At 40.5% G+C, this 131,655-nt stretch overlaps 2 protein-coding genes across 3 annotated transcripts; both read right to left on the reverse strand.

Annotated features, from left to right (window-relative positions):
- Positions 1 to 2,523: 2,523 nt before the first annotated feature.
- On the reverse strand, positions 2,524 to 15,279 carry CAVIN4 (caveolae associated protein 4). The gene is made up of 2 exons (XM_004004049.5): positions 14,808 to 15,279; positions 2,524 to 5,204 (listed from the first exon to the last, which is right to left on the reverse strand). The coding sequence occupies exons 1-2, from the start codon at positions 15,213 to 15,215 to the stop codon at positions 4,527 to 4,529; spliced, it is 1,086 nt and encodes a 361-aa protein (XP_004004098.2). The 5' UTR covers positions 15,216 to 15,279; the 3' UTR covers positions 2,524 to 4,526.
- A 448-nt stretch (positions 15,280 to 15,727) lies between these two features.
- On the reverse strand, positions 15,728 to 115,297 carry TMEFF1 (transmembrane protein with EGF like and two follistatin like domains 1). 2 transcript variants are annotated; one of them, XM_027964168.2, is made up of 10 exons: positions 114,693 to 115,297; positions 87,054 to 87,163; positions 73,927 to 74,056; positions 69,034 to 69,060; positions 66,343 to 66,439; positions 46,813 to 46,961; positions 44,927 to 44,992; positions 31,011 to 31,134; positions 20,733 to 20,891; positions 15,728 to 16,845 (listed from the first exon to the last, which is right to left on the reverse strand). In XM_027964168.2, exons 1-10 carry the CDS (start codon positions 114,895 to 114,897, stop codon positions 16,761 to 16,763), a joined length of 1,152 nt encoding a protein of 383 aa, XP_027819969.1. In that variant the 5' UTR covers positions 114,898 to 115,297; the 3' UTR covers positions 15,728 to 16,760. The 2 variants fall into 2 exon arrangements, with proteins under 2 accessions (XP_027819969.1, XP_042098890.1); XM_042242956.1 differs by lacking the exon at positions 20,733 to 20,891.
- Positions 115,298 to 131,655: the final 16,358 nt, after the last annotated feature.

The raw sequence follows: 131,655 nt of genomic DNA on the forward strand, positions 1-131,655 counted from the left end.
CCTATCCACCTGTGAAATTCACTGAAGGACTCGGACTTGCTAAGGACAGCTGCAAATCCTCAGAAATCACAACACTCAGAAGTGGTCACAAGAATGACACACAAAACTCAGCTCTCAGGCTTCTTCATTTTTCATCCACTACAGACCAGATTAACTAGCACGCCCCCAGTTCCAACAGAACTCAAGATGAGACCACAGTGGTCACTGCCCCTGGTCTTGACTCAGACAGGGCAGAGCAATTATCTGGGGATTGGAACTTAAAATATTTGTAGTAGGGTTCAATAAAAGCTGTAGAAAACACGTCTCATAAGAAAAACAGCTCCAGTAATTTCATGCAAGGGGAATTACAAAGTTTACAAATTACAAAATTCTGTGAAATATTTTACATAACATGGCCTACTCTCCAGCTCAATCACAATGAATTTGACTGCTCTGAACCAAACCCTTTTATGTACATGGAAGGCAAAGAATAAAGTCAAAATGAAAATACTGTAGTTTAGTTTGTATTTTAAATTTATGAAAACTTGCTCAAGGGAGCTTACACACACCACAAATACATGCTCAGCATGTATTATCATGCTGAATTATCATGCTCCTCTTACCACTTTTTCTCACTGGGCCTTTTCTACTAAACTCTGAGCTAGACCCAGGCCATGCAGACCCTGAGACAAAAGCCTCTGGGTCCATCTCATGCAGGAGACAGAGCTGCACTCCCTTCCTCTCTTCTGTCTGTTCTGTAGAAGAGCTAAGAGAGAGCTCCAGGCCCTGAGTGTCTATGGATGATGCATTGTTCTCCCCCACAGAAGGAAAAGGGGATACATCCTGCCAATGATTTTATTTGTCAGTTCAGTTCAGTTCAGTTGCTCAGTCGTGTCCGACTCTTTGCGACCCCATGAGTTGCAGCACACCAGGCCTCCCTGTCCATCACCAACTCCTGGAGTCTACCCAAACTCATGTCCATCGAGTCGGTGATGCCATCCAACCATCTCATCCTCTGTCGTCCCCTTCTCCTCCCGCCATCAATCTTTCCCAGCATCAGAGTCTTTTCAAATGAGTCCACTATCCTCATCAGGTGGCCAAAGTATTGGAGTTTCAGCTTCAACATCAGACCTTCCAATGAACACCCAGGACTGATCTCCTTTAGAATGGACTGGTTGGATCTCCCTGCAGTCCAAGGGACTCTCAAAGATTCTTCTCCAACAACACAGTTCAAAAGCATCAATTCTTCGGTGCTCAGCTTTCTTCACAGTCCAATTCTCACATCCATACATGACCAGTGGAAAAACCATAGTCTTGACTAGACGGACCTTTGTTGGCAAAGTAATGTCTCTACTTCTTAGTATGCTGTTTAGGTTGGTCATAACTTTCCTTCCAAGGAGTAAGCATCTTTTAATTTCATGGCTGCAATCACAATAAACGGTTTAAAGTCTAACAAAAATTTCAAAACCACAGAAGAGTACAATAAGCACAAAATCTGTTCTGTGTTGTCTGAAACTTTAAGAAGAGAAAATGCTGATAATTATTCCTTGCATTAAATGAAGATATTTGATTTTGCAGTCTATATAATAAAGAGACATTCTTTGTGTCAAGAGAACAGGGTAAAAGAAAAAATGATGAATACGGAATTGAGGAATGCTCTAAACATGGGAGGAGATGTTCCAAGACAGAAGGAACACAGAGGGGAAAATCCTAGTGCCAAACAAGCAGTGTAAAGTACGATGAATCAGATTTCCCTGGTGGTCCAGTGGTCAGGAATCTGCCTGCCGATGCAGGGGCCATGGGTTTGATTCCTGGTCTGGGAAGATCCCACAGGCCATGGAGCAACTAAGCCTGTGCAGCACAACTACTGTGCCCATGTTCTCCCAGCAGCAGGAGAAGCCCCCAGGGCGAGAAGAAGGCACACCACAGCTAGAGAGTAGCAGCCCCCATTTGCCACAACTAGAGAAAGCCAGTAGATCACGGAAGACCTAGCACAGCCTAAAAGAAATTTTAAAAGTTACAATGAACCTCTGGGAACATGGAAATTGTTCAAAGTCCACCATGATGAAGAGCTGACCAGGCTACAATGTCTTTTATATCAAAATTCAGATGTACCTATGTGGCAAACATTCCATTAACATGTAAAGCCTGGTTATATAATGAGTCAGTAAACAAAAGGACTTGACAAAAATTACTTGACAGTGGTATCTGCAAAAAAAAAAAAAAAGTTAGTTCAATTGATATTTACTCTGCATACTGTACTGATGTGCTCAGTCATGGCCTACTCTCTGCGACCCCATGGACTGCAGCCCACCAGGCTTCTCTGTCCATGGAATTTTCCAGGCATGAATACTGGAGTGGGTTGCCATTTCCTTCTCCATTACTCTGCATGGTGCCAGAAAGAACACAGCCTATAACTTCTTTACATCCTGCTTAACCTAGAAACAGATCTATCATAAGCAAGGTTACTATATCAGATTCATGCCATATTGTTTGCTTTTATTATCAGCAAAAATATTTACAAATAGGACAATGACATCAAACTTTGTATTAATATCTTTTTTAATTCAAATTTATTATGGCTTTAAGGAAATATTTGATTAGGCATCCAAGCTTTTGCTAAACCATAACATTTTAAAAATTATTCCTTTTGAAGTATTGTTCAAAGCTGTATATACTTTATAAAAAGATAATGAGATGAATAATTCACAATTTTATGTATTCATGCACAGTGAAGAGGAAATGATACTGAATCAAACTCCCAAACCCAATAGCTGGGTAACTCAGTTAAATATTTTAAAGCTGATTTGTGTGTGTGCGTGTACAATTTTTAGTTACTACCAGAGCATCTAAAACTGATCCGAAAGCTAACTGTTGTCCAAAATTCTTCAGATTCTTCAAATTCCATAATTCCATTTCTTCCCTTTCTCAAATCAAAAGGTTTAAACATACATAACTGAAGAACCAGTATGATCATTTTTCTCTTTAACAATAATATCTACTTCTGAATCAGCTACTTAGCTGATCAGTTAAGATTTACAGCTAACTGACAGGTAGAATCTGGCTTCCTCCCAAAGTAGCTGTGATGAACTCCCTGAACACTGTTTTAGACAGGTGGGCCTTGAGGGGTTCACTCCAGAAATCAGAACATTTGAGGTGATTTCCAAACACTGCACAAGGTCTGGCTTTAGAGAGGCCTCTTGAAGGTACAGCACAGTTGCAGAGTTCATGATGCTCAAGCATGCTGCTCTAGTCCACCAGAGATCTGTGCAGAAGATAATCAGAGAAGAATTTTCCAGGAAATGTTTTAAGACCCAACTCAAACCCAAGATCTGGGTTTAGTCTCTGATGAAAAAGATGTCACCCAAACCTTTATTTTTCATTCATGATTCTGTGAAAAGGAAAACCAACTTTAGTGTCTGTCCCACCTAGGTCCTTACTGCTTGGAGCTCATGGCTTTTTCAGAAGATATGATTATTTCGATTCTGTTTTTGAGGAACCAGTGGGGTTTTTTTTCTCTGGAAATGGTTCTTGCTCCCCCCAGAATGTGTAACATTTCATTAATCTTCACAGCAGTCCTCTGGGGTGGGCAGTACAGGTGAACTCTCTTCATTTCACTAATCAGACGATTAGCAGACGACTTGCCAAGTGGCTTGCTATAAGCAAGGCTCTGATGCCAGAACCGAGTGCTCAAGTCCAGCACTTCCATGTTTTTATGCAAAGGCATCAAAAAGGGGTGTGACTGCCAATTTACTAACAAATTTATTGATTTGAACAGATAGATAAAATCCACACATGAGTTATTCACCTTGTATTAATCTAGACCAAAATCAAGAATTGACTTGCAAATAAATCATGGCCACAAATTTGCCCTTCATTTGTTGCAGACTAGCAAACACCTTGGAGAAGGCAATGGCACCCGACTCCAGTACTCTTGGCTAGAAAATCCCACGGATGGAGGAGCATGGTAGGCTGCAGTCCACGGGGTCGCTAGGAGTCAGACATGACTGAGCAACTTCACTTTCACTTTTCACTTTCATGCACTGGAGAAGGAAATGGCAACCCACTCCAGTGTTCTTGCCTGGAGAATCCCAGGGACAGCGGAGCCTGGTGGGCTGCCGTCTATAGAGTCGCACAGAGTTGGACACAACTGAAGCGACGCAGCAGCAGCAGCAGCAGCAAATACCTAACTAGCCCTCACTAGGAAACTAATTTTTTTGATGGGCAAGAGAAATGAACTTAAAAATCCACAGCTGCCATGAGAGTGACCTAAGAGAGGAAGCTGATAGAATCAAATAAGCCCTGGGGGAGGAGAGGGGAAAAAAAATGTTCTCCAGGGGAGGGAAAAAAAAAAAAAGAATTCCCCAGGAGGTTACAAGGAAATGTATATTAATAACTTATTATCTTGAAGATTTAAAACCTAAGAAATGAAACAAGCATATCATTTATGTTTTCCTATATGGCATATACATGTAAATGACTATATTAATTAAACTAAGATTGTGTGATTAAGGAGACTTACAATTATATTTAATTCCTCTTTATAATTACTGCTTTAAATCTAGCAAAAGAGATTCATCATCCTCTACTTTCACCTGGGGTTTAAAAGTAACTTTCAGAGGCTCGGGGGTCGAGATCTCCCCACATTCTTGGGGAGGACGCGGGGCACTGGCCTCCTCGGGGTCTGTTTCACTGAGCACCTCGGGGTAGCGCTCACTGATGGGGCCTAGAGCCTCGCCCCTGGCAATGATGTCCACCCCCACCTCCCGGACCTCTTCTGGACCCTCAGCCACAGCTCGATCTTTGGTTTTCCGAAGGCTACGCATCTTAAAAGCTTCCCTTGTGGGAGCTGCATTGGAAATGGATTTCTTAAACCTCTCCCCTGACTGCTTCAGTCTCTCCCCCGACTGTCTCAGTCTCTCCCCCGACTGTCTCAGCCGCTCTCTCCTTTCTGGGGTCACTATTCTAGTCCTAATTCTGTTCACTTTCTTGTCAAAATTCTGCCGTGTCTTCTGCATGTTTTCTTTGGAAAAGGCCTTTTTGATGTTATCAATGCGCTCCTTGCCTGACTTTCTAAGCCTGGCAGACCTGCTCTCTTCAACGAAATATTCTTCATCTGAAGACAGATCAACTGGGGTATCAAAGACTTCGTCCTCCTCCTCTGGACTCTCAATCAAGCTTCTGTCTTTCACGACAGAAAGGGACGTCGGACACTGAACCTCCTCCTGAAGGAGAGAGAAAGCAAGCTTGTTAGCTATGGATTCTTGGACCTTCCAGCCACACCTTTTCAATCTCCTCCACAGGTTGCTTATCCTCCACCCGCTCCTTAAATGCTGGTGTTTCTAAAGGTTTCTTTTTCTTCATCTCCCAAGCTCACCCTGAGCAACGTTATCCACTGCTCTACCTTCAAATCCAATGGCAAGCAGACTCAACAAATCTTCCCTTCACCTCTCCCCTTCCCCTAAGATGAAGACTCATTTCTAACTGGCAGGCAGACTTCTTCACCTAGATGTAACGCAGGCATCTCTAACTTATCCAAAAATCAAGGCCCAGCCATCACCCTTTCCCGGACCTCTCAGCACTAATACCTCCAGTTGTCACCCAGAGAGAAACCTCAGAATCACTGTCCCAAATATTCCCTGCTCTCATCCAACATCCAACTCATCACCAAGCACTGTCGGTAACACTGCTTACCATCTAGTAATTACTCTGTTCCCTCTTCCTTCCTCCTTGCCTCTACCAATGTCTTAATTCAGCCTCCGTAATCTTAGCCCTGAACTTATGAAATACCTTCACCACCGTATCACCTAAGTATTTCCTGTGAAATGTTCCTAAAACATACATCTGATCACATCCATCCTCTACTTTAAAACATTTGGGAGCTCATCAATACTCACAGGACAAAGAGTTCAAATTCTGTAGTATAATTAGATAACTCTTTGGTTTGAACTACACCTGCTTTCCCAGTCCTCCCGTCCAGCCACACAAACACTCTGAGCCCCTCCAACACATGCCGTTCTCATCCCTCCACATCTTCATATACGTGGTTTTTGCTACCTTAATTAAATACCTTTAAATGCTCTTTTCAACTTTGTGAACAAAATCTTCGAGTCAAACATGCCCAACCTCCCCAAGAGACCAATTCTGTCTCCAATTTATACCCAAATGACACAAAAGTACTTGTTGTTCACTTAATAAGTCATGTCCGACTCTGTGTGACCCCATGGACTGCAGCACACCAGGCTTCCCTGTACTTCATTATCTCTCAGAGTTTGCTCAGATTCACGTGCATTAAGTCAGTGATGCCATCCAACCATCTACTTAACAATATTTTTCACAGTCTGAATTGAACTGGAACTCTATTCATTTATGTATGTCTCCCTGGGGCCTTCACTAAATTAATAGGTTCCATGAAAGCCAAGGTGTATCTTATTTATGATTTATGCCCAGCATCTATCAGAGTGCCTTGCACATAGTAGGTATGCTCAACAAATGCCTGCTGGAACAAAGAAACACATGCCTTCATTCAACAGATTGTTACTAAGCACCCACAATGTACTAGTCAATATTCTGGGCACTGAGAGCCTCCTGTGAGTAAAACAGTAAAAGAACCTGTATTCTCAGAAAGAGAAATAAACGAGTTATCTATATAGTATGTTGGATGGTAATAAATGTTAAGGTAAAAAATAAAATGGGGAGTGGGGATACACAGTGCCTGGGGAGGATGCTCAGAAAGGTCTCACTAAGAAGGTGACATCCAAGCCTAGACCTGAAGGTAACGCATATCCCAGGGAGGAAAGGAGAAAGCAAAGAAGGCATCATGACTGAAGCAGAATGATCAAGGGTCAACAGAAGGAGAAAAGGTAAGAGAGGGGGCGAGAGGGCCAGCGCACATAAGGCTCTGTAGCCAATAATGATTGTGGCTCTTATTCCAGGAGTGTGATAGGAAGCCTTCTAAAATGTTCTGGGTGACATGATTTGACTCATGCTGTAAAAGGGTCACCCTGTTGAAATGAGGCAGCCGAGGGTAATGAGAAGCAGGGAGAGCAGGTAGAGACCACTGAGCTCAATCAGGTGAGAGGTGGTCAGGGTGTTGGCAGAGGTGGTGGTGAGAAGCGGTCTGATTCCAGATCCACTGTGAAGGCAGCAGTCAATGGGATCCACTGCTAGACTGACATGTGGAGACATCGAGGGTGATGATTCTCAAGTCCAGGGCCTGAGCAAATGAAGGACAGATTTGCATTACTAAGACTGGGAAAAAGTTGGCTTAAAGCTCAACATTCAGAAAACTAAGATAATGGCATCTGGTCCCATCACTGCATGGGAAATAGATGGGGAAACAGTGGAAACAGTGGCAGACTATTTTGGGGGGCTCCGGAATCACTGCAGATGGTGACTGCAGCCGTGAAATTAAAAGACGCCTACTCCTTGGAAGGAAAGTTATGACCAACCTAGATGGCATATTCAAAAGCAGAGACATTACTTTGCCAAAAAAAGGTCCATCTAGTCAAGGCTATGTTTTCCAGTGGTCATGTATGGATGTGAGAGTTGGACTATGAAGAAAGCTAAGTGCCGAAGAATTGATGCTTTTGAGCTGTGGTGTTGGAGAAGACTCTTGAGAGTCCCTTGGACTGCAAGGAGATCCAACCAGTCCATTCTAAAGGAGATCAGTTCTGGATGTTTTTTGGAAGGAATGATGCTAAGGCTGAAATGCCAGTACTTTGGCCACCTCATGCGAAGAGTTGACTCATTGGAAGACTCTGATGCTGGGAGGGATTGCGGGCAGGAGGAGAAGGGGACGACCGAGGATGAGATGGCTGGATGGCATCACAGACTCGATGGACGTGAGTCTGAGTGAATTCCGAGAATTGGAGATGGACAGGGAGGCCTGGTGTGCTGTGATTCATGGGGTTGCAAGGAGTTGGACACAACTGAGCGACTGAACTGAACTGAACTAAAGATTGGGAAGACAGTGGGAGGCAGAGACTGGAGGGGAAGGATACTGACTAAGATGCTGAGCATGCCAACTTTAAGATGTCCACTGTACATGCACGCAGAGATGACAAGTAAGCAGTTGAATATATAAGTCTGCAATTCAGGAGAGGTCTGGACTAGAGATTTATATCTCTAGGAGTCATTAACATAAAGATGAAACTAAAAATCATGACCAGTTGAAAGAGACCACCAAGAGATTGAGTGAGTGGGTCTACACTCCATTACTCAAAACTCCCTGGAAGCAAAGTACCTTTTAAAAATCAGAATATTTCAGATTTGGGAAAATAATATCTAACATTCCCAGTGAGATCTTGGGAAGAAAAAAAAATATGAACATTCATTCCAGGGTGGCATAAAGAGTACAAATAGCCTCATGCTACTTGAGGTTGGGTTTGCCTTCAAATGAGTTCAAGTCAAGTTAGGTCTTGCTGCCAAATAAGTTACAAAAAATTTATTTTTAGAAATTTTTGAATTTTGATGTTATAGACAGATAAATGGATTTGGGACCTAAAGATAAGAAGGAAGAGATGAGAAAGAATCAAAATGGAAAAATATCAGCCAGTGAGGCAGGAGGAAACCCAAGAGAGAGGGACACCCCCAGGAGCCCAGGGGAAAGAAGTTTTAAGAAGAAAGGGAGACTACAAATATGCAAAAGAGAAGAAGAGAGAGAGGGAATAACTATGCCAATGTGTCAAAGGGTAAGGATGAGAATTGGATTGAACTGGCAGACACTAGTAACCTTGAGAATGAGCCCAAAAACACAGCTGCTAAAGGACCTCAATTCACTATTTACAGGTTACTTTTAAAACTAAACCAGAAAAACTTGAAAGATCATGAGATTTCTAACTGAACCGATGAATTTTTTAAAAAGAAACTATGCTCCCAGGCTTCCCTGGGGGTCCAGTGGTTAAGAATCCACTGTGTAATGCAGGGGACACACTGGTTCAACCCCTGGTCCACAACTAAGTCCATGCATCACAGCTACTCAGCCCACACTCTAGAGCCCACAAGTTGGGAATACCAAGCCCGTGTGTGACAACTGCCGAAGCCCACAAACTCTAGAGCCTGTGCTCCGCAACAAGAGAAGCCACCTTGTAGCGTACTACAACTACAGATTAGCCCCCGCTTGCCACAACTAGAGAAAGCCCTGTGTAGCACAGACAAAAAATGAATACATCTAAAACAAAACAAACTAACAAAAAACTGTGCCCTTACTTTAAGATCCAGATTAAATCTGTTCAACCAAAAAAATTTACTATGTAAGAATGTATATTCATATACATTCCAAAACCTATCAGCCCGATAGTCAAGAAGGAATCCCTGGAACTTTATTTCTTTGGATATTTACTTAAATTTTAATTATTAGGCTATAGGATTGGACAGTCTAGTAGCTTAAAAAAAAAAAGTCAGGGTGGGTAACTGATAGCTCTCTGATGAATCAGTTAGAAGCTGCAACTTTATTCCTCTCTTTTCCTGACCACCTGCTACAGGGAGTGGCTTCAGCAGCCCTGCCTGTGTGGGTGTAGACTGAGGAGGTATTAGAAACAAAGCTGAAGAATCATTACTGTTCAGTGAGAAAAACCTTCACAATCCTGCTGTAGAGAAATCAGATCTGGCTCAACTCAGAAATCACAAACCCTCCTTCAAGTGCACAACAAACTCTACAAAATTAGGCTTAACAACAAAACAAAATAGAGGTGAAGTCAGAGAAAGAACTTGTTAAGTGAATCTATTTGTTGTAATGCCTATGCTTCAGAGATATCATGAGTTAGTGGTGAATACACTATAATAATAATTGAAAACAATTAGGGTTGAATTATTGTTGAGTTCCAAGTATAATTATTATGCATCTTTTCATGTAAAATTCTAGGTAAGAAGATGAGTTTTATAACAAAACAAGTACTATGAATCGGAGTATAGTAGCCATGATTATCAAAGTAGTACAGCTAGGAGAAGTCTGAATATTGATAAGTCCAGAGCTTATCATTAGGGAAAGGCCTAATACCTCATTTGGGAAGCAAAGGCATGTGGTTAGTAAGCAAAATTATTAGAAGGTATGATAATCCTCCTTCCTGGCTTTCATGATGAGAAGGTCACCAAGGTGAAAGCATGTTCAAAAAGAAATCATAATTGTATGATACAGAGCAGATACTTTTTTCCAAAGCCAATGTCCAGGATTAGGTAAAAGCTCCGCTGTACACAACTGGGGGAGATAAAGTACCAATAAAGTCTGCCACCGAAAGATATATCCAGGGAAATCTTTCTGAGGAAAAACCCAAATGGAAAGGTAAGCATGTTACAGCTAAATTACTCATCTTCAAGTTAATTTTAGTAGAAGGCACAGTCTCAGTAAAGCTGTGTGTGTGTGTGTGTGTGTGTATACACATATATATACATATATTAACTATGAGAATAAATTTGAAGAATTTGGGGAATTCTCTGGTGATCTAGTGGTTAAGATTTGGCTCTTTCACTGCAGTGGCACAGACTCAGTGCCTGGTCAGGGAACTGAGATCCCACAAGTGGAGCAGCCAAAAAAAATTGTAAGAATTATAACTGCTACAAAGAACCATATGAATGCTGTATTCCGTGTTCCAACATCTAAGAATCCCCAAATCCACTGGTAGTTGCCTGTATCTTTCTTTCACAAGCACTCCCAACTACATGAGATAGCTACTGCTTATTGACAAGGGGCTGCTTACTCTGCACGACTTAATTTCACAGACTCTTCACAGCATTATGCCTCTTAGCTGCTTTTTCATACCATCTTTTATTCATTCTAATAACTGCTGGGGCTCAAAGAAAAGAAAAAAATAGCAAGTTTCAGGGAATAAACAGTTTATAGAAACAACTTTTTAAAAGAATTGTATGTTAACAGACACACACGAGACAATTCGGACTTTTCAGAAACTCCTGTTTTATTAAGCCACTGAAGTCCTTATTGCCAAATTCAGACTTAAATTGAAGAAAGTAGGAAAAACCACTAGACCATTCAGGCATGGCCTAAATCAAATTCCTTATGATCATACAGTGGAAGTGAGAAATAGATTCAAGGGACTAGATCTGATAGAGTGCCTGATGAACTATGGACGGAGGTTCATGACATCGTACAGGAGACAGGGATCAAGACCATCCCCACGGAAAAGAAATGCAAAAAAGCAAAATGGCTGTCTGGGGAGGCCTTACAAATAGCTGTGAAAAGAAGAGAAGCCAAAAGCAACAGAGAAAAAGAAAGATATAAGCATCTGAAGGCAGAGTTCCAAAGAATAGCAAGGAGAGATAAGAAAGCCTTCCTCAGCGACCAGTGCAAAGAAATAGAGGAAAACAATAGAATGGGAAAGACTAAAGATCTCTTCAAGAAAATTAGAGATACCAAGGGAACATTGCATGCAAAGATGGGCTCAATAAAGGACAGAAATGGTATGGACTTAATAGAAGCAGAAGATATTAAGAAGAGGTGGCAAGAATACACAGAAGAACTGTACAAAAAAAGATCTTCATGACCCAGATAATCGCAATGGTGTGATCACTGAATGTGACGTCAAGTGGGCCTTAGGAAGCATCACCACGAACAAAGCTAGTGGAGGCGATGGAATTCCAGTTGAGCTATTTCAAATCCTGAAAGATGATGCTGTGAAAGTGCTGCACTCAATATGCCAGCAAATTTGGAAAACTCAGCAGTGTTTTCCAGCAGGACTGGAAAAGGTCAGTTTTCATTCCAATCCCAAAGGCAACGCCAAAGAATGCTCAAACTACCGCACGATTGCACTCATCTCACACGGTAGTAAAGTAATGTTCAAAATTCTCCAAGTCAGGTTGTAGCAATACGTGAACTGTGACCTTCCAGATGTTCAAGCTGGTTTTAGAAAAGGCAGAGGAACCAGAGATAAAACTGCCAACATCCGCTGGATCATGGAAAAGCAAGAGAGTTCCAGAAAAACATCTATTTCTGCTTTATTGACTATGCCAAAGCCTTTGACTGTGTGGATCATTAAAAACTATGGAAAATTCTGAAAGAGATGGAATACCAGACCACCTGATCTGCCTCTTGAGAAACCTATATGCAGGTTAGGAAGTTAGAACTGGACATGGAACAACAGACTGGTTCCAAATAGGAAACGGAGTACGTCAAGGCTGTATATTGTCACCCTGCTTATTTAACTTATATGCAGAGTACATCATGAGAAACGATGGGCTGGAAGAAGCACAAGCTGGAATCAAGATTGCCAGGAGAAATATCAATAACCTCAGACATGCAGATGACACTACCCTTACGGCAGAAAGTGAAGAGGAACTCAAAAGCCTCTTGATGAAAGTGAAAGAGAGTGAAAAAGTTGGCTTAAAGCTCAATATTCAGAAAACTAAGATCATGGCATCTGGTCCCATCACTTCATGGGAAATAGATGGGGAAACAGTGGCAGACTTTATTTTGGGGGGCTCCAAAATCACTGCAGATGGTGATTGCAGCCATGAAATTAAAAGACACTTACTCCTTGGAAGGAAAGTTATGACCAACCTAGACAGCATATTCAAAAGCAGAGATATTACTTTGCCAACAAAGGTCCATCTAGTCAAGGCTATGGTTTTTCCAGTGGTCACGTATGGCTGTGAGAGTTGGAATGTGAAGAAAGTTGAGCACCGAAGAATTGATGCTTTTGAACTGTGGTGTTGGAGAAGACTCTTGAGAGTCCCTTGGACTGCAAGGAGATCCAACCAGTCCATTCTAAAGGATATCAGTCCTGGGTGTTCATTGGAAGGACTGATGCTGAAGCTGAAACTCCAATACTCTGGCCACCTCATGAGAAGAGCTGACTCATTGGAAAAGACCCTGATGCTGGGAGGGATTGGGGGCAGGAGGAGAAGGGGATGACAGAGTATGAGATCACTTGATGTCATCACCAACTCAATGGACGTGAGTCTGGGTGAACTCCTGAGTTGGTGATGGACGGGGAGGCCTGGTGTGCTACAGTTCATGGGGTCGCAAAGAGTCAGACACGACTGAGCAACTGAACTGAACTGAACTGAAATACTGATTGTTACCTGGTCTACTCTTCACAGAAAGGTTCTCAGAAGAAATGCTGGATACTAAGAATGTTTCCTGGCATGCCTCATGCAAGTGGAGCGTGAGATATACCGATGACTATTAATGCCCTTGGAAAAGTGAATTCAAGAATGAAGACTATATTCTCGTACTAAATCTAGACCCATTACATACACTGCCAAAGGCTTCTGATAGTAAGATGACAGATGCGTGTGTGTGTGTGTGTGTTTTCCCAAAAAGTCTGGAGAAGGAGTTTCAGGGACTTGGGGGGTGTGGCAGGGGGGAAGAAATGGCAAAGCCCTTCAGATGGCATAGTCCAACCTGCCTACCTCTGAAATCAGCAACCTTCTCTTCTCATTCTTTCTCCTAAATAACTAACAGGCTCTTCACAACAAATCCTAAATACCACTTACTATGCCAGTGTAACCTTATCAGTCAACAGTGGGCTACAAAGAACTGACTAAAGTGTAAAGAATCCCCTGGGGCATTAATGGCCCACATCCCTGGTATCTTACAAATACCCGCCTACATAATCCAACTGTGTTCCTATTTCAATTTGTTTTTATTCTTCTAGGCTTTTCCCGTATGCATATGGGCATCCACCCATTTAAAAAATACAGCATGATAACATTACAAATACGCACTAGTGAACATCCCTGCACATATTCCTGATTTTACACATAGAACAAGTTCTTTGATGTGAAATTTTGAAGCCAAAGGTTTGTGAATTTTTAAGGTTCTTAACACATACTACCAAAACCACCCTCCAGAAATGTACCAATTAATATTCTACTAGCAGAAAATGAAAGTGCTTATTATTTCCTATTCTTAAACTCAGAATATGTTTCAGTAACTATAAATATTTAAATAGGTGAAAGTGGAATTTTGCTCATTTATTTGGTGTTCTGTGAACTGACTGATAATGACTTTCCAATTTTTCTACCATGAGAGTTCAAGCTTTTCCCTTTTGATTTATAATAGTTTTAAAACATACAATAGGTTTTAGGCATTTGCCATGGATGCATTCCTATCTCAAAAAACATGAGGGTCAAGTGCAGATAAGATAGGAAGATAGGAACTTACTAGCTCAATACACAATGCCACATAAAAACTACCATATAAAATCAGCTAAGAGGCATTATAATCAAATATAAGGAATTACTTAAGTGACTCCTATGCTTGTATAACTATAAGAAAAAAAAAGAACTGCCTGATTGTTCGTCAAGAAATACTGTTTTGCTTATAACTGTGACTTACACATTATTATATGCAAAAAATTCAATAGACAAATTAATTTCTGCAAAGTTTACATTTTTATTGTTTAGGGCTTTCCAGGCTCTCCATAGCAAGGGAAAGAACCACACTGTGGGGCTACAGGTCCTCAGTTTCTTTTTTTTTTTTTTTTTTTCCATACAACAAAGAGGTGTTTTAAACTGGAGGCTTCTTCGCTATCTTCTAGTTCTAACCTTCTCAAAGGCTATGAGAGGGCACCATGCTAATATGGCTAATATCCCAAAAGCGGATTACCAATATTAAGTTTCAAAGGCAAGAAATAGACTCAGCTATGATCCACAGTTCATATTACATGGAATGGTTGAGAAGCTCAAAACACGGACATAATAGTACACCAGTTAACAGAGAAATGGCTTTATCCTGAGATCCCTGCTGATACAGAACTCCACCACACACATGTATACAACAGTCACCATGTAACACTGGAAACTCGGATAGGACACGCTGGCCATTAAAGGATGCAAAAGATTGCAGTCATTGAGTTAAACACACAGCTTACCTGGAATATGACCACACGGAATTTGTTTTTCTTCATTATTTCTTCTTGCTTAGCTTCAACTTTTTTAACATGAGTTTGTTGCTTCTCCACCCGGGCCTTCACGTCTTTAATGTGAGCACTGACCTTTCGGGTTTTCTCAAACAACTTGTTAATGACATAGCCCATGTTGCTGTGTGACTGTGAAAACTTGAGCAGGTCGATCTGGACGGACTTGACGGCGTTCTCCATCACCCTGTGTCTCTCCTCTATCCTCTTCTGGCTGGCCTGCACGCTGTCCACGATGGCAGCGACTTTGTCCAGCACAGTCACAATGGTGAGAGCGGCATCTTGGTCTTCATCTTCTGTCACATTCGACAGGCGATTCTGGTGGATTTTATCAGCATTTGAAGCTGACCCATTATGCTCCATTTTAATTAGTTCTCAGTGAAAGATGTCTTACCACAATCAATTCTGGCACTGAGGGCAAAAAGTTAGCTTGATAACGGGCAACAGGGTTGCTTAAAGGGTTGGAAGCCCCACCCCTGGAGGCTGGTCAAGTATTTGTAACTACAAATACCCATAGATGACTGTTCTGCAATATGAACCCTCGCAAAGCACTGGGTGCTGTTCCAAACATGCTTACTGACTGACTAAGGGGCTCAAATAAGACTGTGTGGGTAGAAGAGGGAAGCTTTTTAAAAAGAAAAGTTCCCTAAAGCCACCGTGTTACTAATATTAAGCCTAGAAGCCAAATAACTAAACAAGCAAACTTTAAGTGATGGGTGAAGCCTTTTGCCTTTAGACAATTTCAAACATTATTTATAAAAAGCAACTGGGAATTTTGAACAGAAATCTGTTTTTTCCATTAATCTCACATATTAAATGTACTGATATATCAATATCAAAGAATGCAGTAAATAAACACACCAAAACAGAGGCCATATAGTGAAAACATTATATTATAACATGCTTTTCCAAACCAAATATTAAAATTAATATTTTGAACATATTCTTAAATTCTACATGCATACTTCTGAATACCTAAACTACATGTTAAACAGCTGAACACATTCTACTCACACTTCAGATCTTTAAACATCAACAATCTATTAGTATAGCTATCACTACAGAACAAATTTGGATAGAGGTCTGAGATGATTTTTAAGCTCACACAAAGAGCACCAATTGTTAACAATCATTTTTGCATTTTATTCACAAACACTGATACCATTGGTTTATTTATGTTAAAACAAATACTCTCTTTAAAAATGAATGTATATTAAAGTAGTTTAAATGACAGTCGGCTTTATTCCAATCTGCTTGTTAAACAGACTATTTTCACAACATCTAAGTCTACTTTTCCGTGATCCGTTTCATCATTGCTACCATATACTTTCAAAAATTAATTCAGAATTATTTTTTCAAAGAGAGGAATGATCAAATTCCAGTCCATACATCTTATAAATATTTTACATCTAACACACACAACTTTATATTTCATGCGATAGGCAGTGTCTAAAAAATCAGTTAATAAATCTCAAAAACATTGAAATGTCTAAACACAGTGTCTTCTAGATTTTTTTTTTTTTGTAAGAAAAGTAATCTGTAAACATCTTTACCTTTAGTTCATGCTTGGTCATTTGCTGCGGTCATTGTGGAAGAAGTGGGTATGACTTTGTAACCTTTTGTGAAGTGGTCCATCTTTGCAAAAATATTACATTCCATGGGTAAAGAACAAGTCTTAGAATTACCATGTGGTACAAATTTGTGAAATCAATTTCTGTATTTAAAAACATAAAACAAAGACTACTAAACAGTCCAAAACTGTTGTAGCTGAATATTCTAAATACGAGCCAACAGTACTACACTAAAAATGTCCAAAAATAAGGCCTCTGAAATAAATATTTCCATTCTTTAAAAAAAGACATAATAAATGTACATCACATGGTCAGTGTACATATAAAAGTCACCAGTTCAGACCATTCTGGATGACGTATCTGAAGTAAAATGACCTAGGTTTTGCTTCTGTCGTCGTCCTCTATTATTTTTAGGGCATTTTCTGTTAAGAAAAAAGGAAAATGTCATTTTGTTTAGGATATTTCAAATGTTTCTAGGTTAATACACATTCCACACATAAAGCCACATTGCAAATGGTCACATGAAACAGAAAGAGATGCGATTTGATGACAGACCATCATGTCAGACTGCCGCCTTTCCTACAAAGCTGGGAGGTAAGAGGGTTAGACATGCAATGCAGGTGTAAACACAAATGAAGCTCACTCCCAGGGCCTCCCACTGCATGTGCAACCCCAAGAGGAATAGCCACCCTTCTTCTGGCCTGGCAATTGCCAAACCGCAGTGACTGGTAACATGGAAACTTGTGACAGCAGAAAGGATCCTTACTTATGTACTTTCTCTGAGCATGACAACACCCTCAAAATGACAAGGACAGCTTAGATGAAGGAGAAATCAGGAAGAAATGTGCTTATCCCTCAAATCAGAAAATACAGGAAATGCCTAGTTATTTTAGACAGTAACTCAGAAGAAGTCATTCGACACCCTGCTGGGACAAACCACAAAACCCAGGACAGAACCGGGGGATAAGAGATACTTCTCAGTCGGCTCTCACAGTTCTGTGCATGTTTCTCTGCAGTGGTTTGAAGCCTGTCATGCCATGTGCCCACCCACTAGAATGTAAACGCAATCAGCTCTCACTGTGCACAAAGTGCTATACACTACACAACATGGAATAAAGGAAGCTGGATGAGCTCCAGTAATTCGGAGTTTAGGCTCTGCTAGAAACTAGCTGTGCAACCCCCTTTTTCTATAAGCAAAATATTAAGAGTTGGACTAACCTCTAAAATCTCTTCCAGCAAGAACTTTATAATCTACTGGTAAGAAAGTCTTGAGACAATGAGAACTTCCACCCTGAAGTTCCAGATTTTTACTCATTTTCCAAGAGCACTACTTTGTCTTGATGTAAAAGCCCTGATGGTGACACTTCCAGTTTACATACTGTTTTTCACAAATTTTACCTTACTTATCCTCATAAAAACACTTAGAGGTAGACAGGGCTGGAATCAACTCCATTTCACATATGGGAACACTGATTGAGAGGGACGGCAATCTTCCTCAACTGTCACAAACTCACCGTGACACGGGCCAAGTTCCTGAGACCATGGTTTTTTCCATCTACACAATAAGGGGGTTTAAGACGCCAAGCCTAAGAGAAGAAAATTTCACTCCTGCAGTCTTGATAAATGTGTCAGTGGGAACATCCATTTAAAGGAAGATTCCTCACATGTAACAGTCACCACAGGATAAGTGAACAGCTGTCGCAATGGACTGTGTGGGAGAGACACTCCTTAAAAATGCAGTGCAGGTCAGTCCATGTGCATAATTATAATATCCTCAATTCAAGGGAGCAAGACCTTCTAGGGGTGAAAATGCCATCATAAAAAGGCCTCAGGAAGAGATCTATGATAAATTCAATGAGATGACCCTTCAGACATAGAGTCAGAGGGTAGTGAAGACACTGTAACAGTTAAAAATAAATATAAGGCAATGCCTATGTGTCTGTGAAGGCAGCAAGTGGACTTGGGATATAAACTGCTGCTGCTGCTGCTGCTAAGTTGCTTCAGTCATGTCCAACTCTGTGTGACCCCATAGACGGCAGGCCACCAGGCTCCCCTGTCACTGGGATTCTCCAGGAAAGAACACTGGAGTGGGTTGCCATTTCCTTCTCCAATGCGTGAAAGTGAAGTCGCTCAGTCATGTCTAACTCTTAGCAACCCATGGACTGCATGCAGCCTACCAGGCTCCTCCGTCCATGGGATTTTCCAGGCAAGAGTACTGGAGTGTTGGGATATAAACTAGAGGTTACTAACTTGAATTCCCTGGTAGCTTAGTTGGTAAAGAATCTGCCTGCAAGGCAGGAGACCAAGTTTAACCCCTGGGTCGCGAAGATCCCCTGGAGAAGGAAATGCCACACTCCAGTATTCTTGCCTGGGGAATCCCATGGACAGAGGAGCCTGGTGGGCTACAGTTCATGGGGTCGCAAGAAACAGACATGACTTAGCGACTAAACCACAACCACCACTAATTAAAAAACTACCTGCAATTTAATTTTAATTTAGTAGCTAAGGCTTATGGCACAGTGGGAATTGAGGCAAAGAGCTGGACAAAAGGCTGGATAGGATTGACAAAGGGCTTAACTATCTCTCTGCCCTTGGGTGAAGTTTTCCCAACCTAGGGCACCAGTTTCCTCACTTCTCTAGAATGAAGGGGTTGAATACAAAGGAACTTCTTGCTGACTCTAACATCCTTCGATCTTTAAGGAACTAACAATCACTGGGCCTCAAAATCTTCCCTTACCTCTACCTTACTCACCTTCCAAATCATCTGTTATTCCACTTCTGCTTTACTCTAACAACGTCCTAAATGGTCTTCCAAAACCTCACATTTCCTCTCCAATAAATTTTTCAGATGACACACAGAACTAATGCCCTGGGAAAATGATTCACACCAAGTCCCTCCTCTGTTGCAAAACCCTGAACTGCTACAAAATCAAGTCTGAATCGCACTCCCACAGGAGGATCATACTTAGCAAATATATTTCCCAAGATGACTTAACATGGATCCCCCCCTCTTCTTGGTGGTTCCATGGTACGAGGAATGGTTTAGCAATCAGGCAGCACCAAATCCAAATCCAGACCCTTTCACTTACTAGCTGGAGGACCACAAGCAAACTGCTTCACCTCTGAGCCCATGTTAAACAGCCACAGGCAGCCCTGCTGTTACATAGTGGGTTTATTTTTTCTATATTCTCTTTCTGCTGTCATTATTTTTTATAACATTATGTCCCTACTTTAATCTACTGCCCAATTTCATATTCAGTAGTCTTGCCTAAGGGCAGATCATCTGTTCTATAGAATAAAGTCCACTGGCTTCTAGCACTTGTATTTTTTGAAAAATATGTTATTCAGAGAAGAGTTTGTCATCATTGCTAGATTCATCATTTTAGCTCCAGATGGCTGAGACCACAGAAGGTCTGGCTTCTCCCCAGACTTCAGATAGAAGAGCCATAAATCCATTATGGCCTGCCAATATCTGCACTTGATATAGGCCAACCCTCAGCCCAGAATAATGCAGAAATGTATATAGATGATGTTTATGGGAGTCTAAACCAAACTGAAAGGAGATAGGAAGAGGTAAGCAAGAAGAAAAGACCTGAGACTCAGAAGAATAAAGATGAACCAGATGAAAACTTAATTTTCTTAGAGTTCTCCAAGGTCCAGTTCAGTAATGACTTACATATTTCCACTCAGCCTGGAAAACACCTCTTTTTAGGCCAACTGCTCTCCAAGTATGTCCTTTACTTTGGGGTTCAGTTATGATAAACTCCCCATGGTTTTAGTTATGACAGAGTATTTTAAAGCTTACTACTTATAACTGTATTCCAGAAAATGAAGTAATGCTAAGACAACATATTTAAAAAGCAGTTTTCTTTAACCTCTGATTTCTTCCCTTCTTGTATTTACATAGCATAAAGTATATTCTTAGGGCACAAGACCCAATCAATTCTGCAGGACTTAGAAAATTCCTGCCTGGCTCTTCAATGCATGTGCAGACCATCCTGCTACCATCACTGTCCCTGAAAGTGATGCTTAAAGCAGACACACAGTTCTAAGATCTCAAAATTCCTTTATGCCACCGAGTACCCTCAGGCTTCCTCTGCCTGAGCCTACAACTGCCTGTAACCCTGGGAATGAGTTCTTGACCAAATTCTAAAGCAGCACGATGGACATGGAAACCTTAGAGAACTAATTCTAGATTTCTTCCTAATAGACTGGTAGATGTCAAGTCCCATTATTTTGAGTGCCTCAGGATTCTTTAACAGCCACCCACCCCTAATCGAAAGTTGGTATTTTGTAGGCCATTACCTACCTGGTTATGCACATGACAATTGCTACTATAATGGCAATCTGTACAGCTCCAATAATTGCTGCAATAAGAACATGAGTGAGCTTTTGCCTACTTGGCACTACATAGAGAATACTAAAGTCTGTCTTTTCACAGTGCTGTCCAGTGTAACCAGATTCACATCTGAAAAGGGGGAAAAAGAAAAAAAGGACTCCTATGAGATTTATAAATTTCATAATTCCAGGTTTTAAAATGAAAACATACAAAAGAATGATAAACAGAAACAGCAAATCAGGCACTCTCCCACCATCTGAAAAAACACTGCCCTTATTGTATTTCCTTATACTCTTTTGGATACGAATATTTTACAAAGTACTTCTTGCACTTATCATTATATCACTTTAATTTAAAAGTTGCTAAGTAGTCTTTGTTACTGCCATTTAAAAGTGGATTCACAATATCCCATTCAGTGGCTAAAATACAGCAAACTTACCTATTCGATGCTTTTAGACGTATCAGCTATTTTCCATTTTTTTGGAATTATGAGTTAGGTGTGGTAGATATTATGATGACTGTGCATTCTATATTTAGGGTTATCCCTTAGGCTAGATACTTGAAGTGGGATTACTGAATAAATAGTTTTATAGGCATTTACAGTTCTCTGAACATAACACCAAATTATATGCAAGACGCTTCTCAGTGTATATAATATAATCATTTAAAGAACAAGGGGAAGAGATGAAGATAAGTTGTTAATGACAGAAACACAGCTAAGCAATCAAATAGGTACAAATCTTAGAAATTATCTGAATTCCAATTAAGAGTAAATAAAAAGGCAACAACATCAGCTGACGATAATTTGATAGGGAGAAACATTTAAGATACTTAAAAGAAAACTCACATTTTTTAGTTGACAGAAGGACAGAAATGAAATGTGTAAATTCACCAGCCTTTGGTTACAACTGATTAATAAAACATTAGAAGTCTAAGGATAGAGTATTTATTAATTTCCCACATTACAGAAAAATAATTTTTAATAAAAAAACACATATCAAGGGGCTTTCCTGGTGGCTCAGAGAGTGAAAAAAAAAAGAATCCGCCTGCTATGCAGGAGACCCGTGTTCAGTCCCTGGGTTGGGAAGATCCCCTGGAAAAGGAAACAGCAACCCACTCTAGTATTCTTGCCTGGAGAATCCCATGGACAGAAGAACCTAGCGGGCTATAGTCCATAGGACCACAAACAGTCGGACACGACTGAGCAACACGCACGCACATACGCATAGCAAGAAAGAAACCCGAAAACACAGAAATGGGAAGCCAGAGGGACATGAATCCACAAATCCTACCCTTGGGGGTCCCAGACACCTGCCAGAGGTTCCATACTGGTTCTAAGCCTCCTAGCAGACAAAAATAGCAGTTTGGCAGATACAGAGATCACAAACATAACTGAGAGCCCAGAAATACACCTTTACATCTATGGTCAACTAATATCTGGAAAGGGAGCTAAGATAACTTGATGGGAGAACAGTCTTTTCAACAAATAGTGCTGGGACATCTGAACATCCACATACAAAAGAATAAGAGTTGGACCTCTTCCTCACAGCATACACAAAAATTAACTCAGATGGATCACAGATCTAAATGCAAGAACTGAAACTATAAAACTCTTGGGGTGGCGGGGAGAAAGTAAATATTCAGGACCTTAGATGAGGTATGATTTCTTCACACACCATCAAAAGCACAAACAATAACAAAGTTAAACTAGGCTAAATCAAAATTAAATCTTTTGTACATAAGGAAACTATCAAGAAAGAAATTGAAAAGATAACCCACAGGAGAAAATTTCTGCAAAGTATGTATCTGATAAGAGATCTGTATCTAAAGTATATAAAAAACTATTACAACTCATTAACAAAAAAGAGGGAAAAAGTACAAAATAGACAAAAGATCTGAATAGACATTTCTCAAAAAAAGATAGATGCATGACAAATAAGCACTAATATCATTAGTCATCATGGAAATGCAAATCAAAACCACAAGAAGATGTCTAGCATACCAACTAGGAATCAAGAAGTCAGAAAATGACAAGTGTTGGCAAGGATTCTGTAAGGAACGTAAAAATGATGCAGCCACTTTTAAAAACCATTCTGGCAGTTTCTCAAAAAGTTAAACACAGAGTTAGCATTTGGCCCAGCAACTCCTAGGCATTTACCCAGTGGAAATGAAAACACATGTCCACACAAAAACTTGCAAACAATTATTAAAGGGAACATGATCCATAACACCCAAAAGTGGAAACAATCTAATTATTTTTCAACTGGTAAGTGGATTAAAAAATGTGTTATTACCCATCTAATGAAATATTGCTCAGCCACAAAAAGGAACAAAATATTGATACACACTACATGAATAAATCACGTAACAGTATGCTAAGTCAAAGACAGACACAGACCACATCATACTATATGAATATAATCTACTGAAATAAAATGTCCAGAATAGATAAATCTACAAAGAGTATTAGTGGCTGTCTAAGGCTCAAGAGAATGGGGAGATTTGGGGGTAAAGGGTATAGTTTCCTCAGGATGATGAAATGTAAAACTGACTGTAGTGACTGCACAATTCCATGAATACACTAAAAACCACTGGATAAAGGAAAGAAGTGGGACAGGAGATGAGAGGTGAGGGGAAAAGGAAAAGAGATAAAATCATTGATATAAAATACAATCTCCACAAAATGAAATCAAGTCAGTTGCTCAAAAGAATAACAGTATCTGGACAAATACATGTAACAGAATGAGACTAGAGTATTTCTTCACGCCATACACAAAAATAAACTTAAAATGGATCAAAACTAAATATAAGACTTGAAAATCATGAAACACCTAGAAGAGAACACAGGTAGAACACACTTTGACATAAATAATAGCAATATTTTTTAAATCTGTCTCCCAAGGCAAAAGAATAAAAGCAGAACTAAACAACTAGGATCTAATTAAACTTAAAATCTTTTGCACAGCAAAGGAAACCATAACAAAAGAAAAAGACAACCTGCTGAATGGAAGAAAATATTTGCAAATGATATTACCAATAAGCAGTCAATATCCAAAATATACAAATAGCTCATATAACTCAATATCAAAAAAACCACCCAATCAGAATATAGGCAGAAGACCTGAACAGACTTTTTTTTTTCAAAACAGAGATGGCTAATGAAAAGATGCTCAACATTTTACTAAGATATCACCTCAACTATCAGAATGGTTATCATCAAAAAGTCCACAAATCACAAATGTTGGCAAGAACGCGGACAAAAGAGAACCCTTGTATACTACTATTGCTGGAATGTAAACTGGTGCAGTCACTATGGAAACCTATAAGATTCCTCAAAAAACTGAAAACAGATCTACCCAATGACCCAGAAATTCCACTCATGGGCATTATCCAGAAAAAACAAAAACACGAACTTGAAAAGATACATACATCCCAACGTTCAGGGCAGCATTACTTATAATAGCTGAGATACTGAAGAAACCCAAGTGTCCACTAGCAGACAAACGGATAAACATACATACACACCAAGGAATATTCCTCAGCAATAAAAAACAATGAAATTCTGCCATCTGCAGCAACACAGATGCACCTAGAGAATATCACACTTAGCGAAATGTCACACAAATACTGTCTAATACCACTGTTTTTGTGAAATCTAAAAATTAAACAAAGAATGTATATAGCAAAAAAGAAACAAACTCACAGATACAGGAAACAAGTAGTGGTTACCAGTGGGGAGGAAGAAGGGAAGAAGAGCAAATGGAGTATAGGATTAAGAGAGACAAACTACTGTATATAAAATAGATATGCCACAAGTACCTGTACAGCACAGAGAATTACAGCCATTATTTTATAACAACTTTTAATGGCGTATAATCTATAAAAATACTGAATCACTATACTGTATACTTGAAACTAATATTGCAAACCAACTTTATTTCATTTTTAAAAAACAAATCAGTTGCTATTTTTATTAAATTTAAGGGAACTTGATCTCATAAGTCCTCATATAAAGAGGGTACTTTCCGGGAATTTCCTTGCAATTCAGTAGTTAAGACTCAGGGTTTTCGCTGGTGTGAGTTCAACCCCTGGTCGGGAAACTAAGGTCCCCACTAGAGACACAGCCTGGTCCCCCAGCCCCAGAAAGGGTACTTTCTCATCCAGAGAGCATCATCCTCAACAATACAGCTATAATAAATTCAACAATATAATGAAGTCTCATAGGATTTTTCAAAAGAATATATTTCATGGCAGGCTAAGAGCCCAAAGTCAAAGCTCAGTGAAAGAAAAATAGTTCCACAGGGAGCTATAACAATGTCCTAGATATGCAGTTGACAATTAAGCTTAATTCAAAAATTAAAGGTCAGAGTATCAAAAAGAATGTGTAGACTATGTTTCACTCGTGCAGTTCCCCCTGGATATCATTCCTGCAACTGACTATTGGGTTATACTCTCCAAATAACTGGAGTATTCAATTTCATGTTAGCACTACTTCCTCTGTTGCTAATTAAAGGCAGATCCAGGGATCTGGTTCTCTCTTGCCTGTTCTTTCATGTCCATACCCTCCATGGTAATCTCATCATGCCCACAGCCTCATGGGCTGACTCATTCGCTCATATATTTAACCTACTTACTGAGCACCCAACATGTGCCAAGTACTGAGGTGGGCACAGGGGATCCATCAGGGAACAAAGATCCCTGGCTTGTTTATCCTCCAGTAGGGGAGGGAGGGTCAATAAACACAATTAGCAAATTAAATGGTTATGTTAGAAGGTAGAATTAAAAGAGAACAAAGAGAAAGAATTAAGGGATATCATGAGTGCCAGGTACGGGGCCAGGAAGGGAGCCCTGCAACTTTAAGGAAGATGGTCAAGGCAAGCTTCAGGAAGACATGTGAGTAAAGATGTGAAGGGGGTCAGGGAGTTTGCTGTGTGGACAAGTGCGAGGAGAACATAACAGGCAGAAGAAGAATCAGTGCAGAGGCCCTGAGGTGGGCGCATGAGTGCATGGTATGTCCAAGCAAGTGTGGCTGGAATGGGCCAGCGAAAGGGAAGGAGAGGACCAACACAGAGAGGTGAAGGGGCCCGCGTGCGAAGGGCTCCTCACTCAGGAGATGAAGGAGCCGCTGGAAGGGCATTAGCAAAGGAAAGACAAGAGCTGACTTTTATTTTAAAGTCTCACTCTGGCTGCTGTGTTGAATATGGACTATTTAGAATACAATCAGGAAGACTACTGCATAATGCCAGAAGGGAAAAATGGTGCCTGGACTAGGAGTAGCAGTGATAATGAGAAGTCATCAAATGCTGCATATATTCTGAAACGGAGCCAACAGGACACCTGAAATGACTAAATGTGGAGTATGACAGACAGACAAGTCAAAGTCATATCAGAGGTGTTTTGTCTAAACCGAAGAAAAGGTGAAGTCAGCATCAACTGAGATGGAGAAGTTAGAGGCAGAACAGGTTTAGGAGAGCGAGGGCAGATCTGGAGATCAGCTTAGGTTCTATGGAGCGTAAGGTGTCAGACGCTCATGTGAAAAACGGCAGTGAGGGAGAGTCCCAAGTTGAGAGAGTGGCCTGGGGGTCATCAGCATACAGCATGTAAAGCCCTGATGCTGGATGGACTCACTAAGGAAGAGGACCAGAGCTGGACCCTGGTCGCACGCCAACACTGAGAGACCAGGAAGCAAAAGAGGACTCAGGCAAGGAGGCTGAAAGAAAAGCAGCCTGTGAGGAAGGAGAAAACCAAGAGAGTATAATCCCTTAACCAAGGGAAGAATGTCTATCACACAGGAGGCTGGATGCCACTGATTATTCAAAAGTCATTTGAGACTGAGAAACTGACTGAGGAATTTAGCAACAAGAACAGTCTCAGTGAAGTGCTGGGGAGCAAAAGCTCACTGGGGTGAATTTATGAGATAGGAAGTGAGAAACTGGAGACATACCACAGACAACTATTTCCAGTTCTTCTACAAAGGAAAGGACACAAATGGGACTGTAGCTGATAGAAGGGACAGTGAGAGATACCTTTCAAGATAAAGGAAATAAAAAGTAACTTATACATGTGTAAAAATATATGAATAAAACAATATATGGTAAGAAGAAAAATGGGGAGCACTGCTGGCGGTGACAGTAAAAAGCCTGAGTGTTCTCATCATACTCCTTCAGTTTTCTCACTGAACTTGGAAACTAGATCATTAACTGGGAGCGAGGATGAGAGGAGGGGCTGACAGTCTGAAGAGAGGGTGGATGGTAAAAGCAGTCATTTTATCTAGGAGAGGAGGATGAAGGACCGCAGTTATAGAGTGACTGCCGGCAGCATGCAGGGCCTGCTGAGTATACAGGTGCATAGGACCAGTTAAAGCCTGGTGGGTGTAGGTATGCAGCAGGCGGGAAGCTGGAACGAACCAGGATGATCGTTTTGTCAAGTGAGCATATGATGAAGCAAGGGAGGGACTACAAGAATTGACCACGGAATTAAGCTGAGTAAGGAGGCAATGGTGGCTCAGAGGTTAAAGCGTCTGCCTCCAATGCGGGAGACCCAGGTTCAATCCCTGGGTCAGGAAGATCCCCTGGAGAAGGAAACGGTAACCCACTCCAGTATTCCTGCCTGGAGAATCCCATGGACGGAGAAGCCTGGTAGGCTACAGCCCACAGGGTAGCAAAGGGACGGACACGACTGAGCGACTTCACTCTTAAGGAGGCAATGAGGATATGCACTGAAAAGGTGAGAGATTAATCAACTGGAGGCCCTGTGTGTGGAAGGATTGCTGTAGGAATTAGATGGGATACGCTAAAGCCCTCTGCCAACAAAGGCCCATATAGTCAAAGCTATGGTTTCCTCCAGTAGTCATATACGAATGAGAGTTGCACCATAAAGAAGGTTGAGCGCCGAAGAACTGATGCTTCTGAACTGTGGTGTTGGAGGAGACTCGAGATTTCCTTGGCCTGCAAGGAGATCAAACCAGTCAGTCCTAAAGGAAATTAATCCTGAATATTCATTGGAGGAACTGATGGTGAAGCTGAGGCTCCAATATTTTGGCCACCTGATGAGAAGAGCTGACTCACTAGAAAAGACCCTGATGCTGGGAAGGACTGAAGGCAGGAGGAGAAGGGGATGATAGAGGATGAGATGGTTGGATGTCACCACCAACTCAATGGACACGAGAGTTTGAGCAAGCTCTGGGAGATGGTGAAGGACAGGGAAGCTTGGCATGCTGCAGTCCATAGGGTCGCAAAGAGTCGGACACAACTAAGTGACTGAACAACGCTAAAGACGGAATGATCCCCAAACACATCTTCAGCATGCACCTGCCTCATGAGTTCCAAAACCACAGATACCCAGGAGCCTACTAGGTCAGTGGATGCCCCACAGACACTTGAGATCAAGAATTATTAAGCTCAGCACATCATGACCCCCTAAACCTCCATTCTCCTCCCCCTATTTCCTTTCCCTCCTCAATTTTACATCAGCTAGAAACCCAGGAGACTCTCTTGACACTTCCCTCCCATGACCCTCCCCCAACTCCCACATTCCCATCCTCTTACCAACCAGCCACCAAAGCCTCTGGAGTCACCACCTATTTTCCCTCTACAACTCATGCCCGCATCTCAGTTCCACTGTAAGGCCTTTACTTGGCTCAGGCTCCCACTCCTCACTAACAGACAGGCTCCTAACCTTCAGTCTTCCGATCCGTTTTTCACCTAGCTACCCGGATGGCTTTCAGATCTGCCCCTATCTTTCTTATGTAAATCCTTAAATGGTTTCTGCCTTTAAAATAAAGGACATGGGAATTCCCTGGAGGTCCAGTGGTTAGGTCTCTGTGCTTTCTGCATGGGCCTGGGTTCCATCTCTGGTTGGGGAACTAAGATCTCACAAGCCATGCAGTGTGGTCAAATTAATTAATTAATTAAAGGACAATCTCCTGGTATGGCACAAATGTCCTCATAAGACCTGCCCCTCCTCCCACTTAAGGTTGAAGAGCTTTCTTGAAGTCTCAAATCATCTCATGTATATCTATGTATGATAGCATTTTCCATATAGTATCACTTTTAAATTATTATTTGTCAGTTGCTGCCACCAGACTAAGTTTTTCTGAAGGCTGGATCTCTGTCATATTTGAACTCGAGACCCCAGGGCCATGTAGGATTTGGTACAAAGTAGGCAAAGAGTCAGACACAGAGTAGTGACTGAACAACAAAGGCAATAAATAAACAAATTAATAGCGATATAATGCTAAAAGATTTTAACCTAGTAACAGGACTGTGGCTAAAGGATGTTCATCCCTGCCTATTTACTGCTACTAAACAAATATACCTATCAGTAGAAATCCATGTGATGCCAGGCCCTGGTTCTTGTGGACACTGCAGATGCTTAGACAAAAGACAAAGATCAACTGCTTTTTGGAGTTACAATATGCAGAAAAGAGATTCTTTAGCATTTAAGAAACATCTCTGGTCTGAAGAAGAGGGAAAAGTTGGCCACCATCACATGTCATTCAAAAAATATTCACTGAGTAGCTACTGGGAGAGGCCATATGCCAGGCACTGGGGAGACAATGGTTAGCAAAACAGAGCCCCCAACCTAACAGTGCCTATAGCCTAGGAATATCAATATTGTCAATATCAATATCCATTGCTATTTATTAAATACAGATTGTGTAACAGACATTGTGATAAGTACTTTGCATATATTAACAACACTGGGAAATAACTATCATTATCATTTCTTTTAATTGGAGGATAATTACGTTACAGTATTGTGTTGGCCTCTGCCATACATCAACATGAATCAGCCACAGGTATACATATGTCCCCTCCTTCCTGAACCCTTCTACCTCTCCTCCCATCTCCCATTCCATCCCACCCCTCTAGGTTGTCACAGAGCACTGGGTTGAGCTCCCCGTGTCACCCAGCAAATTTCCACTTGTTATCTGTTTTACAAATGGTAATGTATGCGTTTCCATGCTGATCTCTCAGTTCAGACCATCCTCACCTCCCCCACTGAGTCCACAGGCCTGTTCTCTATGTCCACATCTCCACTGCCCTGCAAATAGGCTCATGAGGCTTAGACATCAACCTCTCCTTCCCTCCCTTTTAGGTATCTTAAAAGACACCCCAGGCTCAGAGGACAACATGATCGGAACTTCTATTGAGATATGTCTGTCACTATGAGACAAGCATAAGGAATCCACCGTATGATTTTATTTTGTTCTCCCTTGCATGGCTATATTTTTTTTTTTTAATGTACAGGCAAAGAGGTAGGGTGGGGGGCGAGGCTGGTATTAGCTCCTTCAAAGACAGGAAACCATTCAATTAGAAGGAAGCTGAAAGCTTAACAAAGAACTCTTAATAACCATTAAAACAATTTACAGTGTTTTGTTTTATTCTTTAAGTAGGAGGATAATGGGACGGAGCAGGGTTGGGGAGAAGTTAGGGGAATGAAGTTAAAGAAACAGAAACCAGGAGACTTGATTTCACAAGCTTTCTTTTACTTCTTGAAAAAAAGATTCACTGGTCAAACTGCAGGGGGAAGGAGTGAGAAGAATAAGACCAATCGCCCAGTGTTTGCAAACACTGCCTTGACAGCTAGACCAACCAGAGGTGAAAGACAAGCTCCCAGAAGCAGCAGCAAGAAGTGTTATCAGTACAGACACGGAACAGCAAAAGCACTAAGGCCATAAGGGTGAGCATCAGGAAATTCGAGATCTAGTTTTATCTCAGCTCTATTTACACAACCTCTCTGAAATCACACTGTTGAAGATTCACACCCTTTCTGTCTTCATCCCTCATATTACACCTGATTCTAATGCCCATTCCCCTTATTTTGAGAAACACATTATAAACTTTATTTGAAACTTGACCATAAAGTTTAAGAACATTCTCAGTTCTTAACACACTCACTCTGTGACAGACTGCCTAAAAATCAAAATAAGGTTGGTCTATGGGTATAGTTCTATATTAAAAAATACATAGCATAATATTAAAAAGGTTAAGCCTATCTCAAAACCCTAATAAACATCTGGGTGGTTTTTTTGTTGGTTGTTGTTTTTGTTTTTTGGGGGTTTTTTTTGCATATTACTTGCCAGCTTTTTCCAAATGATGCTGCTAATGATTTTTTTTTAACTCAACTGCAAATAAATACTACATTTTAGTGATATTTTTAGTTCACATTTCATTGCCTGCTACAGAGCAGTGACCAAAGATGGAAAAAAGGTCTCACCTCTGATCTGGAGGTACTCTGACTTACCTACAAGAAGCCTTCTGAGTAGAATAAATGAATTCACATTTTCCATGGATGCAGTAACCATTGAGGTTTTCAGGGCAAGGCATGTGGTTTCCAATATAAACATCTTCCCTTTGATCACTAGCATCTTAAAAGAACATAAACCAGGTCAATAAATAATGAAAAGCAAATTGAAAAACATGGACTTTTCAAAGGTTCTAAGACAACAAATAAATTCCCCCCTTGCTGGGTAATTTGGGAAGGAAATTTATCAGATAGGAGGCTAGACAAGAACCAAGGTCTCATTAAGCCACAAACACAGCAGGTAGACTGTTCAGATTCAAAGCATTTAAAAATGTTTGCCGGATGCGACCACTATGAGCAACTGCTGTTTAAAAATAATCAGAAAAAATAAAAACACTCAACATCTTTGCTATTAAAAAAAATATTACTTCCAGAAGAAATCTCACCTCTGTGTCAGAGATGGGGTATGTAGCACTGGCTTTTGGGGAATTGACTTACTCTAGCCATTCACCTTGAGGCTATGAAATTGAGGCCAAAGGACACTGGTAAGGCAGAGAACAAGGATGAGATTCTAAAATTTTAGGGTGAAAGGTTTACTTTGGAATGAAAACTATCGAGCATATTGATTTTTTCCCAAGTGAAAATAGTTCTCTGTTCTTTTTAAATTGTTTTTCTTAGTGTATGTTTCTGTAAAAAAAAAAAAAAATTCAAATGATACAGAGAACAAATAAAAAAGAAATTTTAAACCACCCCAAATCTCTCTATCCAAAGAAAACCATTGTAAACATGTTAATGAATATGTGTTTGGACTTAAGTATACTGACTTGAACCGAATTGGGTTGGACTGAAGAAAACGGGAGGGTGGTTAAGTAATTTCACTACCAAAAATGGGAAGAGTCAGGAAGCAGAGATAGAATAGGGCAGGAAAGAAGAAGGCATGGGGATCCAGTCTTCAAAACCAACGATATTCTTTCCTTAATTCATTCTCTATTTCCATGTCTCTTTTCCCCATATACTTGTTGTTTAGTCGTTAAGTCATGTTAGACTCTTTGTGACTGAACTGAACTGAAGCATGCCAGGCTTCCTTGTCCTTCATTACCTCCATATACTTACATATGCATACTTATTTACATATTCACACAGCCTAGAATGAATGTTTTACTTTTTTTCTGGCGTTTACCTAATACATTAGTCCTCAGCTCTATGTACCCAGAGTTCCCCAATGTTTACAGGCCTGTCCATGTGTAGGAAAAACTCCCAAGCTTCCTGCCATTTTATAAAATTCCAGCTTACAGATTCTGTGTATTATTCTGTGAATTACAGATTCTTACTAATAATAATCTCACAATAATAATCTCGTGTGACCTTGAGCATACCACCCTCTCGAAGCCTGAGATCTCACAACTGTATTATCTGAGATAATTAATGCATGTACAGGCCACTAAACCCGCCAGCTCTCTATGTAACACATCATGCGCCAGCCAAGACTTATCTCCCTCAAATACACACAAAGTGTTAATATAATCTGAAGAATTATTAGTAGAAACATAGTAAGAAGGAATGAAATAAGAGACTACGTGTATATACAGATATCAAAAAGCAAGGGAGAACTGGGAATAGGTGTACCAAGTGTGAAAAAACTGAGAACTGAAAATGCACGTTTTTCTGGAGATCAACATTTACATATGAAAGGAGAATCTTTTTGACTATTAATCTTAATGATTAAGTTCAAAGATAAGAGCTTCCCAAGACCAAATTCATGCCATTTTACCTCAAATTTTATGTATTTACAACATTGTGCAAATTTATGCATAGAAAGATAATTAAACTAAGGGGAAATCCAACACAGAAGATCTCCATTTTAAGGGTATCTCTGCTATTTTGTGTAACCTTAATCAAATAATTTCTTCTAAGAGAGCTGAATGAGATAAGCAAAGTCCATCAGCAGTATAACACAGTGGACTTCCCCGGTGGTCCAGTGTTAAGAATCCGCTTGCCGGTGCATGTATTCAATCCCTGGTCCAGAAACACTCCACATGCTATGGGGCAACTGACCCACATACCACAACTCTGATGCCTGAGCACCCTAGAGCCAGTGCTCCAAAACATGAGAAGCCACTGCAGTGAAAAGCCAGCCCCCCACAACTAGAGAAAGCCCATGAGAAGCAATGAAAACCAGCACAGCCAAAAATAAATAAATAAAATAATTTTTAAAATAAACCAAACAAAATGCTGATAATAAAAAGATGTATAACATAAGACACATACATAATCTTTTATTTTCTAGTAATAGAAAATTTTTTTCTATTTTTAAAAAGAAAATTTTTATTATTTATTTTATTTCATATTTTTTAAAGTAGACGAGATAATTTAAATCATGTATTTTATTTAACCTAATATATCAAATAAATAGCATTTCAACATATATTCAGATAAATAATGATAGTTTATATTCCTTTTTCTTAAATAGATCTACAAAATCTGGAGAGCACTTCACACTTACAGGACACCTCAATTCCAACTGGTCACATTCCAAATACTCAACAGTCACATGTGGCTAGTAGCCACCATGCTAGACAGCACAGAATAGGTGGCTTATTCATTTATCATTTATTCATCACCTTCCATATGCCAGGGACTCTGCTAGGTGCTGGGATAAAAAAGCAGTTAAGATATATCCTGTCCTCAAAGGGCTTACAGGGGCTCCTCCAGCTCCCAAACCATAATTACGCTGTGGCAAAGAAATCAAGCCTTCTGGGCTGCTACAATCCTGAGCAATCCTACAATCCTAACCCACTTCTGTGCTACAACACTCACAACACTGTCATAACTATTTAGGTATTTAAATTGGTCTCTACCATGAGACCATGAACTCCCTGAGGATCTAGATGCCTGTATTATCCATTTCTGTATAACTCCTGACACTTAGACCATAATAATGTTCTTGCTATGGTTTCAAACCAAGAGTAGTATTCGACCTTTGCAATCAAGCCATGAAGTGACTTGAGGAATGCAACTGTCTCCCACAGTGCTTATCATCCTGCAACTTCTCAAAACATAATATTTTCAGGCTGTGGTATACCATGAAGTATATAATAATGGGACTATACAGACTGAGGTTAGGTATCAGCCTATAGAAATAAAGTTGCATAAAGTATATAACAAACAGACCACATTGGTCTACAAAAGCTGTGGCAATGTACTAACCTACCATAAGAAAGTCCTAAAAACAGCAAAGTAATGCAGAGCTGAAAGTGATCAGAGAATTTAGATGCATGATAGCAATAAGAAAATTAAGAATGGGTTATGAGAAATGAATAAAGAGTACACCACCAATAGCATTCACTGAATGATTAATGAAAGAATGTGGTTTCAAGCTCTAGACAAAGCAAAGCCATATTAAAGTGGATGTGTCTATTAAGACTTTGAAATCTCTGTCTGTCACAGAGTCCAAATTCAGCATTCTGCTCAATGCCAACACTATTCATTCTATTACGCTTACATACTATTTCTGAGCACATCCATATGCTCAGCTAAGCTACAGAGCGGGTAAGGGAAATGTGGTCACAGTCCCTGCCCACAAGAAGTTTATCTTCAACATACACACACAAAATGCTGAACAACACGAGAGAAGAGGTCCCACACGATAGCAGACAATAAAACACCAAAAGAAGGCTTTATAGTACCAGGTGCTATGGAAGTTCACGTTGAAAGGAGAACTTCATCTTAGGCAGAATAACCCAGGGAAGGACTCATAGAGAAGGTAGGACTCAAGTTAGGTCTCAAAGCATGGACAGATTCAGATAGTTAAACGGTGGGAACCAAAAAGCAGGTATGAGTACCTGTTCTCACTCTCAAGAACAAGAGGTAAGTGGACCTAGCAAGAACTGTACATTCAGACTGTACAAGAGTTTAAGTCAAAGTTGTGAAAATAAGTTGAAGTCAGAGCATGGAAAAATTTAAACCTCAGATGAGAAACATTTTCTTAATCGTATGGACAAGGAGGACCACTTTGGAGGGCAACACAAGCAAAGCCATGGTTTACATAAGAAGTTAACCGAGAGCGGGTACCTAGGGCTAGGGCTGATGGTTAGGGGGGAATGGAGAGTGACATGGGTGTGAGGTTTATTTTGAGGGTAATGAAAATGATTTAAGATTAGATTATAATGCTAGTACATGTGATATTAGTATAATCCTGTAAATATACTAAAAGAAAAAAAAACACTGAATTACACTATTTAAACAGGTGAACTTAATGGTATGTAAATTGCATCTCAAAAAGCTATTAAAATTACTTGGAAGAAAAAAGGAAGACAGGATGACCAATTACGAGGTTACTACACAATCCAAACTCTGGCACTGAAAAGTTTGAGCTCAGCAGTAGGAACAGATAATAGAAACACAGAAAAAAAAGACAGTGTCCAGATGCTTTGGAAAGTAAATGAAACCAGAAACTCAGATGTGTAAGGGTCTTTGGAGGTCATTTGGTCTAATGAAGGAATTTCTTTAGTTATAACTTCATGATCCTGTTTCTACTTAAACATGTTCAGAGATAAGGAACTCATAATATCAGTTCAGTCCAGTTCAGTCGCTCAGTCGTGTCCAACTCTTTGCAACCCCATGAATTGCAGCACACCAGGCCTCCCTGTCCCATCACCAACTCCCGGAGATTACTCAAACTCATGTCCATCGAGTCAGTGATGCCATCCAGCCATCTCATCCTCTGTCGTCCCCTTCTCCTCCTGCCCCCAATCCCTCCCAGCAACAGAGTCTTTTCCAATGAGTCAACTCTTCGCATGAGGTGGACAAAGCACTGGAGTTTCAGCTTAATATCGGTCCTTCCAATGAACACCCAGGACTCATCTCCTTTAGAACGGACTGGTTGGATCTCCTTGCAGTCCAAGGGACTCTCAAGAGTCTTCTCCAACACCACAGTTCAAAAGCATCAATTCTTCGGCACTCAACTTTCTTCACAGTCCAACTCTCACATCCATACATGACCACTGGAAAAACCATAGCCTTGACTAGATGGACCTTTGTTAGCAAAGTAATATCTCTGCTTTTCAATATGCTATCTAGGTTGGTCATAACTTTCCTTCCAAGGAGTAAGTATCTTTTAATTTCATGGCTGCAATCACCATCTGCAGTGATTTTGGAGCCCTCCAAAATAAAGTCTGATAATATTTCCACTGTTTCCCCATCTATTTGCCATGAAGTGATGGGACCAGATGCCATGATCTTCGTTTTCTGAATGTTGAGCTGTAAGCCAACTTTTTCACTCTCCTCTTTCACTTTCATCAAGAGGCTCTTTAGTTCTTCACTTTCTGCCATAAGGGTGGTGTCATCTGCATATCTGAGGTTTTTGATATTTCTCCCGGCAACCTTAATTCCAGCTTGTGCTTCTTCCAGCCCAGTGTTTCTCATGATGTACTCTGTATAGAAGTTAAATAAGCAGGGTGACAATATACAGCCTTGACGTACTCCTTTTCCTATTTGGAACCAGTCTGTTGTTCCATGTCCAGTTCTAACTGTTGCTTCCTGACCTGCATATAGATTTCTCAGGAAACAGGTCAGGTGGTCTGGTATTCCCATTTCTTAAAGAATTTTCCACAGTATATTGTGATCCACACAGTCAAAGGCTTTGGAACAGTTAGTAAAGCAGAAGTAGATGTTTCTCTGGAGCTCTCTTGCTTTTTCAATGATCCAATGGATGTTGGCAATTTGATCTCTTGTTCCTCTGTCTTTTCTAAATCCACCTTGAACATCTGGAAGTTCATGGTTCACGTACTGTTGAAGCCTGGCTTGGAAAATTTTGAGCATTACTTTACTAGCGTGTGAGATGAACGCCATTGTGCAGTAGTTTGAACATTCTTTGGCATTGCCTTTCTTTGGGATTGGAATGAAAACGGACCTTTTCCAGTCCTGTGGCCATTGCTGAGTTTTCCAAATTTGCTGGCATATTGAGTGCAGCACTTTCACAGCATCATCTTTCAGGATTTGAAATAGCTCAACTGGAATTCCATCACCTCCACTAGCTTTGTTCGTAGTAATGCTTCCTAAGGCCCACTTGACTTCACATTCCAGGATATCTGGCTCTAGTTTGGTGCTCATACCATTGTAATTATCTGGGTCATGAAGATCTTTTTTGTACAGTTCTTCTGTGTATTCTTGCCACCTCTTCTTAATATCTTCTGCTTCTGTTAGGTCCATACCATTTCTGTCCTTTATTGTGTCCATCTTTGCATGAAATGTTCCCTTAGTATCTCTAATTTCTCGAGGAGATCTCTAGACTTTCCCATTCTATTGTTTTCCTCTATTTCTTTGCATTGATCACTGAGGAAGGCTTTCTTCTCTCTCCTTGATATGCTTTATATTCTTCAATATAATATAGTTAATTCCAATATTATCAAGTTTTCCTCATGTTGAATGAAATCTCTCTTTCATTATCTTTGTGTGGACTTCCCCATGTCTGTTCACCACCTACCTCACTGCCCACCAATTTTTTTCTTAATGTCAAACTTCCCTAGTTTTACCCTTTATTTACTTTGCAACCACCAACCCACTAACATTTAAGTTTTTAATACAACAGAATTGTCCTCTTTGCTAAAGATGGCTCAATGCAGAATTGTGTAAAACAATTTTACTTCAAAAAGAATCAACAAAATGTCAATAAACACATGAAAATATGTCCCCCATCATTAATCACTGCATCATGCATCTGTACTCAGTTGTGTCGGACTCTTTGCAACCCCATGGGCTGTTGCCTGCCAGGACCCTCGGTCTATGGGATTTTGCAGGCAAGAATACTGGAGTGGGTTGCCATTTCCTTCTCCAGGGGATCTTCCCAACCCAGCAATTGAACCCACATCTCTTGTGTCTCCTGCATTGGTAGGCGGATTCTTTTCCACTGCACCACCTGGGAAGCCATTAATCACTAGGGAAATACGAATCAAAACAAGACAGTGCCTTACACCCAAAAGGATGACTACTATTCCCAAACCAGGAAATAACAAGTATTGGCAATGGTAAGAAGAAATGGTAATCCTTGGGCGTGGTGGTGAGAAAATGTAACAGTACAGCCACTAGGGAAAACTGTAGGGTGCTTCCTCAAAAAATTAAAAGTAGATATACCACATGATCCATCTGGATACCACCCCGCCTCCAAAAAAATGGAAAGCAAGGTCTCCAAGAGACAGCTATATACCTATATTCATGGTAGCATTACTCACAATAGCTAAAACATGGAAGCAACCCAGGTGTCCATTAATGGATAAACAAAATGGATGAGTTGTAGGGAATATTCTACACACTAGGAAATATTCAGCCTTCAAAAGGAAATGAATTCCAACATATGCTATGACACAAACAGACCTTGAGGACATTATGTTAACTGAAGCCAGTGACAAAAAGACAAATACTGCATAATTTCTACTTATATGAGTTATGTAGAATAGTCAAAACTATAACACCAATCAGCAGAATGGTGGTTATAAGGGCAGAAGGGAGGGGGAAATGAAGTTATTGCTTAATGGCTATAGTTCCAGTTTCACAGGACGAAATGATTTCGAGAGATGGATGCTGTGATGGCGGCACAACATCATGAATTTATCAAATACCACCAGACCCGTACACTTAAAAAATGGTTAAGACAGCATGTGGTGTTGTTATATATATTTCACAACTTTAAAAACTGAAAGAAAAACTCTGTATAAGCCTAATGACAGGAGGCTCAGTAGAAAGAATGTAGTAAACTGAGTTCAAATTGAGATCTCCAGTCCTCCGAAAGGTATTTATTAAGCATCCATCATGTCCCAGGCAAGACAGTAGTTCCTGGAAGTTCAGGCAAAGCAGTACAAGCTAAACGTAGGTGTAAAGACCCACAGGTAGCTGAGTATGTGAACTAGTTCTTAGAGAAAGAGTAAAGCCAGAGTATAAGTGTTCACCAAGGTGGCAGCTGAGAGTAGATTAAATATTCTGAAGGAAATTGAAGAGAACATGCACTGGAATAGTTGTCATGAACAAGAAAGAGCACCAGGGCTTAGGGTCAGAAAGTCTGAATGCTGGTCGCTGCTCTGCCATTCTACACGAGCCACAGTTTCAGCTTTTTCATCTGCAAAATGGTGGTAACATGATTGTGGTAAGGATTAAATATGTGAAAGCAACTGGCACACAGTAGTGTACTTGATTAAAAACAGTTAAAAGGATAGCCTACTGTCACTCATGAGCCACATTAAACATAGTGACCGGCAGACTTACCCATGGTAAGAACCTTTAGCACAGCCAGGCTACTAACAATGAAATTAGGAAAAAAAACACCATAATAACATCGATAAGGAATTCAGTGACATCATTTAATGCTCAAAGTAATCCTAGGCAGTAGGTATTACTGCCCCTGCTTCACAGATATGATCATTGAGGCTCAGAGAAATCAGGCCACACTGCCTTATGGTCCACAGCATGGACCAAGTCTGACTTCAGAGCACAAGCTCTTAACCATCACAAGACTTCACCAAGGTAGGTGGGGAACAGACAAAAGTGGAATGTTCAAGCACTTGCTCTCCAGGCCATGTTAATTAGATAACTTCAAAAAGGAAAGATTAAAAGGCTTTACAGACGTAATGAAGCACAGTTTCAGAAACCACAGCAGAGATGTAGCCTTGCACAGCAAGAACTGGGCACGGTCCTGTGCAAACAATGCCTTCAGGCAAGTGGTGACAGGCTCCATGAATAACAGCTGCAACTGCGAGTCTCTGAACAATGTGTGCGTGTGTGTGTGTGCATGAGCACACACACAATATAAAAAGCTCAGACACCCAGCAGTGCCTTCCACCCTACAGAGGCATTCAGAACCCAATTTGCCACCAGCGGCAGTGTTTTCGAATACAAAGGAGAGTATGGTTCTAAGTGACGATGTGGTAAGACTCCAGATGGCTTATCTGCAAAGGCAAGTGTCACTGACTCTGTCTTGGTCCATCCACGTTCCACCCAAACAAAGCACCAGGAATTGCTGTTAACAACCAGGACATGCACCTACAAGAGGCTACTGAGGGCACAACAACATCAATACTGCATCAGTAACTCGAGGCCTCTCTATTTCCACAGAGCCAATATACTGAATCCAAAACTTCAATATACTCTTTCCTGCTTCCCCTATACCAACCTTCACTCCAAGCTTCATCACTAACACATCCTTCTTTAACCCAAGTCTCCTCAGACCCCAGCAGAGAATCATTTACCTAGGCAGAAACTCCCGTCTACTCCCCAACACCCCCTACCCTTTCAAGTCCAGGGAGTAGATATGACCAACCCTAACCCGGCTTCTTTCTTTCCTAGTCTTTCCACTCTGCCCAGTGAAACACCTTTTCTAACGCATATAAACTCATCCACCTCCTCAGCGGTTCCCTTAGGAAGCACTCCTTTCAACTCCCTGATGGAACAAAATCACATTACTCCTACACCCCTTCGCCCCCTCCCTTCCCCTGCTGTGCTCACCACCTGTCACCTCCAGATCAGCATCCCACTCTCATCTCTCAACGACCTTCCTCCCCGTAGGGTTCTGTGCCACCCACCTACACAGCCTTCTCACCATCTTCACTGTGATTCTCCTCCACACTCCACAACATCGGCTCTCCCCCTCCTTCAGTGACTGCAGCAACTGGCTCAGGCTTACCTTTTGATAAGGCAAATTTATCAAGACCATTTTTAAAAGGGCATATCAAATGAGCTGTATTAAAATATATAAACATTAATCACCAAATAATGGAACCAACAATATTGATATCTTGGTGTGTCTGGTATCCTTGATCAGCAGAGAGGCTGAGAGGATGAAATTGAAGGTGAGGTGAGGATTGGGGTGAGGTGATGCTCAGGAATGCAGTGAGAATGTGTTGGCGATTAAAAGGTGTTACAGTGGATTTCAGGCTGTATGAAAATATCCTTGGATAAAAATGGCCACTTATTAAAATGTCATTTGCCAAAAAGGAACTTTCTGGGTAGATGGAAACGTTGCAAAGACTGTGATAAGGTGTAGTACAGATGGGGTCTATCCATTTGTCAGTGGCTAACATTTGTGCATTTCCATGTATATAAATTACAGTTCAAAAAAATCTGTAAAATAAGAATAATGATAATCCACCGGGTAAAGGTATACAGACAAAACAAGGATGACAGAATGCTGTTCACTGTTGATAGTGGTTGAGTATATAAGGGTTCATTATACTATCCTGTTTGTTCATGTTTGAAATTTTCTGCAACCAAGTTTTTAAAATGTCACATACCCAGCTCCCACACACCTGGTGTGTGTGTGTGTGCACGTGCACACACACACATGCACGCTTAGTCACTCAGTCATGTCTGACTCTTTGCTACCCCATGGACTGCAGTCCTCCAGGCTCCCCTGTCCATGGGGATTCTCCAGACAAGAATACTGCAGTGGGTTGCCATGCCCTCCTCCGGGGGATCTTGCTAACCCAGGAATCAAACCCAGGTCTCCTGCATTGCAGGTGGACTCTATACCATCTGAGCCACCAGAGAAGCTGAAGACTGGAGTGGGTAACCTTATCCCTTCTCCAGGGGATCTTCCCAATCCAGGAATTGAACCGGGATCTCCAGCATTGCAGGTGGACGCTTTACCAGCTAAGCTACTAGGGAAGCCCATACACCTCATGCTCAGCCTTTATGCTGAGCTATATCCTTTATGACATATCTACAACAAATCTCCTAACACTGCAATTTCAACATTTACCACAGGTTTTCCAATAGCCTGAAAAAGCACTAACTCACCACCATGCTGGACATTTAAATGCTCCATCTTGAAAGCACACTTTTCCAAGAGTTCAACTTTACATTTCTGACATCTTCAAATTTGAGGCTTGTCCTCTAATTCCTTTATGCAGTATTTTAAACTAGCAGTCAGTCCTTCTATTTCAACTTCTGTGCCACTAGTCTCTTCATGATGTTTTCCCTCTGGATCTTCTTTCTGCTTCATCCTAGCCTCCTTTCCTTTAAAAATAAGAGTGCTGTCCAACAGAATTTTCTGCAGCTCTTGATATGTTCTGTATCTGTGCTGTCCAATATGGTAACCATGGGTCACATGGGACTACTGAGGATTTAAAATACGGCTAGTATAACTGAGAAACAAAAACCTTTAATTTTATTTCATTTTATCCAATCTAAATTTAAATAGCCACATGTAGCCAGTGGCTACTCTACTAGACAATGCAGCTCTATAATCTCTTTCACTCATTCTCATCACTTCAGTTACCACCTAGATATCCAAGGACTAACTCGTAAATTTATGCTAAAAAACAAAGTCGTCCAGGTGAGTTCCACAAGCAACTCAAACCCCAAAGTAAAATTAATCATCTCCACCATCAACTCCTTTCTTACTTACCCCAAACACCTTTCCCCTCCCAATATTCTTAGTTCAATAAACAGAATCCATCATCTAAGTCATCCTAGTTTTAACTCTTTTATCCTCCATATCTTAAGTAGGAATCTATTCCTTTTGAGCCTAATTAACTGATCTCTCTGTCTCTAGCCCAAAGTACATAATAAGCACAAGTCCTGCCTGGTATAATGTATTCAGCTGGTTAATACTGTAGCCTTTCCTTTCCAAATATATTATGATTTCCCCACTGCCTACAAATGAAGTTTAAATGCCCTAGGATAACAGAGCATTCAAGATTGTACATGTGGGAATTCTCTGGCAGTGCAGTGGTGAAGACTCAGACAAAAAAAAAAAAAGGACTGTACACAATCTGGCCCCAAGCTACCTTTCCATACTTGCCTTCCATTTCTGCCTTTTACATCCCTTCTCTCCAGCCAAAAAGGATTCCTCATCGTTCTCCAATACATTCTATCCCAATGTTTGCATTCATACTTCTGCTGATGCGCTTCCATCCTCCTTAAATACCCTTCGACCTCTTCAAATCCTAACCACCCTTCAAGGTTCAGCTCAAATAAGACCTCTTCTATGTGTTTCTTAGATCTTCACCATTCTCCCCACTCTCCTGCATGCATGCTCAGTCATGTCTGACTCTTTGCAACTCCATGGACTGTAGCCTGTCAGGCTCCTCTGTTTATGGAATTTTCCAGGCAAGAATACTGGAGTGGGTTGCTATTTCCTACTCAAGGGGATCTTCTTGACCCAGGGATCAAACCTGCACCTCCACCTGCGTCACCAGTCCCCACCAAATAGTAATTTCTTTTTTTCTGAGTTCTTATCCTAACTTTTTCAAAGCACTGCATTCATAACAATAACCAACTTTCACTTTGTTAGAACAAGGTTATGTTCATTTCTTATTGTGTCACAAGTTCTTTAAAGATGGATGTCATGTATTACATATCTTTCTATCCACCAACAGTTTCTGGTAAAACAACCGGTAAAAAAAGGCACTTAATAAATTACATCTACTGATTATGATAATTTCATTTGCATTATAGACAAATTCTTATGTGTAAAGTGTTCAGTATCTCAAAAAATGGCTTAGGCACTAAATTATCCCTGTAAAATTATCAAAGACAGACAAGTATTTTGGGTATACACAATTCCCCAAATTGCTTTAAGCAGGAGCTTCTACCTACTGAAAAAGAACTTTCCTATTCTGGTCATGTACTATCAGTATAAAGAATGAAACTAGCATTGATCTATTATATCTCCTATGGGAATACAAAGATTTCCTATTTTAAACACAGCACTTTGTATCAACATAGGAAACTGATATTTCAGGGGCTCATGGGATATAACTGATTCAGGTTTAATATGACTCAAGTGACAGAAATACAAATTATTCAATGATAATAACAGCTACCACTTCTTACACACTTATGAGTATGTCAGATACTATTCAAAGCACCTGACATGCATTATCTCATTTGACCTTTATGACACTCTATGAAATAGGGCCTGTTATTCTCATTCTATGTATTTTTTAGAAATTAGGCCTAAAAGGTAGATCACACATTTTTTTTTAAAACTGCCCATTAGTATAACCAAACAAATGGCATAGAAGATACATGTAAAAGCAAATATACAGAAACCCTGGTCTAGGATCCTAAGATCAGGACCTGCTTTGGTTCACTAGCTATAACATCAATGAGACTCAATATTTTCACTGGTCCCTACCCATCACAGTGGTTGCAAAAAACAAATGAAATAATGAATATGAAAATGAGAAATTAAAGCACACTGGACTTGCAGTCAAGGGAACTAGAATCCAATCTCTGATCTGACCTTAAAATAAAAGACTTTGTATGAATAAATCCTACAGTTTCTTTAAGCTATATCCATTCTTCTGACAGGCATGGAGCCCCTAGGTAAGTGCCAGACGTTCTGCTAAGTGTTAGGAATCCCAAAGTGAACATGGCAGAGCTCACAGTCCAGAGAGGGATGCAGATGAGTAGAACAGACAATTATACTTAGAGCAGGTTAAGGGCTTGGTCATCAGAGTATGAAGAGAGGCACGCAATCTAGGTTTAAGAGTCAAGGGATAGTTCCCAAATAGAAATAACTTCTAAGGCGACCGAAAGGATGACTCCTAGGCAAAGAAGAGTTCCAGGCAGAGGGAACTAGGTTCAAAGACCCATGCACAGAGGTTAAGTGTTAACAGTAGATTCTAGAGAGGCAAAGACGATTTTAAAAGCAAAGATGAGAGATCTTTCTGTATAATTTCTTACAAATGCATGTGAATCTACAATTCTCACAGTAAAAATTTCAATTAAAAAAACACAGATGTGAGAGTACTCTGTAAACTGAGAAGCGCACAGTCAATATTATTACTAAAATTTAACTGCATAATGTATATTGCCATAGAGCAAAGCTGGAAAGGTCATTATAATGGATCGAGAACTACTAAGGACAGCTAGTGACCATATTTCAACACTTGGCCAAAATTCAGGAAATTGTGATTCAGTACCTTTCACATCTGGTCGATACTGTAGTCCATCATCCTTCTTTCCCAACAAACTAGTGTCATCTGTGTCTGTAAGAGAAAATGATTTGAAAATTAAGATACATATGATGTTTAAGTCATACCATGAAACTCCTAAATATTCCAAACGCTCCAGGTCCTTTCCAATTCTCTGTCCACTTTGCCTGAGCTACCACTCACTTGATCTATTGTAACACTTCTGTCTCAGCACTCAGATATAAATGCGTTCTGCATGAACAGTCTAACTTCACTGAAACTTCAGCTAAAATATGATCTCCTTAAAAAGTCTTCCCTGTGAGACTGAAATCACATAGACCTTGAAGAGAAAGGATTAGCCGGTTCTCCAAGGGACAATGGTTTCAAGATTTACCTTCTCGCACCACTGTTTCCTTGGAAATATATCAAGTTAATATAAATATGGAATATCAACTGTGTTATCAGACAAAATTTATTATAAACATGACCCCTTACTGGTGAATTATGTTAGGACAGGAAGACTACATGAACCATAAACACCTGCTGGGAAGCATAAGCTTCGGTTTTCCCAATGCACAGTGGGGGCAAGGGAAGGTACAGTCAGGTGTAAATGGGGACCAAGATAAACCACTCCACAGGATTCCAAAAGCATGAATTTCAATTAACAAAATCCTCAACCTTGACCAACTCTTCTGAATTTGAAATTCCAGGTAGTACCATTCAACCACAAACCACAAAATCCTCAACCTTGACCAACTCTTCTGAATTTGAAATTCCAGGTACTACCATTCAACCACAAACCGCATGTCAGAAAAGACATGCTTTCCTCAAGAACACACTTTAACCTACGCTACAAATGCCACCCCAAGAAAGAAAAGCAAACCACACTACTACTTCCACCTACAAGGGGTCTCTGTCAGTAAACAGTTTCCGCTGCCATGCACACACCTGACTCTCACCTAGATATCTTCTGAATAGTTTCTTGGGCATTCTTCGGTAGCTTAGACCACAGACATTTCAATCAGTTGTTCAGTATTTCACAAATAGCTTGTTATCAGTATAAAGCAGCAAACTCTGGCTTGCAACCTTTTCCTCTTAGCTATGTTTTCCCTAAGCTCATGAAAACACAGCCCTTTAATAAACGCAAAAAGGTGGGGAAGTGGTCAGAAGGGAGGGCACTTAGACCTAGTAGCAGGAAAGATGCATAACCCTAGGCCATCAGGAAGCGTCTGGACTTGTTTGCTACTGGGAAATCGTACATTATGCTTGCCTATATGTGTCTTACTAGGAAAAAAGATTGAAAACCTCTGCCTCTGTGACCAGGTATTTTTAGCAGGAATAGAAGACAAAAACTTATTCTTAGTTGGTACCATGGTTCTTAAACTACGGCAGAAAGCAAGAAGGGGGAAAGAATTTTAAACTGAAAGTAATACTTTTTCCCTATATTCTATAACTTCACCCCAAAATCTTTAACAGTATAAAATATGTAGAGGTAAAAACTAGAGAAAACATGAAAACAAACTATTATGCTCTAGAACAAAAGATGAAAAAATGTTAATATTTAGTTTTACTATAATTAAAATAAACTCATTTCTAAACAACTATAATCGTTACAAATTTGAGACAATTCTTAAGAAGTATAAATATAGCTATAAGTTCACGTTAGGATCAGCTTAGTAACTAAGCAATCAAGAAGCATTGTTTGTGTCTTAAGATAGTGAAAGCAAATTTTTAAAAAGCTAAGTTAGTAACAAAACAAAGAAGTTCTAAAATACACAGTAATAAAAAATAAAGCATCAAAGATTTTTCATTTTACAAATTCAGAACACTACCAAAATATACAAATAAGACTGTAGACATGTGATATTAAAGCCAAATCCCTAGATTAATTTTACCTGTGCAGTGACCAAGATGCCTTATATCGATCTGTTCTTGTTTTATACAAGATGCTTCTCGAACAAAACAGGGATTGTTATAGGAACTCCCATCAGAAGCACACACAGGATTAAAACTGTATCCACTGCAGTCTATATTACATACACACCTGTTGGAAAAAACAAAAACTATTTATGTTTTACAACAAAGGTATTTTCACAACACTGCAACAGCAAAACTGAGCAATTTTTTAAAACTTTTTAACATTTTTATTGAAGTACAGTTGATTTACAAGATTATATTAGTTTCAGGTGTACAATGCAGTGATTTAATACTTTTATTACACTTCAAGTTATTATATAAGATTGGCTATATTCTCTGTGCTGTACAATATATCCTTGCAGCTTATTTATCTTATATAGTAGTTTGTAAGCAATTCTTTTTTCTACTTTCTATAACAGAAGTCAATACATTATTTTAAGTCACTGATAACAGTTTAAGCAAAGTGAATGCTCAGCCAACAATTTCTTTCAGGTGAGAATCGAGAGATAATTTCATCCAGATTATTACTAATGGAGTCACTTCTTTAGAACTTTCATATCTAGAGATAATAATCAAGATATGTCAAATATCAATAATATTAATTAAAAAGCAACATGGTATATCAGAAAGGATACAGAATTATGAGTCAAAAGTCATGAATCTAAATCTTAGTCCAACAAATAACCAGATTTGTATCCATATTCTCCCTCTAAGACTCAGTTTACTGATCCATAAAACAGAAGTAGTAGTAATACACCTAACCTTCCCAAATAATGGGGAAGATTAAAAAAACAGATATAAAACATGTAAAATAGAAGTCCTTCAAAAATGTTTCTGACTTACACATCCACCTGTATAACTGAGTTATATCCACTGAACACTCACTGCCTTCTAGAGAAGGCCAAGAAAGTACAAGGCATGGTTACTCCTCTCAAGGACAATAAAATCTAACTGGGAATACAAAACTGAAAATCATAGAGACTCTCTGTTTTCCAGCAATATGGTGGACTCGGAACCTGTACTAATCCTTCTAATGAAAATAACATATATTTTAAAACATTCTCAAATGCACCTGTAAGATGTCAAGAAACAAGCAATATTCAAGAAAAGTTAAATGAAGACAAGAATAGAAAAAGATCAATTAACTTTGCCAAAGCTGATTTTCACCTTGAAGGCATGTGCCAAACTAGGTAAATTCAGTTATCAACTTTTTGACTTTGCAGGCCTCTGAGAACAGAAGACAAAGAATACTGACCTACCTAAGGTGGTGAATCTGCAGACCGTGGAAAAAAGGCATGAGGGCAGAGGAGAAATGAGTTGCCATATTCCAAAATGACTGTTTAAAGGGGTAAAAAAATCTTTCCCTGAGCCACAGTACTGAAGAGAGGGGAAAAAACCATCTCCCTGAGAACTACAAGCCAGTCTTCACATGAGTAATTACAAGTTAAACTACAACTTGGATGTTCTGAAAAAAATCAAGCCCAGAATTTATTTTAAGAGTCAATGACTGGAATGGGCCCTAAGCAACTAACAAAAGTAAAAGCAATCCTCTCTGGAGAAACCCAACTTTATTATCCTAGACCTCAAATATTTTCCAAGATACAGTTCTGAGAAGCACAAGTAGGTCACACACATGCTCATTCACTCCCACACCCACAACAGACAAGAAATAACACACATGGACAGAGCAAGCTGATGCGGAAATGAACCAACAAAAGCTTCTAATAAATAAAGAATGTATTATTAGAAATAAGAAACTCACTGGGCAGATTTAAAAGGAGAGTAGATACACTAAAGGTGAATCCATGAACTGGAAGACAGGTCAGAAGAAAATGCCCAAACCACGGCTAAGTCGAAGAGACAGGATATATTAAAAGAAAAAGATTAAGAGATGTGGAAGACAGTTACAAGATCTAATAAAAATCTGACTGGAGTTTCAGATGAGTTACAAGAATAAGGCAGGAATAATATTCTCAGTTTCTCAAACTTTCTAAAACTAAAGAAATATACTAATCTAAATATCCAAGAAGCCTAATAAATTCTAAATAGGATTATTAAAAAATAATCCAGATAGTGAAATATCACTGGAATTTTTGTAACATAGCAACAAAATAATATTTTAAAAGCAGCCAAAAAGAAAAGATTACCTTCAAAGAATCAAGAAGAGAGACAGGTGTCTTCAAAGGTAATACTGAAGCCAAAATGTTTATTTATAGCCAAAAGACAGTGAAATAATATTTGCAATGTGCTGAGATAAAATAGAGTTTATATAAAAAGAACTATCTTTCATGATTAAATGTAAAATAAAAGTAATGTGGAAGAAGTAAAAATTTAGAGTTTGTCACCTGCTGACTGTCAGTAAAGGAATTATAAAGTCAGTAGAAAAATGATCCTACAAGAAAGACCTGATATTAAAACAGAAATGAAGAACAAAAGTATAAATACATAAGCAATATTAACAAAATACTGACAATATAAAACAATGACATCAAAGCTCTGTGCTAATTAAAAAAAAAAACAGTAAATTAATGATGGCATGCAAATTGGAAGGGACTGAAATCACAGTGTTTTAAGAACAGAAATATTGATGAACTTCAGCCTGTGATAAATTGAATATGCATGTTAAACTTATATGCAAAATATATATATAAATTAACTTGAAAAAAGATATAGGACTTGGAAGCATATAAGAATATATGTAAAAAAGTGTTCAAATTGTTCAATAATCAAGAAAATGTAAATGAAAACCACAAGATACCATCACATTCACTAAACAGCAAAAATTAAGAGAATACAAAGTGTTGACAAGGATGAGAACCAAAGGGAATTCTTACGTTCTGCTGCAAGAAGAACTTACTGGTACAACCACTTTGGAAAACAAGCATTACCAGCAAAGCCAGACTTGCATATGTCCAACAATCCCACTACTGAGTGAGGCCCTTGAAAGTCTCTTACATATGTGCACCAGAAGATATGCATAAGAGTGGTCACAGAGCATTATTCATGAGAACAGAAGACTGTAAACAATCCAAATGTCCATTAACATTAAAATGGACTATAAAAAGATGTGGAACAGTCAAGCAACTGGATTCAATTAAGCAGCTACAAGCATCAACACAAACAAATCTCAAAAACATAATTCTGAGCAAAAGAAGGTACTGCTGCTGCTGCTGCTGCTGCGTCACTTAAGTCATGTCCAACTCTGTGCGACCCCATAGACAGCAGCCCACCAGGCTCCCCCATCCCTGGGATTCAAGAGGCAAGAGCACTGGAGAGGGGTGCCACAGCCGTCTCCAAAAGAAGGTACACATAGTATGATTCCACTTATACAAAATTCAAATTCAAACAAAAGCCATATAATATTGGGTTGACCAAAAAGTTCATTCGAGTTTTTCTGTAACATCTTACAGAAACTTTTTGGCCAATCCAAGTTATTCTTAGGAGGGTTATCATGTGATAGAACTATAGAGAAAAATAAAAGGAATGATTTCCACAAAATGCAGCAGAGCAGGCAGAACAAACACACAATGGGGGAGGATCACCGGAAGCAGCTCTAAAGTACTGACAATACCCTGTATTTCACGGCTTGGGATGTAGGTGTCATAGTTTGTTTCATTTTTGTATGTTAAACTAAATGTATAAGTTTTCAAAAGCTTTTCAATACATGCTCTGTTTCACAATTAAAAAAAAAAACTTTGAATATTTACTAACAAGTCAAAAATGGCTCTTATAATTTTTAAAGGGATGGGGACAGAGAATACGTGACAGAGACAGTATGTGGCCCTCAAAATATAAAATATTTACCATTTAGTCCTTTACAGAAAAACACTGCCAACTCCAGGTTTAAGAGATCAAAGTAGGCAAAATTGGGATGGCAATTAAGTAGAAACAGTGGCCAACAAAAGAAAGAATTATAGAACAGTTTCAGGGATGAGAAAAGGCTCAGCAACAAAGGCAGAATATCATATCAGTCGAGTGAGGAGAAACAAGGGACTCAGCCGAGGCTTGTGTTCAGTCACTAAGTTGTATCTGACTCTGCAACCCCATGGACTGGAGCCCATTCAGGATCCTCTGTCCATGGGATTTCCCAGGCAAGAACACTGGAGTGGGTTGCCACTTCCTTCTCCAGGGGATCTTCCCAACCCAGGGATCGAACACACATGTCTGCACTGCAAGTGGGCTCTTTACCACAGAGCCGCCAGGGAAGCCCAGCAGGAAGTGCCCTGATCACATGCAGGAAAGGTCCACTCCACAGTGGGACGGAAACACTGCACACAAGACCAAGAGCTGTGAGAACCACCACCGCTACTATTTCCAGTAGCACGTGAGGAAAGAAAGTGAAACCCCCATCGTAAGGAATGTCCAGCTCAGGGAAGCAATGAGCAAGGAGAACAGCATTAGACCCTAGCGGCCACTAACACCACTGACTGGAGTGGTTCCTGGGGAATGCAGGCTGGCGACGGCGGCAGAAGGCAGGATGCCCAAGCACGGGAGTGCACTAACGTGGAAAGAAATTGCTTCAGTAAACATGCCAAACTCAAGACACTTAACAACCATTTATTCCCTACCTACTGTGCGGGGATAGTCATATTTGTCTCTTTAATCATGACAGCAAATTATGAACAGGGAAGTTGAATATGAAAGAAGTTAAAAAGCCTAAGATCACAAACCGAATGAGTGACTGAGAGGGTGTTCTCTCCACTCATCACAGCTGTCACATGAAACAGACATCTCAGCAGGCAAAGCGACAGATAAAGGGAGTTAAGTAGTTATTTTCCACATTTATATCATGAAAAATCTTTTCACTAAATTGGCCCTGCTTTTCTCTCAAACTCACCAGGGACACTCCTGCCTCAGGGCTTCCCCTCTTCCTGAAACACTTTTCCCTCAAACAACCACTTAGTTTAATCCCTCACCGTTTTCAAGTTTTGTCTCAAATCTTGAAGGAACAGTAGAAAGTTAAATCACTAAACATCCATTTAAGAAATTACAAAAAGAGAAATGAATAAACCCAGTGAAAACAAAAAAAGGAGGGGAAAATATGGAGGACATGGATATTAATATTAGATTTATAGACACATTTCAGCAGAAACAGAAAACAAAATTACAACAGAGAAGATCAATAAAGCTAAAAGTTGGTCCTCTGAAAAGACCTTCAGGGAATTCCTTGCTTGTCCAGAGGCTGGAACTCCATGCCTCCACTGCTGAGGGCCTGAGTTCGATCTCTAATTCCACAAGCTATCTGGTATGACCAAAAATACAAAGACTAAAAAGAAGGGGAAAAAAAGAATCAACAATCAACTTTCAAATCAACAAAGCAGGATGAGAAAAAGTGAAAAAAAAAGTATCTAAACCAGAACAGACTACAGATTGTGATTTTAAAAATAAGAGAATTCTATTGTGAACAACTTTATGTCAGCAAATCTGAAAACTTAACTGAAATGAATAAAACCAAATTAACTACTAAAATTTGATCAAAATAGAAGCTGAATGCTGATACATTCATTGAAGAAATAAAATCAATTTTGAAAATGTCCTCCAAGACATTATCAGATCTAGGTGATCTTTTTAAAAAGGATGCATGAACACATGAATGATTCATTCCAATCATTCAGTTCAGTTGCTCAATCATATCCGACTCTTTGAGCCCCATAAACCGCAGAACGCGAGGCCTCCCTGTCCATCACCAACTTCCTGAGTCTACCCAAACCATGTCCAGCAAGACGGTGATGCCATCCAACTATCTCATCCTCTATTGTCCCCTCCTCCTCCTGTCCACAACCTTTCCCAACATCAGGGTCTTTTCAAATGAGTCAGCTCTTCACATCAATGGCCAAAGTATGGGAGTTTCAGCTTTAACATCAGTCCTTCCAATGAACACCCAGGATGATCTCCTTTAGAATGTACTGGTTGGATCTCCTTGCAGTCCAAGGGACTCTCAAGAGTCTTCTCCAACACCACAGTTCAAAAGCATCAATTCTTTGGCGTTCAGCTTTCTTTAGAGTCCAACTCTCACATCCATACATGACTACTAGAAAAACCACAGCCTTGACTAGACAGACCTTTGTTGGCAAACTAATGTTTCTGCTTCTGAATATGCTATCTAGGTTGGTTCATAACTTTACTACCAAGTAGTAAGCGTCTTTTAATTTCATACCTGCAATCACCATCTGCAGTGATTTGGAGCCCAAAAAAATAAAGTCTAACACTGTTTCCCCATCTATTTCCCATGAAGTGATGGGACCAGATGCCACGATCTTAGTTTTCTGACAGTTGAGCTTTAAGGCAACTTTTTCACTCTCCTCTTTCACTTTCATCAAGAGGGTCTTTAGATCCTCTTCACTTTCTGCCATAAGGGTGGTGTCATCTACACATCTGAGGATACTGATATTTCTCTCAGCAATCTTGATTCCAGCTTGTGTTTCTTCCAGTCCAGCGTTTCTCATGATGTACTCTGCATAGAAGTTAAATAAGCAGGGTGACAATATACAATGTTGATGTACTCCTTTTCCTATTTGGAACCAGTTTGTTGTTCCATGTCCAGTTCTAACTGTTGCTTCCTGACCTGCATATAGGTTTCTCAAGAGGCAGGTCAGGTGGTCTGCTATTCCCATCTTTTTCAGAATTTTCAACAGTTTATTGTGATCCACACAGTCAAAGGCTTTGGCATAGTCAGTAAAGCAGAAATAGATGTTTTCTGGAACTCTCTTGTTCTTTAGATGATCCAGCGGATGTTGGCAATTTAATCTCTGGTTCCTCTGCCTTTTCTAAAACCAGCTTGAACACCTAGAAGTTCACGGTTCATGTATTGCTGAAGTCTGGCTTCGAGAATTTTAAGCAATACTTTACTAGCGTGTGACATGAGTGCAACTGTGCAGTAGTTTGAGCATTCTTTGGCATTGCCTTTCTTTTGAATTGGAATGAAAACTGACCTTTTCCAGTCCTGTGGCCACTGCTGAGTTTTCCAAATTTGCTGGCATATTGAGTGCAGCACTTGCACAGCATCATCTTTCAGGATTTGAAACAGCTCAACTGGAATTCCATCACCTCCACTAGCTTTGTCCGTATGATGCTTCCTAAGAGGTTGACTCACTGGAAAAGACTTTGATGTTGGGAGGGATTGGGGGAGGGGGAGAAGGGGATGACAGAGGATGAGATGGCTAGATGGCATCACTGACTCGATGGACGTGAGTCTGAGTGAACTCCAGGAGTTGGTGATGGACAGGGAGGCCTGGCATGCTGCGATTCATGGGGTCACAAAGAGTCGGACACGACTGAGCGACTGCACTGAACTGAACTGAAGGCCCACTTGACTTCACATTCCAGAATGTCTCGCTCTAAGTAAGTGATCACATCATCGTCATTATCCGGGTCATGAAGATCATTTTTGTACAGTTCTTCTGTGCATTCTTGCCACCTCTTCTTCATATCTTCTGCTTCTGTTAGGTTCATACCATTTCTGTCCTTTATTGAGCCCATCTTTGGATGAAATGTTCCCTTGGTATCTAGAATTTCTTGAAGAGATCTCTAGTCTTTCCCATTCTATTGTTTTCCTCTATTTCTTTGCACTGATCACTGAGGAAGGCTTTCTTATCTCTCGTTGCTATTCTTTGGAACTCTGCATTCAAATGGGTGTATCTTTACTTTTCTCCTTTGCTTTCTGCTTCTCTTCTTTTTCACAGGTATTTGTAAGGCTTCCTCAGAAAGCCATTTTGGTTTTTTGTATTTCTTTTTCTTGGGGATGGTCTTGATTCCTGTCTCCTACACAATGTCACAAACCTCCATAGTTCATCAGGCACTCATTCTATCAGATCTAATACCTTAAATCTATCTCTCACTTCCACTGTATAGTCTAAGGGATTTGATTTAGGTCATACCTGCATGGTCTAGTGGTTTTCCCTACTTTCTTCAATTTCAGTCTGAATTTGGCAATAAGGAGTTCATGATCTGAGCCACAGTCAGCTCACCATCTTGTTTTGCTGACTGTATAGAGCTTCTCCATCTTTGGCTGCAAAGAATATAAAAAATCTGATTTTGGTGTCTACCATGTGGTGATGTTGATGTGTAGAGTCTTCTCTTGTGTTGTTGCTATGACCAGTGTGTTCTCTTGACAGAACTCTATTAGCCTTTGCCCTGCTTCATTCTGTACTCCAAGGCCAAATATGCCTGTTACTCCAGGTGTTTCTTGACTTCCTACTTTTTCATTCCAGTCATCTATAAAGAAAAGGACATCTTTTTGGGGTGTTAATTCTAGAAGGTCTTGTAGGTCTTCATAGAACTGTTCAACTTCAGCTTCTTCAGCGTTACTAGTTGGGGCACAGACTTGGTTAATGTGATATTGAATGGTTTGCCTTGGAAATGAACAGAGATCATTCTGTCATTTTTGAGATTGCATCCAAGTACTGCATTTCAGACTCTTTTATTGACTATGATGGCTACTCCATTTCTTCTAAGGGATTCCTGCCCACAGTAGTAGATATAATGGTCATCTGAGTTAAATTCACCCATTCCAGTCCATCTTAGTTCACTGATTCCTAGAATGTTGATGTTCACTCTTGTCACCTCCTGTTTGACCACTTCCAATTTGCCTTGATTCATGGACCTAACATTCCAGGTTCCTATGCAATATTGCTCTTTACAGCATTGGACCCTGCTTCCATCACCAGTCCCACTCACAAATGGGTGTTATTTTTGCTTTGGCTCCATCCCTTCATTCTTTCTGGAGTTATTTCTCCACTGATCTCCAGTAGCATATTGGGCACATACTGGGGAGTTCATGTTTCAGTGTCTTATCTTTTTCCTTTTTCATACTGTTCATGGGGTTCTCAAGGCAATACTAAAGTGGTCTGCCATTGCCTTTTCCAGTGGACTGCATTCTGTCATTGAATAAACAGGTAATTCTATTCTTACACAAAATCATCCAGAGAACAGAAAGAACATTCTCTAATTCATTTTATAAGGCCATATAACTGCAAAAAATAAAAGACTAAAACTCACTGAATAAAAATGAATAAGAGAAAAATCTCATCCTTACAGCAGACAGAATCCCAATAATAAACCGGCAGAAAAAAGTATTATAGTCATAAACAAAAACAGAATGTTATAATTTTTGTTAAAAAGAGCAACATAAAAAGTATACGAGAAACGATGAACTCAAAAAAGGACTGGAAAATAAAAGTTCAAGAAATCTCTCAGAAAGGACAGCCAAAAAAAGAAAAAAATTAACAGAAACTAAGAGAGACAAGAAAATTACAGGACTAGTGCAGAATGCCCAACATCCAAAGGTCAGAACTAGCAAAATTAGAAGAGAGAGGAAAAGAAGTCATCAAGGAAATAACTGAAGAAAATTTCTCAAATCAGAAGTCAGTAAGTTTCTGGGAACTGTGAAATTTCATTATACTGAGGACCAATAGGAGATTCTACATGCTTCGAGAGAGAGAAAACAGTATACAAAGGACCAGAAATCAGAGTGGCTTCAGACTTCAACTGGAAGCTAGAAGACAATATAGCAATGATTTCACAATTCTGAGGGAAAATTATCTCACACTTAGAAGCATGCACTCACCAAGTTTTAAGTCAAGTATTAGATGTAGGATAAATAGACCTTAAACATAAGGTCTCAGACTCCGCTGGTGGTCCAGTGGATATGAATCCGCCTGTCAATGCAGGGGACATGGGTTGATTCCTGGTCCGGGAAGGTTCCACATGCCGCAGTGAGACTCAGCCAGTACACTGTAACTACTGAGACTGCGTGTGCAACTACTGAGCCTATGCCCCGAGACTGTGCTCCACAACAAGAGAAGCCACCGCACCACAAGCAGAGGAGACCACCATCACCACAACTAGAGTCTGCACACAGCAACGAAGACCCAGTGCAACCAAAAGTAAATAAAATAAATTATCAAAAGTAAAAAGTACGGTCTCACTTTGTACCCTTTCTCAAGAAGCTACTAAAAGATATACTAAAATGGGAGAAGGCAAAATTTAAAAAAAAAAAAAAAAAAAAACATGCTGCGGAGAAGAGAGGTAAAGGAACTTCTAGGATGATGCGTCTAGTTTAACAAAAAATATTATTAGGTCTGTTTCTGGCAGAGCTCCTAAAACCCTTGTAACTTTGTGAGACAACCGTCTTTTGTGTGCTAATGAGATGACTCAGCTCCTTCCTTAATTCAAAGTCATTTTAGCAAACTATGGAACCTTAAAGAAGGTCGTAGGAACATCCAGATTACTAGTATCCTGGGCAGAAGTGCAAGGGACCTACCTCATTTGCAGCTGGTGTCCTAAAAAGGGGGTAATTTGCAGGTCTAAGACCTGTGGGGTCTGTGCTGACTCCAAGTAAAGAATAAGAGAACTGAACTGTAAGACACTCAGCTAGCGCAGGAAAACTGGAGAATCGACTGCGGTGGGAAAAGACACAACGTTGAAGGGAGATTGTAAGATGACAGCTATATTAAGAGGGCAACCAGTTCACAATGAAACAGTTTCACTCTGTGCACAGTCATGCTGCTGGCTGCCATTACCAGGATGCCTACTGCTCTCTTTTCGGCCAGAGGACAGAATGCTCAGTAAGCCTGGCTCAGATTCTTATCTGTACTTGCCGTGATGAAGTTCCTGCAACTGCCTGAACCACACAAGCACACTCATCTAACTGACATGCTCCTGAGAACGTGGGTCAGCTACAGTGAGGAAGTAGAAAACACAGAGCAGCCCACTGAGACGACATTGCTGCCAATCATCCATACTTGGTGACACTAGAATCCTGCCAGACGCCTCAACCACGAGTCCTATGACATTCCTGATGACTTTCTCAGGGTCTTGCCCACCAACTTCCCCAGAAGGGACTCTTATAAACCAGGAAGCCAAAAGCCAGACTCTGACAGAGACTGTTCAACGTGTCTTTTTCGGTAAGCCTTCATCTAACAGTGCCAACTAGGTCAATGCTCGGTACTACGAATTTGGCAATACTCTATTTTGGACCCGAGGTGTTAGCTACTTATGTGAAGTATTCTCTAAACTGCATGTTTATATTTTAAACACATCTGTATGCAAAATGTACTTTTCACCAAAAAAAAAAAGTTTTAAATAAAGAGTAGAACAGTATGCTTCATTATAGGGGACTGGAAGGCAAAAGTAGGAAGTCAAGAAACACCTGGAGTAACAGGCAAATTTGGCCTTGGAGTACAGAATGAAGCAGGGCAAAGATTAATAGAGTTTTGCCAAGAGAACGCACTGATCGTAGCAAACATCCTCTTCCAACAATACAAAAAAAGACTCTACACAAGGACATCACTAGATGGTCAACACCAAAATCAGACAGATTATATTCTTTGCAGCCAAAGATGGAGAAGCTCTATACAGTCAGCAAAACAAGACTGGGAGCTGACTGTGGCTCAGATCATGAACTCCTTATTGCCAAATTCAGACTGAAATTGAAGAAAGTAGGGAAAACCACTAGACCATGCAGGTATGACCTAAATCAAATTCCTTATGATTATACAGTGGAAGTGAGAGATAGATTTAAGGGACTAGATCTGATAGACTGCCTGATGAACTATGGATGGAGGTTTGTGACATTGTACAGGAGACAGGGATCAAGACCATCCCCAAGAAAAAGAAATACAAAAAAGCACAATGGCTGTCTGAGGAGGGCTTACCTCCTGAGAAAAGAAGAGAAGCAAAAGCAAAGGAGAAAAGTAAAGATACACTCATTTGAGTGTATCTTTTGCAGAGTTCCAAAGACTAGCAACGAGAGATAAGAAAGCCTTCCTCAGTGATCAATGCAAACAAATAGAGGAAAACAATAGAATGGGAAAGACTAGAGATCTCTTCAAGAAAATTCTAGATACACTGCGTCCAAAGATGGGCTCAATAAAGGACAGAAATGGTATGAACCTAACAGAAGCAGAAGATATGAAGAAGAGGTGGCAAGAATGCACAGAAGAACTGTACAAAAAAGATCTTTGTGACCCAGATAATCACGATGATGTGATCACTTACCTAGAGCCAGACATCCTGGAATGTGAAGTCAAGTGAGCCTTACAAAGCATCACTACAAACAAAGCTAGTGGAGGTGATGGAATTCCAGTTGACCTATTTCAAATTCTAAAAGAAGATGCTGTGAAAGTGCTGCACTCAATATGCCAGCAAACTTGGAAAACTCAGCAGTGGCCACAGGACTGGAAAAGGTCAGTTTTCATTCCAATCCCAAAGAAAGGCAATGCCAAAGAATGCTCAAACCACTGCACAACTGCACTCTTCTCACACACCAGTAAAGTAATGCTCAAGATTTTCCAAGCCAGGCTTCAACAGTACATGAACCATGAAATTCCAGATGTTCAAGCTGGTTTTAGAAAAGGCAGAGGAACCAGAGATTAAATTGCCAACATCCGCTGGATCATCTAAAGAGCAAGAGAGTTCCAGAAAAACATTTATTTCTGCTTTATTGCCTATACCAAAGCCTTTGACTGTGTGGACCACAACAAACTCTGGAAAATTCTGAAAGAGATTGGAATAGCAGACCACCTGACCTGCCTCTTAAGAAACCTGTATGCAGGTCAGGAAGCAACAGTTAGAACTGGATATGGAACAACATACTGGTTCCAAACAGGAAAAGGAGTACGTCAACATTGTATAGTGTCACCCTGCTTATTTCACTTATATGCAGAGTACATCATGAGAAATGCTGGGCTGTGGGAAGCACAAGCTTGAGTCAAGATCCCAGGAGAAATATCAATAACTTCAGATATGCAGATGACACCACCCTTATCGCAGAAAGTGAAAAAGAACTAAAGAGGCTCTTGATGAAAATGAAAGAGGAGAGTGAAAAAGTTGGCTTAAAGTTCAACATTCAGAAAACAAAGATCATGGCATCTGGTCCCACTGCTTCATGGCAAATAGATGGAGAAACAGTGGAAAGAGTGGGAGACTTTATTTTGGGGGGCTCAAAATCACTACAGATGGTGACTGCAGCCATGAAATTAAAGGACACTTGCTCCTTGGAAGAAAAGTTATGATCAACCTAGACAGCATATTAAAAAGCAGAGACATATTACTTTGCCAACAATGGTCCATCTAGTCAAACCTTTGGTTTTTCCAGTAGTCATGTATGGATGTGATAGTTGGACTGTAAAGAAAGCCGAGTGCCAAAGAATTGATGTTTTTGAACTGTGGTGTTGGAGAAGACTCTTGAGAGTCCCTTGGACTTCAAGGAGATCCAACTAGTCCATTCTAAAGGAGATCGTCCTGGGTGTTCATTGGAAGAACAGTTGCTAAAGCTGAAACTCCAATACTTTGGCCACCTGATGCGAAGAACTGACTCATTTGAACAGACCCTGATGCTGCGAAAATTGAGGGCAGGAGGAGGGAACAACAGAGGATGAGATGGTTGGTTGGCATCACCAACTCAATGGACACGAGTCTAGGTAAACTCCACGAGATGGTGATGGACCAACTCCAGGGAGGCCTGGCATGGTGCAGTCCACAGGCTCGCAAAGTCAGACGTGACTGAGCGGCTGAACTGAAGAGCAGAATGTGTAGTGGGCTGCCATTACTTTATAAAAAGGAAAGAAAGAATACATGTGCTTACTTGTTTGTACATGGGAAAAATACTTCTGGGAGATTAAGAAACTGATCACAGTGACTGCCTCTAGTGAAGACAACTGGGTAGCTGAGGACTGGGGTGGAAAACAGACCTGTACCTATAAAGCCTTGTAAAGCTTTTGAATTTCTAACACTGAACTTCAAAGGCATGAATGCAGACATACATACATAAATAAATGAATACATTCAATGACTTCTCTGATTTAGCTTGAGGATTTTGGCAAATCACAACTCTGAGTCTTTAATAATGGGGATAATACCTCAAAGGCTGGTGACAGAATCAAATAAGCTTCTGTAAAAAGCCCTTTGAAATCATCAAATACTATGTACATCTGAAAGGTATTATTGAAAAATATCTATCCTGTCTCTTTCTTTCTACTTACTGTACATAGAAAGTGTCATTCCTTCGAGATATGGTTAAGTTTTATGATCACTGGCATTTTAAAGTAAATCACGTGATGTTATGTAGATTTCACAAACACCTAACAAAGCCTGCAACAAATTCACCTGCTCCAAGTTCCTCACAATATTACTAATCCTTCTCACACGTTAAACCATCACTATGACCCCTTGTGCAGCTCCAAGTGAATAAGAAAGCCCCGTGTGAACTGCCAGTTCAAAGACCTACAGAGGGAACCTAAGATACCCAACCGCATGGCAAGTTCATCCATTGTAGAAACCAGCAAGACAAAGTCCCTGTCCTCAGGGAATCCACAATCTGTTAGCAGTCCCAACAATTTAAGTGCTATGCGGAGGCTGTCTGAACACAAGCATTAGTCATCTATCTCATAGGGACTGCAGAAAGAGCAAGGCATGCTGCTAGGAAGAGGTGCTGAAGTCATGCTTATATCCAAGCTGAAAGGAAGAGCAGGAATTAAACAAATAGACATACAGGGGTGGGACTTTAGGCAGAGAAAATAACAGAGGCAAATTATCAAAGAGCAACAGAGCATTCAGAAAACTGCAGGAGGCCACGGAGAATACCGTGTTCTACATTTTAAAATCCAACCTCTCAAAAGAAACCATTACTGGCAGCTGTGCAGAAATACAGGAAGATATTTTTGGATAAAGGAGTTTATCATTGCTAACGTCTGGGTTATACTCAGCACAGAATAATGTTTAATAGTGCTTATTTCCCATTACCAGAGGAAAACAGACAACATACAATTATTTTTCCATTAAAGTCTAAGGGGCTATGGCAGAAATTTACTAAACCTAAATAGCTTTAAACGTCTACTATTCTAAATATCCATAGTCAGGCCATGTGAAATGACAAAAATTACTGTCATCTCTGATTAGGAGGAAATCAGAGGTGAGGAGAAGATAACAGTAGGAAAATACTTCTTTGGTTGTTTAAAAAAAAAAATTATGCGCAGTTTCTAGAAAGGAGGACTGATCGAGAACACAGATATAGAACATTATTCTTTCTGTTTAAATGAGGGGAAAATTTTCATTGCACATTCTGAGGGAGAGACTCATCAGCCTGTGACTATGGCCAACAACTCTCCAAACAGAAAATGATGGTATAACAAAAAGACGTCTATCAGGTGAATTACTAATACCTGCTTCTCAAATTGTCTGTCACACTGCACACCTACACGATTCTTTCTCTGAGCAACTCTGAGAGCTTATGTCCCTCAGGGGAAAAGGAAAACACCATCTCCAAAGTGACTGACATCAAAAAGCCAGAAGAGCAGGGACTATTTCCATAAAGCACATGGCAGACAAAGTTCAAAGGAGTAATTGCAGGATTCTCATAGCTCACCTATACTGACACTATGCCAGATGATTCTACAAACTCCTCAAATCATTCATGGCAGGGATTTAAGTCAGGTACATAAAAGGTCTACCTGGCTGAAGGAGTTCTATGATTATTTGGTCCCACTGTACAAATAGTTGAGGACTATCTTAGAGCAATAACCTCAGCCTTGGACAGATGAGAGATACTGGGTTGTTTGTTTTTTTTTTTTTAAGAGATACTGTTTAGATGAAGAGGGAGTGCAGTTGCTAAGAATATGGAGAAATCTAATTTTCTATAAAGCAGATACTGTTCCCAAGTTTTAAGACTGAGAAGATCTAGCCACTATATTTCAAAACAGTCACAATGAAATACTGAAACCTCTCCATGTGGGCATCAAATTTATTGGAACCTCAACTATCTAGGTCTAGGTATAAATTCAAAGGGCAAACATCAATGAAAACAGGTATCACAAACCCATGCAAAAGCTCCAATGCCATTAGAGAGTCACACTGTGCTTCAGGAAGAAAGAAGAAAAAAGCCTCCCACAAGCAAAACTCATTTCAATTATAATTAATATAGCCACTGAGCAGATAAGAGAAAAAACAGTCATACAATATATGAAGTTCATGCACCTCACTAAGAACCTATTTACTCTGATTTTACATTTAGAATTTATTCCTACATTAGATACCGTTCCTATAAGCACATGGTTTCCTATTTTGGGGAAGCAGAGAAGCAATTAATAAGTTGGAGTCATCTACAATCAGAATCACTGACTAGGCATACTGACAGCACCCAGACGCAAGGGAACAACCTGACATGGGAGAAGAAAAATCATTTTTATAAACAGATGTAGAACCCAAAAAACAAGGCAGAACAGACCCTTAAGTAGAGGTGGAACAAGTAGCATTAAGAACATCAGGGGCCTCTGAGAACACCATGGTATTACACATGCATCACAACATGGTAGATAAATCCCTTGTCACAAGACCTGTGTTCTGGTTCTGTTCTTAATCACAAGCCACTCAGGTTCTTCTGCACTCACCTCCACCTGTAAAACCAGAGTAATAAATCCTTGCCCTACCAACCAGACATACTGCCATAAAGAGCTGAAAAAATTATTTAGGTAGCCATGTTTGAAAACTGTAACACATTATACAATATATGACTTTAAGAATAGTTAGACTATGTTCTGTATAATCTGTTTAAGAAGACAATCTATTTAAATCAATTTCCATTTAAATGGCTAAATAAAACGCTAGCACCTCTCTTAACAGAAGAAAATTAACTTAACATGGTACCATTTATCCCCTCCCACAAATGGTCAAGTTTCTTTCCCTTTTCACAAAGGAAAAAAGAGCTTTTAAAGCAAGAGAAAGGTTTTAGCATCTGAAAAAGAATATATATATGTATAACTGAATCACTCTGCTGTACACCTGAAACTAACACAACATTGTAAATCAACCATACTTCAATAAAAAAAAGAAATTTTAAAAACAAGAATAAATTAGCCACGTACAAAAGCGAAAAAAAAAAGATTAGCTGCCCTTTGAAAACCAGATAGATTATATTGATATGTAGCATTTTATTTGACAGGAAAGATATTTCACAATGACAGAAGATAAAAAATACTTTTTTATTTATTTTAAAAATAATTTTTGATCTATTTTCTATTTTTGGCTGTGCTTGGTCTTCACTGCTGCGTGGGCTTTCCTCCAGTTGCGGAGAGCAGGGGGCGCTCTCCAGGTGTGGCGTGCAGGCGTCTCACTGCAGGGGCTTCTCTTGTTGCGGAGCATGGGCTCAAGGGCTTTAGGAGTTGTGGCGCACAGGCTCAGCAGTTTTGGCTCCCAGGCTCTAGAGTACAGGCCCAATGGTTGGGGTGAACGAGCTTAGTTTCTCCCAAGCATGTGGGATCTTCCCAGATCAGGGATCAAACCCATGTCTTCTGCATTGGCAGGCAGACTCCTTACCACTGAGTCACCCGGGAAGCCCTCAAAATATTTTTTCAGTGAATACCCATACCTAAAAATGTAACATGAAATAAAGTATCTATTATAGGTACATTATAGAGCAATATTTTTTTAAACTCTAAGTCATAATCACTATAGGAAATATAGGAGTACATTATTTTTAGTAAAGGTTAAGTATTATAGGATTTTGTTTCACTTAATATCTGTTATTACTATGTATATATGTAACTTGCTTTCTAGGTAGAGGCACAAATTACTTCCTTAATGTTCTTCTATTATTGCATCAATTTCCTGGCCTGGTCTTGGCTGCCTGTCCCAATCTATCCATGGGCTCCTGAGGAGGCTCCTCAGCCTGCTTGCTCCTTTTATTGGTAAGCCCTTCCCCTGTCTATACTCACTTTCGTTTCCTTAGAGCATGTACCTGCAAGGACAGCAGTTACAAGTTCTCAAATAGACACACACAAAATGAATTTAGTGTGTTTCTATACAACAGACATGCTCTGATTGAGGATAGACTACATATCTTATCAAGAGGAGGTGTACACAGAATGATGTGTATTTTATACAGATGTCATACTTAAAAGGCTACCTCTGAGATTACACAGAATCAGTTCTACTTCCAAGCAAAAGATCTCTCTCTCTTTCAATTAAGGGATGAAAAATGATAGCAGAGAAATGCGTAAAAGAGGACTGGAGAGAGGCACTGAAATGGAGTAAAAAAGATCCACAGGCCACGTCGATCGATCACTGACAGCTATTCTGACTCTGAACACAATTTTAGAACAGTTCTGAGGAAAAACACAGAAAAGAACTAAATATTTGCAAAAATACACACACAGGCACGCATATATACACACAGGTGTTTCATCATACCATATCTTTAGTACAAAAAGAGAAAAAAAGAACATAGTATCTATTACCTGTCCTCTCTGCAAGTCCACATTGCTATCATTTCTCTCATGTTCTACAGGCCAAAATCTACTTTGGGAAACATCTTCTCACAAATCAATCCACTCTGATTGAAACAGATGGACATGTCAACAAGTGACTCATATGCAGAAACAGAGCAAACAGGGTTTGCTGAATTGTTCAACTTTTTATTGAATTTGTCTTTTGCCAATTCTCACCTACTTTGAAATATATATCAAGTAAATTATCAGACATTTAATTTTACCAAGTGCCAGACAAATAGCTGATTCTGTATCAAAATACTGAAAACACAGTGACCCTGATTTGTAAAAGTCACTCCAGGCATAAATGCTAATCAAACCATATTATCATTGATCAGTAAAAGGCTCAAATATGCATTTATGGACTGAATAAAACATAGAAATACACAGTGAAAATACATATGAGTAAGAAAGAAAGTGCAAATCTCTATAAGTGTTTCAAAATACGCACTAAGGGGAAATTGAGGAAGCGAAGAGGGTCCATTTGTGCTACATAAGGCCCTAAAGACAGTATTAAAGCTTTTAGAACCAACTATGCAGAAAGCAAGCACCACAGGGAAATGAAGGAAGGTTGAGCCTGGGGATAAACAAACAGGAACCTGATGAAAGGAACAAACATGGCTGAGTTGGTGAGGTCTGTATCGTTACTACTCTGCACCTTTTCAGGGGGAGTGCACGGGAAACTGGATGGACAATACAGGTCAGCTACAAAGCCTACCTTGGTGAAAGCTGAACATGAGTGAGAAAACAAAACAAAATGTCGGTCTGTCCAGGTGAGATTTCCAGAAATACTTTTTACTTATTATATTTACTTACTGTCTTTAAAATTTTGAAAGCTTTGGAGTTTTCTTAATGCATTAAAAGTTTGTGTATAAAAATGCAAGAAAAACTGTTTATCATGATTCTAGTTGAAGATATAAAAGGTAATTCAAGTAAGAGTAATTCTGATGAATAAAATGAGCACTTGGTATAAAATATATCAGTTTTATAACAGCATAAAACTATCAGTGAAGAAAGGGAGTGGTAAAATGAAAAAAAGTTACAAGTGGATTTCCACTCTACAACACTTAAACTGACTTAAATAGCTATAGTATCATATCAACTTAAAAGTCAATAGATTAACAGTGAACAAAAAAGAAGGCACACACAATATACACCAAAGCAGGTTAAAAGATAAGCTTTCTATAACACAATAATGCTGACAATTAACCTCCAAATAAGTTTATCCCTTTCCCTCAATCAACTCACCCAACATTTTCTGCATCTTCATCACACTCAGCTTTATATTTGCAGGGTCCACACTTGGAGTGTTTTCTGTGAACTTCTGCCCCTGACCCTTCCTCTTCTGTTTAAAAAGAAAAATTAAATTTTCAACCAAAAGCTGGGATCCTTTCCAGACCTGCCTCATGTTTTCAGCAGCCATTATCCTATTTCTGGGGAAAATGTATGCAAGGCTCTTGAAAACAATCAGTTCTAAAAAGCTATTGATGCTTGAGTCCAAAAATGCTGTCAATACAGAGTATAACATATACTGTGGAAAAAAAAACAAGTATTGGGGCCAGAAAAATAATCCCTTAGCCTAAGTACCATGGAACAATAAGCTAGGTCTCATTAATTCTTAAAAAGAATTACCATAACATGAAATAAGAGAGGGGAAATAAACATGAGCAATAAATTCAGTCCAGTGATTACCCTACTGAAACAGCCTGTGCAATCCTATTAGCAATAAGTGATTCAACAAACAAGTTACTCAACGCAGCAGAGTCTAACCACTGCCTTGTCCTCACAGCAGTTTCACACCTGCCTTAAAAACTGTCTCCAAATTTTAAAAAGAAAAAGAGTCTATTTACAAAGTACTTACCCTTTCCTACTTTGCCACCTAGCCCTGTCAATAATAACAAGAATGCTGAAGTGTATGGGTCTCCTATGATCCAGCACAAGATTAGTGCATACCACCAGCCCCCAAATCAGCTCATATTTCACAGTTAGGGAACCTCATTTCTGTGGGTCTGAGCTACAGTGGATCCTATTATGATCATCTCAAACTGGTCAGGGAGATGAGTTCTGAAGCCAATTTAGGGATTATGGTTTACTTAGAGGATGTCCCAGTGTGGTCTGGGAGAGCATATTTTATTGAGGGGGTGCCTATCAGCAGAGAAGGTGTTATAAGGAAAGCACACAGACCTAAGTGCCTGTTTGGCACTATTTCTAAACTTGCCACTTTGGATACCTACCTACACTTTACCCAAACTCTCATGCATACTCCCAAACAATTCCAGGGAGCATAATCTTAACTATTTCTAAGCCTCAGAAATACCATGAGATCTAAAATTCACACAGCCACCATGAGCTCACTAGAATTTGTGTATTAATCTGAGCAAACCACTTAGCATTTCTAACTCATACTCCCTGAAAAAAAAAAAAATTTACCAACAACCAACATTCTCAGGGCAAGACATCCAATATTTGTACCATAAAAGCAAATATGTAGACCAACTTCCATTTCTTTCATATAGTAACAATGACAATTTCCTAACTGAATATCTGACCACAGGGGCTAGACTACATGGTCCTTTAAAGTCCTTTCCAGTTCTAAGATCTAGAATTTATGAACTCATCTTTCACACATGATCACGAAATTTCTGCTTGACTATGTCTACTTAAAATCTATTTTCAGACAACTTTTAATCTTTTTTTTTTTTTAAGCTAAAACCATCATCCCTGAACTTCTTCCTCAGGACAGTTCTTCTACTCTCTCAGTTCAGTTCAGTCGCTCAGTCGTGTCCGACTATTTGCGACCCCATGAATCGCAGCACACCAGGCCTCCCTGTTCATCACCAACTCCCGGAGTTCACTCAGACTCACGTCCATCCAGTCAGTGGTGCTATCCAGCCATCTCATCCTCAGTCGTCCCCTTCTCCTCCTGGCCCCAATCCCTCCCAGCATCAGAGTCTTTTCCAATGAGTCAACTCTTCGCATGAGGTGGCCAAAGTACTGGAGCTTCAGCTTTAGCATCATTCCTTCCAAAGAAATCCCAGGGCTGATCTCCTTCAGAATGGACTGGTTGGATCTTGGACTGCAAGGAGATCCAACCAGTCCATTCTGAACTTCTACTCTCTAGGTGACCTTTAAAGTGCCTTCCAACTCTACAGTTTTAGGGTTCTATGAAACATAGGGGAATGGAGTAAGGTTTCAGATAGTGCTAGAAGGATCATAACCATGGTTTTCATTTGCATACATGTGAATTTTACCTGAGATGTTTTTTCTTTTAGTGGATCCACAGAGCACCTGAAACATTATTTTGCATTCAGTGGATACTCATTAAGAATTACAGTCTCATTAGATTATGAGATAGTTTGGTCATTCTCAATTTTAATAATTCATCATTCCTTGGCTTTATGGCTGAGACCAAGTATGCTATCTGTTCTAATCAATTCTAATAATTCAGAGTAAACTCTGTTATATGCTATTACCAAATATTAGTTTTTTTTTAATTTCGTGCCTTGAAAATTCCTTATGAGCACAAAACGTGTAAGCAAGCAACGGAAGAGAGTCACAAATACTCTGATCCGAGCTAAAATCACCTGGGGATGATCCTACAGAGAGGGCCCTTTGGTGTAACTTCAATTTAACTGAAGCAACGTTTCCCCTTTGTCTGACAACAAATCTAAAATGAAAAATAAATGCAGGAGAAAAAGGAATGCTTAGGGCTAAGGGGAACTTGAGGGGTTGGGATGATGACTGAGTGGTACTGGGTTTCTTTCTGGGGTAATGAAAATGTTCTAAAGTTGGCTGTGGTGATTAATGTACAACTCTGTGAATACACTAAAAGCCATTGAATTGAGGGGCAAATTGTATGGTATGTGAATTTTATCTCAGTAAAGCCATTTTTAAAATGCAAAAGAAGAAAAGGCCTTTGAAGGGGTATTTGAAACTTACCTCCTTCTCCAGATCCAGAGCCATTATCTAAGAAGAAAAATAAAGAATGAGTATCAACACTTTTCCCAGAATCTGATCTTACCAAATAGTAAAATTTCTTATCAAAAATCAAACGGTGATATCCATTCTCAGATAGTCCCTTTTCTCATTTTTGTCGATATCCAACAATTTATTCTTATATACTTATTTTGTACCTTTCTCCAAATATAAATTCCTTGGATACATAATCTATACCTCATAATCTTGGCAGCTCATTCAGAAAATACCCAGGTGCTTTGTACAGAGTAAAAATCAATAAATATTATAAAGTAAATGACTAAATAAAAATAATTTTAATGAACTCACTTAAAAGGTAGAAGAAATGTTTAACTTTGCTAAAGCTTTAAAGGAATAATAAGTAAACTGCTTTTAATACAAAGGGAGGAAAAGCTTTGAGTCTTGCTCCAAAAATCTTAATTAAAGCTGTGGATAAAGGCCAAAAGATATGAATAAACCTAAGGTTTAGAAGGAAAGAACCTCAGGGTTGAGGCTTTCTTAATACTGATGAAATTAACTTCCTCCAGGAAACCTTACCAGAAGGAATCTCACCAAGGTGTCGATGAAAAACTTGTTACTAATCAAATTAAAGAGCCTCCCTCAAAGTTACCAGCAAGAAACCAGTGTAAAATGTAATTAATTTAAAATATGTATTTTATAATCCTGAAAGAACCAATATATGGCACAGAGCATGTTGAAAAGAGGGCAAGACTATCAGCCTGGAGCCTAGATAGCAAGTGCTGAACTTGACACTCTATCCAGCCCTTTCTAGGGAGAATTTACATGAAAATGCATTCCAGTCTATCAGACAGCTCTCGAGAATAGGGGGCATCCTTCACAATATCTCTCCCTTGCCCCCTCACCCTCAATCTCTCGAAGACAATAATCAAAGTCCCAATCATGGTAGAAACAAGAGGGATTGGAAAAAATACACCTTTTAGTTATCAGCCATTTCAACACTATTTCTGCTTTATTAACTATGCCAAAGCCTTTGACTGTGTGGATCACAAAAAAACTGTGGAAAACTCTGAAAGAGATGGGAATACCAGACCACCTGACTTGCCTCTTGAGAAATCTGTATGCAGGTCAGGAAGCAACAGTTAGAACTGGACATAGAACAACAGACTGGTTCCAAATAGGAAAAGGAGTACGTCAAGGCTGTATATTGTCACCCTGCTTATTTAACTTATAAGCAGAGTACGTCATGAGAAATGCTGGGCTGGAAGAAGCACAAGCTGGAATCAAGATTGCCGGGAGAAATATCAATAACCTCAGATATGCAGATGACACCACCCTTGTGGCAGAAAGTGAAGAGGAACTAGAGTCTCTTGATGAAAGTAAAAGAGAGTGAAAAAGTTGGCTTAAAGCTCAACATTCAGAAAACGAAGATCATGGCATCTGGTCCCATCACTTCATGGCAAATAGATGGGGAAACAGTGGCTGACTTTATTTTTGGGGGCTCCAAAATCACTACAGATGGTGACTGCAGCCATGAAATTACAAGACGCTTACTCCTTGGAAGGAAAGTTATGACCAACCTAGACAGCATATTAAAAAGCAGAGATGTTACTTTGCCAACAAAGGCCCGTCTAGTCAAGGCTAATTTTTTTTCCAGTGGTCATGTATGGATGTGAGAGTTGGACTATAAAGAAGGCTGGGAGCCGAAGAATTGATGCTTTTGAACTGTGGTGTTGGAGAAGACTCTTGAGAGTCCCTTGGACTTCAAGGAAATCCAAAAAGTCCATCCTAAGGGAGATCAGTCCTGAGCGTTCACTGGAAGGACTGATGTTGAAGCTGAAACTCCAATACTTTGGCCACCTGATGCAAAGAGCTGACTCATTTGAAAAGACCCTGATGCTGGGAAAAATTGAGGGCAGTAGGAGAAGGGGATGACAGAGGATGAGACGGTTGGATGGGACCACTGACTCAATGGACATTAAGTCTGGGTAAACTCCAGGAGTTGGTGACGGACAGGGAGGACTGGCATGCTGCAGTTCATGGGGTCACAAAGAGTTGGACACAACTGAGCAGCTGAACTGAACTGAACTTCAACGCTTCATGGGATTTTATACAAAGTCTTATAGTGTATTCACTGACCGATCAACCATGAAAAATATCTTCTCTATGCAGAGAAAAAGAAAGGATGAAAGAGCAGGAATAAAGACAAGAAGGGAACTTGACTTATTTTTATTACCAAATTTTTCTTAGGAAAACTCTCTTTTTCCCTTCTATTCCATATACATTGACTAGGTATGGCACCCCACTCCAGTACTCTTGCCTGGAAAATCCCATGGACGGAGGAGCCTGGTAGGCTGCAGTCTTTTCACTTGACTTTTCACTATTTGTGCATTGGAGAAGGAAATGGCAACCCACTCCAGTATTCTTGCCTAGAGAATCCCAGGGATGGGGGAGCCTGGGGCTGCCGTCTATGGGGTCGCACAGAGTCGGACACGACTGAAGCGACTTAGCAGCAGCAGGTACATATTATATGTTAGACAACGTAGTAAAAGGAATAGGTACAAATTGATAAATAAGACAGACACAGTGCAGGAGATACTCACTACCAACCTTTTTTTCAACCAATGTCCAATTTTAATAAATATAATATCTCACTGCCTCCCATCAGGGTCATTTAAAATTTTGAAATAAATATATTGTGACGACTCTGATAATGAGGTTGAGCTCTTTCTGTAGATTAGATTTTCACTAGACACACGCTTTCCCCGACTCCAACCCTGGAATTATGACATCCTCTCTAGGGAAGACATAGTACTTTCCTGTTCAGAAACAGGATTTGGCTAAAGGATAAACACATTCATCTGTGTTGGATAAATGAAGTATGATGTATACACAGACATATGCACAAAGCATGAACAAACTGCCAGGAGATGCCAAAGGAGAAAGATTTCAGAGAGGAGAAAAGATTTAAGCTCAATATTAAAGCATTAAAAAAAGGAGTTCTCAAATAAGCAAAGGAGAATGCTATTTCTAACATAGCAAACAGGACCTACACCAGACTAAATGACAGAACACAGACCCCCACCTAGCAGATAACAAGATCAAAGTAGCACCTTACAGCTTAGCTCATTCGACCCTCACTTAACTGCAGGAAATGATAACTATCTAACCATATAGGTATGTAACTGGGGCTCAGAGCAGCTAAGTGACTTGAGCAAGGTCATTCAGCAAACCAGAGATGAAGTTAATTTAAGTTAGACTTTCTAAGCCTAGTGCAGTGCTCTTTCCAGCCTAACACGCTGCCTCCCCATGTTTAACATTCATTGTTTATCAAAGCAGTTGGCATCTTAAACTCCTCATAAATGATGCATAATTAATTTGGGATTATAAAGAACTCCATATTCCTTTTTAGTTTCTAAATCAAGTCTGAAATATAATGTACCTAGAAAAGTATGTGAGAACCATACCAAATGACAGTCTACTGGCCTAAAGGAACCTAATTATTTAGGGTATGGAAAAGAATTTGGCCTTTCCCAAAGAGAGATCTGGCCTTGGCCCACAGCTTCTAGAAGGCAACTGATGTTTAGGAAGGAAGCTGACCACATCAGATCTTAGGGTGGGACTGGCCACACTCAATATTCTTAGGGTAGGGGCTGGCTCACACCAGAAAGATCAACCACATAGTTCAGAGTAGAGGCTTTGAGTCATGTGGTGTTAATAGACCAAGTTTGAGATCAACCACATGGACAATTAATCAGTCACACTTATGTAATGGAGCCTCAATAAAAACTCTCAACACAGGCACTGTAGTATACAGGAAAAGAAAGGAAATGGAGTAGTCATATAAAGAACAGCCTCCACATTTACTGCTAACCTTCATACAATAATTCTAGTATAGTATCTCACCAGCATCCCTGCTCCCAAATACAAACACAAGTAAGAAACCAAGGCATTACTGCTGGTTTCTTACAGTAATGCCTTCCAAAATTAACCACTACCAATTTAGGAAGACATAAAGAAGGCTGAGCATTGGAGAATTGATGCTTTTGAACTGTGATGCTGTAGAAGACTCTTGAGAATCCCTTGACAGAAAGGAGATCTAATCAGTCAATCCTAAACAAAATCAACCCTAAATATTTATAGGAAGGACTGATGCTGAAGCTGAAGCTCCAATACTTTGGCCACCTGATGCAAAGAGCTGACTTGCCAGAGAAGATCCTGATGCTGGAAAGATTGAAGGCAGGAGGAGAAGGGGATAACAGAGGATGAGATGGTTAGATAGCATTACTGACTCAATGGACATGAATTTGAGCGAACTCCAGGAGATAGTGAAGCACAAGGAAGCCTGGCACGCAGCAGTTCTTGGTGTCACAAAAGTCAGACACAACTAAGTAACAACAACAACAAATAATTCAGGAAGGAAGAGAGAAGTAAACACAAAAACTGGGAGGAAGTTGGTAACAAAGGCTGGCAAACAGAAAAGACACAAAGAGAAGAGCTTGGACAAACACTTTCTGGGATGCCACTGAGTTTCCACAATATTCCCCACTCTACCTCGCACCAAAATAAAAATTAACAAAATGGATCTCATAGCATTTACCCTCCCAAATCTTATTCTGCCTAATGTTCAACCATAAGGCAAAACTGATATGCAAAGTCTCCACCAAAAATAGTATTAAGCATTAAAAACATCCTGAGAAGTACCACAGAAGAGGTAATAAGAGAAACCACCCGGAGTTAAAAAGCAACATGAAATGGGGGCAAAAAGAACCCCCCGCCCACTTCCCACATTATCATCCCAATCCACACAGCACTCTTGGGAATAAACCTCTGACTGGAAACTTCATCTTAGTACGCGGAACCACTTCTAACATTTCTTCAGAAGAGTATCACCCATACCAGAGTAGCACGGTCCTCTTGCTACTACTGTTATCTCTTTCTGGTGCTTACAAGCAGCCCTTCTGAGAAAGCATTCATTTTGGTACGTGTCCCCATTTGATCCACAGACAGGAATGTAATTCGTATGGCACTGCAAAAGAAACAAAAATAAATTCTCAGAACGACACATGAATTATTTAACAGTTTGTTTCATATTCACGAATGCAATGCTATAGTATTGCAACACACTTCTACTACAGAAGTTTGTTCTTTTATTTGGTTTTTAAAAAGAAGAGCTATGCTACTTTCTCATACCTTTTTTCACATTTATAATGAAAATATTTTAACTATCAACTACCCATAAAAATGAGAATGAAAATCTCTATCATATCTACATCATTTGCTAGCGATCCAAGGAGATAATATCAGAGGAGATTCTTTCCAATGGTTGGAATAAGCACTAATGATGTAAACTATCAAAATTCACTTATTCAACACCTCTAGTGTAAAAGGCTTCAAGGTAAATGCTATAGAAGACACATGAGCTCTGTTCTCTGAGACTGTACAATCTTATTGGAGAGCCATATAAAGAGGAAATATATGTGTGTGTGTATATATATGATCATGTAATCACCGACTCGATGGACATGAGCTTGGGTGAACCTGGGGAGTTGGTGATGGACAGGGAGTCCTGGCGTGCTGCGATTCATGAGATCGCAAAGAGTCGGACAAGACTGAGCAAACTGAACTGAACTGAACTAAATCAAAAGTACAGATAATAAGTAAAATATCTAACACCTATTACTGTAAGACGTAAGGTATTTAAGAAAGCCTCCTCAGAGAAGGTGAAACGTAAATTGGACCTTGAAGAATTGGTAGATGAAAAGAAAAAAGATGATACAGGTTTGAGAAATGACACTGAATTGGTATGTTTAAAAAACTTTAAAACTTCTATATTTCAAAAATATATAGGACTAAAGTTTTAAAATCTGGGAGAAAATAGTATAACATGATACAAGTTATCATCATTAAAACAGAGACAGTACCAATTAATACAAAATGGACAAAAGACAAATTTATAGAAAGATAACAAACGGTTAATTAATATATTAAAAATGCTGACCTTTACTAATAATCAGAGTTGTACACAAAAATAAGATGCTACTTTAACCTTATAAAACTGGCTATTAGACAAACAAAAAATTCAATTTAGCTGCATACCAATAGCCCTGCTGTAATTTAAACTGGCTCAATCTTTTAAGAATGCAATTTAATAACACATTTTAAGAGTTCTAAAAAAGCACTGAGGCTTTTGATCTAGGATTACACATTTAAGGATCTATCTGAAGGAAACTACGATAGATGAAAAGTTATTACAGTCATTTCAAATAGAAATGTATTCATAAGAAAAACATACAGGAAAAACATCTAAGTATCCAATAAGGTAATGTTCATTTTGAAGCACGCTATATATATTCAAAGAGTCACTGAGCATTACCCTTTATAAGAATACTGTGTGACATAAAAACATGATGCTAGATGAAAAGCAGGTGATAATACCATGTATATAACTTCCGAGAATTTTGTGCCATTTTTAAATGCATTATCTAGTCCACAAAACTGAATGCAAATTTCTTAAATTATATGATAATATAAAATAAAAATGTAGCAAGAAGATAAATTATACATATATCTGAATTATTTATAAAAATAAATATTCAGAGAGTAAATCCTAGAAGAAAATGTCAATAAATTTTTCACATTACTCGTCACCATATTTTTTTATTTCCATGTTTATGATTTTGTTTTTCTCAATCTTTCTGCAATGAGCAAGGCTTACTTTCATCATTCATTTACTTTTTAAAAAGTGGTCAACTTATTTTATTAACCATGAATTTGGCACACTACCTCAGGTAAAGCACTGGTAAAAACCATTTTTAATAAAATATTTTATAACCAAGTTGACTTGCTATACACTATCACCAGATTCCTACATCAACTTTAGTTAAAACTCAAATTTTACTTTAGGATGCCTTCCTATATTCCTCCAGTTCTTCCAAGGATCACATTCCTTTATTCTCTTCCCCTAACATTCTCCAGTACTCTTGCCTAGAAAATCCCACGTACGGAGAAGCCCGGTAGGCTGCAGTCCATGGGGTGGTGAAGAGTTGGACACAACTGAGCAACTTCACTTTCACTTTTCACTTTCATACATAGGAGAAAGAAATGGCAACCCACTCCAGTGTTCTTGCCTGGAGAATCCCAGGGATGGCGGAGCCTGGTGGGCTGCCGTCTATGGGGTCGCACAGAGTTGGACGGTCAGGGGCAGCAGCCTAGAGTGCCAGGCTGCAACGGCGCAGGAACGGCTGAGAGGAGCTCCCCGTGTCCGAGGCCAGGGACGGCGGCCGAGAGGAGCAACCCCACGCCCGAGGCCAAGGCAGAGACAAGGAGGAGCAACCCCACACCCGAGGGCAGGGGCAGCAGCCGGGAGGAGCAACCCCATGTCCAAGGAGCGGTGGCTGTGATGGCGCAGGAAGGCCTAGAGGAGCCATCCCACGTTGAAGGTCAGGAAGGGCTGCAGTGAGGAGATACCCCTTATCCAGGTAAGGAGCAGCGGCTGCAAGTTGCTGGAGCAGCCGTGAAGAGATACCCCACGCCCAAGGTAAGAAAAACCCAAGTAAGATGGCAGCTGTTGCAAGAGGGCATCAGAAGGCAGACACACTGAAACCATACTCACAGAAACTAGTCAATCTAATCACACTAGGACCACAGCCTTGTCTAACTCAATGAAACTAAGCCATGCCGCCAGGCAACCCAAGACGGGTGGGTCATGGTGGAGAAATCTGACAGAATGTGGTCCACTGGAGAAGGGAATGGCAAACCACTTCAGTATTCTTGCCTTGAGAACCCCATGAACAGTATGGAAAGGGAAAATGATAGGATACTGAAAGAGGAACTCTCCAGGTCAGTAGGTGCCCAATATGCTACTGGAGATCAGTGGAGAAATAACTCTACAAAGAATGAAGGGATGGAGCCAAAGCAAAAACAATACCCAGCTGTGGAAGTGACTGGTGATAGAAGCAAGGTCCAATGCTATAAAGAGCAATCTTGCATAGGAACCTGGAATGTCAGGTCCATGAATCAAAGTATTGGAAGTGGTCAAACAAGAGAGGGCAAGAGTGAACGTCGACATTCTAAGAATCAGCGAACTAAAATGGACTGGAATGGGTGAATTTAACTCAGACGACCATTATATCTATTACTGCAGGCAGGAATCGCTCAGAAGAAATGGAGTAGCCGTCATGGGCAACAAGAGAGTCCGAAATGCAGTACTTGGATACAACCTCAAAAATGACGCAATGATCTCTGTTCGTCTCCAAGGCAAACCATGCAATACCACGGTAATCCAAGTCTATGCCCCAACCAGTAATGCTGAAGAAGCTGAAGTTGAACGGTTCTATGAAGACCTACAAAACCTTTTAGAACTAACACCCCAAAAAGATGTCCTTTTCATTATAGGGGACTGGAATGAAAAAGTAGGAAGTCAAGAAACACCTGGAGTAACAGGCAAATTTGGTCTTGGAATGCGGAATGAAGCAGGGCAAAGACTAATAGAGTTTTACTAAGAAAATGCACTGGTTATAGCAAACACCTTCTTCCAACAACACAAGAGAAGACTCTACACATGGACATCACCAGATGGTCAACACCGAAATCAGATTGATTATATTCTTTGCAGCCAAAGATGGAGAAGCTCTATACAGTCAACAAAAACAAGACCAGGAGCTGACTGTGGCTCAGATCATGACCTCCCTATTGCCAAATTCAGACTTAAATTGAAGAAAGTAGGGAAAACCGCTAGACCATCCAGGTATGACCTAAATCAAATCCCTTATGATCATACAGTGGAAGTGAGAAATAGATTTAAGGGCCTAGATCTGATAGATAAGAGTGACTCATGAACTATGGAATGAGGTTTGTGACACTGTACAGGGGACAGGGATCAAGACCATCCCCATGGAAAAGAAATGCAAAAAAGCAAAATGGCTGTCTGGGGAGGCCTTACAAATAGCTGTGAAAAGAAGAGAGGCGAAAAGCAAAGGAGAAAAGGAAAGATATAAGCATCTGAATGCAGAGTTCCAAAGAATAGCAAAGAGAGATAAGAAAGCCTTCTTCAGTGATCAATGCAAAGAAATAGAGGAAAACAACAGAATGGGAAAGACTAAAGATCTCTTCAAGAAAATTAGAGATACCAAGAGAACATTTCATGCAAAGATGGGCTCGATAAAGGACAGAAACAGTCTGGACCTAACAGAAGCAGAAGATATTAAGAAGAGGTGGCAAGAATACACAGAAGAACTGTACAAAAAACATCTTCACGACCCAGATAATCACAATGGTGTGATCGCTCATCTAGAGCCAGACATCCTGGAATGTGAAGTCAAGTGGGCCTTAGAAAGCATCACTACGAACAAAGCGAGTGGAGGTGATGGAATTCCAGTTGAGCTATCTCAAATCCTGAAAGATGATGCTGTGAAAGTGCTGCACTCAATATGCCAGCAAATTTGGAAAACTCAGCAGTGGCCACAGGACTGGAAAAGGTCAGTTTTCATTCCAATTCCAAAGAAAGGCAATGCCAAAGAATGTTCAAACTACCGCACAATTGCACTCATCTCACATGCTAGTAAAGTAATGCTCAAAATTCTCCAAGCCAGGCTTCAGCAATACATGAACCGTGAACTTCCTGATTGATGTTCAAGCTGGTTTTAGAAAAGGCAGAGGAACCAGAGATTAAATTGCCAACATCCACTGGATCATGGAAAAAGCAAGAAAGTTCCAGAAAAACATCTATTTCTGCTTTATTGACTATGCCAAAGCCTTTGACTGTGTGGATCACAATAAACTATGGAAAATTCTGAGAGAGATGGGAATATCAGACCACCTGACCTGCCTCTTGAGAAATCTGTAATGCAGGTCAGGAAGCAATAGTTAGAACTGGACATGGAACAGACTGGTTCCAAATAGTAAAAGGAGTACGTCAAGGCTGTATACTGTCACCCTGCTTATTTAACTTAGATGCAGAGTACATCATGAGAAATGCTGGACTGGAAGAAACACAAGCTGGAATCAAGACTGCCGGGAGAAATATCAATAACCTCAGATATGCAGATGACACCACCCTTATGGCAGAAAGTGAAGAGGAACTAAAAAGCCTCTTGATGAAAGTGAAAGTGGAGAGTGAAAAAGTTGGCTTAAAGCTCAACATTCAGAAAACGAAGATCATGGCATCTGGTCCCATCACTTCATGGCAAATAGATGGGGAAACAGTGGCTGACTTTATTTTTGGGGGCTCCAAAATCACTGCAGATGTTGACTGCAGCCATGAAATTAAAAGACGCTTACTCCTTGGAAGAAAAGTTATGATCAACCTATATAGCATATTCAAAAGCAGAGACATTACTTTGCCAACTAAGGTCCGTCTAGTCAAGGCTTTGGTTTTTCCAGTAGTCATGTATGGATGTGAGAGTTGGACTGTGAAGTAGGCTGAGCATCAAAGAATTAATGCTTTTGAGCTGCGGTGTTGGAGAAGACTCTTGAGAGTCCCTTGGACTGCAAGGAGATCCAACCAGTCCATTCTGAAGGAGATCAGCCCTGGGGTTTCTTTGGAAGGAATGATGCTAAAGCTGAAGCTCCAGTACTTTGGCCACCTCATGCGAAGAGTTGACTCATTGGAAAAGACTCTGATGCTGGGAGGGATTGGGGGCTGGAGGAGAAGGGGACGACCAAGGATGAGATGGCTGGATGGCATCACTGACTCAATGGACGGGAGTCTGAGTGAACTCCGGGAGTTGGTGATGGACAGGGAGGCCTGGCGTGCTGCGATTCATGGGGTCGCAAAGACTCAGACACAACTGAGCGACTGAACTGAACTGAACTGAAGCGACTTAGCAGCAGCAGCAACATATACACAATAAAACTTACATGATGTCTGCAAGAGTCAATGTTACTCTATAATTATACAATGCATCATTAGCAACAACACAACAAAAAAGACCATAAGCTCCAAGACGTCAAATACAAGTCTATGGATTTTTCAAGCCAAGTAACTCTTCACTCAGCAATGCTTAACAACTATCTAATACAGTGCTCACAAAGGTGCTCATGCCCCTTAGGGGTGGGTGCCCCATGGAGGCATTTTTGGTTGTCACCATGACAAATGAAAGTGAAAGAGGAGAGTGAAAAAGTTGGCTTAAAGCTCAACATTCAGAAAACTAAGATCATGGCATCTGGTCCCATTGGTTCATGGCAAATAGATGGGGAAATAATGGAAACAATGAGAGACTTTATTTTGGGGGCTCCAAAATCAATGTAGATGGTGACTGCAGCCATGAAATTAAAAGACACTTGCTCCTTATAAGAAAAGTTATGACCAACCTAGACAGCATATTAAAAAGCAGAGACATTACTTTGCCAAGAAAAGTCCATCTAGTCAAGGCTATGGTTTTTCCAATAGTCATGTATGGATGTGAGAGTTGGACTGTGAAGAAAGCTGAGCACTGAAGAATTGATGCTTTTGAACTGTGGTGTTGGAGAAGACTCTTGAGAGTCCCTTGGACTGCAAGGAGATCCAACCAGTCCATCCTAAAGGGAATCAGTCCTGCATATTCATTGAAAGGACTGATGCGGAAGCTGAAACTCCAATACTTTGGCCACCTGATAAGAAGAACTGACTCATTTCAAAAAGACTCTGATGCTGGGGAAGACTGAAGGCAGAGGAGAAGGGGATGACAGAGAATGAGATGGTTGGATGGTATCACCGACTCAATGAACGTAAGTTTGGGTAAGCTCCAGGAGTTGGCAATGGACAGGGAGGCCTAGTGTGCTGCAATCCACGGGGTCACAAAGAATTGGACCCGACTGAGTGGACTGAACTGAACTGATGACAAGAGGACATTACTGTCATTTAGCAGATGGATTCTAAGGGTGCTCAAAGTACCACAAAGGAAAGGGCGGTTCCATACATATCGTACAATTTCTTTTTGTTTATATACCATACAATTTCTTTTTGTTTATATACCATACAATTTCTTTTTATATACAGCATACAATTTCTGAATGCATCTCTAGCCATTCATGTAGGAACTACGGTAAGATCATAAGACTGTTCTAGCTTCTCCTAATAGTTTTTATTCTAGGATTCACCATACTTCTACTTTTCATTTTCTAGTACTATTGGTATGAAAGTGCTGATGATGATCTTTTTAAAAATCCAAATATTCATTTAAGTAGATATAAGCAATGGACCCCTACATTGTCTTCCAATATAATCATGTCCCAGCATTTACATTTTGAAATACTTATTTTATTATAAATTACTTTTATTTCTCCTTTACATTTCAATTATACATTATATTGGTTTCTTTAATTATATGTTTATGTAAACTACATTATCTACAAATTTCATTTTAGGAAAGAAATGGAATACAAATTATTGGTTATAAAAAAGGGTTATTAAGTCTGATAGGGCTGAGAATCTATATGGTAATAGCAAACATTTAATGAAGAGTTTCTATCTAGTAAATATTGGCTGCAACTTTAAATGTCCTAGACTAACTTAAATATAACAGTCCTGCAAAGCACATGTGGAGAAGGAAACGGCAACCCACTCCAGTACTCTACTTAGTGCTTAGGGCCAGAGCTCTGAAGTCAAATGCTGAGTTCAAATCTTGGGTCAACTATTCATATAACTATGGGTGAGCACCAATGCCATTTTTTTTTCCCATGTGTAAAATGGTAATTATAATAGTATCTACCTAACAACAAAACTGTTATGAGGATTAAATACGAGAAATCCATCTTTAGCATTTATATCTGGCCATACTAAATTTTCAACATACATTCACTGGTTCTGCTATAGATACTATCATTTCTGAGTTTTAAGTCATTGTCTAGGGTCACAGCTAATTCCTAACACTAACCACTACATGCTCCAGTTTTTCAGCAGGATCTCACTATTACGTCACTTGGTGGTAGTGAGCAAGGAGCTTAAAACAGATAGGCAATGTCCTTGAAATGCAACCTAACAAGCACATACCAAGGAGTGAGCATGATGGAAAAGCAGACTGCAGGTCCTCGGTCGGTTTCCAGGAGTTGCTTTTAGGAGCTTATGATTATGCTATAGAAAAATTAAATGATTTGGGCAATTTTAACAACATGCAACTTCTGACTCAGGCATGAGTCTATCTTAAGGTTTGCCTCCTCTTTGCTGTCACTCTTGCTAGGGGAAAGAACTCTCCCCCATACCTACTCTTTACTTGGAGAGGGATTTGAAGCAGTTTACAAAGATGCAGCGGTGTACAACTCTGCAGCCACATCCATTCCAGCATTTATTATGTACCTACTGTGTGTCAGGAACTGTGCTGAATACAATGATATTAACAAGGCTGTGATGGTTAATTTTAAGTATTAACTTGACTGGGCTCCAGGGTGCCTAGATTAAATATTTCTGGATGTATCTGTCGAGGGTATTTCTCGATGGCATTGGCATTTAAACTGGGTGAACTGAATAAATACCCTCTCCAATGAGGGTGGGATCATCCAACCCACTGAGGTCCTAAACAGAAAAAGGCAAATGAAGGGAGAATGAGCTCCTGACCTTGGTTGAGCTGGGACCTTGGTTTTCTCCTGGTTCTCAGGCCTATGGACTCAGACTGAGACTTACATATCAGTTCCTCTGATCCTCCGGCCTTCAGACCCACACTGGAACCACATTACCAGCCTTTTTGGGCCCCCAACCTGCAGGCTGCAGATCATGGCACTTTGTGTCCATAAATGAGTGAGCCCATTCCTTGTAATTTCTTTCTCTCTTCTCTCTCTATATACCTTGTTGGCTCTGTTTCTCAGGAGAATCCTGACTAATACAAAAGTCTAATAAGAGGACAGAGTACTTAGCTAGAGAAAATACTATGAAACTCAGGGAAAAAAAAGATATCAGCCTGAGAACTCCAGTCAGAAGAACAAAGGGGAAGAAAGAAAACAGGAAAAGCCACAGGCATTCCTCTTTACACATTATTCAGGTTTTAATGAAAAGATGCAACACTGATCATTTTTCTTTGTTCAAAATTAATAAAAGCAATTTTGTTTATGTATGTGGCAAGATGTAATAGCTCCTATTAACAGGCTAAACAAAACAATTTTAGAATTTAAAATTCTATTATTATCTGTTAAAATGTGTTTCAATTATGCCTCCCCAAAAGCTTGACACTGAAAGCATGATGAATCATAAGCCAAGGTTTTTAAATGAATTGAAAGATACTTCTAAAGCATCCACAGAAAAGTGTTTAATGGGCACATGAGGTCACTGTTCTTAAACTAGCAAGAACGGAAGTCTAAGTTGAAGAGACGTAAAAGCTTATAAAGAAGAGGAGTCAAAGTTTCACTCAGCAGCAGGATCAAGTCACGCTGTTAGCCCTTAGGCAGTTTGCTCCTGCAAGGTAAGTAGTTTGTCTTTAAATATCTTTATATTCCTAGCACCTACCACTAAGTAAGCTCTGGGTAAATGTCTAGCGATCTAAACCCCTAACTTTTCTTTTCCTTTCTTGCTTTGCCACAAGGTGAGAATACAAGGGATTCAGACAGATCATGAGAAGGTTCTCTAGCTGTTCAAGTAAGTTAAAAAGATCAAAAGGCTTTATAACCTTAGAGTTGCAAGGAAAGACTTTGAGAATGAAAATCATGAAGACAAAGATAAACAAAAAGTGAAAATGTAAAACTTTATATAAAAAAAACATAAAATGAAAATAACACTAGGATAACTTCTTTAAAATATATAAAGCTTTCTTTGTAATCCATATAAACTAAAAAGTAACCATCTCTAAGGTACTTTAGTTTATATGGATTACATATATCCCAGGTGGCTCTAGCGATAAAGAACCCGCCTGCCAAATCAGGAGACATAAGAGATGTGGGTTTGAGCCCTGGGTTGGGAAGATCCCCTGGAGGAGGGCATGGCAGCCCACTCCAGTATTCGTGCGTGGAGAATCCCATAGACAGAGAAGCCTGGTAGGATACAGTCCATAGGACTGCAAAGAGTCGGAAAAGACTAAAGTGACTTACCATGCATGCCTAAGTGACTTAGTACTTAAAAGAAATTAAAACAATTATGTATTAGTAAAACACAGAATATTTTTAGAAGGAAATGTAAGAATTAACAGATGTTGCCTCTGAGAAGAACAACTGGTAGTCTGGAGTGGAAGACATTTTTTCCTTATATAATGTTCAAGTTGTTTACTATGGCAAATACCACACTTTTAAAAAATGTATCAAAATGATACCTACATCATAGGTTCTCATAAGAGTTTAAGTTATGTTAATTTTTATATATAAATATATATAAAATATTTAGGAGTTAATGGATATAAAATATTCAGCACAGTAAGCAATATCATAAGAATACCACAAACAGTACATTATATTTTATTGATACAGTATACACATGTATCTTTACAGATCAACACAGGGAAAAAGGAAATACTCCCCAAAATAGAAAGAATATGAAATATTAATTCAAAAAAATGGCAAATAAATCTATGGCACATTTCCAATTTCTCCAGTAATCAAATGCAAAAAGTTTCTTTGCCTTTCAGATTTATATAATTTAAAAGGACTGACAAAATTCACTACCAAGAGGCTGAAACGAAACAAGCAGCCTGGTAACACTGCTCTTGGTGAGAATGCTAATCTGTACATGAGCATTCCATTGGCCCGACAACTCCACATCAAGGACCTTAACCTAAAGAAATAAAAACCAGTTGGAAGAGGGGAATAGCCCCAGTTTTCCCCACCCAGGACAGCTAAAATATCCAGCGAAAACCTGCAATCTTTGTTGCATGAAGACCCAGAGGATAGAATTCAGAGCAACCAAAGCCACTGGGAAGTGAGCGAGAAAGTCCCAGAAAGGAGAGAGAAAGCAGGGAGCCCCAGATTCTGTGGCTGACTTTTGAACCAAGCACTCATGGGGCACACTCCAAGCAGACCAGCTAAGCCTGAAATAAACAATATTTGTGTTGTTGCTCAAACAGGAAGGACAAAGTCTGCTGTTTTTCAGTCAATTCAACTGTTTCAAAAATGACAATACTCAGAGCAATGTAATTCAAACACTAGAAAACACATCATTCACAATGTGTAGGATACAGTCAGAATAAATAGGAAAAAAAAGAAAACACAATCCATTCTCAAATGAAAACACAATCAATAGAAATGATCCCTGAGATGTCCCAGATGTTGAAACTGGCAAAGATTTTTTAAGCATCAATATCTATGCGCAAGGAAAATAAGCTTGTAAGGAATGAAAAGACAAGAAATCTCAAACAGAAAATATAAATTCTAAAAATAAAGTATCTGAAAGTAGAGATTCACTGAATGGAAGAATGGTGATGATAGAAAAAAGGATCAGTGAACCCTGATGTAGGTAAGTAAAATGTATCTAACATGAAGAACAAGAAGAAATAAAAGTACATGAGGGCTTGGTATATACCATGTACATCAACACCTCCTTTTAAGGAAAGAAGCCCACTTTAGTTACTGTCCTTCTTAAGAAGGTTTAGGGAGCAAGAGGGCAGGCAGACATAACACTGCCTATTTTTTAAATTTAATTTTTATTTTTTATTATAGTTGATGTACAATGCTGTGTTAATTCAGGTGTACAACAAAGTGATTCAGTTATATGTGCATATATCCATTCTTTTTAAGACTCTTTTCCCATGTAAGTTATTACAGAATATTGAGTAGGGTTCCCTGTGCTATACAGTGGGCCCATGCTGATTACTTATTTTATATACAGCAGTTACACTGGCCTGCCTACTGTTACATGAGGAACCATGGAGGGGTGGGCACAAGGTTAGCTAAGCCACTTCAAAGGTGGCTATTGTCAATAACCAGTGGATTATAAAGTCCCTTCTGACCAAGAGGAACATTTTTTGCTGGTCATCAGTATACTCCCCACCCCTTCCTCCTTTACTTAAACTTCCTACTTCTTTTAATGAAAATAAACTTGACAGTTAACAGTTTTCAAAAAGGCTTCATAATCAAGGTCTCTTTCTGATTCTGATTCTCATTACACTATCCTAAGAAAGGGTGGGAAATATGCTATCTATTTTCAGATGGATCATACAGAATCATGCCTGAAGCTGTATAGGGTTTCTAGAAATACTGACTATCCTTTGCTTTTATTCCTAATCTCTGTTCCCTTTCTTCCCTTTAAAATCCAAAATGGTAGGTACAATTAGAATAAGATAATGAATTTTAAAATTTCCAGTTCCTTTTTTGTTTCATCACAAATTCTGAATAAGGGACCACTTTGTGAACAATGGTCCCTGGTCAGGAGAACTAACATCCCGCAAGCCATGTGACACAATCAAAAGAAGAAAAAAAAAAAATGTAGCACATTTCACTTCCATTCTTTTTGTTGTTTTTAGACAACAAACTCACAACTAAAACAGCATCTGAAAAATAAAGATATTCGCACTCTTAGTCTGAGATTCCCCCTTTCTAGTCCATCTCTAACTCAGATCTACCCTGAGGCAGTCATGTTCTTTGGCCAAAAAAAGATGAAAGTGAAAGTGAAGTCGCTCAGTCGTGTCCGACTCTTTGCGACCAGTAGACTGTAGCCAACCAAGCTCCTCTGTCCATGGGATTCTCCAGGCAAGAATACTGGCGTGGGTTGCCATTTCCTTCTCCAGGGTTAGGGTGAGACAGCAGCAAATAAGGGAAATAAGCAAATAAGGGAAAGAGAAAGACAAGAAAGAGAAGGAAAGAGGATAAAAAGACCAACATTTTAAATAAGTGACTCTACTGCAATCTGTACCTTACTTCCTTTCAGTGACGATTATATCTTACATTTGAATAAAACTTTTAGTATTTTTTTCAAGGCATTTTCACATTCTATGAGAGCCAGTCTGTCCTTATCATTCAAGAAAAGAATGGAAGGTACAAACAGTGGCGTTTCATTTGACAAGAATCGGTGGGCTGTGAACCCAAATTTATTGTAGGGTTCAGGGTGTTTTAATAAGCTTTTTAATTTTAAAAAATGTAGAATTACAAAATATGACAAATGTTAAAACTTTTGAGAAAAGGTTTGATTTTCTTACCTGAAACTGACATGCACATTTCAAACCATCTCCATCTTCTTTACAGACTCCTCCATATTTACATGACGATTCATCACAAACTCTTAGATCAGATTCCCTCACATTTAATTCTGTAAAAGAGCAAAAATTGTTTCATATATGTGTGCGTGTGTGTGTCCCTTTTATCCAAATGTGCATTTATAAATAAAAGAAAAAAATCCTTATATCTCATCGACAAGTATAATAAGTCACAACATACAAAAATTAAGTTCCACGGGACACGAAATGTTCAAGATCCCCCAAAAAAAGTTGTGCATAGTAATGTGCCTAAAATCACATAAAGCAAAGCAAAATAAAGCTCAAAATGTCAGGATTTCACATAATTCTCAAAAGGGAAATCCATAGAATTTTTTTATTTTGCCTGCCAAGAGCTTAAGACAGTCTTCTTACTATTATTATCTTAATAATTTAGATTATTTTTCTAGTGACTGAGCTACTTTTAAGGGCAACCAATAAGAATAACTGAAAAAAAATCTTGACTTTTTTGGCACCCAGAAAAAGTTTTGGGTGATCATTATTCACTCTAGACAGATCAACAGTTTCAATTACAAAAGAATGATAAAGTAAGTAAGCTTGAATTTCACGTAATAGATATATACAGTAGTTCACACCATAAGTATATATGGGGCATTTATATGCAAAGAAAGAGGTTCAAAATCTTCATAGATTTAAAATTTTTAAATGATTGATATAATTTTACTACCACAGGAAGCAGAGCCTATCAACAATACAAGTATTCTGCAGTCATTCTGTGCTTATTCCAAGACTGTCAGTCTTATTCTGGAACGATCAAAATAATCTCTCTAGGAAACCTAATAAATTGCTTCCAGGTTACAGAAAAGCTGCCAATCACATGGAACTGGGTGAAAAGCACTACAAAGCCAATTTTCATATCCTCCCTAGTGGGAATGAGAGCTACAACAACAAATGCACTTATATAAACAATCAACAAATGGTTGTTTAAAAACTCATCCCAGGGCCTCCCTGGTGGCTCAGTGGTGAAGAATCTGCCTGCCAATGCAGGAGACACAGGTTCGATCCCTGATCTAGGAAGATCCCATGTGCAGCAGAGCAACTAAGCCCACGTGCCACAACTACTGAGCCTGTGCTCCAGAGCCCGAGAACCACAACTACTGAGTCTGCGCGCTGCAGCTGCTGAAGCTTGCACCCCCTAGAGCCTGTGCTCCCCAACAGGAGAAGCCCTGCAATGCGAAGCCTACACACCACCACTAGACAGCAGCCCTGGTTCACCACCACTAGAGAAACGCCCACGCAGCAACAAAGATCCAACAAAGCCAAAAAATAAACAAGCAACATTATTTAAAAAAAAAAAAAAAAAAAGACAACTCATCCCAATGAGGAGGCGAATTCATGAGTCTGGAAGCAGAGAAGCCCAGGTTAGCTCCTGACTCTGTGGCTCAACAGCTGAGACACTCTGCGAAGAACACAAGACCTCCTTCCTGCAGCTCTAGATGGACATGAGGTCTTGGCAAGCATATCTCAGAAAGCATTTCTCCTGCAGTCCCTCATCCCTGGTTGTTTTCTACTCCTAGATGGCAAAGCAGGCCTCAGTGGACTGACGTGAGGAGGTTCTATTTCTCTGTCTAGGGACAGGCGCCCCTGGTTGACCATTGCCGCTCTCGGCCCCATTTGTCCTCAGGGCTCTGCAATATGTCTCTGCCATTTGTCTCACGGCTCCCACTCCCAGCTGACCCTCTGAGGAACTGATAGTCTAGTACCTAAACACCCAAGGAGTGGACAGTCAGGGTACTTATTTGAGTAACCACCCTGAACCAAGCATTGCACTAAAGCAAGCATGTCTATGTAACTATAGGTTACAAAAAAAAATTTTTTCTTTTCCTTAAATGGATCTCAGGTGCACAGAATTGGATTGCTCTAAAGTTCAAGCATATGTGTAAAAAAAATTTTTTCAGAAGATCAGCAGAAACAAAAACTATAGGAAACTAATGCCGTTGTTTCGCCACTCTCAATGTTTCACATAGCACTCAAGGCAGAGGTGACGATCTTTCAATTCCTTTCACCTCGGCTCTGGAGGCTTTATGTTCTTGGTTTTCCTCATCTTTCAATTTTCGCTCATTCTTCCCTTTCCCCCCTTAAACATTCACACTAGCTCCTGAGGCTCAATACTAAGTGGAGGGTTTGCTTTTTTCTGTCTACTTATATTCCTGCAGGGAACTCACACAAGGTCTCCAGGTTCCAGTTACTGTCTTACGTACACATTAAAACCCAAGGAACAAAACTAAATGTTCATAAAGAACTGCTCTAGAAAAGAAGATAAGAAAGCAAGATATCTCTGCTCAACCACAGGCTTAATCAATTTTAGGGACCATAGAAATAAAAAGAATTGCAAGATTTGAGAAATAAATTTTAGTGTATTTCTCTTCTTTGTAGCTTCAAGATTCACACTGGGTTCCAATGAAATCAGACATATCAAACAACAATAAATAAAATTTTTATTTTGTCCATGGGTCAAGATCACGCTTTAAGACTTGCTATCTTGGCTTCAGATTCTGAGTTGTAATACTTCATCTGTTGTATTTTAAAAGCACGATGGAACTGCAATGAAGAGCCTAAACCCTCCCTGCCACGAAGATGTTCACACGCACCTGTTTGCATGACAGAGCAAACAACACCTTGGGAGAATCATCATTCATACTAAGGTGAAGCTTCCCTGGTATCTCAGTTGGTAAAGAATCTACCTACAGTGCAGGAGACCTGGGTTCGATTCCTGGGTCGGGAAGATCCCCTGGAGAAGGAAATGGCAACCCACTCCAGTACTCTAGCCAATGGAGAACTGTCAGTGGAGAATCCCATTGACAGAGCAGCCTGGCAGGCTACAGTCCATGGGGTCACAAGAGTCGGACAGGACTTAGCAACTAAACCACAAGGTATAACAGAAAAGCTCAGCCTGATAAACAAAGTCTTGGTTGGACAGGAGAAGTCCAGGCAAAGTCTTAAATAATTGGGTGCTACATCATAGTTTGATAAAAATTAGTTTATCAAGAGTATCATGACTCTCCAGTGCCCTGACTCCTCACAAATTTGAGAACTATGGCCTTAGTGCAAAATCAGTTAAGAAAGAATTCTGAATTGGGGTCATCTTCTGTTCAGTACCGGGCATCAGGAGGGCACTCTACTACCTATCAGTAATAACGATGATAACACACCTGCCTTCCTGAGCCCCAAGTGGGAATTCAGAAGGATGAGTCATTTCTAAGGCCAAAAATCAGTTCTCCAAACAGAAATATTTTACACACAGAATCACTCAGAAAAGTGGATTCAAAACAGAAATATTTAGTTCTAGTTGTAAATGTGCCCATCATATAATTCTCTAAATGTAAAACTTGTCTCAATTTTCATCAACTTTCCAAAGCTGGGGAACAATATACCAGAAGGGAAGAAATCCTATTTACTATGAACGTGAACTGCCAGAACCCCCAACTTTTGGCACCACTAACTAGGTTCAGGCTGCAGTTCAAAATGAGATCCATTAGCATTCCAGAATGATGCGACTTTCCTACCACCATTCCAATTAAACAGAAGGTAACTGGGGGATCTTATGAGTTAGCTAGTAATTATGGGAGACAGAAAGTGAATTAACTTTGCAAGATGTTATGACAGAATTGTGGGTTTCTCCATCTCAGCACTACTGACATTTTGGGTAAGATAGTTCTTTGTTGGAGGCGGCCACCCTGTTCACTGCAGGATGCTCAGCAACATCCCTGGCCTCCACCCACTAGAAGCCAGTAGGACCAGCTGTAACCAAAAATGTCTCAACACTACAAAACATCCCCCAGGGAACAAACTCACCACCAGGCAAGACCCACTGTAAAAGATGAAATAAAAGGCTTTATGTTTAATTCTCCAACACAATCATTATAAAGAAAATGAGTCAAACAGCAGCAATCTGCAAAATCTCTGCACATTACTACAGTTATTTTTCATTGCAACAGGAGGCTCAGAGTGGGTGTCCTCCTTTAAGAATGTTTTAACCTCTCATCAGCCTGGCTTCTTTCCCCTTTCATATCAAAATTCTATCAAAGGTCAAAATCACTCTATTCTAAAGATCCCACACCTTTCTTCTTAAGTCTTCCAGCTCTTTTCTTGACCTGTCTACTGGCGCTGACACACCTGGCCTCCCCCACTCCAACCTGGTAATCTTAATTATTCCCCCAACTAACTCTCTGACCACTTCTCAGTCACTCCTTTTCCCTTCTGCTGCTGCTCAATCCACGTCACTCTCAGAATTTATCCCCGACTTAATCAACACTCCAGATTAACCCAAGTGCGCTTTTGTCTGTAAAACATGCCAACCAATGCCCATGGCTCAGTGAATCCTCAAAGCTACTAGGTCACTCTCTAGAACATTCATGAGTACCTGAGCTCCAATCAGGAGAGCTCCTCTTGTGCTGCAAGAGTTGGTTATGTATGTTACACAGTCTGATTACCAACTGTATTCATTACTGTAATTATGTGGTTTCAACTCTTCATAAGAAAGAAAATAAATTTTCTATGAAAATAAAACTGGATGCTACAGAAAGACTTAGGACGAGTCCCTTTTTAAAAATAGCTGTTGCCTTAGGTGGAGGCAAGATAAAAATCTAGGTTTTTGTATCTGCAAGTCTTTAAATTCCTTTTTAAAGACATTAAAACTGGAATGTGTACTCAATGCATTATGAATGTGGTTTATTCAAGAATGGGGAAACTCTAGTTATTCTCAAAGCAAAACTCTGGGCTCTCTTTCAAAATATTGTTTAATAAATATATATCTTTAAGTTAAAATACATTTACAAATCATTTTGTGACTCCTCACTTTAAAAACTTTCTTGATTAACCAACTACCAGAATCTTACGGCACTGAGACAAGAGGGCTCCTACTATGTATAAAAATATTCTGTCCTTGGCCATCCCACTGTAATATCTCATCTTACTTCTTTCAGCACTCTTCCACTCCCACGACTCAAGTCTTCAGAGCTGGTTTTCCCCAACCTTATTAAAGCCATTCTCATCTGCTTTTGCCAGTGCTATTTCCAGTCTTCAGAGCACTGCTGAGCAAAGTCCTATAAATTAATACTTAAGTAGGATTTAATGATAAGTATTCTTTAAGTACTTTACAACATGTGGAAATACTCAGTTTATCTCTAGGTGATTCCTTATTGACTCTCTTTCAGGACATGTTCAAACTTTGTACCATGGTCTTAAGAAAATTTCAGTGGGTTCATTCTCATTGCCTAGATGTTAATAGTATTTGGAAAAAAATGAAGAGAAAAAAAATAGTATTTGGGAAAACCTACACACCAATCCAACCTGACATGACCCCTGCTGGATGGTTTCACTCCCAAAAGATGCCCTGTTTGTTCTTGACACTGTGTCCAACTGCCTACATGACAGTTCCACAATCTCTACGCTGAAAACAGTGGAAATATTAAGAATAGTTAAACATTTAAAATATCCCACACCAGGAAATAGTGTGACACAGCCATGGAATATTACACAGCTGTTTAAAAGGTTGTGTATATTATATAACAATATGGAAATATGCTGATGAATGTTAAGTAAGGTAGAAGACAAAGCTATACATATACCAATATAATGTATAAAAAAATATATATAGGAAAATCCAACTGTGTTTGCACCAGTGGAACATGGATTTTTTTTTTCCTCTCTTTTCAAGTTTTTATACCAGTTATATTTAAAGGGGGAGCTTCCCTGGTGGCTCAGCTAGTAAAGAATCTACCTGCCAATGCAGGAGACACAAGAGATGTAGGTTCAATCCCTGGGTCAGGAAGATTCCCTGGAAAAGGAAATGGCAACCCACTCCAATATTCTTGCCTGGAAAGTTCCATGCATAAAGGAGCCTGGCTGGCTACAGTCCATGTGGTTGCAAAGAGCTGGACACAACTGAGCACGGGAGAAAAAGAGTCGATGTGATTTCAAACAAGCCCAGACACAGTTTGCCATACAATGGACAGAGTGTGAGTTTGAGGGCCAATACAGGCCAGGTTCACAGGCTAGTGCTTCATATTTTAGAGCAACATCACCTTCCCTAGATGTTGTGATGGTTAGATGAGATAATGCATTAAAGAGCAACAGTGCCTAGAACAAGAAGGTATACAACAAAGATTCACTTCCTTTCCTTTCCCAGACCGATCTTAGAGATACCTGTAATGACACAAGTCATTGAAAACTGAAACAGCAGATCTGTCCAGTTAATGTTGACTTCAGTCTCAGCAAGTGAGATGAACTAGGAATTAAGTTCTCTTCGACTTGTTTACTAAATTAATGCTATTACATGAGTTATCTTCTGCTATAAAGATACTGGGGGAAAATAAACTGCTCAATAGTTCACGATATAAAACCAAAAGCAGTTTACATTAATATTAAACAGCATTCACAGAAGAGATGACAAAGATCTCTAAGCTATATAAAACAAAAGAAATTCACACGTGCCATACAGTTTATCTGACTCCAATGTTTTTCATCCGATTCTGCACACTACTGCCAAACCACCCTTTGTTAAACACCATTCTGGTCATGTCAGTCCTCCAATCAAACACCTACAGTCATTCCCTGCTGCCTATTTCAGTTCTAAACACCTGTATGTCAGGATGCTTCAGGCAAGGTGATGGGGAGGACAATCTATTCCAGGATAAAAAAGAAATACCTAGATCTCAAGCTGGGTATTAATGGTACCCAGGGACTTTCTAGCCCTACGAAAGATCTCAAATTTGGACACTCTCTCCCTTACTCCTATTTTTGGCTGGCTTGGCAAACCTGGGTGCTTCCCTCTCACAGATCCACAAACTGAAGCCTCTATACAGCTGCCAGGGGACAAGGACAGAGGAGTACTGGGGCTGTTAACAGGTATGGAAATTATTTTGGGAGCGACGGAAACACTTTGCAATTATATTGTAAGTAGCAGTGATGGTTGCATAACACACTAAATATATTAAAAACCACTGAGTTGTATACTTTAAAATGGTGACCTTTATGTTATGTGGATTATATCTCAATAAAGAACAAAAAAACTTCAAAAACAGGAGAAAATAATCATGTCATCTAAATTTTGAAAAAGATGAACAAGGAATATAATCTGCTGTTTAACAGGCAGACTCTAGAATCAGACCTCCCAGATCAGCATCCTGCCTCTGCTGCCTCTGTCACTTATCAAGTACATAACACCTTAGTAATTTACCACTTTGAGCCTCCATTCCTTCATCTGCAAAATAGGGACAACAACAGCACCCATCTCATAATGCTGATGGATTAAAATAAAGATAGGGAAAGCATTCAGCAGTGCATGACACATCAGAGGTGCTATGTTAAGTGTTTGCTGCTGTTTTTTTTTTTTAAATACCAGCTCTGGAGAAGACGGGGAAATTGAGCATTCAAACCAACTTTAAGAGCATAAACTGACAGAACCTCTGAGAGGAAAATGTGGCAGTATATATGGAAGTTTAAACTGTCTCTATGTCTTAACCTCACAACTCCATTACTAGGAAATTATGATAGGGATAGAAGACAAATCATACAAAAGTGTACCTGCAAGACTGGTAACATCAGCTTTTTTATATAACAGCAAAGTGGAAAACAACCTACGGGTCCACCTGTTGGCAATTAATTACATAAATTACTGATGAAATACTATGCAGCCATGAAAGTATGCATGTAAGAATTAAAGATTTTAAAATTTAAAAATAAAAACTAAAAAACAAAAAAAAAAAGAAAGTATGTGACAGAAATACACCTACTGATATGGAAGGACTGAGATCCATTGTGTAGTGCAAAAAGCAGGTTATAAAACTACATAATTAATAGAACTACATGTAACCTTGTTCTGTATTTTCCAAGTCTCCTGTAAATGTGTTATCATGCTTTCATAATTTAAAATAACTAAAATTAAAAAAACAAACCATAGTTATAACACAATTTATATTTTGCAAATATACATGTTTATGTAAGTATTTTTAACTTTTCAAAGTACATTCAGTACAGTTCCTACATTAAAAATTTTGAAATATCAACAAATAAATCTAAACACAAGAAAACACCCTTCTATTTCTATTTCTTTTTTTCTGTTACTCCACATAACTTGCGGGATTTTAGTTTCATTACAAGAGATCAAACCGGGGCCCAAAGCAGTGAAAGCACTGAGTCTTAACTACAGGACCACCAGGTAATTCCCATTTCTAGTTCTAATTCTAACCACTATTGCTTACTGTCTGCAATACCAAATGGAATGGGAGGTAGCCAGAACCCAGATGTCACCCACAGAGACAAAAATCTACAAAAGAACTTGCAAGTTATCACTAAAGAGCCCGATGTTAACTATTTTAAAAGGACTTCACAAACTCTGGGGCATTATTATTCATAGAAAGAGTCCCAGATTTGGAGTTTTAACTATTTGATTAAGTAACTACAGGAAACTGGCCAAGCACTAAATCTGAGAAACCCCAGTTCCCTAGAGTAAAAATGGGTATAATAATCCCTCAAGGGATAAAAAAGATTAAAAGACATCTTTACAAAAGACCACCGGAAACTACCAAGGATACTTCTCCCCAGTGGATGAAACCATCAAAACCAAAACTATGACACAACCCCAACCTTAAACCCCATTTTATAAAACAGGGAATAATCTTTTTTAAAAAACTAAGTTTAATTAAATGGTAATTAGGAAGCACTTGTTTCCCTCATAGCTCAGTTGGTAAAGAATCCGCCTGCAATACAGGAGACCCCGGTTCAGTTCCTGGGTTAGGAAGATCCACTGGAGAACGGATAGGCTACCCACTCCAGTATTCTTGGACTTCCCTTGTGGCTCAGCTGGTAAAAGAATCCACCTGCTATATGGGAGACCTGGGTTCCATCCCTGGGTTGGGAAGATCCCCTGGAGAAGGGAAAGGCTACCCACTCCAGTATTCAGGCCTAGAGAAAAGAGTCGCAAAGAGTCAGACACGACTGAGTCAAGCCGGACACGACTTTCACTCACTCAGGAAGCACTTATGGTCTGAACTTGAAGGAAACAATAGTAAATATAATTGCACAACCTAAGAAACATCTCAAACCACTTTATAGAGGAAAAAACATCTATGAAAAAAATAATAAACAAAGACTGAGCTGACATGTGAACAATAGAGTATCTAAATATACGACAAGGCTATGAACAACAGAACTGAAACAGAAATATCAGCAGTTTAGGTTCACTTGTAAAATAATGTTATATAAAAGCTGACCAAAAAATAAGCTGAACTTAAAATTCCAGAAGATCTGATCTGTGAACAGTAGTGGCTCCAGGTTAAACAGAATATGCCAAAGCAAACATTAACATCAAGAAAAAAGTTCAAGGAATTCCCTGGTGGTCCAGTAGCTAAGACTGCACTTCCAATACAGGGGGCTTGAGTTCGATCGCTGGTCAGGGAACTAGACCCCTAGTGCCACAACAAAGAGCCTATGCAGTGAAATAAAAATAAATATTTTAAAAATAAAAAAGTTCAAACTTTCTGGTATAAATGAAATAATTTCAGCACAAACATTATAAGATACATCAAGAGGAGAATGGCAATCATCACAGATGTCTCTGTACAATTTTTCATATTCCTCAAATTTCTTCCATCAAACAAATACTACTTTTATAATAAAGAAAAAAGGTGTGGGGTTTTTCCCTTTTCCTTTTTTTAACCATGGAAAAGACTCGGAGAATACCTGCACAAACAATAGGAGGAATGGAGGCATGGTTGAAAATGTAATACCTGCCAAAGTTTCTGAAGGCAGAAGAATACGTTAAGAACTTTAGAACCGAAAATGACTTTTCAAAAAATGATTAAACTACTGAGCCATGAAAAATACATGACACTTGTGAACAAGGAATAGATGCAAACAGTAGCAAAAGGTGAACAGTAAATCATCTAATACAATAAAAGTAAATAGAGTTTTAAGATTAAATTTAAATAGAATTTCACAGCCTACAAGAAGAGTAGTATGCCAACTGCTAAATGTTTCAGTTCTCCCATGAGAGAAGCTAATAAAGGAACTAATAGTAGGAATAATGAAAACAGTTCTGTTAAAACAATGTTTCTAACAATGCAAAAAAAAAAGGGAGGGTGAGCAGGAGAAGGTAAATGGGTTGACATTATCTCCCAAACCGGCTTTTCCCAAACCGGCTTTTATAAAAACTGAAATTTACATGCTACTAAAGAAAGTCTTTTCCTGTGGTCATGTATGGATGTGAGAGTTGGACTATGAAGAAAGCTGAGTGCCGAAGAATTGATGCTTTTGAACTGTGGTGTTGGAGAAGACTCTTGAGAGTCCCTTGGACTGCAAGAAGATCCAACCAGTCCATTCTGAAGGAAATCAGCCCTGGGATTTCTTTGGAAGGAATGATGCTAAAGCTGAAACTCCAGTACTTTGGCCACCTCATGCAAAGAGCTGACTCATTGGAAAAGACTCTGATGCTGGCAGGGATTGGGGGCAGGAGGAGAAGGGGACAACAGAGGATGAGATGGCTGGATGGCATCACTGACTCGATGGATGTGAGCTTGAGTGAACTCCAGGAGTTGGTGATGGACAGGGAGGCCTGGCGTGCTGCGATTCACGGGGTCGCAAAGAGTCGGACACGACTGAGCGACTGAACTGAACTGAACTGAAAGAAAGTCTAGAGATCTCTTCAAGAAAATTAGAGATACCAAGGGAACACTGCATGCAAAGATGGGTTCAATAAAGGACAGAAATGGTATGGACCTAACAGAAGCAGAAGATATTAAGAAGAGGTGGCAAGAATACACAGAAGAACTGTACAAAAAAGATCTTCACAACCCAGATAATCACGATGGTGTGATCACTCACCTAGAGCCAGATATCCTGGAATGTGAAGTCAAGTGGGCCTAGGGAAGCATCATTACGAACAAAGCTAGTGGAGGTGATAGAATTCCAGTTGAGCTATTTCAAATCTTAAAGATGATGCTGATGGTGAAAGGGCTGCACTCAATATGCCAGCAAATTTGGAAAACTCAGCAGTGGCCACAGGACTGGGAAAGGTTAGTTTTCATTCCAATCCCAAAGAAAGGCAATGCTAAAGAATGTTCAAACTACTGCACAATTGCATTCATCTCACACGCTAGCAAAGTAACACTCAAAATTCTCCAAGCCAGGCTTCAACAGTATGTGAACCATGAACTTCCAGATGTTCAAGCTGGTTTTAGAAAAGGCAGAAGAACCAGAGATCAAATTGCCAACATCCGTTGGATCATCAAAAAAGCAAGAGAATTCCAGAAAAATATCTACTTCTGCCTTATTGACTATGCCAAAGCCTTTGACTGTGTGGATCACAAAAAACTGGAAAATTCTTCAGGAGATGGGAATACCAGACCACCTGACCTGCCTCTTGAGAAATCTGTATGCAGGTCAGGAAGCAACAGTTAGAAGTGGATATGGAACAACAAACTGGTTCCAAATAGGAAAAGGAGTCCGTCAAGGCTGTATATTGTCACCCTGCTTATTTAACTTATGCAGAGTACATCAAGAGAAACGCTGGGCTGGAAGAAGCGCAAGCTGGAATCAAGATTGCCAAGAGAAATATCAATAACCTCAGATATGCAGATGACACCACCCTTATGGCAGAAAGTGAAGAGGAACTAAAGCACCTCTTGATGAAAGTGAAAGAGGAGAGTGCAAAAGTTCACTTAAGGCTCATCATTCAGAAAACTAAGATCATGGCATCTGGTCCCATCACTTCATGGGAAATAGATGGGGAAATAGTGAGACTTTATTTTGTGGGGAGGTTCCAAAATCACTGCAGAGGTGACTGCAGCCATGAAATTAAAAGATACTTGCTCCTTGAAAGAAAAGTTATGACCAACCTAGACAGCATGGTAAAAAGCAGAGATGTTACTTTGCCAACAAAGGTCCATCTAGTCAAAGCTATGGAGGAGGCAATGGCAACCCACACCAATACTCTTGCCTGGAAAATCCCATGGACGGAGGAGCCTGGTTGGCTGCAGTCCATCGGGTCGCTAAGAGTCGGGCACGACTGAGTGACTTCCCTTTCACTTTTCACTTCCATGCACTGGAAAAGGCAATGGCAACCCACTCCAGTACTCTTGCCTGGAGAATCCCAGGGAAAGAGCAGCCTAGTGAGCTGCCGTCTATGGGGTCGCACAGAGTCGGACACGACTGAAGCGACTTAGCAGCAGCAGCAGCAGCAGTCAAAGCTATGGTTTTTCCAGCCTGTATGGATGTGAGAGTTGGACTATAAAGAAAGCTGATCGCCGAAGAATTGATGCTTTTGAACTATGGTGTTGGAGAAGACTCTTAAGAGTCCCCTGGACTGCAAGGAGATCCAATCAGTCCATCCTGAAGGAAATCAGTCCTGAATATTCATTGGAAGGACTGATGCTGAGGCTGAAACTCCAGTACTCTGGCCACCTGATGCAAAGAACTGACTCATTTGAAAAGACCCTGATGCTGGGAAAGACTGAAGGCAGGAGGAGAAGGGGACAACAGAGGACAGAATGGTTGGATGGCATCACCGACTCAACGGACATGAGTTTGAGTAAACTCCAAAATTGGCGATGGACAGGGAGGCCTTGCTGCAGTCCATGGGGTCATAAAGAGTTAGACACAACTGAGAGACTGAACTGAACTGAAAGAAATCACATGCATAAGGAAATGAGGGATAATACATATGAACTTAAAAGATGGTTGGTTATAATAAAGACAAAAACAAGTGTTGGCCAGAATGTGGAGAAATTTGAATCCTCAGACACTGCTGCTGAAAATGTAAAATGATGCAGCACTTTGCAAACCAGCTTGGCAGTTCCTCAAAATATTAAACACAGACTTACCATGTGACCCAGTAATGCTATTAATACTCCTAGGTATATACCCAAGAAAACTGAAAACATATGTCCACAGGAAAACCTGTACATGAATGTTTACAGCAGCATTATTCGTAATAGCTAGAAAGTGGAAACAAGTCAAATGTCCATCAGCTGACGAATGGATAAACAAAACATGGTCTTCTCCATACAATGGAATAGTATTTGGTCATAAAAACCAATGACATTCTGATCCATGCTACAACACGCATGAATATTGCAAACAGTCCGCTAAGTGAAAGAGGCCAAGCACAAAGCGCCATATATTGTGTGATTCCACTTACACGCAAGGTCCACGGCTGTTACATCTACAGCAAAAGATAGATTAGTGGTTACCCAGGGCTGCGGGAGTGGGGTTTGGGGAGTGACTGCTAAGGAATATGAGGTTTCTTTGGAAAGGACAAACATGTTCCAAAACTGATCACGGTGACGGCTGCACAACTTTGCAGCTATACTAAAAACACCTGGATTTTACATCTTAATAGATAATCACAATAATAGAGGGTTATCACAAATATCATAATTACTTCACTTAATGTAAAAGGGCTATGAAAGCAGAATGGTCTGTTATCTACACTGTGAAACGAATCCCAACATTTAAAAGATACACACAAATCCAAAACCGAATAGGCAATATTATTACTTCAGGATATTCTTTAAATCTATCTTACACAAAAATAAAAATTACAACAAAAAAATGAAACAAAAACTATTCAATGTATGTGTCCCAAATAGAATAACAAAAATATACAAAATGAACTTTTATTATAATTGAAGCCTTCAATGTTTCATTCACAATAGATGACAACACAAAGTATTAAAAGAATAAAACTGATATAAAGCATAAATTAAACCATTTCCTTTAGTAGGGGCCAACTCGGCAGAGTCAGGTTCAGAAAAGAAAGATTTAGATAGATATAGATAAAATATCAGGCTTCCCTCGTGGCTCAGACGGTAAAGAATCCACTTACAATGAGGGAGACTTGGGTTTGATCCCTGGGTTGAGAAGATCCCCTGGAGGAGGGCATGACAACCTACTTCATTCTTGTCTGGAGAACCCCCTTGGACAGAGGAGCCTGGCGGGCCACAGTCCATGGGTGCAAAGAGTCGGACATGATGGAGAGACTAAGCACAGCACACACAGCACAGATGAAATATAGATACAGATGTAAGCAGATAGAAATATATAGATATAGACAGATTTATATATATAAAGAGACTATGATACCGCAAATGTGGTGAAACCTCAACTGGAAAATCTGGGTATACTACTACAATTTATTTCTAAGTTTGAAATTCAGAAAATGTTTTAAACTTTAAGTAAAATTAATAGTTACATAATAGGGGACTAAGAAGCTAAGGAAATAACACTTTCTTTTCTGAGGTATAAGCATCTTTCACAAAACATGTTTTCATACTAGAATGCAGAGACACACCTAATTTCTAGTTTGGTTGGTTGGTTTTTTTGGCCTCACTGTGCTGCTTGCGAGACCTTGCTCTCAGACCTTGCTCTCAGGGACTGACACCATGCTCTCAGCACTGAAAGCATGGATTCCTAACCACTGGACCACCAGGGAATTGCCCACCTAGTTCTTATATGAAAACCTAGAATTATATAACACATTCTTAGGCCATAATGCAAAACCACAAAACAATCTATCAGAAACATCTAAATTCCTAAGCTATACAACAACAACGAGAGGAAATTTATCATAAATTCCTGTGGTCTTAAGGAAATAGAAACAAAGTTCTGTTTCTTCTTCAAGAATTTAGAAAGAGAAAAAAAAGGGAAAGCTAAAAAAGGGGAAGTACCAAAACTAAGATATAAAATTGATAAAGGAAAACTAAATATGATTTTAAAATATCATTAGAGAACATTTCAAGGAAATTGGTATACAGTCAGAGATGATAGCAGGGTAGCTTTCAAATAGGAAGAAGTAGGAGGCAGATTCAAGGCAAGATTTGAGTAGGGAAAGGACAGAATAAAGCAGAAGTTGCAAGGAGTTATGGGCAGGAGAGGTGCTCAGATGGGAAGGGTCAGAAACTGCAGAAAAAAGGATTTACATTCAACTTGGTTGTGAGCAACAGCAATGAAGGAAGGATTACACAGCAATTTGACCCTCCTCCAAACAGGTTCTCCACCCCATATCAAGAGCATCACAATTCATCCTGCCGCCTATAGGAGGTGATCCAGAAGCTAAGGGAGAAAAAGGTCAGTAAAAGGATGGCTGGGTAGGGCCTAACAAGCTGAAGAGCTGATGCCCTATTAGACAGCTCTGGAGAATTTTTGCCATGTGTAAAGAGCCTAATGTTATCAATACCTCCAAGTTCAAAAACTGAAAGTGAAAGCCGCTCAGTTGTGTAGGGACTCTTTGCAACCCCATGGACTACACAGTTCATGGAACTCTCCAGGCCAGAACACTGGAGTGGGTAGCCTTTCCCTTCTCCAGGGGATCTTCCCAATCCGGGGATCGAACTCAGGCCTCCTGCATTGCACACAGATTCTTTACCAGTTGAGCCACAAGGTTAGCCCAAGAATACTGGAGTGGGTAGCCTGTCCCTTCTCCAGCAAAGCTTCCCGACCCAGGAATCAAACCAGGATCTCCTGCATTCCAGGTTGATTCTTTACCAACTGAGCCACTAGGGAAGCCCTGATAAGTTCAGAAAAGGCAGACCAAAATCCAGATTTTTAAGTGACACCTCAAGATTTTCAAATGGTTAACAACCAATTCAATTTCTAAACATAAAGTGCAGCCAAACAAATCTTCTGAGTTCTCATTTCCACTGCCATCTTTCACCACGCCCCTCTCCTCTCCCTTTCAATTCCAGACTTTGTTTTCTAAAACCACGATATGACTCAAATCCTTTAAAAGCTTTCCTTTCTCTTCAGAGCAAGTGTCAAACCTTCAGTTCAGCCTTCCAGGCCTTCCTCTAATACAGTGGCAACTGTGTTAGACTCATCTCCTGCCTTCATCCCCACAGCCCAGTATCCCCAAATAGTCCCCTTGCTTTCCCATCTTTGTAGCTGGATTCCAGCGCCATTCCAATAGCCTAGAGAACACTCTTTTCAACTCTCCTCAGTTTCTACATTCTTTCAGTCATTAACTCCACAAATAAATATAGGATGGGCACCTAATTTTGTGTCAGATATAGTTCTAGGCACAGATGATACAGCAGTGGACGAAAGACAAAATTCCCTGCCCTCATGGATCTACACAGAGTCGTCAGAGAATAACATGTGTAATAGGTCACAGGCTTCCCTCGTGGCTCAGACAGTAAAGAATCTGCCTGCAACGCAGGAGACCTGGGTTCTATCCCTGGGTTGGGAAGATCCCCTACAGAAGGGAATGGCTACCCATTCCAGTATTCTTGCCTGGAGAATTCTATGAAGAGAGGAGCCTGGTAGGCTACAATCCACGGGGTCGCACAATGAGTGGGACACGATTGAGCAACTAACACAACTTTTCATATTAGGTCACAGAGAATAAGGTGTTTTGGAGACAGAAAAAAAAACACAAATGAGGATTCGAGTATGAGTAGGGGAAAAGAGGTGGGAGGCAGAAAAGGCTGCAATTTTAAGGCATCATTTTGAAAGTGAAGTTGAAGATGAGAAGGAGCTAGGGGATAAATAAATGGGACAAGAAGGTTCCAGGCAAAAGGAAGGTCAACAAAGGCCTCAGGCAAAAGTTTGGGGCTGACATTCTACTCTGCCTGTAAAGCCCAGTTCGAGAGCCACTAAATTCAGGAAAATAGGAATTATTTTTTGATTCCCAGGAATAGGAATTATTCATTCCCTTAACACTGTATCAGTATCTTCCTTAGGGCACACCTCATATAGCAGAAACCTTCACTGATCAATTAATCATAAAAGTCAGGTAGAGCAAGGAATCATTTTTTAAATGACACATACATATTACAACCATTTTAAACTTCAAATGTATTAGTGGATATTCATTTCCCCATATATTATAGCATCAAGACCTTTTCTTTGAGTATGGGTCTGCCAAATGCAGCTCTCCACTTCCTTGGATAAACCACAATCATAATCCATTATCTACAATGTCCATTTTCCTCCCTTTCACAGTAGAACAAGACTTTTAAAATATCTGCAAAGTTTTCTAGGAGTAGAATCCTCCCAGATTTGTAAGGTTTCCCCAATCTGTTTTGGCTGAACTGACCACAATTTAATTCACTGAAAGGCAATTCTTTCAGCTTCATGCCTTTATCAAGTCTTTCCAAAGCAATTCATAAAAACAGCTGCTTTTTGCATTCACATTTCATCTATTTGAGTAATATTTATTAATATTTATTTGTCTGTTTTGTTCACTGCTGTATCATCTGTGCCTATTAATTAATATTCATTATACCACTGGTATAAATAAACTTGAGAACAAACACAACTGATTCTTGGTAAGCAGAGAAATCAAACAATACACAGACAAACCAGAGCAAACTTACCACTGGAGCATCTGTATGCTGTAGGATTTGGATAAAATCAAGCCCAGGAAAGGATCTGAAGAGAAATTCCTCCAAACAAAATATATAAATAGCCATTAAGCACATAAAAATGTACTCAATGCCATTAGGGAAACACAAATCAAAACCTCACTGATCCCCAACTTCAGTTAGGACTCCAACTAGAACAACTAATAAAAAAGATAGCAGCAAGTGCTGGAGAAGATGTGGAGAAATTGGTGTCCTTGTACATTGCTGATGCAAATCTAAAATGGTTGCAGCTGCTTTGGGAACCAGTTTGCCAGTTTCTCAAAACGTTAAACGAGAATTGAAAACACAGGTCCACAAAAAAACTTGTACATGTATGTTCATAGCAGCATTATTCGTAATAGCCAAAATGTGGCAACAGCCCACTGTCCATTAGCTGATGGAAAAGCAAAAAGGTGCCACATATATCCATACTACAGAGTATTACTCAGCATGTATCAGAATAAAGTTCTGATACATGCTATAACATGGATGACCCCTGAAAAAATCATGCTAAGTGAAAGAAGTCAATCACAAAAGGCCACATACTATATGATGCCCTTTATATGCAATGTTCGAAATAGGCAGATCCATAACATCAGGAAAAAGATTAGTAGTTGTTAAGGGCTGGGGGGAAGGGGGAAGGGGGCAGGGTGAAGAGGAATATGGAATCACTGTTAATAAGTACAGGATTTGGGGGGAGTGAAATGTTCTGGAATTAGATAGTGGTGATGGTTGTATGACTTTGTAATTATACTAAAAATCACTTTAACTGTACACCTTTTAAAAACTCCATTGCTGCTGCTGCTGCTGTCAGCGTTCAATAAATGCTTATTATTGAGGAAGTGGGGGAAAAGGGGAGAAAGCCCAGATGTACTAAACAAATTTCCTGCATATTATTTTTAAGAGGTTAACCAACCACTTCTTTTGGAACATAAGGCCTTTGAAGGCAGGGATGACCTCTAATATATTTCCCTTAATAGCCAGTATATTAGAACCTAGAAAGGCAATGCCAGAGAATGCTCAAACTACACACAACTGCACTCATCTCACACACTAGTAAAGTAATGCTCAAAATTCTCCAAGCCAGACTTCAGCAATATGTGAACTGTGAACTTCCAGATGTTCAAGCTGGTTTTAGAATGTTCAAGCTGGTTCCTCTGGCAGAGGAACCAGAGATCAAATTGCCAACATCCGCTGGATCATGGAAAAAGCAAGAGAGTTCCAGAAAAACATCTATTTCTGCTTTACTGACTATGCCAAAGCCTTTGACTGTGTGGATCACAATAAACTGTGGAAAATTCTTCAAGAGATGGGAATACCAGAGCACCTGACCTGCATCTTGAGAAACCTATATGCAGGTCAGGAAGCAACAGTTAGAACTGGACATGGAACAACAGACTGGTTCCAAATAGGAAAAGGAGTACATCAAGGCTCCTGCTTATTTAACTTATATGCAGAGTACATCAAGAGAAATGCTGGGCTGGAAGAAACACAAGCTGGAATCAAGATTGCCAGGAGAAATATCAATAATCTCAGATATGCGGATAACATCACCCTTATGGCAGAAAGTGAAGAGGAACTAAAAAAGCCTCTTGATGAAAGTGAAAGAGGAGACTGAAAAAGTTGGCTTAAAGCTCAACATTCAGGAAACGAAGATCATGGCATCCGGTCCCATCACTTTATGGCAAATAGATGGGGAAACAGTGGAAACAATGGCTGACTTTATTTTTCTGGGCTCCAAAATCACTGCAGATGGTGATTGCAGCCATGAAATTAAAAGACATTTACTCCTTGGAAGAAAAGTTATAACCAACCTAGACAGCACAGTAAAAAGCAGAGATGTTACTTTGCCAACAAAGGTCCATCTAGTCAAGGCTATGGTTTTTCCAGTGGTCATGTATGGATGTGAGAGTTGGACTGTGAAGAAAGCTGAGCACCGAAGAATTGATGCTTTTGAACTGTTGGAGAAGACTCTTGAGAGTCTCTTGGATTGCAAGGAGATCCAACCAGTCTATCCTAAAGGAGATCAGTCCTGGGTGTTCATTGGAAGGACTGATCCTGAAGCTGAAACTCCAATATTTTGGCCACCTCATGCGAAGTGTTGACTCGATGCTGGGAGGGATTGGGGGCAGCAGGAGAAGGGGACGACAGAGGATGAGATGGCTGGATGGCATCACCGACTCAATGCATGTGAGTCTGGGTAAACTCCGGGATTTGGTGATGGACATGGAGGCCTGGCGTGCTGCAATTCATGGGGTCGCAAAGAGTCAGACACGACTGAGCGACTGAACTGAACTGAACTGAAGCAGGTACTCAATCAAGATTCAACACTCACATATTACATACCAGGGAATTAGACGTGTCCTGATCAAAATATTATACCAATTACAAAAAATTCACTTTTTATTCCCCAAAATCCTGAATTGTCTCTAACAAGGCACTTACTTCTTGTTTATTTTTGCTTTATCTCCATTACTCTAGGAGATGAATCAAAAAAAATACTGCTGCAATTTATCTCAAAGAGTGTTCTGCCAATGTTTTCCTCTATAAGTATCGAAGTATCTGCTCTTATATTTAGGTCTTTAATCCATTTTTATTTTTGTATATGGTTATTAGAGAATGTTCTAATTTCATTCTTTTTTTTTTTTTTTTTTTTGCAGCACTGTGTAGCTTGCAGGATCTTAGTTCCCTGACTTGGGATTAACCTGGCAGTTAAAGCGCTGAGTCCTAACCACTGGACAAACCAGGAAATTCCCTCTAGTTTCATTCTTTTACATGTAGCTGTCCAGTTTTCCCAGCACCACTTACTGAAGATGACTGTCTTTTCTCCACTGTATATTCTCACCTCCTTTGTCCTAGATTATTTGACCGTAAGTGTATGGGTTTATTTCTGGGCTTTCTATCCTATCCCATGGATCTATATATCTGTTTTTGTGCCAGTAACATACAGTTTTGATTACTGTAGCTTTGTAGTACAGTCTGAAGTCAGGGAGCTGGTTTTCTCCCCACCCCGCCCCAGCCCTAGACCCAGCCCCAGCCCCACCCCCATTTTTTCTAAACATTGTTTTGGCTATTGGGAGCCTTTTATGTTTCTATACAGAATTTTTTAAACATCTATTTATTTACGTATTTATTTATTTATTTTTGGCCGTGCTGGGTTGTCCTCGTAACACTGCTCTTCACTACTGTGCGTGGGCTTGCTCTAGCTGGGGCGAGCACAAGCTACTCACTGCAGCGGTTCTCCTGTTGTGGTGCACAGGGTCTAAGGTGCAAGGGGCTCAGCTGCCCTGAGGCATGTGAGATTTTAGTTCCCAGACCAGGGATCAAACACGTGTCCCATGCATTGACAGGCAGATTCCCAACCACTGGACCACGAGGGAAGTCCTTGCATATAGATTTTTTTAATTTTTGTTCCATTTCTGTGAAAAATACCATTGGTAATTTGACAGCAGACTGCCTTGGGTAGTATGGTCATTTTAACAATATTGATTCTTCCAACCCAAGAACACCATCTATCTTTCCCTCTGTGCCATCTTCAATTTCTTTCATTAGCATCTTAGAGTTTTTGGAATACAGGTCTTTCGTCTCCTTAGGTAGATTTATTCCTAGATATTTTTATTCTTTTTGATGTGATGGTAAATGGGATTGTTTCCTTAACTTCTCAATGAGAAACTTCTCTTAATATGAAGTTTATATCATACATTTATATCATTCTTAACCACACCACAATCCAGAGGATCTGGATTGCTGTGACATTTTAAAAACCTATTTCAAATTCTCCACCTTACATCTCTGACCAATGCAGCTTGCTGGTCTCTTTAAACGTTTTCCTTTCTCTTTAACCCCATTCCCTAAAATAGCAATGTCTCACATGTTTAGCCTCATTTGTTCTTCTCTAACACCCTAAAGCCAAAAAGCACTGTTATCATTATCTTCACATTACAAATGAAAAAAGAAAAAAGCAGCATGGCTAAGGCCACCTGGTCTCCTGGGCTCAAGGTTAATTTTTCTTCACATAAATCATGTATTTCCAAACATTTTCATCTTTGGATGAACATGAAACCTCTCTGGTAAGGTAGATTTTTAAAAATAATAAGTACAGGGCTTCCCTGGTGGCTCAGTGGTAAAGAATCTGCCTGCTAACACAGGAAACTCAGGTTCAATCCCTGATCCGGGAAGATCCCACACGCTGTGGAGCAAGTAAGCCATGCAGCACAACTACTGCATTTGTACTAGACTCAGGGAGCTGCAACGACTGAAGCCTGCACAGCTTAGAGCCTGCGCTCTGCAACAAGAGAAGTCACCACAGTAAGAAGCCTGTGTACCACAAACAGAGCAGCCACAGCTCACCGCAGCTAGAGACAAGCCTGCGCAGCAGCCAAGACCCAGTGCGGCCAAAAATAAAAACAATAAATAAAATTATTAAAAAATAGCAAGCACAAACAACAAGATAACAATCGATAAGTATAAAGTCAAGAACAAGTAGAAAACTTAGACAAGAGAACAACTTTTTTTTTTTTTTTTTAAGGGCTTGTTTTGAACAAGAGATAAACAAAGGGCTCATTGCTTAGCAAAGATGTTGTAACATCAAGAGGCGACAGGGACATGCAGACCCTTTCAGTTTCTTCTCTGCTTTAGTAATCTTCACCAAAGAACAGGACCTTCAAAAACTGGGAAGGTAGACCCTGATAAAATGGAGCTAACATCTAAGGGAAGCGACATGGAAAGCAGACATTAATGGAATAGAGAGCTAGTTCAAAGGAATCTGCTTCTGATCCAAACAAATCACATTCCATAATGCTAAAAAAAACTTTAAGATCTGACTACTGATTATCTAAGCTATCTTGACAAGATGCCAGAAGACCAGAAAGGAAAGAATGCATTCTCAATTTTCAAAAAAGAAAAAACAAACCCAGAAAAAACATCCATAGGTAAAGCTGCCACATATCCACCGAAAAACTCTAGAATGGGTCAATAAGCTTTGTAACACAATGAAAAGAAAAAGCCACCATGGGCTCTCGATTAAGGCAGACTATAGGACATTTGCTTTTTGATATGACTACTAAGAATGGAAAAGGGATGATACAGATATATATATATATACTGATTCTAACAAGACAATCTGACAGAATCTTTTAAATGATAGACCGGTGAACAAATTGGGAAAATGTTAACAGCAGAAGCTCAAAAATCTGTTATATACAATCAGGAAGATACATAGCTGGTTGAACATCTGGCTGATTAATGTATCAACATCAACCAATTTGGAAAGAAGTCTACAGTAAAATATCACAGAGTTCCATACTTTTCCATGATCTAAACAACTTCTATTAATTTAATGAAGCCGCAGACTTTCTCCTCACATTTACAAGGGCCACAGGGCTGTGAGTGAGCCAACTCACATAGCCTGACAGAATCAGTTTTCAGAAAGGTCAGAATAGGTTAAAACAATGGTCAAAAACCCAAAATGAAAATTAACAGATAGTCAAGGCCAGTATTTAAATTTTAAAACTCAAACATGTAGAGGAGTAAACCAGTTTATGTGGGAAATGCCGGGTAATAAAGCTATTTTTAAAAAAATCAATACACAATCTCAAGCTGCATTAATAGATGCATACATCATGAGAAATGCTGCACTGGATGAAGCACAAGCTGGAATCAAGATCGCTGGGAGAAATATCAATAACCTCAGATATGCAGATGACCCTTTTGCAGATGACACCACCCTTATGGCAGAAAGCAAAGAAGAACTAAACAGCCCCTTGATGAAAGTGAAAAAGGAGAGTGAAAATGTTGGGTTAAAACGCAACATTCAGAAAACTAAGATCATGGAACCTGGTCCCATCACTTCAGTTCAGTCGCTTAGTCGTATCCAGCTCTTTGCAACCCCATGGACTGCAGCATGAGAGGCCTCCCTGTCCATCATCAACTCCCAGAGTTTACTCAAACTCATGTCCATTGAGTCAGTGATGCCATAAAACCATCTCATCCTCTGTTGTCCCTTCTTCTCCCACCTTCAATCTTTCCCAGCATCAGGGTCTTTTCAAATGAGTCCTTTCTTCACATCAAGTGGCCAAAGTATTGGAGTTTCAACTTCAGCATCAGGCCTTCAATGAATATTCAGGGCTGATTTTCTTTAGAATGGACTGGTTGGATCTCCTTGCTATCCAAGGGGCTCTTAAGAGTCTTCTCCAACACCACAGTTCAAAAGCATCAATCCTTCAGCACTCAGCTTTCTTTATAGTCCAACTCTCACATCATACATGACTACTGGAAAAGCCATAGCTTTACCAACAAAGGTAAAGTAATGTCTCCAGTTTTTAGCATGTTGTCTAGGTTGGTCATAACTTTTCCTCCAAGGAGCAAGTAAGTGCCTGTTAATTTCATGGCTGCAGTCACCATCTGCAGTGATCTTGGAGCCCAAAAAAATAGAGTCTCTGTTTCCACTGTTTCCCCATCTATTTGCCATGAAGTGATGGGACCAGATGCCACGATCTTAGTTTTCTGAATGTTGAGTTTTAAGCCAACTTTTTCACTTTCATCTTTCACTTTCATCAAGAGGCTCTTTAGTTCTTTTTCACTTTCTGCCATAAGGGTGGTGTCATCTGATATCTGAGGTTATTGATATTTCTCCTGGCAATCTTGATTCCAGCTTGTGCTTCATCCAGTCCAGCATTTCTCATGATATACTCTGCATAGAAGTTAAATAAGCAGAGTGGCAATATACAGCGTTGACGTATTCCTTTTCCCATTTGGAACCAGTCTGTTTTCCCATGTCCAGTTCTAACTGTTGCTTCCTGACCTGCATACAGATTTCTCGGGAGGCAGGTCAGGTGGTCTGGTATTCCCACCTCTTTTAGGATTTTCAACAGTTTGTTGTGATCCACATAGTCAAAGGCTTTGGCATAGACAATAAAGCAGACGTAGATATTTTTCTGGAACTCTCTTGCTTTTTCTATGATCCAACGGATATTGGAAATTTGGTTTCTGATTCCTCTGCCTTTTCTAAATCCAGCTTGAACATCTGGAAGTTCAGGGTTCACATACTGTTGAAGCCTGGCTTGGAGAATTTTGAGCATTACTTTGCTAGCGTGTGAGATGAGTGCAACTGTGCAGTAGTTTGAGTGGTAACAGTGACAGACTTTATTTTGGGGGGCTCCAAAATCACTGCAGAGGTGACTGCAGCCATGAAATTAAAAGATACTTGCTCCTTGGAAGAAAAGTTATGACCAATCTAGACAGAATGCTAAAAAGCAGACACATTACTTTTCCAACAAAGGTCTATCTTTTCAAAGCTATGGTTTTTTCAGTAGTCATGTATGGATATGAGAGTTGGATTATAAAGAAAGCTGAGTGCCAAAGAATTGATGCTTTTGAATTGTGGTGTTGGAGAAGACTCTTAACAGTCCCTTGAACTGCAAGGAGATCCAACCAGTCCATCCTAAGGAAAATCGGTCCTGAATATTGGAAGGACTGATACTGAAGCTGAAACTCCAATACTCTGGCCACCTGATGTGAAGAAGGGACTCATTTGAAAAGACCCTGATGCTGGGAAAGATTGAAGACTGGAGAAGAAGGGGACAACAGAGGATGAGATGGTTGTATGGCATCACCAACTCAATGGACATGAGTTTGAGTAAACTCTGGGGGTTAGTGATGGACAGGGATGTCTGGCGTGCTGCAGTCCAGAGCTGCAAAGAGTCAGACACGACTGAGCAACTGAACTGAACTGTATGTCTAAACTTGACTTCCCTGGTGGTTCAGTGGGGAAAAAATCCACCTGCCAATGAAGGAGACACTGGTTTGATCCCTGGGTCAGGAAGATCCCGTAGAGAAGGAAATAGCAACCCACTCCAGTATTCTTGCCTGGGAAATCCCATGGACTGAGGCACCTGGCAGGCTACAGTCCATGGGGTCACAGAAGAGACAAGACTGAGCAACTAAATGGCAACAACAAATGTCCAAACCGCAGTACTACAGCTCTCTAATTAATCAACTCTAAAAAATTTATTTTCCATATGAATTACTCCCAGATCTTCATCCTAGGAACAATTAGGACAAGAATCTACAAATACCATTTAGTTAGAACTCTCAGTTTTAGACCCAGAGTTATTCAAGTATATCTTAGCATTAGAAACATTTTATTTAATAAGCTTAATTTACTGGTATACATATCAAAATATCAATATACCCTTTAAATAAGGCTCAGATACTATTAAATCCAAATCCCTTTAACAAGAGTAAATTAAGAAAATTAAGTAACTTGCTCCAAATCATATAGTTGCATAGCAAGGGCCACAATCCCCAAATCATTCCTTTTTTCCACACCATGTGGGTTTTTCAGCCCTCTATGTCTTTTTTTTAAAACTTGTACTATCCACCAGAGTTAGCAAGCATACCCAGAAAACATCCATCAATACACACTTTATTTTGCTAAGGACAAATTAGCTCAGCAAGAACAAATAACCACAGCACATTATCCCATAAAATATTTTGACATGGTGTGATCACTTAGAAGTTTGATAGCCAATATTTGTTACAAAAGGGCATGCTAACATACTAATGACTTTTATTCTTAACCATTAAAGTGTGCTTATATATTAAAGCATTATCCCATATTCTACTTAACATTAGAAAAATAAAGAAAAAGTTATTACATGGATGGAAAAGCTTTTAATGGACATGCTATTGTTTACTGTGCTCATAACCCCTCCCCCATCATAAAATATGCCATTATGAAAATTACTAAAAGATTTCAGACCTTCAAACCTAAACAGCAAGCCAAAGGTTTTTTTGATTTAGGGTAGCATAAACATCTGTGCCGAGGCCCAGTTGCTCCCTCACTCCCCCAGGAACAATGCCCCTTTCAAGAGACCTTTGGGTACAAAGGTTGTCTGGCAGGCTAACCAAAGGATTCTCTGTGAACTGATTTCCAATCTCTCTTCAGCCCCACCCCCGACCTCCATGCCTCTTCTCCCACCCTTGATTTAAAGAACAAGTGGAAAATGAGAACTGATAGAAGGGCAAGTTAGCCAGGCTGTGGCTTATGATCACCAGCATCTGCCAGGCCAGTTCCAGGAGGACCTACGGACCCCTAAATGAGACCTGGAAGCCTCTCCTTGCCCCAGGGCTCCTCTGGGACCCGTCGTGAAAGGAAGAGGGAACTTTACTGCCAGGATCCCCTCCTCCCCAGTCTCGTCCATTACAGCCCCAGCAAGCTCTTTGTTTGCAACAGCTGTGGGGGGGCAGACGGCCTTGGAGAGAGGGGAGAGGTCACTCCCTTGCTCCCGCAGCTGCCAATCTCCAAGCCCTCCTGCACGCACGCACAGGACCATTCCCTCGGAACCGGTTCCCTCTTCACACACCACCTTAACCCGGGGCACACCTTTCTACACAGACGCACTCCCGGGGACCCAATTACCTCTTTCTGTTACCCACATCCTACACAGCATGATGATTCCCTAGCTAACCTCCCTCTGAATCCACACACATGGGGTTTACTCCAGGACCCGCTTCCTTCCTCCTCAATGTATACCCCGGCACATCCCTGAGCCCCTGGCTTCACCCAGCACAACGCATACAACAGAGGGTCACTTCCATGGCCCCAGGACTTTCTCTGCTCCTATCCACAGACCCGCGGTCACTCTGAGCCCGGAGCGCCCACCTCTCAACCCAAAAGACACACACAGTCACGCTCCATGGCCGATCTGCGACCTCTGGGCCAGCCGCTCCTCTTTCCCACAGGACCCCTTAGAGACCCCAGTGCCCCCGAAGAAGGAACCTCCCCAGCGCACGGTCACTCCCCTGGCCCCTCATCGTCACACAAGCACACAGAAAAGCCCTGCCTGGGGCCGCCCCCCTCCCTCCCCTGAGCCTTCACAACACAAACATGCGCTCCCGCGTGCACACCCACGACCACACCGGGAGCCCCAGCCGGCTGCCTCCCACTTGCCGACCCGGCCTCATCCCTTCCCCACACGCCCGGCCGCCCGCGCCCAGCCACTTGGCACACACGGACGCACGCACGGCCACTCCCCGGCCCCACGCGGGTCCCCAAGCCCGCATCGCGCGCTCGCGCCCCGCCCGGTGCCCTCGCTCACCCTCGGCCCGGCTCCCGGACCCGCACGCCCCGGCCTGGCGGGGTCGCGTCGCGGGGACCGGGCGGGAGGAGGCGCGGGGGCGGAAGGAAGGAGGGGCCGCAGAGGCGCGCTCCGGCCGGTCCTACCTGAGCAGTTGATGCTCTTGCCTTTGCCGCCGGGACAGTCTCCGCCGCCGCCGCCGCCGCCGCCGCCGCCACCCGGGGGCTGGTTGGACGCGCGGCTCCCGGGCAGAGAGAAGGCGAAGAGCAGAAGCACCGACGTGTAGCAGCAGTAGGCGAGCGGAGGCGCGGCCGGCAGCCGGAGCGGCGCCTCAGCGGCCACGGCGCCCATGGCTGGCGCCCCTGGACGGCGGGAAGCGCAGGGAGCCGCAGGCCCGGGGCATCCAGCCGCGCGCCGGGAGCCCCGCCGCTGCCTCGGCGCCTCCTAGCAGCCGCGCCGCTGCGCCGGGGAGCGGCCCCTCAGCATCCCCGCCCCACCCGCAGCGCCCGCCAGGCCCGGGCCAGCCGCGCTCGGGACGGAGTCGGAGAGTCGGGGCGAGTGCGCGCGAGCGGGCGAGCCCGCGCGGGGAGACCGATGCCGGGGAACGAGCGGGCGCGCGCGCGCGGCGGGCGGGGGTCGCGGGGCAGGGGCAGGCCCAGCCCCGCGCTCGACTCCTCGCTTTCCCTTTGTGTCCGCGGCCGTCGCCGCCGCGTCACAAAGACCCCGGCCCGCCCGGTGCGGGGCGCGTGACAGAGCCGCCGGCGGGAGGGGTGGCTGCGACCCCGCCCCGCGCACACCCCTGGCGCCCGCGCCCGCAGCCCCGCCCCCGCCCGCGGCCGGCGCCGCCTCCGGGGGAGCTATTGTTCCTGCGGCGGGGCGGGAGCACTGGCGGGGGCTGGGGGGCGCGGCCGCCCTTCGGTCCAGCCACCTGGGGCCGGCGGGCGCCGAGCAGGCTCCGAAGACGTGACCCTGACAGACGTTTTTGCCGCCCTTTTGTGAGCGTTTCTGAAGCGTTTCCTTGACCCAGCAGTTTGGCCGGGGGCAGGTGGGCTGTTATACAGCTATTGCCTAGGTGAAGAAACTGAGCCGCGGAGAAGTGAAGGTGACTTGTCCAAGGTCACCTACGAGGAAAACGGCCAGGACCCCAAAATTAGAACTCACGTTCTGACTCCAGCTTTGTTGTTCTTAGAGATGGGGGTAAATGGCTGAATTACCGGGATCCTCACCCGTGACCCTGTTCCCACAAACACCAACTGAATTTAAAATAGTTTTTAAAATTCTGTATTGCCCTCTCCCACTAAGAATAGCTAATATTTAGATAGGATTTGCTACATACAAGACCTGGACAAATTCCCTCCAGTTCTTTCTTACGTCCCTACACAGGAGTTTTCACTCTCATCCCTCTTCTACAGAGGAGGAAGTTGAGAGTCAAAGAGGAAAAGTGATCCGCCTCCCAACCCAGTGCACATTGTGCGAAATGAGTGAGACCCAGCCACAGCAGTAAGATGATGGACTGAACTGTTTGAAATTCCTCTACTTTTTTCATTTTATTATGCTGCCTCTCACCTGAAAAGGAATTTATAAATCTCGTTGAAAAACTGATGAATTTGACTCATAAAATTTTTTAATGTGTGGAAAGCTGCCACAGGCAAAACCACACTAGGGATAATATCTTCAATGTAAATAGGAGACAACACTTAATATATATCAGGAATAAAAGGTTGATAGAGTAAAAAAAAAAAAGTGGGGCGCTAATGTCTTATGCACATTAAATACAGACAATAAATATATTAAAAGATTTATTAAACCCAGTAAGTAGTAAAAGGCAGATTAAGCCGACAAGCTTTCTTTTCCTAATGACTAAAAGAGATAAAAGAAATGACAAAGTTAAAGCATCTCAGCCGTGTCTCTTTGCTACCCCATGGACTATACCGTCCATGGAATTCTCCAGGCCAGAATACTGGAGTGGATTGCCTTTCCCTTCTCCAGAGGATCTTCCCAACCCAGGGATCAAATTCTGGTCTCCAGAATTGCAGGCGGATTCTTTATCCAGCTGAGACACAGGGGAAGCCCAAAAGAAATGACAAAACCTTGCTTTATTAATTTATGTTTGAGGTGAGCAATTGAACTATGTATCAGAAACCTTTAAAACATTTATCCTTTAATCTAGCAATTCCAAGAATTGGAATTTATCCTAAAGAAATAATTGGACAAGAGCACAAAATGTCTATATGAATATCCATCACAGCCTTTTTATAATAGTAAATATCATGTAAATGTCCATCTGTGGGAACTGAAGTATGGTACCTCTTTTTGCAGTGGAGTATTATGCACTTTAGCAAGGATGATTAGATTAGTGTTTACTGACATGGAATAAAGGATACCAGTGAGTATGTGTAAGAAAATCTTATTTTTATGAAATAGACATGTGTGTGTACATATACATAGGAAAAAAGTTCAGAAGAATATACAGCGATATATTAGCAGTGGTTATCTCTAAAAAGTGAGCTTATGAATAAGACCCCTGTCCTTTATACTTTTCTGTGGGTTTTTTTTTTTTTTTCATTTTTTTCAATGAAAATTTTTGTTAAAACTTTTAAAAGCTATTTTCTTTTAAATTATATTTTCATCATGCTTTTTATATAAATTCACATTTGAAACATTTTACTAAGATTGCCTCAAACCTCTAAACTGGGCTGTGGCGTGGCAGTCATTACAGATGAAAATCAACCAGCTTCTCCATTAGGTGTGATCTCAGGTTCCTGACTGCCAAGTCACAGCTAAAGGCTCCTTCTCAGACCATTCCTTCAACAGCTACTCCATTAAACATGACCTCCCCAGTGATTTTTTCCTGCCATGTGTTTTGGCTCTCCAAACCCGTCTTCTGCTTTTAATTTTCATTTGACTGCTAACCATAGTCCAGGAAGAAATACTATGAGGAGACAATCCTTAAATAAAACCAAAAACCCTATGGCCATAAATCACAGATCATTTATTTCTGCATCTTTCTCCAAATCAGGTAAGAAAAATTTAACACAGATTTCTCAGTTTTCAAATTGAAAAGGATTGTACTTCAGAAACAGGAGTCCTCTGACTTCAATCATTCAGTCTCAGAGAGGAAAAAAGATCTTAAGAGGTACAAACTTCCATGTATAAAATAAATAAGCTACAAGGATATATTGAACAGCACAGGGACTATAGCCAACATTTTATAATAAGTTTAAATGAAATATAATCTATAAAAATTTTGAATCTCTGTTATATGCTTGAAACTAACATGTAAATCAACTATACCCCAATAAATTTTTAAAGTTAAAAAAAATCTTAGTGGTCATCTAATAGAATCCCCATCACATGCCTTAACTTTGGTGACCCACTCAGACAGCAAAAGAGTGGGGAACTCACTACATAAAAACCACCCAGAGGAAACTTCCCTGGTGGTTCAGTGGTTAGAAATCCACCTTCCAGTGGGGGGGGGGGGGGGGGGGGGGGGGGAGGGTACAGATTCAATCCCTGGTCTTGGAACTGGGATCCCATATGCTGCAGAGCAACTCAGCCTGCTCACTGCATGCTGCCACTAAGACCCAGAGCAGCCAAAAATACATATATATATTTTTTAATCACCCAGTCAGTTTTAAAAGAATATAGATTTCTGAATATGACTCCAGGAATTCTGGGGGAAGCTCAAATATCCCTTATTTACTTTAAAGTTGTCTAAGTAATTCACATACACTGCCAGTTTGGAAACCTCTGGCCTATCAGTCAGTGATTGCTCCATAACAGCCACAAAATGGCAGCAACTTGCCACAGCAAACATTCATTTCTCATAGGTCTGGGGGTTGACTGTAGGCTTGGCTGAGTGGCTGGGCTCCAGCTGGGCTTGGCTCCTGTGTGCAGGTTGAGTTCTGATCTTCTCCAGGCGTATGCACTTTGGGGCCCCAGCTGAAGGGGCAGGACCTAAGGGAACCAGTTTTTATGGAGGTGGCAGAGGTACAAGGGGCATAACCAACTGTGCAAGCACTTTTCACACCCCTCTTTGTACATGTCTGCTATGATGCCACTGGCTAAAGCAAGTCTCATAGCTGAGCCTAGAGACAGAGGTAGAGAAGTCTGTTCTTCTTAGAGAGGTAAGCAGGAGTTACTATGGAATAAACATTTTTTAACAATCATCTGTCAGATTCTATACCTGAACACCATGGATTATGCTCTATCAGAATGTTTTCAGTTCCAAGTCACAGAAAACGGAACCCAAATTAACTTAAACAAAAAGAGACTTACTGACTCAGGTTGAAAAAAAAAAAAACCACAGAGGTAGTGCCCTCTCCTTTGAGCTGACTTTTGTCCTCAGTAAAACTTCATTCATGGAAAACATTGCATTCCTTCAAGAAATCTCATTGCATTCTTTCAAGCCTCTGGGAGCAAGAGCTAGTCCTGCCTTGCTAGGGGATGAGGGGGGTGATACATCTAAAAAATTAATCACTACAACACAGTATGATAAACACTAGATAGAAATAGAGGGGGGTGGGGAAGGAGGAATAAATGGCAAATCCTACTTCACACTCCTAACCCAGCCAAAATTCTGACTTTTCTAGACCTCATGCTAGAGGGTCTAGCAGCATAATAAAGCCCTGATAAGCAGTAATGAGAACTCTGGGACTGACAAATTGGCCTTGGTAGGAGAGAATCATAGTACTTGAGTTCAGTTCAAAAACATTGGAATGACTTATGGCGCAGCACCGATGCAAACCTGGGATTGACCTCTGACCCAACTCGGAATTGGACACCACTTCCTGGACAGAGGGGTATTTTTAAAAAATGAAAAGAATAGGGAGTTCCCTAGTGGCCTAGTGGTTAGAATTTCGGGCTATCACTGCCGTGGACCAGGTTCAGTCTCTGATGGGGGAACTGAAAACCCACAAGCTGCATGGTACAGTCAAAAACAACAACAATGGAAGTCATTCATTCATTCAGCAAATTTATACTGAAGGTCTACCCCGGTCCCTGAAAATTTACAGTGATGAGTACAGCAGATAAGGTCCCTCTCCTTATGAAGTTCACAATCAAATATTAATCAGTTATACAAATAAAAGTAAAATTGCAACAGTATTAACAGAGGCTATGGAAGGCAAAGTCAGAGGTTTCTCTGAAAGAACTGTACTCGTGCTTAGATCAGGAGGATAAGTTAACTAGGTGAAGAGGGGAGTGTTCCAGGCAGAAGAAAAATCAGAGCAAGGGCCTATGAATTCGTCTGAATGTCAGCCAGCATAGTGGGGACAGAGAACAAGATCAACTGGTTGTAAACTTCAACAAATATTTACTGAGCACCTACTATAAATTACACACTGTTCTATATGCTGTGAAATAGTACTGAACGAAACAAAGTCGCTGCTTCTCATGGAACTTATAGTCTAGCGCAGAGACCCCATAATATCACTGGTGGGTTGAGCCATAACAGTAGTAACTATAATTCTCTGAAGACCTGCTACATCCCAGGTACTGCCAGGCACTTCCTATTACTTGTCACTAATTTTCCCATCTACCCTGTTGGTAGGTATTAGTTCCATTTTATAGATGAGGAAACCGAGGCTCCTGAGGTTAAGTAACCTACCTAAACCACAAAGCTAGGACATTGTAGTCACCTGGCTCCTCTGACTCCAAAGCCCCATCACGTCACAAGCATGAACAGGTGGAGAAGCATCATCCATCACCTGATAAAAGATGGCGCAAAGATTGGCACCAGGGTGCCAATACTGCAGGGTGTACAAAGGTATGCACAAGCCATCCTGGGCCCCCGCCCAGGCATCAGGAGACTTTTGTTAGGGCTTCTTGTCATCATAAACAGCGATTATTGTGATTACATTGCTCGTAATTACAACTCCAGTTGAAGGTATCATTCTTGTTACCCACATGGCCTTAATGGCCCTCAGTTTTATAGATGGGCAGAAGCCAAGGAGGCTGAGGTTACAGATATTTGAACAAAAAGTGCTGTGGGAATCCACAGAGGTAGCATCACTCTGCCTTGAGAACAGGCTTCACCACTGTAATTGTGTATATTTGAAAGGCTCCTCACCCAAACAGTCCCTGTGAGTGGGTAAAGAGACTGAGGAGCCACCTCTGGATTTTTCCTGAAGGTCTTCTTGTCATTCAGTTGCTCAGGATTGCTCTGAATACAGAATGCATATTTTCTCCATCTTTCAGCAGATGGAAATGTTAAGCTGCAATTCAAAAATTTCTCTAAAGGTTTAACTCATAAAAGGATTGTACCAAAAAATAGCTTCTCGGACAATCACCCATAAATTGTAGTAAGTGTTCAGTTCAGTCGCTCAGTTGTGTCCGACTCTTTGCGATCCCATGAATCACAGCACGCCAGGCCTCCCTGTCCATCACCAACTCCCAGAGTTTACCCAGACTCATGTCCATCGAGTCAGTGATGCCATCCAGCCTGTCGTCCCCTTCTCCTCCTGCCCCCAATACTCCCCAGCATCAGGGTCTTTTCAAATGAGTCAACTCTTTGCGTGAGGTGGCCAAAGTATTGAAGTTTCAGCTTCAGCATCAGTCCTTCCAATGAACACCCAGGACTGATCTCCTTTAGGATGGACTGGTTGGATCTCCTTGCAGTCCAAGGGACTCTCAAGAATCTTCTCTATAGCATAGTAAATAAGAGTGTAAGCTCTGAAACCAAACTGTCTAGTTTTGCATCTTAACTCTGCCACTTGCAAGCTTAATGACCTTGGGCAAGTTACTTCAATTCTCTGGGCCCCAGTTTCATAATCTGTAACACAGAAATAAATTTTTTAGTTACTTCATAGAATTGTGGTAAGGATAAAATGGGTTTGCATAGATAAAGTGCTTGGAACAATATTTGAAGTGAAGTGAAGTGGCTCAGTCGTGTCTGACTCTTTGTAACCCCGTGGACTGTAGCCCACCATGCTCCTCTGTCAATGGGATTTTCCAGGCAAGAGTACTGGAGTGGGTTGCCATTTCCTTCTCCAGAGGATCTTCCCGACCCAGGGATCAAACCTAGGTCTCCTGCATTGTAAGCAAGACGCTTTAACGTCTGAGCCACCAGGGAAGTCCTTAGAACAATGTTTAGTAATGGCTAATTATCACAACTTTCCTTTCTAGTAGCTGGGCTGCCCCTGCCAGTCACCCAGCTGCACTCTTGCAGGTCTCTCTAGCAGCCAGCCAGATCAGATGAGCTCCTTAGACTGCCAACTTTAAGGGTGCCCGTAGGCTTTGGAGTCAGACAGACCTCAGTTTGAGTCCCAAGTCCTACTGCCCACTAGCTGTGTGACCTTGGGCAAATAATTAATTTCTCCAAACCTCAGTTTTCTCATCTACAGAATGAGAATAATAACAGCACCTTCCCCATTAGGTTTTTGGGAGCATTACGTTATATAATACATGTGGAGCTCTTAGCCTAGTATGTAAATACAGTTAATGGCTACTGCCACTCATAATAGCTAACATTTATTTCCTTATTGCTACCTCTACCCAATTATTTATTAAATATTTACAATGTACTAAATTAGGCTAAGAACTCCACATGTATTATATAATGTAATGCTCCCAAAAACCTAATGGGGAAGGTGCTATTATTATTCTCATTCTGTAGATGAGAAAACTGAGGTTTGGAGAAATTAATTATTTGCCCAAGGTCACACAGCTAGTGGGCAATAGGACTTGGGACTCAAACTGAGGTCTGTCTGACTCCAAAGCCTACGGGCACCCTTAAAGTTGGCAGTCTAAGGAGCTCATCTGATCTGGCTGGCTGCTAGAGAGACCTGCAAGAATGCAGCTGGGTGACTGGCAGGGGCAGCCCAGCTACTAGAAGGGAAAGTTGTGATAATTAGCCATGTGGGTCAAAGGGAAGGGACAAGAGCTTGGAAACTTGAGAAGAGCATCCACTGGGTTGAAGACTCATGAAAAAGAAGTAAGGCAAGGAGCTAAGTACAGGGAGGAATTAGAGTGAGTCAATGGATCTAAATAATTCTCTTTTACCACTGTGTATGTTTAAGTATGTCAGCTTGATTCTGAATGTACACATATGTACTGAGCATATGTCATTTGCTATGTGTATATATGTAATGAGTGTATATCAGCTTGCCTCTGTATATATGCATAAGTGCCAAGCATATGTCCTTTTACTCTCTGTGTGCATATGTAGGGAATGAGTATATATAAGGTTGCCTCTGGGAGTGTGTATGCTTGCATATTTGAGTGTGACAGCTGGACCCTGTGTTTGTACATGCACATTTACATGTGTGTATCCATGCACACATCCCCGTATAGAGCAACTCATCAGTACATGTACATGTGAGCTTGAATGAAGTCATCGATTTTCTTTCTCTTTCTCCCTTGGCAACCAGTTGAAAATTATTCCCTACAGTCTGATGGCCTTGGAATTCATCATCGGGATCAACATAGTTAGATTTGGCTCTTAGTCTGGGTTCCTACTGAAGGGAGTTGTAAAGGTGAAACAGCAAGACCCCACACTAAAGCTGTTTCTCTTAAAGCAGAACAAGAGTGGTGAGACCTTGGGCAGCTCTGATAGTGGTGATTTCAACAACAATGGGAGCAGGGATCAGAGTAGGGCATGGAGAGGAAGGACAGTAGTGCCATTCATCCAACAATATAGAGAGATTGCGCATTACATGCCAGGCAACCATGTTAGGCAGTGAAGAGGCAGGGGAAAACCAGATAGACACAGTCCCTGTCTTACTGTCTAACAGGAAGTCAGATTTTAGATGGCAGATTTCAATAATGAAGGATTTTGTGACGGATGGGTGAAAGCATCAGACAGGGGCCCTAACTCCAAGGGGCTGGGTACTAGTATAAGGAAAGCTGCCCCTAAGAAGGGATATTTAGCCACTCCTGGAAGGCTGATAAAGAGTTAAAATAGAGTAGGGAGGGAACAGTATTCTGTGAAAGACGGTCAACCTGCAAATGATAAGAATATGGCAAGTTTAAGAAACAGAGAAAAGGCAGCTGTGGTTGAAGCCTGAAGACTGAGGATGCAAATGACACAAAGGATGAAGTTGGAGACCAGACCACATAGGGCCTTTTAAGCCAGAGTTAGGATTCATATTTGATCCTATGATTATGAATGGAGAACATCCTGCTCAGATTTATGTCTTTAAAAGATTACTTGGTTATGAAACACTGTAAATCAACTATACTTCAGTTTCAAAAAAAAGAGTACTTGGTTATCTGCATGAACCGTAAGGTATGTTAATTATATCCCAATGACATTGTTGAAAAATAGCTTGGGCTGTAGTGTGCATAATGGATTGGAAAGGCAAAACGTACCCAAGAAAACCACAGGAGAAAAATTGCAGTAGTGCAGGTAAGGGATCATGGTGGCTTGAAACTAGGGAAAATGAGGATAAGTAAAGGAATTAACTGAAGGGGGTAAAATCAACAGAATTTGGTGACTGACTAGATGTGGGAGTGAAGGAGAGAAAGTGTCAAGCCATGGTTATCCCTAGGTTCAAGGATATTTACTAAAACGGCCAACTCTGAAGAAAAAGCAGGTTTGGAGACAGGATGATGGGCTCAGTTGTAGGCACACTGAGTTTGAGGGGCCAGTGAGGTATCTATCACTATAACATCCAATACCAGTTGGATTTATAAGTCTGTTGCTCCTGAGAGATTTACACGGAACACATTAAGTATGGAAGACACCAAATAAAAATTAACTGAAGTCATGGAAGTCGGTGTGACATCTTTAAAGTGTATAAGATACAGTTGACCCTTGAAAAACATGGGTTTGAACTACAAGAGTCCACTCAGTTGTTGTTGTTGTTTTTTAATAAATGGGTACTATGGTACTACACCATAAAAGGTTGGTTGACTCCTTACACGCAGAGCTGTGGATACAGAGGGCCAACTGTAAAGTTATATTCAGATTTCCAACTGTGAGGGGCGTTATCCCCCCTAGCTCCCATGTTGTTCAAAGGTAGACTTACTATAAAATTAGAAGAGGTCCCAGGTTAGGGAAACCTACTCAATGTTCTACGGTGACCTAAATGGGAAGGAAATCCAAAAATCAAGGGATTTATGTATTTATATAGCTGATTCACTGCTCTATAGCAGAAACTAACACAACATTGTAAACAACTATATACTCCAATAAAAATTAATTAAAAACAAAAAAAAGAGGGCTTCCCTGATAGCTCAGTTGTTAAAGAATCCGCCTGCAATGCAGGAGACCCCAGTTTGATTCCTGGGTCAGGAAGATCCACTGGAGAAGGGATAGGCTACCCACTCCAGTATTCTTGGGCTTCCCTGGTAGCTCAGTTGGTAAAGAACATGCCTGCAATGCCGGAGATCTGGGTTCCAACCCTGGGTTGGGAAGATCCCCTGGAGAAAGGAAAGCCTATAAGGCTTCCCTGGTGGCTCAGAAGGTAGAGAGACTGCCTACAGCGTGGGAGGCCCAGGTTCAATCCCTGGGTTGGAAAGATCCCCTGGAGAAGGAAATGGCAACCCACTCCAGTATTCTTGTCTGGAAAATCCCATGGGCAGAGGAGCCTGGCAGGCTACTGCCCATGGGGTCACAAAGCAACTATATACTCCATTAAAAATTAATTTTAAATAAAGAAAGAAGAGGGTCTAGGCTGAATCCCTGAGGATATCCAATGATGGGAACTGTGAAAAAACTGCCAGAAAATTAGAAGGAAACCAGGAAAGAACAGGATCACAGTGACCAAGGAACAAAGTGTTTCAAGAAGGAGGACATGCCCACCTAGTCAAATGCTGCTGAAAGTTCAAGCAAAATGAGTCCTGAATAGTGTCCAATGGGTATAGTTACTTGAAGTCATCAGTGATCTAAGCAAGAGCCATTTGGTGAAATTGTAGGGGCAGGATCCAGATTGGAGCCTTCAGAGAAATGAGTAGGAAGTAGAAACAGAACGTTTGGACAGCTTGACTGTGAAGAGAAGATAAACAAAGCTAGAGGTGACTGGGTGGAGGAGGGACTTTTTGAAATGAGACTGTAAAATATTTAAAAGGATGATAAAGATCCTGGGGTTGGGGAGTAGACTGTGCAACACAGGAAAAAGGATAATCAGGAGTGTAAGGTTCTTGAGAAGACAAGGAGGTGTGGAATTCAAAGCGCTGACGGAGGGACTGACTTTTGAGGAAGACACTTTCTTCTTTGAAACAAGATAGAAGAGTAGAAGGTGACATGGGGGTTGTAGATATGGTATTGAGACCCTGAGGAACATCCTGAATCTTGGATTCATTGTCTCTCTGAAAAGGGGGCAGGGCGGAGTGGGATATTGCCAGGCGGGGGCGGGGCGGGGGGGCGGGCTGATGCATCCAAAGGTAGCTGAAGGCACCTTTGGCCCCACTACACTCCCCCATCAGCTCCCTCTAGGCTGTTCCACTCCAATCTGCATTACCATCTTTACTGTGGGCAGTTGCATTCTCTCATTCTTATGTAAAAAGTTACTTTTTCTTTAAACTGACTTAGAGTTCTAAGGGAAATGGTCTCTTAAGAAAGTCTGGGCAAAGTGGATCCTTTGCTTTCTGAGTAGTCAGTGTGGCTCGAGGTAACCTAAATTCAGATTCTCTCCAATCTAGCATGCCTTCTATTCTGTAGAAGTGAAAATGATAATCGCTCAGTTGTGTCTGACTCTTTTCCACCCCATGGACTGTAGCCTGCCAGGCTCCTCTGTCCCTGGGATTCTCCAGGCACGAATACTGGAGTGGGTTGCCATTTCAAATGCTGGCAAATGGTCAAGAGTGATTTAATCACCATTTTGCAATCTCCATGAAATAACTGATTTGAGTAATGATCACCAATCAGTGCTAAAACTGTGGGGTGAAAGGTTGTAGGGGACAGGATATTCATGTAGTCTTAAAATATCACCCCACAGACAACTTATTAACTATAAACAAAAGGAGAGAACTTTATAATGGAGAAATCTAGTGGATGTTGCCTTTGCCAGGTGATCAAATTTAGCCTCACCAACAGTGGGGCAGCTTTTGACCACACAGCTCCAGAAAGGATGTAATGAGAGATAGGTGACATTATCTGGAAGATAGTCTTGCCAAAGAAGTTTAACCTGAATCTAATCACAAGGAAGTAATTGAATAAATCCAGAACATGGGGCACATTGATGAGGCCTGGACTTTAAAAGAAATTTAATGTCAGGAGAAATAATAAAGGAAAGAGGTTTCTTCTAAATTAAATTAGGCTAAAGACACAAAACAACCAAATGCAATAAACCTTGATTGGATCTGAGAAAATAAACAGCAATAAAAGACATTCTTAAGACAACTAGAGAAATGTGAATGTAGACTACATATAGATATTATGTGGTAACTCAGAAGATATTACTAAGTTAATATTAATTTTCTTCCATGTAATAATGGAATTGCGGATATAGGAGCACACTGAAGAATTAAATGGTGAAGTGTCAAAGTCTGCAACTTTCAAGTGGTTCAAAGAGCAAGAAAAGCAAACTGTTAACAATTGGTGAATCTAGGTGAAGGATTAAAAAAAGGATTTTTTAAAAATTCAATGCAATTTATTTCATTACTTCAAACATATTTTTTTGCCATGACCTTGGATAGCTTTTTGTGCTTCTCAATATGCTAAATTAGATAGAAATCTTTAAAAGCATCACAGCAAGAAAACTGCTCTGCAAAGCCTTTTAGACATAAAAGAAATTCTAATTTGTGTAGGAGTATAAGTGAATATATGGTAAAATGGGAGAGAGGGCCACAAAATAATAAGAAAACTCTCTGGGAGTTGAAGACCTTTGTGTATAGCACTTAACCTGTGGAGGTGTCTGTTTGCTCATCTGCAAAGCAGGGGTAATAATATTGCCTTTGTCATCCTGTGGTCCAGGCACAGGAGAAACAGGATAGGTAAAGACTTTACAAACTGGAAATGGGAATGGAAGTCATACTATTGTGATGTCCTGTTAGCAATGGTTCTTGAGCTTTATTACACCTACCAAGCGACAGGGAAGCTTGTTAAAAGCATAGATTGCCAGTCTTGCCCTCAGAGATTCTGATTTCAGTAGGTCTGGGTACTGGTCCAGAACTTGCTTTGGGGAAGCACACCAGATTCTCTGATGCAAGAGATCTGAAACACTTAGGGAGCCACCGAGGATGTTGTTGTTTAGTCACTCAGTCGTGTCCAACTCTTTGTGATCCCATGGACTATAGCCCAACAGGCTCCTCTGTCTATGGGATTTCCCAGGCAAGAAAACTGGATGGGGTTGCCATTTCCTTCTCCAGGGGATCTCCTCAGCCCAGGGATAGAACCTGTGTCTCCTGTATTGGCAGGCGGATTCTTTACCACTGAGCCACCAGGGAAGCCTGCCATGGAAATTACTGTGATTTAAAATCTTTGCTACTCAATGTTTGGTCCATAGATTGGCAAAATCACGAGCCCCTGCAAACTTGTCGGGAATGCAAAATCTGGCTCTACTCCAGACTTACTGAATCGGAATCTACATTTTCAGCAAGATGCCCAGGTGATTCTAATGCACGTTAACATTTGAGAAGCACCACAAGACAGATGGGTGACCTCTCTTTCCCCTTGGTCACTGATTCTCAGCTTGCTGTCAGAAGCACTGGGTACCACCTTTGCCACTGCTGTTACCTTTAACCTCGTATAGCTCTTCTCTCTGCTTCATTTTGTTTCTGGCTCATCATTCCTAACAGATGTTGATAAACATAACCAGCCATAAACAGACTAATCAAATCATACTAACTCAGGATCTAAATCTAGTTGAGCTAAATACGCAATCTTTTTATTGCAGTGAAATACCATAAAAGTTACCATCTTCGCCATTTTTAACTGTAAAGTTCAGTGATGTAAAGTACATTCACATCGTTGTGTAACCATCTGTAGAACTTTCGGTATCTGACTTTGAATGACACTTAACCTCTCTAAGCTTCATTTCATTATCTTTAAAATATGGATAATATTCCTACTCCTACAGAGTATTTTAAGAATAAAATAATATATGAACACCCTTAGGGACCATAAAAGACATTCAACAAATGCTAACTTCCATCCTTGGAAGTAGGTTTCCAGGCAGCCATGGATGTTCACACCAGATATCATCTACTGCAAGCAACTGATTAAGTGTTAAAAGCATATACAAAAATCTACACATTCTGGGTATATTACTGCCTTGCTGCTGCTGCTGCTGCTGCTGCTGCTGCTAAGTCGCTTCAGTCGTGTCCGACTCTGTGCAACCCCAGAGACGGCAGCCCACTAGGCTCCCCCATCCCTGGGATTCTCCAGGCAAGAACCCTGGAGTGGGTTGCCATTGCCTTCTCCAATGCATGATAGTGAAAAGTGAAAGTGAAGTCACTCAGTCGTGTCTGACTCTTAGCGAGCCCATGCACTGCAGCCTACCAGGCTCCTCCATCCATGGGATTTTCCAGGCAAGAGTACTGGAGTGGGGTGCCATTGCTTTCTCCAATATTACTGCCTTAGAACAGGGCAATTTGTAAAATAGAAGGATTCTATAATCTATACAAGTGGGCAATTTAAAAGAGCTAAAGTAAACAGCAGCTAATTACATCTTATTGGGAAAATTACATTTTGGGAACCAACAACCTTTATGTACACCTTATATAGAAATTCTTGCATTGCTTGTATTTGGTTTATTTTAGAAACAGTTTATGTATAATCATTATGCTAATTCAATAACTTTCACAAATAGCACTTTCAACTTTGAAGTTGATCTACTTGAATGGATTATTTTAATTCCATTTATGTGTACATTATCAGGCTTTCCTGGTAGCTCAGATGGTAAAGCGTCTGCCTACAATGCGGGAGATTCGGGTTTGATCCCTGGGTCGGAAAGATCTCCTGGAGAAGGAAATGGCAACCCACTCCAATATTCTTGCCTGGAAAATCCCATGGACAGAGGAGCCTACCAGGCTACGGTCCATAGGGTCACAAAGAGTTGGACACGACTGAAGCAATTTCGCGTACACACACACATATACACATTATCTTTTAAGGAGAATGGTAAATTGAAAACTTGTGTTACATGCAGTAAAGTGAAAAGATTAGTTTAACTTCAGAATCAGATGAGTTAGAACAGGGGAAGGGAATTTAGAGATCCTCTCCTCCAACACCCTTATTTTACACACAAGGGAATTATATTAATCCAGAGAGTGATGAATGGGTCCACAGCCCAGGTTACAGGAGTGTGTCCTGGTGTCACTTGACCTTGAAGGATGGGTAACACTTCAGCAAGTGATGGAGAGAGGTTGTAGAAAGGCTGACAGCATTCCAGGTAGAGGGATCAACAGAAGTAATTTCACAGAACCCGGCTCTGAAACCTAGAGGTGATGAATGTGTTCAGGGATTGTCACAGAGTGGGAAGGCTGGAGGGAGAAATTAAGATGAAGTTTCATGATGGAAGAAGAGAGTCTTGGATTGCCCTATGACACAGAATATCAGAAGAAAGGTGCAGGGTTTTTTTTTTTTTTGGGGGGGGGGGTTGTATAGTTTGTGTGGCCCTTTCATGTTTATATTCTCATGTAATCATTTTGGAAAGCAGGTTTTTTACAGATGATGGTCTAATATTCAGGAGGGCATGTTCTTTGTAAGTGAAAGTGAAAGTGGAGTTGCTCAGTCGTGTCCAACTCTTTGTGACCCCATGGACTGTAGCTACCAGGCTCCTACGTCCATGGGATTTTCCAAGCAAGAATACTGGAGTGGGTTGCCATTTCCTTCTCCAGGAGATCTTCCTGACCCAGGGACTGAACTGGGTCTCCCGTATTGTAGGCAGATGCTTTACCATCTGACCCACCAGGGAAGTTCAGGAAAGTTCTTTGTAAAGCAAAGACTCGAATGCAGGCTCTGAAAAGAAAGACTATATCCTGATTCTTAAAAGCATGAGCTCCAGAGCGAGGCCACTTGGGTTCAAATCTCTCTGGCCCCATTTAGAAGCCATATGATCTTGAGAGAGAGAGAGAGAGAGAAAAAAGTGTCTGTGTGCCAAGCTTTGTTCTAAATACATACAAGTACTCATTTAATACAACAGCCCTAGGATATGTATTCTATTATTATCACTATTTTAAAGCTTCTCCCTCCAAAAAAGAAAAAGAGGTAGGAACTGGGATGCATTTCTCCCCTAAATTCTCTGTTCTCAGCTTATCATCTAATGTCAACTCCTTGGTATTCCACTCATAGCCTCCCCACTTGTGTCTCTGTGGTAGATAAGATTACCATTCAAACTTTTCACCTCCTCCCCTCACCAGCTTCATGCTTAGTTGCTCAGTCATGTCTCACTCTCTGCAATGCTGTGGGCTTTAGCCTACCAGGCTCCTCTGTCCATGGAATTCTCCAGGCAAGAATACTGGAGTGGGTTGTCATTCCCTTCTCCAGGGGATGTTCTTGACCCAGGGATCGAACCTGGGTCTCCTGCATTGCAGGCAGATTCCTTACCATCCGAGCCACCAGGGAGTCCTCCCCCTCACCTGCTTAAGAGGCGTCTGCTTCCCTCCCCATCTCTTTTGGCTCAATCACATGACTTGCCTTGGCCAAGGAGATATTAGCAGCTATCACACTGACACTTGAAACGTGCTTTCCCAGGTGGGCTTGCCCTCTCGTCCTTCTGCCGTCTCCTGGAGAAGGACTTCCCCTGGACAGCTCCTACCCCTGCAGCTTGGGGCTCCAAGTGACCCCAGCAGTGCCCCCACACTTCCCAAAGGCTGAGTGACTAGAGTGACCACCTTCCATTCCTGCAGAAAGTATAACACTAGCCCACCCAAAAACTCTCTGAGGTTCAAGGATAAAAATCCAGAACCACATGCACCTCCCAGCAGGGCAAAGTTTCCTTCTTGGTTGTTCTAGAAGCTAAACCAGATGATGAGGCGAAAAAGAACTGGAACCTTAACTTCTTCTTCTTCTTCTTTTTTTTTTTTTTGCTGCACTGCACAGCCTGTGGGATCTTAGTTCCTTTACTAGGGATCAAACTTAGGCACCAGGCAGTGGAAGCGTAGAATCTTAACTGGACCACCAGGGATTTCCCTGGTACCTTAACTTCTGCTACTTACAGTAGTTCCATTATAACAGGTCCTTTTGATTAAAAACAACCAATTTCTTAAACAGCAGGGTTTGTA

Source organism: Ovis aries, chromosome 2 (genome assembly GCF_016772045.2).
Source record: "Ovis aries strain OAR_USU_Benz2616 breed Rambouillet chromosome 2, ARS-UI_Ramb_v3.0, whole genome shotgun sequence".
Lineage (NCBI taxonomy): Eukaryota > Metazoa > Chordata > Mammalia > Artiodactyla > Bovidae > Ovis > Ovis aries.

Excerpts from the sequence above, each read along its gene's own strand:
- TMEFF1 (XM_027964168.2), bottom strand. The coding sequence starts at position 114,897 with ATGGGCGCCGTGGCCGCTGAGGCGCCGCTCCGGCTGCCGGCCGCGCCT. Across the intron at positions 66,440-69,033 it reads CTCTGGATCTGGAGAAGGAG|AAGAGGAAGGGTCAGGGGCA; the intron begins GTAAGTTTCAAA and ends CTTTTTAAACAG. Across the intron at positions 16,846-20,732 it reads ATTGTCATGTGCATAACCAG|AAAATGCCCTAAAAATAATA; the intron begins GTAGGTAATGGC and ends TTTTCTTAACAG.
- CAVIN4 (XM_004004049.5), bottom strand. The coding sequence starts at position 15,215 with ATGGAGCATAATGGGTCAGCTTCAAATGCTGATAAAATCCACCAGAAT. Across the intron at positions 5,205-14,807 it reads TCCGTGTGGTCATATTCCAG|GAGGAGGTTCAGTGTCCGAC; the intron begins GTAAGCTGTGTG and ends TCTCTCCTTCAG.